Here is a 144,179-nt window from a genome sequence, read left to right as displayed (position 1 = left end):
GTTAGCGGATTATTGTCATTTTCGCCAATGGAAAATATAATTTTGTCCTTGGTTCTCATAGAAATATTATGGTATCCTCTTAATATTTCTTCTGTTGAAGCGTAAGGTTTTGTTTGTGACGATATAGTGTAGTTATAAATGGTATTATGTTGCCTTGACTGTAGTAAATATGACGCTAAATTGATACATTTTTGGTCACCAAACATCCATATCGTGTTTTCTTCGGGCTTGTTTTCTAAGTTTTCGGCGGTATTCATTTGTATTTGCGAGGTTGTATTAGACTTAATCGATTCGCTTAGATTACATTGGTGTACCGTAGATGAAGTGTCGAAATTTTCTGATTTTCCTATTTGGTTTGTGATAGAAAAGTCTAGGGATTTTTTGTGTAATCTTTTTCTTAATGAACTTGATGGTTTCTGTTTTCTCGGTGTACATAGTAAATTAAGTAACTCTTTTATCTTAAGTTCCAATTCATTAATTTTCTTTTGAAGATTCCCATTTTCCGTGATTAACATTTCTATTTCATTGTTTGCGCTTTCCAATTTAATTGATAAGTTTTTTATTTCTTCGTGGAGGTGATATTCTCTGATATTCATAGAAGGTGTGTTCGGCAAGCTGCTGTTGGAGTAGGTGGTCTCGGATTCATTGAGAGAACTATTTTCCATTTCGTGAAGGGAATGAAATGATAAATTCAGATGTGTGTTCTGTTTTCTCAACGTAATATTTTCCGAATCCATTTTTCAAATTTATTTAGTTATATAGGAAAAAAAGGAAAAAAAAAAAAAAAAAAAAAAATAATAATAAATAAATATAAGAAGGAAAGACAAATGTCCCCAAGAAAAAATAAATAAAAACAATATAACATTTAAAAAGTCTCAATTCTGCGACGGTAAGATTCGAACGCACGTCACTTCAAATGTAGCACTATAATGTTCCGATGTCTTAACCGCTGAGCCACGGAGTCTAATGCTAGTAGAGGCAAATTATGCATATAGGTTCTTCTTGTAAAGCTTAAGGTCAATGGCCATATAAGGTAATGTTGATGTTCTTTCTTTCCTATTGGTTCATGTGTGAATCATCAATCAATATGGCATATATTTATTTAAAACAGATTTCTATTCCAAATACAATCCAAAACCATTTTCATAAAGTGTATGCTCGACCGAAGTATCAAACCCGGATTTTTTAGTGTATGACTAAATTAAACAAAAGATAAGATTGTAAGCCGAGTGGAAACTATTCTTTATCTATTTCAAATATTTACCAAATAATTCATAGAACGTGATTCATTCTCATATTTATCGAAGTTACGACATATTATTTTAATAGTATAGTGTAATACTTTACATAATAAACATTTACTAGCTGACCCGGCAAACGTGTCGCCATATAAATAAAAAAATGTTAAGGGTGAACAACCCTTATCACTGGGGTATGAAAAATAGATAGTAGCCGATTCTCAGACTTACTGAATATGCATATAAAATTTGGTGAAAATTGGTAATGCCGTTTCGGAGGAGTACGTAACTAATATTGTGACTCGAGAATTTTAGATATAAGACAATATATTACACATACAATTAACATAAATTCTTTTTGTATGTCGTAATGAACTGCTTTGTATTTACACATAAGAAAAATCTTTGTATAATCAATTGTCTGTCTGTTAAAGTTCCGTCGAAATTGATTCAGCCATTCAAAGATCAATAAGCCCCGACAAATATCTTTTTAAAAAATGATTTCTTATATATTAAAGACACACTTAATAATAACTTAACGAATTTTATAAACTAAAATGATACATAATTATATATTTTCACAAATTTCATTGTCCACAAATATGAGGTATCATCAGACTGGCTTTATCAGACTTATCTTGTTATTGACTGTACAATTACCCAAAATTAGACTATATATCTACGTATTTCGTCTCACTATCGGTCAAACGTACAACATTATCTTTTATCAGTGATATCGATATGTGTCGATATTGATAACGTATAAAACGTCGATATCATCCATTTGTTAGAAAACTGAGAGAGATTTTACTCGTATTTATAGTTCCGAGGTAAAATACCAAAATGAGTAGATTTAGGTATTATTTTGAAAGAACTGTGGCGTGGATGTTGAATAACAAGATAATAGTGTTTCTTAGTTTACTTTCCTTCTGTCTGTTTGTATCAACGCTGGCTATTGCTGGACAAAGGAATAGACTAAGCGCCGAACTAGAGGAGCTCAAAGCCAGCTTAACTACAACCAACCCGGGCACTGAAACTGCAGTTACTGACGTAACAGGACAAGCAACGGAGCAATCAACAACAGAATCGAGCATCACAGAAACAGATGCACCAACTACACCTGCTGATGTAGAAAAGCCACCTGAAGGTGGTGGTAACGGCGAAGGTGGTGGTGGTAACGGCGAAGGTGGTGCTGGTAACGGCGAAGGTGGTGGTAACGGCGGAGGTGAAGGTGGTGCTGGTAACGGCGAAGGTGGCGGTGGTAACGGCGGAGGTGAAGGTGGTGCTGGTAATGGTGAAGGTGGGGCTGGTAACGGCGAAGGTGAAGGTGGTACTGGTAACGGCGAAGGCGGAAATCCAAAGGATAATGGACGCAGCGACAAATCTGAAGATAATAATGATGATAATAGTAATGTACCAGCAACCGTTGTGCCAGTGACTCCAAGTGGTTACGAATTAAATAGTTTCTCTGATAGCAAGCTGATGAAAGTCCTAGGATACTCAGCGTAGTCCTATTTTGGACTTATTCATTTATTCACCAGTGTTGTTATTCATTTGTAAATATTCACGTATTGTAACTAAGCAGATTGTGTGAAGTTCTTATCTGTCTGTTAGTACAAGTAAGTTTTATTAAATATTTTGTGAAACAGCTATTTTATTTATAACTTATTCAATTAAATAATCGTATTTTCATTTATTTTTATACTCACCTTCCCTTCATATCCGTCCATAAGGCACTAGAAGCTGCTGGACAAAGACTATCATAGAAATTATTAGTTTAGCGGCGTCACTTTCATAGATATATTATTACGTTGGCAGCTAAGTTTCCGCCATTTTTTTAAATTTAAACACATCGCATATCATAAAAAAATGTGGCCTAATGATTCGATGGGAAATGTTTTGTTGTCCTGGAATTTCTGTATTTTTTATTGTTCAAGTAAAATTATGTTAATTATTAGATTGATAAAATGAAATGTCAAGTTGCTATGCTCGGAGTTTTGTTTAGTACTTATGCAGACATGAAAATTTAATTAAATTACTTCTTAGCGTAAAAAATAAGTGATTTTTTATGAAAGAAGTTAAAATCATTGATTGACCAACCAGTTATAATAAGTTACTTAACCAGAATATTGCACGAATTTTGCACGAAGGTCGCTCACTACCATATGGTAATTTTTAATCAATCTAAGATAGCTAACGCTAGATAGTGCTGGATGCGTTGATACAACTGACGACTAAGTTGGAACGTCTAATGAGCGGTTTATTATATCGACCCTCACGGTGCTAATCCATTTTATGTTTTTCGAAATAAAAGTGTTCTTAAGTCATTAAGTTAATATTAAAACTACTTCGCAACAATCCGCTACAAATATGTATGATGGTATATATTTCAAACCATGCAGTATGTAACATTCTCCCTCCCTCAAAGGAGGCGTGCAGATGCAAAAATTAAAAATATACACCAGAGCATCATCAGGGTAAGTTGACTCTACGACGGTTAATCGTTAAGTCTATAAGTCTGTTCTTAAGTCTATAAGTTTTCGTTTACACAATATTTTGTAAACCTTTCAATGTTCAAGGTTAAATTTTATTGATTTTAACGCAGACAGGTATTTATATTTACATTTACTGATAATCGTTATCTTATTGTCAAATTTATCACTTTGCCAGATTGTCGCACAATGTTGCGATTTTTTTTTATAATATAGGAGTAGCAGACGAGCATGCAGTCCACCTGATGATAAGTGGCTACTGCCACCCATGGACATCTGTAATCAACCCCAGATAGGCTTAGATATTCCTACCTGAGGTTGGCCACTGATGCGCCGCTACCCCTGAGGACTAAGCTGGAACGCCTCGGAAAAGTCTGTTTCCCTTACCACACCTTTCATAACGGAACACAGCAGCGCCTAACACTGCTGTTATTAGGTAGAAATAGGTGTGGCGGTGGTGCCGCCGGAGTCGAACCACAAAGGGTTCTACCATCTTCTAAATATGTATATTTTATACGATCTGTTCAACTTGTGTTTTGAAGATTTAACATTACTTGTAATACTTTAAGTTTTTATGCGTGGTTTTCTAAACTTTATAAGAAAATCTCTTTAATTAAACTAAGTGCTTTGACTTAAGTTAAAATGTTTCAATGAAAATTTTATGGTGAAAACAACACACTGCTGTTATTAACACAAACGTTTTTGAAGTTATTTATGTAGTATAACAGACAAACATAATAATATAATACATAATTACTTGTAAAAATATAATGTAATAAAAAATATTTTCTTTCATTACCAATTTTCGAATTAAAACTGAAATGCGTAAGAAAGTTTGTTAAATTAAGGTAACGGTTTTCTCCAATAACGATACACCGAGACAATTTTCCATTTCCGTGGCTTAGGTAGACTTTAAAGTTTCCTCACCACAGCTCCATTTAGTTAGAGGCCATCACGACAACACGCCCTCTAGCGGGAACCCATCGAATTAGAATATAAATTGAACTCTTTATATAAACATTTATAATTTGCATTTAAGGCCGCGCTCCCACCAAACTTAGATATTATCTACAGATTATACGATAATATCGATATTGTATACGTAAATTGCTAATCATGAGACGTCTTAGTCTGAAAGGTATGTAGAAGCGATATAAGACGCGGACGTATCGCTAATATTTTTCTTTAATTCTCTATTTAATCGTTTTGAGAGTGTTACAACGCAACCGCAACGTAACGCGCAAACTGCATAAATTGCAAAGATGACACATCCGCGCTCCACGTCGCTTCTATGTGGCTTACATTTTGATTAGATTATAAATTAGATATGCTATTACACTTACATAAATATATATGAAGCGTCTGTGGATATATGATAGCGTAATCGCAAATGACATATAAGGTTAAATTATATTAGATGTAATGTATCCTTAAATAACATAAACGAAGTTATTTATTAACAGATTAACATAATCATATAATACATTATTACTTGTAAAAATATAATGTAACGAGCTTTTGCCCGCGGCTTCGCTCGCGTTACGAAGTAATATTTTCATCCCCTATTTTATCCCCTTGGGGGTAGAATTGATCAAAATCCTTTCTTAGCGGATGCCTACGTCATAACATCTACCTGCATGCCAAATTTCAGCCCGATCTGTCCAGTGGTTTGGGCTATGCGTTGATAGATCACTATGTCAGTCAGCCACCTTTGAGTTATATATATTTAGATAAAAAACTAATTTTCTTGCATTACCAATTTTCGAATACAGAAATGTATAAGAAAGTTTGTTAAATTAAGGTAACGGTTTTCTCCAATAACAATACACCGAGACAATTTTCCATTTCAGTGCCTTAGTTAGACTTTAAAGTTTCCTCACCACAGCTCCATTTAGTTAGAGGCCATCACGACAACACGCCCTCTAGCGGGAACCCATCGAATTAGAATATAAATTGAACTCTTTATATAAACATTTATAATTTGCATTTAAGGCCGCGCTCCCACCAAACTTAGATATTATCTACAGATTACACGATAATATCGATATTATATACGTAAATTGCTAATCATGAGACGTCTTAGTCTGAAAGGTATGTAGAAGCGACATAAGACGCGGACGTATCGCTAATATTCTTCTTTAATTCTCTATTTAATCGTTTTGAGAGTGTTACAACGCAACCGCAACGTAACGCGCGCACATGACTCATCCGCGCTCCACGTCGCTTCTATGTGGCTTACATTTTGATTAGATTATAAATTAGATATGCTATTACACTTACATAAATATATATGAAGCGCCTGTGGATATATGATACCGCAATCGCAAATGACATATAAGGTTAAATTATATTAGATGTAATGTATCCTTGTTGTTGACCGATAGTGAAAAATATTGAATATATTTTATTTATTGCAATATACTCGTAATATCATGTTAGCTACGATTAACGAGAAAGCAGTCCGTCTAATAAACGCTTTAAACGCTTTCTACACTCACATCCCTACAGTAGGACTCCCTGTATCGTGGGCGCCAGGGTTACACATAGACGAATACACAAACACCCAGACCCAGAACAGATATCTAAATTTTTCATTCCAATATCTGTCTGGCTGGGGACCGAACCCGGATCCCTTTGCGCCTCTGCCACGCGGGTCGTCAATAATGACTACTACTAATGACATACGAATGACAATGTTGATCAATTAGACATGTTTAGCGATATACCGATTCCGGGTCCGGTCCTCATCCTGACAAATATCTAAGTGATGAAATCTAGATTTTGTTCTGGGTCTAGGTGTTTGTGTATACTTCTTTGTGTGTGTGTGGTACCCGCGACACGAAAAAATCTTACTTTAAGCGTACAAAGTAATGTAATAAACAAATCAATAAAAATATCACTTTAGCTCTACATAATTCATACAAACTCTACCTTTCGCCCAAACATAATAATTTTCTTTTTGTACGACTCTACGTTGCAATTTATTTTTCGAATCTGCCGTATTAAGGCCTCAGCGGCGTTATCTGACTCATGTAAAGGAAACAGGGGAATTTGCACGAGATATGACTAATGATGCGTCGTGTTGAGAATTTATACACGAATACACTTTTTGCTAAATTTATTCAACACTTTTTTCATAAAGTATTGTCGTGGTAAGCTCTATGGCACTGATGATAAAAGAAAAAATGTAGTGTAGAGATATGAGTCTAAAAAGCTTTGTTTATTCAAGCGTTATTTTATGTAATAAATACTAAAAAATAATTAAAAAAAATATCACTTAAACTCTACAATTTTTAAAACCCTACCCTTCTCTTAATGTAAAATTTTTTTGTGTACACACCGGACTCTACATTTATTTTGCGAAATACCCATATTAAGGCCTCATCGGAGTTATCTGACTCATGTAAAGGAAACAGTGGAATTTGCACGAGACTACTAATCCTGCGTACGAGATTTACTAATGATGCGTCGTGTTGCAAATTTATACACGAATACACTTTTGCAATTTTTTTCGACATTTTGTTTTTAGTAAGCACTTTGGCACTGACGATACAAGAATAATCGTAGTGTGGAGATATGAGTGTAAAAATTTATTTAATATTACAGTAAATTAAAATAAAAAAATCAATTAATAGATTTATCACTTAAACTCTACAAATTTTAGAATTCTCTACCTTTCTCCAAATGGAATAATTTTCCTTGTAGTCACCCGGCTCTACATTTATTTTTCGAATCTCTCATATTAAGGCCTCATCGGCGTTATCTGACTCATGTAAAGGAAACAGGGGAATTTGCACGAGATATGACTAATAACGCGTCGTGTTGAGAATGTATACATGAAAACACTTTTTGCTAAATTTAACGCAAATTTATTTGTATAAGGTATAGTTGTAGTTCCGTGATAGACTTGTGAATTGTGACGTCATGGAATCGGCGTTTTATATAGGTTAAAGTAGTGCTAGTCTAGTGGTTGTAACTCGGCAACTTAGTCAGGTTCGAGGTTCGAATCCCAGACACGATCTTTGATTTTTTATAGTTCCGTGCGTATTACAAATGTATTACTGTTACCGAAATCATTGCGAGACAATTTTCAGAGAGAGAGAGTGAGAGTTCTTTAGAAAAAAATCTTAAATCTCGTGAGTGAAGTATAGCTATATAGCTATATACACTTGACCAGCGCGGTGGAATATGACTAAACCTCTCTCACGGGCAAAAAAAAATTTGGCTCGTCGAAACGAAAATTTAAAATAAATAATACCTCCGTAAAAGAATAATCAAATGCATTTCCTCATACAAAAACGACTTAAGATTCACCGGGAGCAAGCAGCTAATATGTTATAAATATTCATAGTTCTAAGTAGCTCCAACCCATCGAACGTTTAGAAAATCCAGCTATATTTGACCTGTAACTGCCCTAACAAAACCCCTCGTTGTAAACAAAGGTCTGAAGTAGCGAGGGGGGGAGTAGCTCAGCGTATATTGGACATGTCCATATTACTCGGAATAGAGGATTTCGATACATTTTGCGATATTTCAATACCGTATTTATATTTCCTTTGGGAGCGACATGTACTAAATCAGGGCGAATAAGATTGTTTAAGGCTCGCGTGTCTTTGCTGACTTGGGTTTAAATATTAAAATAAATATGGAAAATTGTATACGGTTGTACGCTTGTTATAATTTACGCTAAATAAATGATATAGATAGATGGTATCAAAAAAGATAATAAAAGATAGACCTTATCTTAAAATTTCAGACATAGCTTATAGAATTGCCAGATGGCGTTGTTTATATTATCAGTAATAAATTTCTATTTATAAATATAGTATTTTAAAAATTTGCATTAGGTTTTCTCTATCGTACTGGACTGATATAACTTCAGTTACTGTGTACTCGACTGTACAGTGCAGTACCCTTACCATGAGTTTTTACGTTTTGACAACTATGACTGTTTTGGTATTTGTTTACGTATTGGCCCATGCCATGTCCATGGAATGCCTTGGAAAAGTATATCTCCCTTACCACACCCATCAAACTGGAACACAGCAGCGCCTAACACTGCTGTTCTTAGGTAGAAATAGGTGTGGCGGTGGTGATGCCCGAGTCGAACCAAAAAGGGTTCTACCACCTTCAATGTTGTGTCCAAGTTTGAAGGGTAATCTTAGTGACCCATCTGTCGCCAATCTTAGTGACCCATTACCATTAGACGGACTTTAATTTTACTCTCAATAAAGACCTTTAAAAATACAAAAAGTTGACTAAGTAAACTAAACATAGAATGCAGTAGTTAACCTTCCTAATAATTATGTCGTAAGAAATTTCTCACAAAATATTTTCTCTTATTAAATCTCCTAAGATCGGAATGATTAAACTGGTTATGACGTAGAGTGTGTGATACGGAGGCACTCATCAGCGAGGGAGCAAATGAGATCACTTCCCTCCGAAAGCCCTCTTAGGTAAGGGAGGGTTGCCTCAAGTTCACGGAAATTGACGTAATAAAAATTCCCTTAATATTTATTGTCTTTATCTGCGATAATCATCTGTAGAGAGCTAATGGGAAAGTTGATGAATTTCTAGGAAGTAGAAAATGTATAATAAGGGTGCTACTTTATTTCGATGGATGTTTTTTTTTTGTTGACGAGGGGGAAACCTTCTAGAGGTACCCGACGCCGTGGGAGCAACGACGGGTTATGTGGGACTTTTACCGCACTAAAACCCCCCCGGTGACCGTCCTCAGCGCTGCGTAAAGGACTCGTGGATCTCCAAAGGAACGCAACCGGAGTCCTCTTGGCGCGTGGCCCCGTCTGGCTCCGCCCAGATGCTTACGAAGCTCGCCACTCCGTGTGGAGCGTACGACGGTATGAGGTCACACATACCATCGTTCTTCCCGGGGTCGCTAGCCAGGCAGTTAGAGCTCCCACTCTTGCCGTCCGCAACCCCGAAAGCCCCCTTTTAGTCGCCTCTTACGACAGGCAGAGGATACCGTAGCCCTATTCTGATCCCGGAACTACAGGGACATCGCCGGCAGGCGTTACGTGCGCCCGCGGCGGCGCCTCCTCCGAGCGGGTTCAGCGCGCTCCCTGGCTCTTTCGGCGTCTACCTTCGCAGACATGACCTCGTTGCACAAGGTGATCATGCCGTCCCAGGCCTCTTTGCGCTGAACTGTCGCCCCAACAATGGCCGCCGGAGTCGGAGAGGAGTCGGAGTCGGAGAGGAATCTACACCAACTTTTTGAACGAGGATCCGACGCTGAGACTCCCATGTCGGGCAGTTCTGCAGCGTGTGCTGTGCGGAATCCTCGTCGTTCCCACAGTGGTGACAAAGGGCCGTCTCCTCTCTCCGTATACTGCACAGATACTCACCGAAACAGCCATGTCCGGTAAGTATCTGAGTCAGGTGGAAAGTCACTCGACCTTTACTCCTCAGCCAAGCCACCACCACCACCAACCACCCGTTGACGTATACAATGTGGTTCGATGGATGTAACCGAGGGTCGCCGATATTCGTCATCTGTTGTTAACAACTGTCGTCAACTATTGCAGTCTGTTTTCAGCTACAAGTCATCTCCAACAGCAAATATTGTTGTATGTCGTGGCCTATCGTTAGCAACCGTCACTAACTATCGTCGACTGTTGTCACATGTCATCTGTGAAGATTAACAACTATTTTCATGTGACGTCGCTTATCGTCAGAACCGTCACTAACTATATTGTAGCATGTCATAGACGGTCGTCAACAACTATTTTCATTTGACGTCTGCGACCGACAGTGACAGTTGTCAACTATTTCCGCATGTCCGCATTAAATATCCGCATTAAATGGTGTAGTATGTAATTTTATAAGTAACATAGTTTTAAAGCACTGTATGTTTTCCGAATAATATGAAATAAAATAAAAAATGTCACTTGCGACCATCAGCGACTACCGTCGTGTGTATTCAGTGGAGTCAGAGTTTATTATCGACTGTCATCAAGTGTTGCCGCCTGTTGTCAGCAACCGTCAATTACTGTCGACGACGTTAATATAAAATGTCGCTCGTGTAAATTCAAGGTTGTTCATGTGACCGAGTGTAACTTCCAAGGAAATGCAGAACTGCTTTACACTATAAATAGAAGGTGGTAAAACCCTTTGTGGTTCGACTTCGCCAGCACCACCGCCACAGCCATTTCTGCATCATAACAGCAGTGTTAAGCGCTGCTGTGTTCTGGTTTGAAGGGTATGGTAAGGGAGACATACTTTTCCGAGGCGTTCCAGCTTAGTCCTCAGGGTTAGCGGCGCATCTGTGGCCGACCTCAGGTAGGAATATCTAATCGTATTTGAGGTTGATTACAGATGTTCATGGGCGGCAGTAGCCACTTACACCACTTACACATCAGGTATATTATAAAAAGGTGTGAAAGTGGGACATACGGATTCTACCACCGTTCTAAACAAGCCCACAACCAAGAAGTATCTCTCATCTAAGTCCATAGGCTCGATATTAAGCTATGTATAACTACAGGATCACGGGACGAATAGCCAAGATTTGCCGGACCATTGTAGCATATTTGATTTATGGACCCATTCGAAATACTCTCAGAATACCCTTCAGGAAGATCGTCATCCGTCACAAATTATAGACATTAACGTTGTAATAATGGGAATGATCTTGTCATGTTTTTATTAGAAGATTGGGGAAGGTAATGTTTTTGGAGCGTATGTATGTCTTTATGTATCTATGTCGTATTCTTTAGCCACTCTCTGCTTCCCAAACGGCTTGAAAGATATTACGCACTCAAGCTTAAACCGTTTGACGAATTTTAGTATACGAGGTGTCATTGGAATCCTTTAATTATTATTTAACGGGGATAGATAACATCGTAAGGGATTAAAAAAGAAATTCTCAAAGATATGTGAAGTATACCAATACGCACTAGACCAGCGCACTAGAGTATGGCCCAATCGTTTTTATTCTGAGAGGAGACACGTGTCCATCATTGGGACAGTAATATTTGCCGACGTCAGGCTATATAGACCCTTTTCTTTAGGTTTTAAGTAACTATTTGTTTGTTGTAGAACATATTCTACTTGGTTCATAGTCAAGCATATTAAGCCGTACAGGGATCATGGGACGAATGGCGGAGATTTGCGCGCCTCTTGCGGCGTATGATTTATGGCGCCTTCCAGGATCACCCTTAGAGGATCGCCATTTGTCACAGAAACCACTCGCAATTAAGATGGAAGGTTCAAGGTTATAGCTACTGCGCTGTATGTAACAGTGATAGCTTAATAGTTTGAAACTCTGCTTCTAAACTGGGGGCTTGAGGTTCGAATCTTTGGATGACCGTTGATTTTTGAAAGTTATGAGCGTATTAGAATTATATTATCTCTTCCTTTGACGCTAAAGGAAATGATCGTGAAAAAATCTGCATGCCTGGGAGTTTTAAAAAAACAAAGTTCTCTGATGTGTGTGAAGTCTACCAACTCGCATTTGAACTGCGTAGTGGAGTCTCCTCTCAGAATGAGAACGTTGAGGCCATTATCCTGCTCATTCTATCTGAAGGTTAAGACTGAAGGTTCAAGGTAATAGTTGCTATGCTGTATGTAAGAACAGCTTAATACTTTGGAACTCTGCTTCTCAACCGGAGGTTCGAGGTGCGAATCATTGGTTGAACGTTGATTTTTTAAAGTTACGAGCTTATTAGAATTAATTTACCACTTCCTTTGACGCTAAAAGGAATGATCGTAAAAAGAACTATCACCTTTAGAGGATCGCCATTTGTCACAGAAACCACTCGCAATTAAGTCTGAAGATTCAAAGTTGTAGTATGCGGTATGTAAACAGTGATAGTAGAAACTCCGGTTCGACTCCGGCGGCACCACCGCCACCCCTATTTCTACCTAATAACAGTGTAAGGCGCTGCCTTTTCCGAGGCGTTCCAGCTTACGGCCTCAGGGGTAGCGGCGCATCTGTGGCCGACCTCAGGTAGGAATATCTAATCGTATCTGGGGTTGATTACAGATGTCCATGTCCAGTAGCCGCTTACCATCAGGTGGACTGCATACTCATCTGCTACTCCTATCTTATAAAAAAAACTCTGCATCCCAAACGGGGGTCCGAGATTCAAATCATGGACTCTGATGTATTAAAATTATGTGCATATTAGAAATCATAAAAAAACTTCATGTCTGAGTTTTTTCAAAAAGTTGTTAGAGGCGCGTAAAGATTTCCAACCGGTGGCTACTACGGTAACTACGGACTTAAATTCTAAGAAGGGACTTAATCAGATTACTGGGATAGTAATGCTTAATTTTAAAAGTTATATGAAACGTATAAGGGTATAATGGAGCGTTCGTTTCGTGGCCTATAGTCATATTTACCATTCATACTTACCTGGTTATATAGGTTGAGTTTCTTCCACCTTCTTTATTTTTATAAAAACTTCTTATTTTTTTAATGAAGGATTAACTATGTCAATTATTTCAAATTTATAATTATGGATATCCAACTAGTTCGTATTTATTTAACTATAATGAAAATGCTATGTCCATTTCTAATAAAGCCCGTATCGAGCACCTAAAAAGCTTTGTCGAAAGTGAATATACACGTAAAAGCAACAATGTAACATGTTACGACATAATAGCCCCAAGTTCGGCAGTTAGCGCAACCAGATATTTGGTGTTTGGTACAAATATATTAAATACGAGCTTTTGCCCGCGGCTTCGCTCGCGTTACGAAGTAATATTTTCATCCCCTATTTTTTCCCCTTGAGGGTAGAATTGATCAAAATCCTTTCTTAGCGGATGCTTACGTCATAACATCTACCTGCATGCCAAATTTCAGCCCGATCCGTCCAGTGGTTTGGCCGTTGATAGATCACTACGTCAGTCAGTCACCTTTGAGTTATATATATTTAGATATATTAAATGGATAAAATTATTTTATTATCATCATCATCATCAACAACCCATAACTGTCCCTACAAACAACCCAGCTGCGCACGGGTCTCCTCTCAAAATGAGAAGGATTAGGCTATAGTCCACCGCGCTGGCCAAGGCCGTATTGATAGACTTCACATACCTTTGAAAACTTTTTTGCAATTTATGACGTCACACTCGGGATGGGGTCTCACAAAATGTGACCAACAACTAGGACACGGGAATAATGAAAAAATAAAAAAAATGTCAAGTTATGGAGGACCCCTAAGACCAAGTTATTAAACTAACAAAATAAAGAGCGTAAACAAAAGACCAATCTTATCGCTCTCCCAATCTTGGAACAAAAGACCTTATCTCTAGTAAATTAGGCCAGCGTACGTACCCACCTGGCCAGCGCTTACCGAGTGCCCTAATGGCCAAAGTTTAGTTAAGTTTGTACATGCGAAATTACCTCAACAGTTATGATACAATACGTGATCCTATTACAGGTTATCGACTGGAAAGTAATCAGTTTTGGGTTTAATTTTAAGATTTTAAGTATATTTCTCCCGGAGTAACTTATAATATTTAATCTCTTTAATTAATAATTGAATAATCTTCATTTATTATTTTCATTATTGTAGTTTTCCTATTTTTAATACGCTTTTATTAGCTTCAGACGTATGTATGTTGGTATGTTAGTATGTAACGGAATCTTTGAACATGATTTTAACCCCCTTCAAAACGTCGGATTAACTTGAAATTTGGCATACTTATTAAGGACCGATGACAATTCAATATTTTAAACATTCTGACCCGTTATCCTTACTAGGATAATCAGGATCAGCGATTTTTGTTTTCCTGAGACCCGGAAGGTCTGCGTTAAGACCAATAAAGGAATCTACCAAGCGCGCCGATCACCTGACCTAACCTGACCTGACCTGACCTGACCTGACCTGACCTGACCTCAACTTCGACGCGTCCGTTGTTAATAGCATCATGAAGCGGTGTCTCATCATCCTTATTCATTCAGCACTTCAGCATCTGCACCTTCCTTTAACAAGATTTCCACTATTTCATTGTTCCCATTTCTTGCTGCCAAATGTAAAGGCATATATGATTTCAGCTCATCGTCATAGTCACAACTTATATTATTAACTCGAGCTGTAAAATTAATTAAACTACTAACAGTTTTAAAATCTCTGCAGGCAGCAGCAACACAAAGAGAAGAAATTCTAGAATTATTTTTGATATTAACATCATCATGCTGTAATATTAAGCCGATGATTGGACGACGTCCTTTTGAAATGGCTAAATGTAAAGCAGTTGACCGTTTTTCTCTTGAGTATTGCCATCAGCGCCTGTTTTTAAAAGATGCTCTATCATCCTTTTTCCGTGATTACTTTTATCCAAGATAGAGGACCTGGGATATGGTATAAATTATGAAAGAAAGCAGTTAGCATTGGCAATTCGGATGTCATTCAACAACTCCTCTGGGATTTTCACGTTAACAATAAAAATAAACACCAATGTAAAACACCACTTCATACAGCTGTGTTAAACAATGACCCAATATTCATTTTTGCACTGCTAAGCAAAGGTGCTGATGCTGATTCGAAAGATAAACTTGATAATACGCTACGTAATAATCGTTAAAATAATCGCTAAAATAATTACTAAAAAATGAAAAATAAATAATAGTTAAAAAAACTAAAAAATACGCTTTTATAAAAAAATCGACCAAAAAATGAAAAATAAATAACAGTTTAAAAAACTAAAAAAATACACTTTTTATAGAAAATCCAACTAAAAAATAGAAAATATTTTTTTAAAATTTGAATTAAGAATAGTGTAAATAAGATAAAAATATTTTTTATTGTAAAAAAAGCGTGGGGTGCTTTTTAAGATATTATCAAAATGATAATCCTTCTACTCAATATCTATCAATAAAATATTTATAACTATTGACACCATGCACCCCACGATTTTTTTACAATACAAAATATTTTTATCTTATTTACACTATTCTTAATTCAAATTTAAAAAAAAATATTTTCTATTTTTTAGTTGGATTTTCTATAAAAAGTGTATTTTTTTAGTTTTTTAAACTGTTATTTATTTTTCATTTTTTGGTCGATTTTTTTATAAAAGCGTATTTTTTAGTTTTTTTAACTATTATTTATTTTTTACTTCATTATTTTGAAGCAGTTGGTTATTTATTTTTTCACGATTTTAGGAAATCTGAATATATAAGGATTTAAGAATTCAATTTTGCTAAAAACTGCGTCATTGGTTTTAAAAATATCTTTCGAACGAGTTAATTTCGAAAAAACACACCCTATATTATTCCACTATCAAACAGTGTCGCTTATAAGGATCACATTTTGGGAAGTAATGAGTGATTATCACCTTTGTGATTATCACATTTAAGACAAATCCAACATAGTATCCATCATAGTATGTTAAAATTCCTCAAGGCGTTTTGCCTGTAGGGTGTGCCGAAAAATGATAAATATATGTATATACACAGACTTGAAAAACATTACACTCTGCATATGGGTAAAAGTACATACTTTAATACAGTTACGTCCACTTGTACTATTTTAATCAATATAGAACACATAAAATTAACTTAAGTTATTTATCTGTACAAGACAGATTGACATGCCTAAGTATCCTTTATTCCAGGCCGTCCGTTACCGAATTTTCTACTTGTTCCCGGAGACAATTTAGTCTCCAAGTCCTTTGCGGTTTCCAGACACTGTCTGAGACATCTCTGCGAGATACGGTTGAAATTTGTTTTCGTCAAAAGACAAAGTCGTGTTCGTTTCTAGGTACCTAACAGTTATATAAGAACTAATTTTAAAAATACTTAGTTAAAATATTCAAATATTATTTTATCGTATTGATGGAGTTTCTTTCGCCGCTTTTTCTCCATAACGAAACACCGTGCGAAATATTGGTAGTGACGTGCAAATTTTCTGTAAACATCCTGAATATTTTGAATAAAATATTTTTGATTTGATTTCAGACAATAAGTCTCATATTGAAATAGGAGGAATTGAAGGGTGTGGTAAGGGGGACAAAACTTCATGTAAGACTCGTAATCTTATCTGGGATTGTTATCATGGGTAGTACTGATTTTCTCTCAGGTGGACTCCATACCTGTTTGCTCCCAATTTAATATACCCGTTTGTATGAGAGATGTTTACCGAAATGAAGATAAAAATTTTCACATTTTTTTAGACTTAAGTACATATGCAATTTTTTAGGCTAACTTGTCATTTTCGTGAAAAGTTTGTGTGTCATTAATTGATTGTCAACCCTAAACTAAAATTTTCGTCTCTAGCTTTAAAAATATTATTTTGACTCAATTAAAATTAGATTTTTAGAAATGCCAAACATGGTCATGCCATTTCTACTTAAATCAGTTCTGTGGTTACAATATCAACTTGTAATGTACATAGTTTTAGGTCAACGAGTTAGTGATGGATAGTTGTTTTGACGGCAGATATTAAATATTTGTGAACGATAAAAGGTCCCATCTATTACTATGAATACAAGCCTCTAATCGAATGGGATCGCTTTTAATATCACACACTTTCTGTTATAAAGTGTCTGGAAGTGACATTTATAAGTCGGCACATTTGTGCGTGTATCTATTCTGCCGTCGTTATGAAGAAAGCAGTTTTTGTAAAATGATGGTTCCGAGAAAAACGAGTTTGAATTAAAGATTAAGCGAAAAGCTCCTAAAAGTGAAGTAAAACCCATCGTGTTTCGTGAAACCCATTTCTTCAAAATTACCATGTTCTTCAAAATGGAACTCTTCCTTTAATTTGTCAGTAATTATTTCCCAGAATTTGATTCTTATAAGTAACACTATCAGAAAAATACATGGTATAGGGTATAGGGGAATAATACAGGGTACGTTTTTTTTTCAAAGTGAACTCATTCGATTTCAGGTTTGGGAAAAAGATTTTTTTAAAAGTAATGTTGCAGTTTTAGGTTTTATCGAAAGCGGCATCATAACTCCTTTCAGCAGTTTTCGCTAATTTTTTAACCGACTTCCAAAAAGGAGGAGGTTACTCAATTCGACCGTATATATATTTTTTTTTTATGTTTGTTCGGCGATTTTTTCACGATGCCGCGACCGAGCGACATGATTCATACACCATTGTATGCGGCTAGTTTCACAGGGGGTCCCATTTCGAGGAAATTTGAAAATTTTCGCCAGTTTTCCCGGGAAATTGGAAAAACCCGATTTCTTTCTTTTCTTTCCCGATATAAACTTCAATAACTCGAGTATTTCTTAACCAATTTCAATTTTCTTTTTTTCATATGTAAGGGTGTTTTGTTGCGGTACTTTCCTACCTTAACATTAGTATGCTCTGATGATTAGAACTTAAGTAATGGGGTGGAACTCATCATCACTACCCCTGCTTTTTACATTTTTTATGACAACTTTCCTTCTGCCCACTCAATTCTCATGAAAGGAGAATGCCCATTCTTGGTACTGATTTTTCTCATGCGTCAAAATGAAAGTAATATTAAAATTATTTTTTGATTTTTTTACATAATTTGTCGATCAGAATAGTTTCTTTGAACAGGGGATTCCATTTAAGATAAAATAAGACGAAATGTTGATTGTTGTTCTTAAAAATTAAAATGGCGGAATTTTATACTCGGAATTCAATAAGATCTATTAGTGTTTTGATTAATGATTTTTCTCAGGCATCAAAATGAAAGTAATATTAAAATTATTTTTTGATTTTTTTACATAGTTTGTCGATCAGAATAGTTTCTTTGAACAAGGGGATTCATTTAAGAAAAAATAAGATGAAATGTTGATTGTTGTTCTTAAAAATTAAAATGGCGGTATTTTATACTCGGAATTCATTATTTTAGGTTTTTAGGATTATTTTATGTTTTTTTACCTACTACCTTTAAAAGTAAATGGAATATGTTAGTCGAACTACATTATAGATACCTACTATCAGTTAAAACCGACCATCAATCTATCGTCGGATAATTTCGATTTTGAGGTTATGTAACATTTCGGTAAATAACTTCAGAGCCCGGGTGCTGATCTAAAAAATAATTATTGGTGGTAGTATTTGGTTAATTATACATCGTCCACAACAAGTTTCAATTTGATGCAACTCTGGACGGCGGTCCATACTTTCATGGGCATTGTCCTTTTAAATGAACATTGAGTATCTAGGTTAACATGATATGATGGAAAATTCGACCTTCAACTCTTCAACCCTGGTAATGCAGAAGTGCCTCCTGCCTCAACCATACAAGTTAGGCATTTGGAACTTATGGATATTTAATAAGGTTGATAGGTAGAGATATATGATGGAAAATTTGGCCTTCAACTCTTCAACTCTGATAATGCAGACGTGCCTCCTGCCTAAACCATACAAGTTAGGCATTTGGAGCTTACGAATATATGATAAGGTCTTTGAGTAGAGACATATGATGGAAGATATGAACTTCAATTCTTCAATCCTGATGATGCACAGGTGCCTCCCATGTAAAGTATATAGATTAGACATTTGTTGTAATGAAGTTGCTAGACAGAGATATATGATGAAAAAATTGACCTTTAACTCCTTAGATCTGATGATGCAGAGGTACCTCCAGCCTAAACCACATGAATAAGCCATTTCGTGCTTTCACACATATTTTACAGGTCCTAAGCAGGTACATGTAATGATAAAAATGACCTTCTACTCTTTCACTCTGATAATGCTGGTGTGCTTCAAAGTTAAACCACAGGAGTTAGCCATTTTGTGCTTTCATATATGTATTAACGTCACTAAGAAGACACATAGGATGAAAATTCAAGGTCTTAACCCTGATAACTTTGACCGTAAAGTCTTCAATCCTAGTGACGCAGGGACACTGCTGGCCTAAACAACAGTAACTTGACAATCACTTCTTACAAATATAAAATATGATTAATGAATACGCTGTAGTTTTCCTTAACTATTGAATTAAGGTAAATTGGACCGACTCACTCGCAGAGTTTTACCACTAGTTTGATTTATTTACTTTTCTGTTCCAACCTAATCTAGCAAACAATATAGAATTCCATGTAGCCTCGCCTTTAGTGTTTCGTATTGAGTTGGTTAGGTTAGGTTGAAACATATAAGGCAATATAAAACTAAACGAGTAGGGCGCGGAAGCGCCCTGCGAGCGGGTGGGTCCAATTCGTATGAATTCAGACCTTACCTTTATTCATGATCACCTTTACACAATTTTACATAATATTAATACAAACGTTAGCATATCATCACTAAAAAGGGTGAAAAAAAAAATTTTAACAAAAAAATAAAACCGACTTCTATGTCACTACAAAGTAAAAAATAATTGAAATAAATGTTGGTTTAATAAATATTTCTGAAGTCGGCGCTCATATTAGACATGCTGTTTACGCCATTATCAAACGAAATATATTGAGCGCCAACTTCAGAAATATTTATTAAACCAACATTCATTTCAATTATTTTTTACTTTGTAGTGACATAGAAGTCGGTTTTATTTTTTTGTTAAAATTTTTTTTATAGTTTCAGATTTGGCCCTGAAGGCCCATTTGAAAAATTCACCCTATGTATTATGATCCCTGCTGGAAATGCTATTGACGTATAGATTATGATATGTGTATCACATCACGGCTTAGTGTTTGTTGAACGTGTGCATTTATTGGCAGAATTTAGCAGCTTTTATTTATTTCCATTTTGAATATCTATTGATACTTTATAAATGAAATTTGATAGGTACGTGTTGATAAACCGCTATACAGAGGTGGTATAATCCGAAAATGATTTAAATTGGTATTTTCTACTAGCTCCTACCCTATACATATATGATTGTAAAGTTAATAAATCGTTTGTTTATCAGAACTTAGCGGACATTCCGTATAAGTTTAGGTACGAGTATTTATATTGGAGTAGCGCCCGATCTTACAGTCCACCTGATGATCAGTGGCTACTGCTATAAGCATTTATACACCAACGGTCAACATCAACTTTCAACAGAAGAGATTGTACCTGAAACCGACCACAGGTGCGTTACCACTTCTGGAAATTAACCAGCTAGCTACAATGAGCTACCATGTTGTAAATTCCAGCTGACTTATATATAAGCGAGGCGTATATAAGTCAACTGGAATTCCAACTGACTTATATATAAGCAAGTCGTATATATAAGACACCTGGAATTTACACTTTCTACCGAAACACAGAACTGCTTTAAGCTACAAATGGGTGTAGCTGTGGTACTTCCTCGTTCGATCAATATTAACTACCAACTTTCAAAATATCTTTCAATATATATTGTAGTCTCATCTATTTAAACTAGATTCATGTAAGCTACACAGTTTGTTCTTTGGTCGCGAAAGCAATGGATTAGCAATTTCTTTGATATCGTACATTTTCCTAGAAGAGTGAGAATAATTATAACCACTACATAAGTGGTTACAGTATCGTATGTGTTTCGAATAAGAGCTCTGTAATCTTTTGTGTATTAGGTAAGCAACTAAGAGATAATTTAAGTATTATTCGCTTAATTTTGCTGAAATATATCTGGATAGTGGTTCTTCTTCGTCTTCTTAGTCGTTCCTTCATGGCTGAAGTTCGTGCCTTCTTTGGAAGTCTTTTATGCAGGTGTGCTGCATATCCAGCCAGTGTACTCGGTCGTCTGCTTTTCTAAAACACTCCGTAAGAGACATCTTGGTGAGGCCTTTGATCTAGTCAGACCACCTAGTTGGTGATCTTCCCCGCGGTCTTTTGGTTAGTGGGTACGTGACCAATATTTTTTAGTAGGTAAGGTCGTTATGTAATTTTGTCGACTAAGGAGAAGGGGTGGGTAAATATTAAATCTATGCTTATGTTATACTAGAATAACCAGAGATTTCTTTGAGAGAGGTGCGTTTAAAAGCATGTGATAGTAGTAAATATAGTATGTTTCACTATTGTGATGCTGTTTTACCTTTGTCAGTGTATCAGTTGCTAACATGTCTCAGGGTGAGAGACCTCTGCCCAGCATTGGGACAACCCTAAGTTGAAAACAATCAACGATGCCAATAATTTTTATAGCAGTCCTTTTATTTTAGTATTATTTTATTTCTTCTATATATAAAATGTATAATCCATAAATCATTTAATTAGGATATACAATTATTTAATTTTTAACCCAAAGTTTTGTGTGCGTAAGTTAAAGTTTTTGTTAAGCGTTCTTCAAATATAAACTATACTTAGATTAAATTATATACCTTTATGCCTCTCATCAATTAATAATAATCTACAGAACCGTTTTTAAACTGTTTAATTATTACGTATGTCTCGAGCGCTAATCACGAATTCATATCCTTTGTTAGACTTTTATTGGAAACGAGCTCCCCTCACGGCATTGTTTACACAACGAGGGTAGCTTAAATATCACTGCATGTGCCGTGAGAACCCCTTCAATGGTTCAACTGGAAATTTTGAAATAACGAGCATATAGTCTGCTTTTAAAGTGAAGTAGCAAAGGAAAATGTCTTGAAGGTGGTAGAACTCTTTTTGGTTTGACTCCGGCGGCCCACCGCCACACCTTATCCCGCTTCATAACAGCAGTGATAAGCGCTGCTGTGTTCTGGGTTGAAGGGTGTGGTAAGGGAGACAGACTTTTCCGAGGTGTTCCAGCGTATCAGGGGGTAGCGGCGTATCTGTGACGGACCTCAGATGGGAATATCTAATTATATCTGGAGTTTATTATAGGAGTCCATGGGCGGCCGTAACCACTTACCATAAAGTGGACTGCATGCTCGTCTGCTACTCCTATGTTATAAAAAAAATTTAGTCTTTTTATGAGATTGAAGTACAAACAAGCAGTCCACTGATGGTAAGTGGCTAGTGGTACCCATGGATATCTGTAATCTTCTCCTGATAGAATTGGAGTCTGACATGTGATCGGCCATAATTACGTTACTAACCCTTACCACGCTCTTCAAACACCAAATAATAGTAGATTTGTCACTGTTAATTTTTTTTAATAATAAGGCGTGGTGTTGCCTCCAGAATCGAATCAGGAAAGATTCTGTTACATTCGCGGTACTTGAAAAATAAACCAAACGCTTAATTATAATCTTATGGAATATGTGCACGTAACAAAAAAAATGCAGTTTTTTACATATTAGAGATGTATATTTTATTCCACTTCTCCCTTTTATGCACTAAACAAATCAACAATAAATTATTTCAAGTCATTATACAAAGACAAACTAAAAATACTATTCCATTTTAAAATTTCTGTCAGTTACAATAACATTTCTCTAAACGCGCTCAAAAATTTATCTTCAAAAGGAACAAAATTTTGCAAAAGGATTATTAAAACTGCACCGTCCCTAATCAAGGTACTCCGAACGAACGAATTTCGCTGCAGCGCTCCCTTAGACTGAATACCGAAGTTATTTCCCTTGCGTATTCCGTTTAAAAAAATAAAAAATACGTCCATCTTACGTAAGGGAATCCAAACACTCTTTGTTTTCGAAAATAGAACACCGGGAAGAGGAAACAAAACACATTCGTATTGCTATTCATGCTAAGGCGTAAGGTTTAAACGTTTGAGCTTGAGCGGTAACCTTTTCATGCGACGTAGCGGTTCTGTAGAGGCGTAGCTGTGTGGGTCTACGCTACGTTCAGTGTAGTTCGGGACGCGTAGCTGATCGGGTGTCACGTAGCGCATCGCACTCGTGACTTGTTGCGAACGTTAAGATTGAATTAACTGTGTAGCAACGCTGAATGGAATGTTTGTTCGAAATTAACGGCACCGTTACTGTTGTTCTGTTTTTGAATCGTTGTTTCTGTGTTTCTTGATATGTGAGATTGTTACGATTTAGGTAAACTGTACTTAGGATGTTATTTGCATAAATGTGTCGTTTTTGAGGTAACTATGACATTTAATTTCTTTGATATTCGTCTTGATAACGTATGATGATACTGGTGATGGCCAGTAAGCGCATTTTTAACCCTTCTCAAGACATACAATCATAACCAAAATATGAAAGATTCATCGTCATATAAATAGAGATTGAATATGTGCTATCAAATGCAAATTATTTGACTTCACTTATTTTAGAGCATATTATAGACATAAACTTACAATCGTCCTCTCAGAGATTGTAGAAAATTCTATCGATTGTAAAAGACACGTTTATTTCCTTACCATAATCAGTAATTTAATTCTAAAGCCAAGGAAACGGATAATTAATGAAAAAACACAGCGTGAAAGACTAAAAATTATAGTACTGAGTAACCAATTATAAAATTAATTGCATCAAAAAAAGTTCTTGTACATGAACCTATCTAAAAATCTAATTACAATTATACCATTTTTAATAAATACGTATACTGGCATGTGTGATTTTTTATCAAAAACATGGACGTGTGTAATAGAACTCATGTATTTGATTGATTTGCAAAGAAAAAAATATCTTTAAATATACAATTACTTTGAACAGTTCATTTCAATTCTAAAGTCATTGTACTCAAAAAAACAATTCCACAATTACTTCGGCTTTGTATAGAATTTTCGATTTAGACGTCAAATCCTTCAATTATTTCCATTAAATATTTCAAAGAAAATCGTAACCAAATTTAAACAGTACAATTGTTATGAAACAGCGCCTGAAAAGGTTTTATTAACAATCTTTCAGTTTAGCCAAACGTTGACAAAGGTGAAAATTAATTAGAGTTTCTATCGCAAAATTGGAACTGAATAAATGGCAACATTCGATATCATATCAAATTTTATAATTTATTCCACTGAGCTCGAAACAAGTGAACTAAAACTGAGTTATGTAATTACAAACTTCTAAATAATAGGGTGAGGTACTTTTGCATTACTGTGTCCTTAGGGATAGGGACATTTATGGCCGAGCTCATGTAGCACTTATTTGGGGTTGATAACTGATGTCCATGGGCCGCAGTGGCTCATAACATCAGGTGGACATACTTGTTTGCTTGTCACGAATATTACAAAATTATAAATCAAAATTTACACGCTCCAATGTATTTCCTTATAGAGAGGTCTACAAATAATACACTATAAATGCTTCTCTAGGCTTACTCAGATAAACAGACAGGCTGACAGACAGACAAATTGAATATAGAAGAGTCTTTGGCAACGCTTTTTATGAGATTGGCTAAAAGTGTATATTTTCAATAAAATGCTAAAATTATCGTATTCTACAGACAGTTTTCTAGTTACTTAAGTTACTAATTGAAACGACTTATACTATATAATCGAAATTAAATCAAGTTTTGTAATATTTAACAAATATACATCCTTGATTTGATTAAAAAAGTATTATTGGTATATTTCATGGCATCAAAATCTATTTTATAATACTCCACATACATAAAAACGTATGGAAATAGTTTAAAACTGAATTATATGAAAAATGGATCTCCAATTATTTATTTTCACAATATAAAATTATCATTGTAAATCTCAATACAAAATATAATTCAGTAATTTTGCAAAAATGTAGCGAGTTCAATTATTGTAAATCATATTATGAAGTGTAAAGTACACGAGCTTCATAAAATAACATAATTATTGAAAAATTTTCCTCCATTATTATTTCACCTTCGTCAGTGAAAAACACCTGAATTTTATGTTTAAATAATTTTAATTTCACAACTGAATATTTGTTAAAGCTTAAAGAAATTTAATATTACAGGCATAAAAGGACTATAATGTAATGTCTGTAAATAATAAAATAAGTTATTATAATATTTAAAATAAACCTAAAGCTCCTGTTTCAAATTTGTAAAACAAAACAAAGCGAAAGTATATTTACAAATTCTAATCGGGGTCTTTCTGCTTGTTTAGTGAGGCATTGTAATTTTCACGCAAACTTAAATTCCCTTTGAAATCCAAATTACACAGTGAATTACGGCGCGTGTAAACATATGTAACCGTCGAGATAAATAAATGAAGTCGCGTCAGAAATAAATGAACGGATAAAAAAATAAATGATCCGAGTGAGCAATAAATGAATCGCGCGGTGTGAATGAACTCGCAGTGAACAGAATGCACTGTTTTGGGTGATGTGTGTGTACAGTTGGCGGGATGAGGATCGAGAGGTGCTGCTTTTGGTCCATGTTGCAAGCCCTGGCTCTGCTTCCCACGATGGCTTTGAAAGGTGAGTCGATTCATATATTTTGGATTTATTTATTTTTTTGGTTTAATTTTAAAGCTTACATAAGATGATTTGCAAAGGTGGGTTTGGATTCTTATTATGAGAGGGACCCGTGCCCAGCAGTGGGACGATAATGGGTTGATGATGGGTTTGGATTTAAAACTAATAATCTTTTTTGTGACATAAATATTTATTTACAAGGTTTAAAATTTGTTAAGGTATTATTTGTTAATTGATTTATTAAGCAATTTGAATGAGGTTCTCAATTCTGCAAAATTTATTTTACGTAATGTATTTTTGATGTATCTCTGTGGTGACCATGCTGATATAGTGTGTAAGGCGTACCGGGTTCAAACCTGGTCATTATGGTACTTTTTTTTTAGATATGTGTAATTGGTGACCGTATATTCGTTTATTTTTATGAAAACGACAACATAACTTTTGTAATAATTAGGATATTTTCGAAAATCTTGGTAAAATTACCTAAATAGAGGTAAATATTAAAGGTTAAGAAAATTTGTTCGTAGGCGGAAGTAGTTAAGGCTGTTTAAGATATTTATCGAGTTAACAATGGTAATTGGCATTTGATGTCGAAACACGATTAATTAACTAAGAAACTTCTAAATTGTTTTAATTAAATAAATAAACGTAAGAATAATTACTAACAGTTCGTTTCAACATTATTATTTTTATAATATAGGTTTAGCAGACAAGCACGCAGTCCACCTGTTGGTAAGTGGCTACTGCCGCCCATGAATATCTGTAATCAACCCCAGATAGAATTAGATATACCTACCTGAGGTCGGCCACAGATGCGCTGCTACCACTGAGGACTGAAGTTGGAACGCCTGGGAAAAATATGTCTCCTTAACCACACCCTTAAAACCAGAACACAGCAGCTCTTAACACTGTTGTTATTAGGCAGAAATAGGCGTGGCAGTGGTGCCGCCGAAGTTTAACGACAAAGGGATCTGTCACCTTTTTCTTCTTTTTATACAGATAAATAGAATTATGTTGAGTCGTATAAATAGAATATTAAAAAAGTATTTTGGTGTTGTTGCCGTTAAAATTATTAAAATACTTCCTATTGGGTTTTCCTCATAATTATAAAAGTTTCTAAGAATGAATTTTAAAACTACATTTTACAATAATCATATTTAATAAATTCGTTATTCATAACGTGATTAAGATTCATAATTCTCGAGTCATTCATATTCATAGCTTATTTATAAAAACAATAATGCCATAGATTTTAATTAAACTTTTATCATAATTCTAAATACGAATACGTTGATATTAACAAATTACGTGATTAATAACGCTTAAATTAATATTAAAAGTAATGTAATAAACGTAATAAATAATAAATAAATAATAATTAAACAAAATTAAAACTACATCAAATATTATTCACTACTAACATTTAAAAACTTTCATCAATAAATTACAATTAAAATACTCGCTACGAAAAATATAAGTCACGAAGTTTTTATACAACAGCGTAAAATTATAAGTCGTGAAAATTCCCGTAGAACATTGTAAAATTATAAGTCGTTTATTTTCACCCAATCTCCGCTAGGGGAAGAGGTCTCGGGTCCGTTTCCGCCACTCGCCCTGATCTTACCAATCTTGAAGACATCCTGCTCCGACACTTCAGATTTACTTGTAAATCGTCTAGTCTTTATATAAGTCACGTTGCAAAAGATAGGCTAAAAGGTAGAAACAAATTGGGAACGTGCTAAGGTGTAACTAGTAACATTTCGTGCATATAATTTATTGAATTTTAAAAATATATTATATGTGATGATATAAAAATATATTATATTATATACAATATTATAAATATATTATATATGATTTTTATAAAAAAAAATATAAGATATTTACTTTTAATTAACTTTGTAAGATTTATGTTTAATGTTATGACATTAACGTTTATATTCACTTTTACATTTGTTTAACAAATTTATGTGTAAAGGAGCTACTGGGCGTGAATACAAAGAATGAACATACCTCTGGTACCTTAGGAACGAGACCTAGAATTTTACCTCATAGAAAATGATCTTTATAAGCGCTATGCGACCGGAGTCCTCTGTGGACCACCATGAACATCAGAGCAGAGTCCGACGGAGACGTCAAACTCTGCCCTGGTGTCCATTAATACTTACTACAACCTCGGGTGCTTACGAAATGCTATCACACTTACCGTCATCTTTTCCGGGATTATGATATACATTACCTACCAACTTTCATAGCACTAATTATATCATTAGTGGCTGTATTACCAAGTAAGATATATTACAGAACTAAATTACTATGGAAATTGAAGTTCTCAACTAAATCCAAAGCATTTGCGTCAGGAACTCTGCGAAATTGATACGATCAGTGTGAAAACCGTGACTATGTAGGAGAAGAAGTTGGGAATTATTAGGAAGGTTGTATGAAATGTAGTTAATGAATAGGTCACCCTATAAGTCATTATTTTTTTATGTATATGAACTGAAAAAAAGAGTTAGCATTCAGTCTGATACCGGCCGTAATTATAGTTCTACACCGGAATGAGTTAGTAAGACCTTTAGTTTGGTGGTTTTGAAGGAAAAACCTTTGTGTTTTGACTTTGGAGGTATTACCGCCACACCTAATCCTGACTTATAACAGCAGTGTTCAGCGCTACTGAGCTCCGGTTTTAAGGCTGTGGTAGGGACATCCTTTTCCGAAGTATTCCAGATTACCGTTTAAGATCCGACCTGAATTTAATCTTATGAAGGGTTAATTTCAGAAGTATCAGAATCGGTAACACACTTACCATCAGGTGGACTATTTCAGCCACTCAGCTTTAACTAGTAATAAATTGATTATAAAACATTAAATAAAATGTGTAATGTAATACCAAACGAAAAACAGGTATACGTAATTAACTCTGACCTCTCGACAGCGGGGCGAAGGCCGACCCACGTTTCCGGCACTCGATCATGCTTAACACAATGAGTTTATCAGTAATACTTTCATCATCTGGTTATTCGAATTTGCATATATTTTTTAATAAATTAGGGCAGTAGTATACGGGCGACTGGCAAATTGTCACCTATGTTCGACAATTGTCACAATCTGTCGACGGCGACGGTCGTCGATTTTAGGATCCAATCGTATAATTATTGAGTTATTGTCGCTCATGTGTTACTTCCCTAAAGCTTTTAATAATTATTGAGTTATTGTCGCTCATGTGTTACTTCCCTAAAGCTTTTGTTATGTAATACCTACAATATTTTACTGCAGTTCCTGAAATCTTGTTACAAGCTAACTCAGCAATTATAACTTAGACTTTTTAATAATATTTTTATTCTGTAATCGAAACAACAAGATTTTTTTTATTTATTTATTTACTCTTTGTTGACCATGTTAAAAACAGTGTGGTACAGAAGGCGGACTTAATGCTAAATAGCATTTTCTCCCAGTCAATCTTAGGGATGTGCAGAAAAATTGAAGGCGGTACAACTATACTAAAAAATTATATATATTTTTACGAAGCAAAATACATTATTTTCTGTATTATGTTCTTTGTACTTTTATCAAAACATTAATAAAAATAGAAAGCTATTTATAAACTCTTCTTTTCGAAACTGTTTAAAAAAAACAAAAATATTTTTTGTTAACAGATTGAATCATTTCATCTCCGCTTGATAAAAACGTAAATGTTTTCCTTTATGCTAAAGCTTCCTTTATGTTAAATACAATGTTATCAACCAGCTTTATATATAATTCTAGCTATCTAGCTAATATTGCCTACTACAAGACTACAAAATGTAAAGGTAACACACCAAAGATTTTAGTAAAAAGAAGTAACTTTAACCAACGTAACATAATCGTTACGAAAGGTCGACCTCGTGCAGATATCCTGTAACACTTTCCTTCACCGGGGCAGTGCATTAACATAGACGGATACCTACAGCCTGCATTTAAATAATCCGTGAATAACTACTTAAGCTTCATATAAGTATTAAAAATATAAGGTTATATCAATTATAGTGTTGTTTTAATTGTAAATCTTTTTGTGGTTCGATTCCGGAGGTACCTCTATTTCTGCCTAATAACAGCTTGACGCTGCTGTATTCCGTTTTGAAGGGTGTGGTAAGGGAGACATACTTTTGCGAGGCGCTCCAGCTTAGTCCACAGAGGTAGCGGCGCATCTGTGGCCGACCTCAGGTAGGAATATTTAATCATATCTGAGGTTGATTACAAATGCCCATGGGCGGCAGTAACCACTTACCATTTGACGAACACGAGAATTATTTCCATATATGTGAAATTCGCTTTACATACGTACAAATTTAACAATTTTAAAAGTAAAATAGCATTTTTTAAAGTGAAAATCTTCATCTCTCTAAATATTTAGGTTTAAACATATCCCTTGCGGGTAATATTTGAGTAAAATAGAAAATATGTCGCTAACATTTTTCCTTATAAAATTTCAAGAATGCCTTTTCCTCATCTCGTAACCGCTTCGGAAGGTATCTTTTGAAATACCGTCTTAATGACGTGTCTCACCAACGTTAAGCGATATTAAGTAAAGCTAACCGATGTAACAAAAACTTCTTCAGGTGTTGGGTCTTGTGTCGAGTAGTCGTCAACCCATTACAGTCCTTCTGCTTGGCATGGGTCCTCTCACGTTAAAGACCTTATCTGATGAAGAGATCACACGACAAAATTTTTCAAGAGTTCCGTATCCTTTAAGATAAAAATGGGACTCTATTACTCAAGCTCGTCTGTCCGTCCTAAAACTTTAAAAGAAACCTATATTATATATTATAAATACATAATCATTATCATCATCAACCCATTACTGTTGTACGACTGGGCACGGGTCTCCTTTCAGAATGAGAAGGATTAGACCATAGTCCACCGCGCTGGCCAAGTGCGTATTGGTAGACTTCACATAGCTTTGAGATTTTTTTTTAAATCTCTCAGGTATGCAGGTTTCCTCATGATGTTTTCCTTTGCCGTTTATCAAGTAATATTTAATTTCTAATACGCACATAACTTTGAAAAATCAGAGGTGCGTGCCTGGGATTTGAACCTCGGATCCCTCTATCGAGAGATCGAGTTTCTTAACCACTAGGCTATCACTGCCTGCCACTAGCCTGTCACTGCCTCTTTTAAAAATTCAACTAACTAACAAATCTTAGTCGTGAAGGTTTCCTCACGACATTTTCCTTCGCCATATATTGCCTATATATATAACTTTGAAAACAAAAAGGAATAGGTCCCTGAGATTCAAATCAAATCAAAATTTTTTATTCAAAATAGGTTCTTTACAGATCACTTTTTGAATGTCAAAGCAACTACCACCACTTCACAAGGTGTTTCGTTATGGAGAAGAAGCGGCGAAAGAAACTCCATAACACACATCTTTTAAAAAAAAATGTTTTTGACAATGTTAACTTAACGTAATGGTACATGTGGAGCTGGAGCTAATTCAGACCACGCCGTTTTGTCAGTCAAATAATCACTTACTTTATAGTACGCTTTTTACATAGTGTTAGTTTAACGACATGTTTAAACTTTTTTTCTGTGAGATTCAAAATGTGGTCGGGTATTTTATTGTAGTAGCGAATACAGTTGCCCACGAAAGATCTAGCCACCTTACATAATCTATGTTTAGGAATTGCTAATTTATTTCTATTTCTGGTATTAAAGTTATGGTGGTTACTATTTTTTTCAAACATATCAGTGTGTTTTCTTACATACATAATATTTTCATAAATGTATTGACTATGCACCGTCAATATATTAATAGTGGGAAACAGTTCTCTTAGGGACTCACCACGCCGCAGACTATATATTGACCTTATTGCTCTTTTTTGAATAGTAAATATAGAGTCTATGTCAGCAGCACTGCCTCACAGTAGAATGCCATAAGACATAATGCTGTGAAAGTAACTGAAATGGACAAGTCTGGCAGTGGGTATGTCTGTTAACTGTCTAATTCTTCTGACTGCAAAAGCTGCAGTACTAAGTCTGCTGGACAAAGCAGAGATGTAGGGACCCCACTGGAGTTTAGAATCAATGGTAATCCCCAAGAAAACAAATGGTAATTCGAACTTCGGACTCCGAGAGAGGCCAAGTTTCTTGGAGTAATATGGTAGAGTATAAGGATATACAAAGGGTTGCAGCCTCGCCCTAAATTAACAGCAGGCTTGCAATTGTACCAACCAGTCTTACATTATCTATCAAGAGAACATAATACACAATGAATATTAAACTCATAAGCGACATTTTAGCTAGCAGTTCATCGCTAATCGCATATTGTACGGCAAGTCTGCGAAGGACGGCGGTCGTTAAACTTTTTCACATAAGAGATTAGAGATACGGCTGATCGGGGGTTGGATTATGTTTATGAACAACTCCTTATTTTCTTCAGCGACTTTTTGCTGAGTAAAAGCCTCTTATTATAAGATGTTTAGCTATAAAATGATATAGGATAATCTGTGCTAATACATCAAATTGGGTTGTAAAATCATGAAAAAATGCCATTTTGTTAGCATTGCCGTATTGCAATAAAAGGGTGGCCATTCATTGACTACCGCGAAGCAACAAGGTAGATTTAGCAAATATCAATCAAACGACAGGCGTTCAAATTAAATGTTTCATGATTACCTGATTGTTATATTAAAGGAGCAAAGTACATTGCAACCCACCTGATGGCTACTACCGCTTATGAACATCCACTTGGGTGGTAAGTGGCTACCACCGCCTATTGACATCTATAATCAACCCCAGATAAAATTAGGCCCTTACATAAAATCAGCCATATATGCGTTGCACCTCTGAGGGATAAGCTGGAACGCCTCGGATAAGTATGTCTTAGGGCACCTTTTAACTTCATTGCTATTAACTAAAAATAGATGTGGTGGTTAGCCCACGAAGTTGGACTACACCTTGTTTTCTACCTGTATATTATATGAATAATTATGGCGCAATGAGACAATAATTGGCCAAGTGCAAGTCGAACTGGGTTCCGTAACAATTTCATACTTTTTTATTTTTAGTACTTCTTATTATAGCCACTGAAGTTATACATTGTGATAATTTGAACTATCTACCTATTACCGTTCAATAGATAAAGCCAAAAACGTCGAGAAATAACGGTTTCTTGTATGGCGACCCTCATTTATTTCCATTTTTTTTATTTTTTGCCATCTTTTTACATACTTTGTAAAAAAAATTAAGTGCCTGTCTATTATGGTTCAGGAGATAGGACCCTGTGACAGACGGACAGACAGCGGAGTCTTATTAATAGGGTTCCGTTTTTACACTTTAGGTACGGAACCCTAAAAAGGTTTTCTGAATATATCTAAAAAAGTAATAAACATCGTCCTCAATTGCTATATTTCCTAGAAATCGAATAGAAAAATATTTCATATGAAACGCGCGAATGTAGAGAAACTAATTTGCTAACGGAATATAGTATTACTATTGAAATAGGACACAAAAATACTTTTAGTATTCAATATTTCACATTCGATAGGTATTCAAATATTGAAATCAACAATCATTGCTAGGTGTAATTCATTGATATACAAATATAATAAATAAATTGAGGTTTGAAATTAAAATATTTGTCAGTTTTGTACTTCACGTATTATTGCAGTTAACTAGCTAAATTAGCAGCCCAGTTAACTACCTACCTTTTACATTTTTGTCTTAATATTTGTATCTGCTTGACTTTTTTTTATAATATAGGAGTATCAGACGGGCATGCAGTCCACCTGAAGGTAAGTGGCTACTGCCGCCCATGGACATTTGTTATCAACCCCAGATACGAATAGATATTCCTACCTGAGGTCGGCCACAGATGCGCCGCTACCCCTGAGGACTAAGCTGGAACACCTCCGAAAAGTCTGTCTCCCTTACCACACCCTTCAAACCGGAACACAGCAGCACCTAACACTGCTGTTATTAGGTAGAAATAGGTGTGGCGGTGGTGCCGTCGGAGTCGAACCGCAAAGGGTTCTACCACCTTTGTCGGTAAGGCAAAGACCAAGTCGATTTAGATACGACTTTAATGCTGATAAAACCGAAGCTTGAACTATTTGTGTCACACAAAGACAAACACACAAACACAAAACAAAAAAATAGTTATTTTTTTGCTAAAAAATTATTGATTCCTTAAAGTTTAGATTAGTTTCATTCCCACAATAAAGACGAATCCATCAAAACCTCATATTTGTAAAGTTGTCCCTGTAGTTCCGGGACCAGAATAGGGCTACGGTATCCCCTGCCTGTCGTAAGAGGCGACTAAAAGGGGCTTTCGGGGTTGCGGACGGCAAGAGTGGGAGCTCGAACCGCCCGGCCAGCGACCCCGGGGGGTTTTAGTGCGGTAAAAGTCCCACATAACCCCGTGTCGCTCCCACGGCACCGGGTACCTTTTGAAGGTTTCCCACTCAGAAAAAAAGGGCGTGCCAAAGAATGAGACATACTACATACAGACATAATATGTACATATGCTCGAAAAACATCCTGTATAGTCGGAAAAAACTGAGCTCTAAATTACCTCAAGAAACGTAGGTTTTGTTTTAAATTGCGAACCGACATTAGAAGTGTCTGGTTGACTTTGAAAAAATGCTCGTTTCACGTATAAGCCGTATTAGCATACCGTGACAGGTGCGAAGCCCTCGACCTTGGAGCATGCGAAGTTTTTACCTTTTGTAACACCCTTTATTTCGATTCGGACGGAAAAAGTATTGTGGAATGACGGAACGGGGTGATACAGGATGTTTTTTAAAGTAATGTTGTAAGCATGTAAGATCCCTGATGGTGAGGTCATTTAAATCATTATGACGCTACCGGAGAGGTGGCTACTGGAATACCTCAGAAAAGAATATCTCCCTTACCAGTCTTATCACACATTTCAAACCAGAACATAGAATAACGTTACTATTCTTATAGACTAACGTTTGTTAGACTGCATTTAACAGTTTCTCATAGGCAAAAATTGTCAAAGTTTTGGTACGCAGAAAAAAATAATAGATTAATTATTATTTTTTAATGGTGCATAAGTTATAATGCCTACTTTTTATAAATATCTGCATTTTACACCGGTTAATATAGAATACATCATTGCTTAAAATGATTGTTGAATAAATAAGACAGAAGCAGAGGTAGCTTCCGCAGTCGCCCCACGAAAGTTTAAAATTTATTCAAGAATTGTTACCCAAGATTATAATTACTATAATAAAGTTAAAGAGCTTGCAAACGGATGTCATTTTGAAATAAGTCAGTTCGTCTTACTACAAAGGGTTCAATTACTTTTAAAAATGTTTTTAGATTTTTAAATTTATCGGATATGAAAAAAACGCTTTCTACACTCACAGCCCCACTAGGACTCACACACCCACAGTGTCGTGGTTGCTATCGACACATACAAAGACGAATACATTCACCCAGACCCAGAAACAGAAATTTAATTTCATCATTTAGATATGTCTGGCCGGGTGTCGAACCCGGACTCTCTGCGCGTCAGGCCGATATGGTGATCGCATCACCACGCGAGTCGTCAAACGGGTTTGACTCTTATTTCAAAGCATATAAAGCTGTTGGCTTTGAGATAAGAATGAAACATTTTAATATCATTTATATACATAATAATGAAAACACCGTTTAAAATTTACATTTCTTTATGAAAATACTGAGAGCGGTAAGATAAAACTTCTTCGAATTATGTAGGATGGTGCAAATTACGCCATTAATTCTATCAATTAGACGAGGTTATTCCTAGTAAGGTTATAAGAATGCTAAGAACAGACCTCTCATTATTACCTAGAAATCTAATTTGAATATTTTTAAAAGTATATTCATTAAGGGTTGTAATATTAGTGGTTCGACTGGTGAGCGATCACCGCCACAATTATTTTTACCTAATAAGAATTTAATAATAAATTTTGCCTCATAAAAGGTGTTGATTTCTGTTATGTTCTGATTGAAAGGGTAAGGGAGAGATGGTGCTACACAACATACGCCGAATGTAAATAATATTAACCAATCTATTTTTTCATACCAAAGATCAAAATTTGTTGATCTTTAGTAAATAATGAACAGATTTAATATTAATCACGGCTGTCATAGATGTGTCAACGTATCTTTACTCGACGTCAGATAGGATTTAAATCTAATTTCACGACAAATAAATGCAATCGGGACTGACGTCAGGTTGAGTTTTAATGCCATTTCAGATATTTATAAGCGACATCAACCACTTATTTTCAATCAAACTATATGTTCATTAGTTTTTATCTGCTACAGCTTTATAATCAACTTGACCAAATAAAAGTTTTTTTTTGTAAAATTCAAGTAGGAAATGAGCATTTAGCCCATCTAAATATATATAACTCAAAGGTGACTGACTGACATAGTGATCTATCAACGCACAGCCCAAACTACTGGACGGATCGGGCTGAAATTTGGCATGCAAGTAGATGTTATGACGTCGGCATGCGCTAAGAAAGGATTTTGATCAATTCTACCCCCAAGGGGATAAAATAGGGGATGGAAATATTACTTCATAACGCCAGCGAAGCCGCGGGCAAAAGCTCGTTTAATTATAAATGGTCTCCGCATAGATACTTCCACGAAGTCCATGCAGAACAAGGGAAGGGATTCTACCTGAAGCCGATGACAGAAGTGTTGGTAACAACGACACATAAAATCTTAAAATCTATAGTCGATTCATAATTAGGTGTCCAAAATGTGAACAAATAAATGTCACTGTCAAAATGAACAAGAAATAAAAACTTTAACAAACTCAACAAAAAACGAAAACTTTACAATTATTCACAATTTAACAAACGCGCTATGTAAACGATAATACATTCGAGTTCAATTACAATCACGAAAATGAATAACATCAGCTACGAAACTTAAAAATGACGGCACAAGAAATGTTCTGGGTTCCGATTGTGTTACCTTTATCACATTTTAATTTTCTACCATAAACCTTGTTTTTTATTATTATTACTGTATGGAACGAAATTGAGGTAATATAAATATTAGAAAATGTGGATTGATCTTATTTTTTTTAGATTAATAATAAAATAAGAATCTACCATTTGAAGGGTATGTTCTTGGTAGGAAACAACACCTTTGTTTACATTTTGGACACCTAATTATGAATCAGACTATAATACTCGTATAATCGTCTCAAACGTTAGTCAATGGACACCCCTTCCACTAAAGCACAGAAATAGTTGCGGTCGTAATTAATTACATTAGAGCCTATGCATATTAAAGAAACTTATCTTCAGAAGGCGTTGTAAATGACCGCTTAACTTATAAAATTGCGCGGTTTATGTAAGTGTCCGTTTGACTTATAAAACGCTCGGCTTACATATAAGCCGCATTAGCATTCGGTGACAGGTGGGAAGCTCGCGACCTGCGATTCACGACCTTTCTTTTTGACCTTTCGCTCACCGTATAGCGTTTATTTTTTATATCACCTTTACTTTTTGCTTCCGTGATATTTTTATTGAAATGAAGTATACAGCGTCATATATATTTTTTTATAATATTGGCGTAGCAAACGAGCATGCAGTACAACTGATGGCAAGCTACTGTCGCCCATCAACATCTGTAATTAATCCCAGATAAGACTGGATCGTACACATATGCCGCTACTTCTAAGAACTAAATTGGAATGCCTCGGACAAGAATATCTCCCTTACCACACTCTTCAAACCAGAACACAGCGCTTACCGCTGCTGTAATTAGGTAGAAATAGGTGGCGAGACGGTGATGCCGCCAGAGTCGAACCGCAAAGGGTTCTACCACCTTATAAATATAAATCTTGCTATTTCATTATAAACAAAAAAAAACTCCTTAATGCCGCGGAAATCAATATGCTTTAATATGTAAATTAGACCATAGTTATTCACTAATTACGATATTATTAGTAACTACTCTATGAGTACTACTTGAACTTTATTATAAAATCTACTCAACGGTCTAAATTACAAAGTTAAGAGTTGCCCGACATTTGTTAATTTTCATATACCATTAGCAGTAAATTAAATAAATGATGAGCGGTTGAAATGATGTTACGCGCTTCTGACACTTAGGCCGTGTCTTCACTAGAACGACATAATATACGTGCTATTAAAATATTATGAAATTATACTTTAAATAATAAGTTTTTTATTCAAATATTGAAGTAACAAGTGAGCAGTTTATCTGCTGCAAGTAACGGTAAGTGGCTACAGTGCCCTGACCATGAGTTTTTACGTTTTGACAAATATGACTGTTTTGGTATTTGTTTACGTATTTGCCCATACAATTTCCAATCAGCGCCCCTAGCGGATTGTATCAGAACTATAGTGTCATTAACGTAACATTAAATGTCTAAATTGACAAAATGGCGCTTTATGTTTTGTTTCTCTTTTTTGCAGACATGTGAGGCAGACAGAAAGACTTGAACACTTACTTATTGTATATATCGGCGCTCCCCTGGGAGTGCCGGGGATTCCCGAGCTCTCATCCATCTTTCACACTTATGCAACTTACTTAAAACTTGATTATTTATGGAATTAAAAATAATACCACCGTTCACCAGAATTACGTTTTAATAATGCTCCATTACAATCCCTCCTTTTTATTACAATCATCATATCCTCTCAAAAAGGAAGTAGCGTTTTTAACCAAAATATGAATCAAGAGTGCTTTTATTAATTTAAAATACAGTAAGTTCAAATCCCATATGAAAGTAATTATTACAATAAAAATAATTAGCAATATATAAAACATTAAAACGTCATCAACTAATTTGTTTACATTTTTGCATAAATTAAGTTATAGGTTTGATCATTTATAAATACTGTGAAAAATATGAACATTGGCGCCATAATATGATTAACAATCTTTTATGAACGTTTTTAAAGAAGAGTAACGTATAAAAATCAGTAAGCAATTGAATAAGATATAATATTAGCAAAATAAGTTTTTAACATAAAGAGGCTTTTGTAAGTTACTGATATATTAATTTAACTTATAAAAATGGATGCATTATTGATCAGCACCATCTATCAACGATAAACAGGCAAAATCAAAACAGTATTATTTATATATTATTTAATATTTATTACAGAATTATTGCTAATGAATTATGTTCTAAATAAGTTATATAAAATTAGCAATACGTTTTAAATGAATTCTAGAATTATAAAACATTCAGAAACAATCCAAATTACACATAATAACATGTTTATTGAGCCTCATATAAATTGCATCCGTAAATTGCAACAAGGATATTTTATAGATGGCAAAGAAATTATAATTATTAAGCTTTAAATTATAAAACGTTTAACATTGTTTTAAATATAAATAATTATATTAAAATTTACTTTAATATAAATAATTATATTAAGTTACCATAATAATATTTGGAACCAAAAGACATAGATTGATAAACTTGCAAACTTACAATTTACAAAACTTGCCACTAGATGGCGCTATTATACCCATGCGCCCATACGGCCAAACTGACTCAAGCGCGCTCTCGGCGCTTATTACAAATGAAATAAAAATAATACATTTCTTTTGTGAACTTAAAAAAAGAGAATCAATAACAATAAAACATTTTACATGTAAAACAAAAATATAACATTTCTTTGAACATAAAAAAAATAAAAACATTTTAAACTAGAAACAAAAATAAAACATTTCTTTGAACATATACAGAGAGAAAACAAAATAATAAAACATTTTAAACTAAAAATAACAATAAAACATTTCTTTGAACATAAATATTTGTAAAATTAAATTAGAGATAAGATAAACAGTATTGCAATATGGTACCAGTAACCCCAGGATCCAAATCAAACCAACCATAACAACCATCACCCATATTGGGATCAAGCTGACAATAACCGGCATCACCCATCCCGGGATCTAGCCAAACGTAACAGGCATCACCCATCCTGGGCTCTAGCCAACCATAACAGGCATCACCCATCCTGGGATTTAGCCAACCAAGACCGGGAAAAGGATACACAAGGTGGCCAGCCTCGTGTTTAAGGATAGGATATTTGGATAGGGTAAAGGAGATATTAGTAAGGAACAACAAACAACATCATTATTTTATTTATCAACACAATCGTTGGTGCAGTTCAGTACTCACGGTATTACTCAAAACTACATGCAAATCTCATTGATCATCATTGGCCCATACGGCCGACCCTTCCGAAATATTTTCAAAAGGATCAAATTGAGCATGTAGAGCAGGTCTGAACAAATCATGTCCAGAAATCTTTTCAAAACTATGATGGTCATTAATATGTTTAATTTTGTAACGATCATTCGTTAGAACTTGTAAAACCTCCATAGGTCCTCAAATGTTGTGCCAAAATTAATTTTATGTCGTCGTGACAGCATAGCAATACAAAGTCAACTACTAATAGTATCAAACTTTAAATTTTCCTTTATCAAAACGCATTTTGTCTTGAAGAGACCGCTCGTCCATCCTTTGTTTTTTTTTTTTTTTTGGACGATATGAACATTAAGAATCTAGATCGTACATAGGAGAACACTGCTTACCAAATTAAATTTCCATAGGACTTTTACCTTTACTTGAAATGGTGTAGAGTAGCGTTATTTTTACACCAAAATAATTATAATAATAAATTCGGCAGATAATATTTTCATGTTAGCTGTAATAAATCAGATTGGCGGATTAAAAATAGACACAAAGTTTCGGAGGCATTTGATTGCTGTCTGCGTAGTGCGATCATTACAATAAATCATATGGACATATTTAATAAAACCCAAACAAACACAAAGGCCTATTCTGCTTGGTTATGTTTACCATTAACTCATTCAGTAATATCACTTATGAACAGTATGAAAATTAATAGCATTTTTTTTTTCTATTGGATGCAATGAAATGAGACAAGCCCCAGAATAACTCTTTACACAAATAAGGAAACCAGTATATTGTTGGCATAATTTCACTATTTTTTTTTAACTAAAATGTTGTAGCATTGTGATAATGGTCAATTAAGTGCCATCTAAAATTTTGTTATCAATCTGCACTTTTCATTCTAATAATTTAACAGTATATTGAAATAAAATAAGTATTAATGCTATCACCTATCCCCCTTTGGTATTGCCCTTTATTTCTACAATTTTACTTAGTTCAAAATCACGCTTTTGCTCAATTATAAGGCAATCGTGGTCATGTGTAACTGCATTGATATTAATTTTAATGAATAACATGATTAAGCATTGACAGCATTAAGGTTATTACATAACAAAATTAAGTAGTTATTAATAGGGTTGTGGTTGAAATAGCAAGGACTTACAAACCCATTACCTTTACAATTCAATAATAAAAACAAAATTTTGTAAATAGGCCCACCATCACTATATTCTCGGAGTTAATTCTCGTTTGTGACTAGATGCTCTTAATAACTTAAAGCCTGTGACTACTTTAAAATTCCTGACATGTGGGAAGTAACAAAAATGCTTGATAACTTTTACAACTGCAAGTGTCTCTAATTGATACGAATGTTACTTACTTGCTGCTGATGCTTACTTACGCAGACAGTGGTCCGGATGCTAAAGTAGGCAATTACAAATTGATTTTTATTTTGCCTCTGGATAAGAACTGCACTATAACCAATTGCACGGGCAATCTGTATGTAACTCTGTGGGTAAATTTGGGTCAAATATTGTTAATAAAGGTGAGGATGTTAATCGATCAATAATTTGTTGTCTAGCAACTTCATGACCTTTCGTCCTTTCCTAAGCAACATTAAGATTTAGTTAACTCACATAACGGGGCCAATATAGTAAAGATTAGAACAAATTTCTAGAAATAACCAGCTAAGCAGTTAAACTGTTAAAATTAACTTCCTTAGGATTCCTTGAAATTTTAGAATTAGCCAAAGCTTGGATTATTTTTATTTTTGCTAAGTTTGATTTCACTATTCTCCAAAATGTTACCTAAACATTAAATAGCAGTTTTATGAAAGGAGCATTTGGCAATATTTAATGAACATCCAGCTTGAGTAAGCCTTTTTAGGACTAATTGTAAATAATGTAAGTCCTCCTCCAGTTTCTGAAAAACTAAAATATCATCAACACAAACAAGAACAATGAGTTCCCTATAATTACCAAAATCTGTATTAATATTGCATTGTTAAACTGAAGGTGCATAGTAGAGATCAAATAGCATTCATAAATATTCAAATTGATGATCGCTGTCACAAACACTAACTTTTCAATTGAGTTAGGAGCTATAGGCATACCGTGGAACCCAGCAGCCATATCTAAACATGTTTTCTTGACATGAGTAATACAACTACTAAAAGGAAAAGAACTGTCACAAATGATACCATTATTTTTTTTTAAACCTTGTATAATCTCTTTAACCTTATCATGTTCCATTGGTGTTAGTCTGAATGTCCTTGTACAATAATATCGCAGTTTTTGTTTTTAATTTAATTGTTAATTGACCGGTAGTAACATCTGAAATGCCAGCTGTTAAATTGCTTTAAATTCATGTAACATTTTACACAATCTGTCAAGATAGATAGGATTAGAAATATCAGAATTACTCATTAATTACACAACATATCAGATTAATTATTCATTCATTAATCATTAAGTAACAGATCACATTTACACAAAATCTTTATTAATAATTACTGTGAGCCCTGATACTTTTAAAATATCAAACTGCAAACTCTGTTTCTCTCATTCACAACATACCATTGTAAATAGATATTTTCTCTTTCCACTAATGATGGAAAACTATATTACTTTTGCTGGAAATTAACCAACTACAGAAAGATTTTTTTTTTGAGTGACTTTTATGCTTACCATAATTTTATTATTAGTGCCAATAGATAAATGAGTAGCTGTGTCCTTATTTTTGGTATCAGTTTCAAAACAGGTTTTTGCATACAATCACAAGAGCTATGCCCAGGTTTGTTACAATTAAAACAAGTTAAATGAATTTTATTAAAATGATCAGTGCTTGGGACACGAGGCTTCTTATTATTATCAAATCAATCGCTAGTTAACGTAATTTTAGATGCCTCTCAATAACAATCGAAAGATCGAAAGAAAAATCTTTTTTTAATCGTAACAAATTTAGGTAATAGTTTGTTGAAGTTCCAAACACAAAAATTCCCGATAAATACCTGTTAAAATAGCGTCGACCGCTTCGGGATTCGAAGCTAGCCTGAGCCTCACATGTTTGAATAGAGCCCAAGCTATTGTAGCATATTCAGCATAACTGGCCACCTTGTTTGAATTTGAAGTCAATCCCGCCATCTTTGAACATCGTTCGCCAAACGAAACTTCCCGCCAAAAGTCGTCTGGATTAACTCATACTTGATTTGCCCCAAAATTGTTGAATTGGGAGACCACATATCAGCCCAAGTCTTCGGTGTAGCCCTTAGTAGCAAAATAGCCTTAATTTGAGGTTCATGCATAGGAAATGTCAACTTCAAAATAGTTTCGTCGACATGATTACACCAATCTCTCATATCATGTGCTCTTTCAGCGTAGTAAAAAGTTGGTAAATAAAAATCCATTCGACTGTGTGATTGTTTGGAGATAGGCTCATCAACAAGGCTCATACACAGTTCCACACCAAAAGTAGACTCCATAGGCCGGGGTTCCCGGTCACTGATTTGTGATCCCACCGCTGCTATCGGCGCTCCCCTGGGAGTGCCGGGGATTCCCGAGCTCTCATCCATCTTTCACACTTATGCAACTTACTTAAAACTTGATTATTTATGGAATTAAAAATAATACCACCGTTCACCAGAATTACGTTTTAATAATGCTCCATTACAATCCCTCCTTTTTATTACAATCATCATATCCTCTCAAAAAGGAAGTAGCGTTTTTAACCAAAATATGAATCAAGAGTGCTTTTATTAATTTAAAATACAGTAAGTTCAAATCCCATATGAAAGTAATTATTACAATAAAAATAATTAGCAATATATAAAACATTAAAACGTCATCAACTAATTTGTTTACATTTTTGCATAAATTAAGTTATAGGTTTGATCATTTATAAATACTGTGAAAAATATGAACATTGGCGCCATAATATGATTAACAATCTTTTATGAACGTTTTTAAAGAAGAGTAACGTATAAAAATCAGTAAGCAATTGAATAAGATATAATATTAGCAAAATAAGTTTTTAACATAAAGAGGCTTTTGTAAGTTACTGATATATTAATTTAACTTATAAAAATGGATGCATTATTGATCAGCACCATCTATCAACGATAAACAGGCAAAATCAAAACAGTATTATTTATATATTATTTAATATTTATTACAGAATTATTGCTAATGAATTATGTTCTAAATAAGTTATATAAAATTAGCAATACGTTTTAAATGAATTCTAGAATTATAAAACATTCAGAAACAATCCAAATTACACATAATAACATGTTTATTGAGCCTCATATAAATTGCATCCGTAAATTGCAACAAGGATATTTTATAGATGGCAAAGAAATTATAATTATTAAGCTTTAAATTATAAAACGTTTAACATTGTTTTAAATATAAATAATTATATTAAAATTTACTTTAATATAAATAATTATATTAAGTTACCATAATAATATTTGGAACCAAAAGACATAGATTGATAAACTTGCAAACTTACAATTTACAAAACTTGCCACTAGATGGCGCTATTATACCCATGCGCCCATATATACTTACTTATTGTTTACTTAGTGTACTGTCTATATAGACATGGCGGTGGTACTGCCAGGGTCAAATCACAACGGGTTTACCTTCAAACAAACTTTTAAATTGGGAATGAGCGAAAGTCCACCTAATTATTAGTAGTTATTGATCTCCATGGTCATCTCGAACAACTCCATAAAGAACAGATGCTACCTGTAGCCGAGCACAGGTGCATTGCCAGTCCTGAAGACTAGGATCACCTCATATGCAAGTTAGGTATAACAGCAGTGTTAAGCGCTGCTGTGTACTGATTTGAAGGGTGTGGTAAGGGAGACATACTTTTCCGAGGCAGTCTAGCTTAGTCCTCAAGGGTAGCGGCGCATTTGTGGAAGACCTCACGTAGACATATCCAATCCTATCTCGGGTTACAGATGTCCTTGGGCGGCAGTAGCCACTTACCATCAGGAGGACTGCATGCTCGTCTGCTACTCCTATATTATAAAAAAAAAATCCAGACCCTTTCACCAAAACAAGAATTGCTCCAAAATCGAAATAGGTATACCTCCCTCATCGAACCTTATCGATTCCACCACCCCTAATATAAACAGTATGTAAAACAATCATTTCAGTTTGAGAAGACCCTTACATTAATGACGTTATTTGATCCGTGACTCGATGCTTGGAAATTCAAATGATTTATCTCTGAGCGAAACTCAATAAAGCATACAAAATAAATATCTTAATGCTCAAGAGATCTGGTAAAATTCAATAATGACCGTCCTCGTATGGAATAGGGTATCGACATTTGTGTATCGATACTTGCGCTTTCATTTTCGATATGTTTTGATCGATACTTTTAGACGAGTTAAGAAAGTATCGATACTTTTAATATTATTTAGTTTATGTCGAGAAACGTAAAAGAGGTAGGAATAAAAAGTATTTAAGATAGTACTTACAATTTTGATACTCGCATGTGGCATCACAACCTTACTTATTTCTTCCCTATAAGAGTGGAGTGCTATAGTGTTCCATTTTTGAGTCATATTGGATTAGTGCTCAGGAGTTACATCTGTATAGCTACTATTATATTTGTTATTTTAAATTAGTCAAATGTTTAGAAATCTCTCGCATAAACAATGCCGCACTGAAAAAAAAACAACCAAAACGAACGTAAGATACCTCATATTAAAATGTATCAGTTGAAATCAAAGCCTGGTCTAAAGAAACATATATACACAATTAAACATTTATATACCCGTGTTTATATACCCGGTACCCGTGGTCCCGACAAAAGGCGTCCAGAGGAACACCGTGAGGTTTTAGCCGGTAGGAGTCCGGCATATCCTCTCCGCTACCCCCGAAGCTGAGAGGAACGCATGAAGGGTTTCCCCACAAAAGAAAAGGGTAGAATGTTCGGTGGTTTTGCCCCCCGAGACCCCAGATCGCAGTCCAACTTGTATTATTGCGTTAACTTGACCCATTTCGTGTTCCGATAAAGCTAAAATTATAAAACCACATTCATATTAATTGATAAACTACTACCACTATAAGCATCTTCAGATAATACCTTTATAAATATTCATTGATAAACTAGTACTACTATGAGTATCTTCAGATATTTTATACCTATTACTAATATCGATACGACCCTACACAGCGCGTAAAGTATCGATATATTTGAAATTTTACGGCACCCCAGGGTAGAATGTTCGGTGTTTTTGCCCCCCGAGACCCCAGATCGCGGTCCAACTTGTATTATTGCGTTAACTTGACCCATTTCGTGTTCCGTGCGAAATTTTAAACCGATCTGTCATTTACGCTTTGTGGAAAGTGAGTCGAGGAGACACGGATTAACAAGATTAACATTTAAAAGAGTTCTTGTTTGTTTGTTTTAGAGAAGGCTTCGTCCGTTTTTATTTTTTATCTGTACTTTTGTATGTACAAATAAGGATACCTATGAATAATAATATTTTAGAAGGATTCATCAGCATATAAAAATGCATTTAAAAATGTAAAAACGTGCTGAAAAACCTTTTTTTATTTTTCACGTTTTTCAATTTGTTGAGTGGATTATGTGTACTATACAGGTAATTTTTAAGTGCGTAAATGGTCTAATTGATCATTTATGACATACGATTTATTTTTCTTTGATTTAAATTAAACTTTAACGATTCAATTGTTAGATAATATGACCGTTGGTTTCAATATAAGACAAATTAAGTATTATATAAACTGATATTATATAAACTGAACACTTTTTATGTGAAGAAAAACATCTTACGTAAAAAGCATCTACCCACATCTGCCTACCCAACAGCTTTTCAAATTTTGCAGACAACACCTGCAAGGTGTATAGTATATAGGTAAATACTATAAAATCAACCCTTTCTTAAAGCAAATAAAAAACCTACCCGAGGTTAATGATCCCAGACCAGCAATGTTTAACTAAGTTTATAAATAAGTAGTCTAAGCAAAACTTGTCGCGAGACGGGAACTTTACGGGACTTCCGTTAGACATAACCCTGTTCACAAGTAATAGGCTCCATTATCGGTTTCAATTTTAATTATAACTCCATTTCAGATTGTTAGAGTGCTTTGTCTTTCGATATCTAGACCGTATTTGCTTAATGAGGTATTCTTTGCAACCTTGGAAGATCAAAGCTTTGTAAAGGAATAATTGTGCACGCGATATTTGTCAATAATACTCGTTTTAATCAATTGTAAATTTATTCCATATCTTTATGATCTTATTATAAAAACTGTTGATAAAAAATAGTGAAACTTAGATAGTATGCGATTCAAGGGCCATTCCTGTCACGCGGCTCTGAGCCCGTTTCCAGATCTGGTCCACATATTATGTACCACACACACGCGGATCTATTCGAAGCGAGAAACAGTCGCAGCAAGTTAATTTACACGTTCTGATGGCAACCGTGTGTGGTAGCAGATCCGCATGACAGGAAAAAGATCCTTAGATCCATATAATTTCAACTTGTTTCTATGGTTAGCTATACTTGACATCTTAAATTATGTATAATTATTGCCGTTATAAGAATATTAAAAACTTGAATACAGGCAGAAAATGTATAAAGATTTAACTCTTTAAATTTTGCAGATACAACATACAATATATATAAGTACATAAAGATTTAATAAAACATACCTTTCGGGGTTAAAGATCCCAATCACGCAATGTTTCAATAAGTCTAAGCAAAACTTGTCGTACTAAAGGGAACTTTACAGGAGTTCCATTAGACATAACCCTATTCGCAAGTAATAGGGTCCATTATCGGTTTCAATTTTAATTATAACTCCATTCCAGACTGTTTGTTGCTTTGTGTTTTCGATATCTAGACCGTATTTGCTTAATGAGTTTACCTGTACAACCTGGGAAGATCAAAGCTTTGTAAAGGAAATGAACAAGCATATTTGTAAGTAAAATACGAGTCTTAATAAATTGTAGATGTATTCCGTGTCTTTATGATATTGTAAAAAATATTTTGATGAAAAACAGTGAGACATAGAAGTTATGCGGTTAAAGGGCCATTTTCCTGTCACGCGGATGTAGGCCCATTTGCAGATCTGATCTACATATTTAATACCATACGCACACGGGTCTATAAGACGCGAGAGTCGGTCGCAGCGAGTTAATTTACGCGTTCTGATGGCTCACGCGTGCGGCCACAGATTAGCGTGACAGGAAAAAGGTAATATATAATTTTAACTTGTTTCTATCCTTAGCTATACTTTACATCTTATATTTTGTATAATTATCGCCGTTATAAGACTTTAATAGTTTTTTTTTAATTCGTTTTTTGTTTTGTTAAAATCCCTTTTTTTCTTTTTATTTGATAACAACAGTAAGAGCAGCGCTTAACACTGCTGTTAATAGGCAGAAATAGGTGTGGCGGTGGTGCCGCCGGAGTTGAACCACCTTTAACTACATAGACTATAACTTCGTTTTTTATTTATTAAAAGTTCACCAACGTAGTATACACTTATATAAATTACATTGCAAAAGTTAGATAAATAAGTCGTGTACCCACAATTATAGGTGAACACGGCATTTACAGAATTGACGCTCTAATAAGTTAAAATATATTGAAATTAAGATTACAATTTACATTAAATATAAGATAAGAATATACAATGCTATACCATTAATAAGAACTAAGATAAATAAAATATATTGAAATTAAAATTAAATCTAAATATAATACATTGAAATTAAATTAATACTTAAATAATAAGTCAGTAGTTAAAATAACAATAAGAATAGTTTAGCGGCTCTGTTCGCATTTCCGTAGTAATTATCATATAATTGCAGTAAATATATTATTTAATTGTCAAATAATTACATACAGACACTTTAATTTATTTATTTGTATATAAACAGAATAAACCAGCTTATTCCGCAATCTTGACGTTGTTATACTGCCGAGATGGAATATTAATGGCTGTTTATAAATTGGCGATGCCAAGTTTAGGTTTCCGGTTCTAGTGGAGGAGGTGCTACTATCTGTTATTTTTCGAAACTATTGCATAAATATTATAATAAAAAAAGATTAAAAATCTAATGAATACGAGTATTATTAAGACGCTGAATAAACAATACATTTACATACTCCTGTTTCGTTTTGAAGTGTGTGGTAAGGGAGACGTACTTTTCCGAGGCGTTCCAGCTTAGTCCTCAGGGGTAGCGGCGCATCTGTGGCCGACCTCAGGTAAGAATATCTAATGATAGCTGGGGTTGATTACAGATGTCCATGGGCGGCAGTAGCCACTTACTCGTACCATTAGGTGCACTGCATGCTCGTCTGCTACTCCTATACTATAAAAAATACATAGTAAACCAATATTAAAAGATACTATATCGTAATAAACGATGCTGAAATTCTTGCTCATACTAATATTTTATATCGAAGCTGTTTCGCTGACTGACGCTGACAGTGCAACTGGACAGGAACCACGGCTACATTTTTCTATTGTAAAATAGTTCTAGTATTTCGATGAAAAGGTGTGGATCCCAGTTGGCTTATATTTGCGACCATTTTAGTTCTACGACCATCTTAGTGGCAACGCATGATCGGTAGAATCCTTTTTTATATGATTGCAAATATATATGGCGACGTGACCACTTGCCAACATATTGCATGCTCGTTTGCTACTCTAGTTTTATAAAAGAATCTACAAGTTCACTAAAAATAAAAACGTTTATAATAAAAACAAAAGACCAAGTCTCGATACACTCGAGAAAAAAATTACAATCCTTCGAGTAGCGCACACGTAGTAGGGCTTAGCGGAACTACGTCATTTATGTTAATGAGCTTTCAAAGGGCTGTCAGAACAGCGGCAGTGGTTTGAAACCGCTTTATTCATACTGAAAATGAACAAATTGAGCTTGGTTTGGTAATTCTCTATGTAACTAATTAAAGTAATTACATATTAGTTGGAACTACTTTTCAAACTTATACAAATTTTAATGATTATAGCTAATTTATGTTATGAAACGCATGTATTTTGATATAATAAATTAGATTATTAAAAAATATTTGTGCGCCAATACTTGGTACAGTAAAAAAATCCGACAACTTAAAAATATAGGTTAAGTCAGTCCCACAATTAAGAGTAATCCTAGATGCTTTATATTAGAATACGTCCAGCTGCGGGGCGTTCGAAAGAATAACAAATGCATATTCATACGAACTGCCCGCATACACACATAAATATATACAATTTTGAAGGTGGTAGAACCCTTTGTGGTTCGACTTCGGCGGCACCAACACCACACCTGTTGCTACCTCGTAACAGCAGTGTTAGGCGCTGCTGTGTTCCGTTTTGAAGGGTGTGGTAAGGGAGACAGACTTTTCCGAGGCGTTCCAGATTAGTCCTCAGGGGTAGCGGCGCATCTGTGGCTGACCTCAGGTAGGAATATTTAATCCAATCTGGGTTTAATTACAGATGTCCATGGGCGGCAGTAGCCATCAGGTGGACTGCATGCTCGTCTGCTACCTCTATATTATAAAAAAAAAAACACTCGAAAAACGCTGTCAGACGAAAATATGATTATTGTAAGTTGTAAATGAAACATGTCTTAATCTTGTTACAGATTCCCAAACAACCACAAAGAAATCCTCAGAGGAGCCGGAGTTTGAGCGGCCGATCGGCAATCACACGTTCTTCCTCGGCAGGGAAGCTGTGCTGGGCTGTGCCGTAGTCAACTTGGGGAAACATAAAGTAAGTTTGATTAATTTGAAGATAGTTACAAAGAACTCGAAAGCATGGTAAGGGTACGAAGGTAGGCAAATCATTGTCATGTCATTAGATTCTACGTCATTATCAAAATACAACGAGACCATACTGCTAACGTTTGAAGGTGGTAGAGCCTTTTCTCCTTTTACAGTTAGACGGGTTTAGACTATAGTTTACTGCGGTGGCCAAGTGCGAATTGATAAACGCCCTTGACAATTTTGTAAGAACTCTTATTCCTGAAGGTTTTATCACGATGTTTCCCTTCACTAATACGCACGTACGAGTAACTTTGTAAAATCAAAAATGCATGCAAAAATTCGAACTTCGTACCTCCCGATTGAGATGGCTAGTTTCTAACTAGGCTATAACTGGGTTTGTAACTAACCAAGGTATTGTCCGCCTAAACTGCTAGTCCGCTCTGAATATAGAAATGAATCGCGTCGCCATAGCAAATTGTATGACTACACCTGCTCGCAACAACTTCAGAGCGGACTAGCAGTTTGACGCGGACTATAATACTTCAAAAACGGACTTCAATAAACTGATGAATAGTGGAACATTGTTTTCATCCAAGTTTTATTCATATTTACACGTATTCGTTTGTATTCGGTAATTGATGGCGGGTGTAACGTGTTTGCATTCGCTGAAAAATGTGACATGTGCAACATTTATGCACGTATTTACGTAAGTGAATCATGGATTCAGTATTTGTATGTACCGTTGAAAAGTTTGTTGAAAACCCGAAGTGTTGTCAGAAATTGAATTTAAAATAAATAAAAAATAGACACATTTACGTCTGTTAATTAATGCATATAAGCTTTGATGACATTGTCATTTTAAAATATATTGTAACTTTAAAGTTTTAAAAAAAATCCTAAACGTTACACAATAAATTACAATTAATTTAGGGTATGTTTTATTATATTAAATTTAAAAAAAAAACTATTTTGTTGTCATTCATTTATTTTTGCCAAACAGCTGTTAAAGTTGATGGAACTTCTCGTTTACGTGAGAAGGTGTGCCCTGTATAATCAAACTTGCTTTTTCATCAGCCCCGGATATTCAATTCTTTTAGGCGAGGCGACAACTGAAAATTGCCGCTTCCGGCTTGCCCCCCATAGGTCCGGGCCTGATTTTCATCACGATACAAAAACCTTGATCAATAAATGATTAATATGTTTATGTGATTAGACTAACACAACGTAGTACAGAGTGATAAAATATTTCCTAAAAATCATGCAGTATTGAGTAGATATTCATATTGTTGGGGTATCTCCAATGAAAGACTTGAATCCAGCTAATTATTTTTAATTAATTCCAAGACCTCCACAAATATCGTCCGTGACATCTGCCGTTTCCCGCCATAATCCACTTTTGTTTTTTTAAATCACGAATACAGCGTTACGGCCAATTAAATATGTGGCCAGCATTATTTTTCGAGTGAAAGGTTTTAAACTAATTTTAATTTTATTTATTTTTATAATGTTAAACTAACGCAGTAAGGTATAATAATAAATGAGACCTTACAATATCATAATACCACCATATTTATTTCATAATAGTTATTATCCATCATACAGCATATTACAAAAATCAATTATAATATCCATCCCCCAGCGAACCCTTTAAACATAGCTCCTAAAATGAGTCTCTGGAGCTCAATAATCTGGTCTGTTTCAACCGATATAAATTGTAATATCCATTTAAGGCCATTACCGCTAACATTTGTTCCATAGTGGATGTTTAATGACCAATATCGTGATACAGGTCATTACTGACTTAGTTATTAGAGGAACGTATTTTGGACTATTAGGGCGTTCTTTTATTTATACGCTTACGATCGGATCAATTCGTCTTGATTCGTGAGTCACTATGGCACTTATATATTTTTTTGAATTTTCAACTCTGTGGATTGATGCATAAGGCACCGTCGCTACGCTAATTTCTTAAATTCTTCTCGGAATTTGGCACTTTTTATATTATAAAATAGGAGTAGCAAACAAGCATGCATTAGGCCTGATGGTAAGTGGCTACTTCTGCTCATCGACATCTGTAATCAATCCCAGATAGGATTAGAGTCCTACCTAAGTTTAGGTACAGATGCGTTTGCTACCCTTTTAGAATTGATTTTTTCAAATAACCATGAATTAATTTGCGTAGTCATCACATTATGCTAGTAAACAGCCCTAAATATTATGATAAATGAGGTCAGACCCTTCCGTACGGGGAACTTATACACAATAATTAGTTTTGGAGCTGCGTTCAATGGGCTCCTGATTACTTTTGAAATTGATTACCAAATGTTAGTGATATTTCGATTAACCTAATGTACCATTACCAAAAATCAATAACTGTCCTTGTAATTTAATAAAAGTTTTGGTTTGGTTTGGTTTATCTATTGTAACGGGCAATTTTATTATTCATACAATAACAGAATTATTATCTAACTTGATTCATAAATAATGGTTTTAGTGACTAAGCTTTCTAAAGCTCGGTTGATTAAAATTTCAATCGTATGGTTATCTTTATTTTCTAGAACATAGTAATTCAACCCTTTTCATATCTGTTGGGCATGGAGCTACCTACAAGTGGGAAAATGCCTGGGGTATTAATAGCATAATACGTATGTTTATATGTTTATATTTTACAATGCCTATCAAAATTCAAAAACATTTTTTACTTATTGAGGTAGAAAGTAAGTTATTTTATTCTTTCTTCGTCTCTTTGAGAATAATAAAAAAATGGCACTTCTATTGCAAGGGTAGATTTTTGTTAGATTAATGTTAACCACATTCAAGTCTGACAGCAGTTGGTCTGCACCCTTGAAAATAGTCAATGAAATTTTCGCAATAAATTTCAGCGAGTCAGTCGCTCTGTAGTTCGGAACTTTCCCACTTCGCCTGAAATACGACCACCACATGAACAAAACACGTAACATCACGATGTTAACCGCATTTGATGTTTACCTACCGACGTAACTAAAATTCCTATCTAAATTAGTTTCGCTTGTAGATATTATGTTTAAGATAAAAAAAAAATCTTTATTTTCTAGTACATTACATGGGAATGCAACCCTTTTATTATTTTTTGGGCACGGTTCTACCTACAACTGGGAAAAAAACAAAATGAAAAAACAAAAAAATATGCGAATGTGTTTGTTTGTATGTTTGCTACATTTGCACACCTCAGGTAGGAATATGTAGTCCTATCTGGGGTTGATTACAGATGTCCATAGGCGGCAGTGGCCACTTACCATCAGGTGGACTGCATGCTCGTCTGCTACTCTTATATTATTAAAGAAAACTTACATTTCATAGTAACCTAACCGATTGTCTTTAAACTTTGTACACATGTTGTCAAGGATTCCAAAAACACGCTTTTATGATAAAATAAACTAAAAAGTAGAGAAGTATTCTATTTCATTATTTCATACATGCAGGGTAAGATAAGGATGTATGTTGATCTCTTTCTACTGAAAAACGGAGTTACTCACTGACAAACATATAAGTGAAGCTAATATAAAGCGTGTAAAAAGGACATTGTTTATCTTTTATCCCGAAAAACAGTCCTGGTCCTGAGGGATAGATAAAAACAACTTTTAAGGTTCCATTCACTATTCGATGTCATCAACCTCTGACCGCGAAGAAAGCCGCGGATAAAAACTAGTAGGTAATATTACTGAGTAAAATCAATTTCTAAGTAAAAAGAAATATTATCTTATAAAATACTAGACCGACCCGGCAAACGTTGTGTTGCCATATAAATAAAAAAAATGTTAAGGGTGAACAACCTTTATCACTTAGGGGTATGAAAAATAGATAGTACCCGATTCTCAGACCTACTGATTATGCCTATAAAATTTGGTGAAAATCGGTAAAGCTGTTTCGGAGGAGTACGGTAACTAACATTGTGACACGAGAATTTTATATATAAGATTATCATAACTTTGATAGTAAACAAGTGATTAACCCAAGCCTTAATATAATCAATCTCTAATGCATAACATAATTTAGTTGCTAAAATTATCTGTCAGTCAACCAAGCACATACTGACAGTTTATAACTTTGCTAAACTTCCCCAAATAATGGATGGGATGATTACAAACTTTCAATAATGTGTTTAACGCTTGGCCATCGTGCGGGTTATATTTCAAGCAAAGTGCTAAAGTTCCTAACTACTAACTACAGAGCGCTGACTGCTGATATATTGCGGGAATTTAGTTGACTATTTTTTCTGTGACAGCTGTTGTCCCTAATTTAGTCGCTTTGGGGTGAAATTTTAAGAATACTTTCTGCAGTGTTAAGCGCTGCTGTTATCTGGCTTGAAGGATATGGTAAGGGAGAAATATGGTATGGTATGGTAGATAAGGGATACCTATCGAAAACTTTTGAAAGTTTTTTTTTTTATAATATAGGAGTAGCAGACGAGCATGCAATCTACCTGATGGTAAGTGGCTACTGCTACCCATGGACATCTGTAGTCAACCCCAGGTAGAATTAGATATTCCTACCTGAGGTCGGCCACAGATGCGCCGCTACCCCTGAGGACTAAGCTGGAACGCCTCGGAAAAGTCTGTCTCCCTTACCACACCCTTCAAAGCGGAACACAGCAGCGCTAAACACTGCTGTTATTAGGTAGAAATAGGTGTGGCGGTGGTGGTGAACTTACTCATGGTTAGTAATGAATCTGTGGCTGACTTCACGTAAGACTCAAATCTATGATAAGGCTGTGGGGAGATATACTTGTCATTTTTCCACTATAGTTAGCGACGTTTTAGATACTCAAAAAATTGCATTTTACCTGGCGCACTTAACCCTCTTCAATCTAGTCCTGCATCTACCCGTAAATCTGTGATACCCGTAAATATCCGTAAATCGTATTACAAACTTTCAATAATGTGTTTAAGTTTAGTTTACAATTATTTCTGTGTCAGCTTATCCCTAATTTAGTTCTTTAAGGATGAATTTTCCGAAAAAAAACTATGTTAAAAGCCTTTAGAAACGTAGTAAATCGGTTGGGTTTAACTGGCTTCATATTCACTATAATTAATAAAATTTAACCCTCACATACATACGATCTAACAAGGCAAGTGAAATTGAACCGACCATTTCTCGGCAATTCAAAATATAAACAAATCTAAAATGTCCTTGCGTTAAATAAACTGGGAACAAACATTTGTGCTCTACTTACACTGTGTTATTATTGGAAAAATTTTTCATGTGGAAATAAAATTGTAAGGTGTATTGATTGAATTGTATATCGTTAGCAGATAGTAAAATGCTAGCTGGTAATGTATGGTTTCAAATATGAAGTAGTGACAGCCTAGTGGTTAAGAAACTCGGCGTCCCGATCGAAGGGTCCGCGGGTAATATTCCAGGCACCTTTGATTTTTCAAAGTTATCTACGTATTAGAAATTAATTATCACTTGCTTAAATAGTGAAGGAAAACATCGTGGGAAAACTTGCATGCCTGAGAAATTTTAATAAAAATATTCAATGATTTGTGAAGTCTACCAATTCGCACTTGATCAGCGCGGTGAACTATGGCAAAATCTCTTTCTAAGAAGAGACCCGTTCCCAGCAGAGCGACAGTAATGGATTGATGATGAATATATGATTTCTGGGCACAGTAACTAAATATAGTAGTAGCAGTGCACCTGATGGTAAGTGGCTACTGCCGCCCATGGACATCTGCTATTAACCTCAGATAGGATTAGATATACCTGAGATTGCAACAGATGCGCCGCTACTCTTGAGGCTTAAGCCTAGAGCGAACACAAAACACTGTTCAATAAATATAAGAAACATATACATAATTTTGAATTTTGTTCAATAGATTCTTATATGTATAGTGTAGATAAGCAGTTAAAAAAATTATGACATTTCTATTCAGTGACTTCACTGGTGTTGCGCGTAAAGTGTGGATATATATGTTTGTCTCTTTCTACGTAACGCCTCAACTTTTCGTGTTACACTTGATTTTACTCCTCATAAAATTTCCGTACCGGGCCTTATAACTCAAATCGTTTCTTAAGGAGTAAACTCCAATATTTTGGTAAATTTATTTCTTAACTGACTGAATAACATAACATATTGATGTTAACTATTTTTGCTATGAGAAGAATAAATTATTGTACAATCGCATACCTAAAACTTCTATACAAAATCCTTTTTAACATTACAATGGGCTTAAACGATAATCTGAGACTTACCTAGATATAACAGATTACCTAGTTGATACACGAATAAATCTGTTTTTACCATTTAACTTGTTAGTAGTTGTAATCTTCAGATTACGTATTTAAAGCACTTTATTGGCGTCATAATTTTTATATGTTATATCAACATATGTCTCATAAATCTCATACATTTTATGTATCTTATAAATTGTCCGCTTACCGGGTGGTTTGCAAGCGCGTTTGCTACTCTTATACTATAGAAAAAAAGCCTTAAAAACGCCACAAAAATACATAAAATGAGTTCAAGGAATCTCAAATAGTCTTATCAAAATAGTGATAAGAAAATCTAAGAAGCACAGCTAATATATTCATAAGCTTAAAGCTCCTACTCCCAAGATACTGCAATAAATTATACCGTTACCTAAAATTTAAGTAAAGCTTACTTGAAATTACAGAAGTTTTCTTATTACGATTTCTTATTCACAAACTAAATATAAAGAAAATAATTTGAAATATTTTAACTCTGAGATTAAGGACGAAAAATACTAATTTCCCTTGAGGACCCAAAATCCTTATTATTATGTTTGTCCTGTCATACTTTTTGGATCATTTTTGGATGTGGTAGAACCCTTTGTGGTTTGATTCCTGAGGCACCATGGTCATGTCTATTTCTGCCTAATAATAGTAGTGTTTAGTTTCATCATCGACCCAATAGTGCCTCTGCTGGGCACGGGTCTCCTCTCAGAATGACAAAGATTAGGCCATAGTCCACTGCACTAGCCACGTGCGTATTGGTAGACTTCACACACCTTTGAGATTTTTTTATATAAAATCTCTCAGGTGTGCAGGATTCCGCACGATGTTTTCCTTCACCGTATAAGCAAGGGATAATTAATTTCTAATACGCACATAATTTTGAAAAATCAAGGCTGAGTTTCTTAACTACTAGGTTATCGATTCGGCTGTCGCCCTTTGAGTACGGAACCCTAAATTAACGTCATTATTGTCTTTATATAAACCAATAGGTTAAGAAACTCGGCCTCTCGATCGAGGGGTCCGAGGTTCAAATCCCAAGCATGCACCTCTAATTTTTCAAAATTATGTGCGTATCAGAAACTAATTATCACTTGCTTAAACGGTGAAGGAAAACATCGTGAGAAAACCTGCACACCTGAGAGATTTTATATAAAAAAATCTCAAAGATATGTGAAGTTACCAATACGCAATTGGCCTAATCCTTCTCATTATAAGAGGAGACCAGTGCCTAGCAGTGGGACGATAATGGGTTGTTGGTGAATCGACCTTGAGTTATTTTTATAAAGTTCGTTAAAACTAATCTTAGACTGTCAATCATTATAACTCACGATGTAAAATTGGATAGCAAAACTTATTACAGGAATCAAACTAATTAAGGAAAGGAAGGAAAACGGGGTTCTTTGACTGACAAGACAACGCGAAGTAAGAACAATACAGTTACGATAGTTTTCTTTTGTTCCGCTAATTGCCTCCACTACAATAATTCTCCCAATTTGTGGGGAAATTCATTGTAATGTTAGTATTGTTTGGGGTTTATTTGATGTTTGTTGCTTTGAATTGAAATAATCACCAATTTGTTGGTGCACTAAAAGGTCTATTCAAAATTGTTAAACAAATATTTTACCGTAATATTATACTATATATTTATGTATTAGGTACTTTTTAACACGTTTTCATTTTATAATATAGGAGTAGCAGACGAGCATGACGTAATCCATGTGATGGTAAGCGGCAATTGCCGCCTATGGACATCTGTAATCAACCCCAGGTAATATTAGATATTCCTACCTTCGCTTAACACTGCTTATTGTTATTAGACAGACATAGGTGTAGCGGTGGTACTATCGGAGTTGAACCACGAAAGGTTCTGTCTTCAAAATATATTGTATAGTTTCTTTTATTATGTGTTACGGTACATATTATATGAGCGGCCCAAATTTTCCTCAGGGGATTACGGGAAAAACACAATAATTATACCATCTTTAACAGTCTTTTATTTTCTGTTCCACTGTATCTGGATATTCGAAACCTTTTTCTTTGTAACAATTAACCTTAGCAGGTAATAAGAGATTACTGTTACTTTGTCTAAATACTGCGAAGGAGGAATATGTGTATAATAGTTTTATATTGTTTTTATTCGAGGATGAAAATTCTCCTCTGGCCAAGTGCGAATTGGTAGACTTCGCACATCTTTGAGTACCATTTCCTTTTTATAGAATTTTTCGCACGAAGACAACTTTGAATCACATTATTATTTTCAAAACTACAAATCACGCTATAACAGTTATTGAAACTAAAAAGCAATTGCTGCAATCTAGCAATAATTGTTGCAATCTAGTAACTTTGCGATGAAGTTTCTCTAAGGCACTCGAACAATCTCGCTTCAAATATCGTTAATCCTGAGGATGTAGATAAAGATAATGGTACATTTTTTTTAAAATCGTGTATTGTCATCGGATTTTGATAATTCTTCAAAATTTTGAATGAAACTGAAAGTTTAAAGTGCATAGAAATGGGGTTCAAAGATATCGTTACATTGTTACATATATACATACAACCCAAGCTAATAAAAGCGTTTTAAAAATCAGATGTGTGTTTGCAATTTGAAACTAGTTTATCGTTTGCCTTTTTATCTACTAATTCACCTTTATTTAATCATTTAAATTGATTCATAAATCTTGAAGAAGTCGGTGCACATATTCTGTCCTGTGTTCGAATCCGAGTTTTATATTTTTCTAAACTTATATTGAAAATGAATTGCGATATTACTTTGGTAGGAAAATATCTATGATATCTGCAAGTTAAATTTTAATTTATCAGCAGCGTACAACCACATATGATCCACAATACACACACACAAATTAAATTCGTCCACGCGTCACATGTAGGAATTTCTTTAACCGGAGTAAAAGTCAGACGGAATTTTCTTGACTTTAGCTTTGACTTTCCAGGAATACAATGCTTGAAAATAAAAATGCTGCGTCTTGTTCGCAAATGTGTTCAGATTTCAAAATTCCGCAGGTGTAGCATTTGAGAATTAGGAACTTGTCCCAGTTTCAAATCAGACCGGCGTGAGTTAAGGAATAATGGACTGTAATTTGACGCTTTTTGACACTACACTATGACTGAAGGCGACATATGAGGTGACTAGTTTGTTCCGAAAGAGTGGAGTCACATTTGTGATCATAAAATAATATAATCAACGTTCTCGACTTCTACCCAGCTCCAGTAAATTATAATTGTAACGCATTTAGTTAAGCAAAGGCTATTTGTTTTTCTGTATGCCTTTCTATAATCCTATTAATAAGATGTTAATGTAATAAATGTTCTATTAATAAGATAATCTTCTATAATTTTATTATTAAGATGTTTTTCTGTTTTTATTTTGTAATTCTTAAAGAGAAATAATGATCTTATATCTTAAAATTGAACTAGCAGTCCACGTAACGTTAAATATATAATACATTACATGCATACACTCACACACACACACACACACACAATACTAGGCAAGAATACTAGACAAGAATACTAATGTTATTAATTAATGTTAAAATAGGTAAATTCATTTAAAATAATTATTGTACTATATTTCATAAGTTTATACTGTTCTCGGAAGAGCGGAGGCTCCTAATACAGGCACTGCGTGCTTAAAAGGAGGCTAGCCACTTACTAATGTAACACACGTTATGAAGTAAAATAAATATTAAAAAAAAATACATAAATATGTGTAATCAACCCCAGCTTATCTGGGGTTTAAAGATCCATTAGAGTTCAGCCATAGATGTGGCTACTCCTGTGAAACTAAGTTAGAACGCATAAGTGTGTCTCCTTTACAACATCCTTAAAATCGGACCACAGTTGCGCTTGAAACTACTGTCATTAGAAATAGGTGTGGTGGTGATGCCTATAGAGTCGTACCACAAAGGGTTTTAACAATAACGTCGTCGTCAACACTCTATTATCCTACTACTGGGCAAGGGTCTCCTCTCAGTTTGAGGGGTTTTAGGCCACAATCTACCGCTGGCGAAGTTACCACGTTCAAATAAAACAAAATAATATCTCTATCTTGCAGTTTACTTCCTTTGCTACAGTTGCACTATAAAAGACACATTGGCTCCATTCTTTTACAAACACAATGCCTAAAAATCGGGCAACTTTCTGGCTTGAACGTGTTTAGAGTCCGAAACTGTCGTGCCCCTTTCAGAACGGTTCTGAATTAGGATCGTGTGCCAGTTTACTGCTTTGCGTGGTCTAATGGATTATGAATCTATCTTTGTGTAGTTGTAGCAGATCTTTTGATTTTTTTTATACTATAGGAGTAGCTGACGAGCATGCAGTCCACCTGATGGTAAGTGGCTACTGCCGCCCACGGACATACAGTACTTATTAGATTCAGGAAATAAAAATCCATTAAGAATATTAAAGGAAAGTCTATTTTTCCATCATCGCTAAGAGGGATGGTAATCCAGTAATAACGAGTATATTTTTAGGTCTTTAAGGAAAGGGTTGTTATTTTTCCTGGGAGTTAAAAATAAACATTTGAAGTCCCTCGCAAAAAATCCTAGGATATATTTTCTTGGATAAACATCGAAATACGGAGGTGGCTCTGCGCAGGAAATTAATAATATGAATATCTAAAAGTAGAATGAGTAACATAATTTGTTTACTATAACGTCATACCTACTTCAAGATTAAGTGTTAAGCGCTACAGTGTTATGATTTGAAGGGTGTGGTAAGGGAGGGACACAAAAAGTTAAAGGTGATAGAACCCGTCGTGGTTCAACTCCGGCGGCATCACCGCCACACCTATTTCTCGCTATTAACAGTAGTGCTAAGCACTGCTGTGTTCTGGTTTGAAGGGTGTAAATGGTGTCCTATATTATAAAAAAAAACTAAAAGTGAAATTAATTACATATTAATATGTTTACTATAACGCCATACCTATTTCAAGATAGTGAAAGTGTTAAGCGCAGCAGTGTTATGATTTGAAGGTTGTGGTTAGGGAGAAACACTTATGCAAACACCATTGAGACCGCAACCGAGTTTTGTCGGTATCCGTCCCTACAAACGCCGTCCAGAGAAACACAGTGAGGTTTATGTCGGTAGGAGTCTGGCATATCCTTTCCTCTGCCTCCGTGACTGAGAGGAACCCAAGCAGGGACAGGTACTTAAAAAAGGCATTCCGATTTAGTTATTGGTCCGTCGACTCCAATAGTATTTGGAGTTGACTACAGACGTTCATTCGTCGCAGTGGCTACTTACTATCAAGTATTAGTAGACCTCACAAACCTTTGAGAACTAGGGAACTCCCAAGCCACGGAAAGCTTAGTAGCTCAGTCCACATACATTTCTTTGTCATTTAAAAATACACAACGCAATCAAAAACCCTATTCTTTTTGACAATAAATTGGCGCATCCATCATCCACTAAAACCTACAAAAACCTACCAAGCCAGTCTCCACATCGAATGCATGACAGCATTAAAATTCACGACGCATATGCATGCTTTAAAAGCTTCAGTTGGTTTGTGTTTTGTAAATAACTTCGCGTCTCTTTGTAGAAATACTAGCTGGCCCGGCAAACGTTGTGTTGCTATATAAATAAAAAAATGTTAAGGGTGAACAACCTTTATCACTTAGGGGTATGACAAATAGATAGTAGCCGATTCTCAGACCTACTGAATATGCGTATAAAATTTGGTGAAAATCGGTAAAGCCGTTTCGGAGGAGTACGGTAACTAACATTGTAACACGAGAATTTTATATATAAGATATAGTATTCTACGTTCCAATTTATTTGCAATTTTTGTATGTTGTACCAATAACAAATGAACATTTAATAGTGAAGCCTTCTATGGACGTAAGTCAAAACCTCACATAACATTAGTGTCTAACTTGATGTCGGCAATACGTTATTAATTTTGAAATCTAACTTGGAATGCTTCAGATACCTATATATTACCACGCCTTTCAAAACAGCAGAACAGTAGGACTACCATGAGTTTACAAAAGTATTACTCGCTAGCGACTGCGTAAAATAAATGTATGAAAAATTGTACAGCGCCTCTGGTGGTTACTCGTAGAACTAAAATCCGTAGTGACGTAACTCGATACGTAAAAAACCTATCGAAATCAAATCGCTAGCGAATGTCATTATGATCTATTGCCATACAAATTGACATACGTTGTCAAGAAATACCGTAACGATAGTAGTTATGTTATTCACTAGCAAAATGACAATAGTTTTCTATTTACAATTTCTATAGTGGCGTTTCTATGCCAACTCATGGTAATGCTACAGAGCGTAACATAGTATAGTATAGCGTAGCGCATTTTATTAATGTAGGACTAGCAGACGAATATGCAGTCCACATGATCGTAAGTGAGTACTTGCCACCCATGGACATACGTAACACTGTAATAAACCCCATAAAAGATTAAATTGATACCTTAAGTCGGCTACGAATGCACCGCTATCGCTGTGGTCATTGGAACGCCACGTAAAAGTACGTCACCTTGCCGCACCCTTCAAACCAGAACACAGCAGCGCTTAACACTCCTGTTATTAGGCAGAACTAGGTGCGGTAGCGGCGCCACCGGAGTCAAACCATTGTTCTACCACAAATCTTGGATTTCAAAAGCCTTTAATCCGTGGATTATACCACAAACGTCTAAAGTAAACTAATAAGTTCAGTTGACATTTAAGGTACTTTGTATTTTCACATTTAGTTTGTAAACAAATCTATTTTCTTAGTAAACAATGCCAGAGGTTACGTCGTACGTATCTATTAGTTTTGTTTTCTCAACGTAATTGTACGTAATAGGTCTAATAAAAGGTAAGGTTTAAGTAAAACAAACAATCTATTATTTATCTACTATTACACAAACCATGAACTAGTTTTGCGCGCGGCTTCGCGTATACTTTAATTATGCACTTAGTCATGGTTGTAGGATTCTACAAAGCTATACGCTTGCATAGTCCTGCGGATTGTAGAGCGTATCGATTTTCAAAGTTAAATAACCTCCGATAAGGTCGGGATTAGGATGGGTGACCATTAGTATCGAAATTTCATACGCTTTCTGTAATGGAGGGCACAAAAAGCTATCGGTCACAGCGACCGGTAAACGTTTAAAAACATCCAAAATCAGTTAGTCACTAAACTGTGCGACCGGTAAATTCTAAGGTTTGAAAACATCAAAAATCAGTTGGTTACTAAACTGTAAGAAACGAGCATGCAGTCCACCTGATGTTAAGATCCCATTGACGCATTTAGACATCTGTAAACAACCTGAGATAAGATCAGATTGTTACCTGAGGTCGGCCACAAATGCGTTGCTATTCTAGAATTCAAAGTTGAAACGCCTCGAATAAGTATGTCTTCCTTACCACACTCTTTAAACTAGAACACAGTAGCGCTAACACTGTTATTAGGCTAAAATAGGTGAGGCGGTTGTGCTTCCGGAGTCGAACCACAAAGCGTACCAGTACCCTTAGTATGAATTTTTACGTTCTTACAAAAATGACTATTTTTGTTTACGTATTTCCCAATTATTTCCAACCAGTTCTGATACAGTGCACTAGGGGCGCTGATTGGAATTGTATGGGCAAATACGTAAACAATTACAAAAACAGTCATTTTTGTACAAACGTAAAAACTCATACTAAGGGTACTGTAAACGTACCTAATGTGTCATCCGAAGCGTAGAGACACGTGTATCTTCTATGTACGAGTAGATATATTTACGAATAATCTCAAACAAGGTTAACTTAGCTATTAGCGTTTCCTAAATAGTTTAGTAACTTCATTAAAGTTACTTTCAAGGTTTCTTAAGCCAAATTACGTATTTAATTTTAAGCCACGGCTTCCTTAAGCACGTGTTTACATAACACAGCGTATCTCAAAGTTTAAACGTCGTAATGAGGATTAAACTTTGAGAATTATGTTTCTGTTTAGTGTATGAGTTATACGAAATCATATTCATTATTAGTATGTTTGTCAAAGAGGATAATATAAGAATTTATTATTACTAGATTAAATAATACATTTTATTTCTAAGATATAGGTGCCTAGAATTCAATACTCTCGACCAGAACAACTTTGTTCCTTCAAGAAAAAGAAAGTCTTGAATATAGTAGAACACTTAATGGTTAGGAGGTGTGGAGGCATCACCACACCCATTTCTGGCCTATAAAAAAATAGTCGAGCGATGTTGCGTCTTGGTTTGAAGGGAGATATACTTAAACGCGAAAAAGGGCTTATATGAGGTAAGGGATACATTAATGCGGCGTTTAACTAAGTCCTCAAGGAGAGTATGTAAGTAAGTCCTCTATGGTCGATCTCAGTAAGATCCATAAGCGGCAGTTGTCATTTATCATCAGATGGACTGCATTTTAGCTCCTTGTTGAAATTTTAAAGATAACATTTCATCAGGTGGACTGGACCCTTGATACACCTATATAATCAAAAACTGTAAACACAACTTTGTTGACAGGTGGGCTGGTTGCGAGCAGAAGACCAAACAGTCCTCACGATGCACGAGCGCGCAGTCCTGGGTTCCCGGTACGCGGTCAGCCTGGACGCCCCTAGGACCTGGCAGCTGCGCATCCGACCTTTAAGGGCAGAGGACCGCGGCTGCTACATGTGCCAGATCAACACACAGCCAACCATGACGTGGCAGATTGGGTGTATTGATGTTTTTGGTAAGTATTAAAGATGTTTGTTATGCTGTAAGTAAAATAAAACTTCTATTCAAAATTGAAAAAGACTTCGAGACACTAAGAATTGATGGAAAAGCAAAATGTAATACGTATGTTTTTGCCCATAATTTTCACAACAATAGCAATGGTTTGATCTAAAGTATCGACCCTTCAGGGAACAGTTACGTTAAACTAGAAGTATACGCATAGTAGTCTACTATTAGTAACAGTATTATACTACGAGTAGTACTTCTACTAGTAGTATTGGTAAGACCAAGTTGGTAGAATCAGTATGTAACCAGTATGTAAGTGTATGAACAAGTATGTATGTAAGTATGGAGGAACCACCGCCTCACCTACGTATGTCTACCGTGAGATTTTTTCTTATTTATGTGGAAGGAAAATAGTGTGGATATTAGACTTATGGGCAGTCATCTTAGTATCCAGAAGTACCAAAGTAATTGTAGACTTCGAATAGAATCCTTGTTTTACATCCATTGAGATATCTGTCTCCCTTACCACACCCTTCCAAACGGAACACAGCAGCGCCTAACACTGCTGTTCATCATCATCATCAACCCATTACTGTCCCACTGCTGGGCATGGGTCTCCTCTCAGAATGAGAAGGATTAGGCCATAGTCCACCGCGCTGGCCAAGTGCGTATTGGTAGACTTCACATACCTTTAAGATTTTTTTTTATAAATCTCTCAGATATGCAGGTTTCCTCACGATGTTTTCCTTCACCGTTTAAGCAAGTGATAATTAATTTCTAATACGCACATAAATTTGAAAATCAGAGGTGCGTGCCTGGGATTTGAACTTCGGACCCCTCGATCGAGAGGCCGCGTTTTTTAACCACTAGGCTATCCACACCAGCCACACTGCTGTTATTAGGTAGAAATACGTGTGGCGGTGGTGCCGCTGGAGTCGAATCACAAAGGGTTCTACCACCTGTGGACTTTTCCGAGGCGTTCCAGCTTAGTCCTCAGGGGTAGCGGCGCATGTGTGGCCGACCTCAGATAGGAATATCTAATCCTATCTGGGGTTGATTACAGATGTCCATGGGCGGCAGTAGCCACTTACCATCAGATCACGTCTGCTCCTCGTATAGTATAAAAAATATATCTGTCTGATTGGGAATTAAGCCTTTGCGTATCAGACCGGTATGGTGATCACTCCGCCGCGCGTCACATGCAATATTTATATTATTATGAGTTGATCTGTTGAATCCAAATAAGCTATCCACAACGCCTTTAGACAAGTTGAATTTATTTCTAGTGAATTACCAAATAAGCTATCCGCAACGCTTTTAGACTTGTTGGATTTATTTCTGTTATGAATAAATTCTGCTCACCGTTACGCAATTATACTCGTACTATTTTCGTTATTTTAATGAACGAAATAATAAACGTCAATTCGAAAGTGCGACAGGATTTCAAAAAGTCGTCCTCAGTCATTTCAATTAGTAAATCTCAGTTCTGATCTCGATATCGTATCGTATCATGATCCGAAACGTGATCCGATACTTGATCCGAAAGTGATCCGAAACCTATCATGATTCAGCAGATTATATCGACGTTTCAGTAAGTGCTTTTTCTGATCCGCTTGACAAATAACCGGTGAATTATTGATACCGTACTTTGAATGGGGCTGCCCTATTTACTATTGATGTTGCTAAAAGGTGGTTTTGGTGAAGCAAGGTAAATATTGGGTGAACTGTAAGCCTTTTTCGTCGCACTGATGGGAAAACGTCTCTTTCAAATTGCAAAGCATTTTTTAAAAGATTTAAGTAACAAACTAGCCACCTGATGGTAAGTGCTACCCATGGACACAGTGGCCAAATCCATATACGAATAGAACAGGGGTTTTATTTAAAGTTGATCACCTAAATAGAACCAACTCCGAATGATTAAGGCCCATTAATTCTTAATGTATTCAAGTACTTTCTTTTTCTTTTTTTTTTTTTTTAAAGACGATATATCACAATTTCTAGTATGCACATAAATAGTAAAACGCTATAACCGCTTTAATACTAGAAATAGATACTTTAAATTAACTGAAATTCTAGAAAATCGGATAATCATCTTAGAAATAATCCGTTAGAGATACGAAGGTATCATTATACGAAGATCATACGAAGGTAAAATTTAGTTTTATTTTTAAAAAGATTAAAGATTGAAAATAAATCTTTTAATATTGTATACAAGAGAAAGATTTGAAAGGTGGTAGAGCCAATAGGGTTCGTCCGGGGAGGTACCACCGGTACTTAATAGCATAAAGCAGTTCTGCATTTCACCGGAAGAGTATAAGCTATGGATGCCGGTTGATAACAAGGGACCCATTTTTCTATCCAATGAGTTCCCTACTTAACCTCAACATTTGACAATGTATTCATACTAGACAATGTCAAGTGTAAGTAAATGTTGGATAGATTGATTATTAATAGCAGGCGTAAATAGATATATTTTTTATATATATATAAATATAGAAGTAGCAGACGAGCATACAGTTCACCTGATGGTAAGTGGCTACTGCCGCCCATGGATGTCTGCAATCAACCCAGACAAGAACGTATTCCCACCTGAGGTCGGTCAGTGAGGCGCTACCCCAGAGGACAAAGTTGGAATGCATCGAAAAATATGTCTCCCTTACCACATCCTTTATACTAAAACACAACAACGCTTCACACAGCTGGTAATAGAAAGAAATAGGTGTGACAGTGATGTCGCCAAATTTGAACCACAGAGGTTACCTTTATATTTATAATTATTTCTTTCTTGTAATAAAGCAGTATCAAGTAAGTACACTAATATTCCTAATGAAGGTCTAACAAAGCTAACACAAATTATCTGAATCACGGACGATCGATCTAATTGGCCCCGCGAAGCCCTTAAATAAAACCCCTCGAGCCCTATCGAAGCGTTCGATTTATCGCAGCCCTATTTGGACGATTAGAACTCGCTACTGTTTGTAGGGACAACAAAAAATGAGGAAGATACTAAAACTAGTATAATCCGCGCCAAACTGCTAGTTCGCTCTATAGTTGTTGCGAGCAGGTGTAGTCATGCAATTTTCTATGGCGACGAGATTCATTTCTATATTCAGAGGCGGACTATAATTATCATAAAAATAAAAGCCCGACGGTTTAAAAGAATAGCATTTGACACTCCCACATCCCGTATTCAACACCTCATATGTTAAAATTCGTGAAGTCATTTGGGCTGCAGGGCGTACTAAAGAATGAGACACATATACGTGCGAAAAACTCTGCAGTTGTCTAAAAATATGTGCACAATACTCTGAAAGGCGAGATACTGCCAATTTTTACTTAGCCAATATAGGCGATCACGTTTTCGTACTGAAAATCTGCCTGTAAAAGGTTGATAATGACAGCCAGATACCTTTTTATGCCCATAAATAAACATATCAATAGACGAAATTCTTTTCCTACACAATACCGACATTAATGGGGTACGGAGACGGAAAACACAGAGAGTAAATATTTACCTATCAACCCCGACGGATAGGGTAAATTGCGATCATTTGTCATGGAACACGTGTTTGCCTAACACCTACTCGCTAAATGTGTTATACAACTACGAGCTTTCACATTATTTAACTCTTAAAGGGTTGATTTTCCAAAAACTATGTAACCGGTGTTCTATAATTTTTAAGCTGAAAGTTAAATTTAATTTTAGAAGTATGTCAAAATCAGCGAATTGGAAAACAAATTTTCATTTATTATTTCATCCCCTCAGGGGTAGAATATCAAAACTCCCTCCTGGGTGAAAACCACTCCATAAAACCACTTTCCAAATTTTATATTTCTAGTTTCAATAGTTAAGGCTTTGCGATGATGAATCACTCAGTCAGCCAGCACAAGTCTTTTTATAAAAATATTACAGTTTTAACCAGTAATATGCCGGCTATCTATTTTAATATATTTGAAGGTGGTAGAACATTTTGTAGTTCGATAACTTATTCAGCGTTGCTTGGTTCCGGTTTTGGACGTATAAGTTTCCTCACAATGTTTTCCTTCGCCGTTATAGCAAGTGATAATTAGTTTCTAATAAGCACATCATTTTCGATAAATCAGAGGTGCGCGCCTGAGATTTGAACCTCGGATCCCTCGATTTAGAGGCCGAGTGAACATTTGTAATCAACTCCAATTGGGATCGGTATCCTACCTAAGACCCGCCGAAAATGAGGTCCAAATTAGAACGCCTCGTGTAAGGTCCACAGCAGACATGCTACTTTTAGAATCGACTGACTGTATAGCTGTTTTTCAAGCTAAATGTAGTGATCAAACTAAACAAACTATGTTTGAGCGCTAGTCACAGTTACTTTTGGATGCTATATGCGATATAACGTGATGATGTGATCGCATATAGATGAACCCTATCAATAGGGTTTACATACTTATCCAAATTTCAGCTTATTCTTCAGAGGTAGCAACGCATCCGAGACTAACCTTAGCTTTCCTAATAAATATGCTTACGTAAGACCCTTATCTTATCTGAGGATGATTACAGATGATTATAGCAGTAACCACATACCATTGGGTGGATTATATTGTCATTTCCTATTTCAAATTTATGAAAAAACCCTTGGTTTTATTATCCTTTAAATTAGAACACAGAAGTGCGTAACATTACAATTAGTTATAACAGAGCTTAAACACATTAGGACCTCTTTAAAATGTACTTAACTCTTAAAATAATTCTTAAAAGCCATTTTTCTTTTACACCCGTCTCACATTCTAATAAAATTACAGTAAGCTGACTTTTTGCTGATCGTACCACCGCCTCACCTTACGTTTCTGGGGCACGTGACGTAATCGATCGGTCAGCCGGTCACAAGGAAAGTGCACTAGGATGATCTATAGTATCTTCTATTATGTAGCTACTCGTATATTGAACCTAAAAACTAGCTATTTTGAGCTTTGAAGTTAGTTTCAAATTATAATGTTAATTTTGGAAAGATTTCTTTAAATTTAAGGAGAAAATGAGTGAGTCTTCCTGATGGTGACCTCTAATCATCAGGTGGATTAAAGTTTAAATGCCTAGTTGCTATGCCGGCCAGATGTGGATTTTACACACCGGGTTTAATAGAGAACTCATATGTGCGTTTAATGTGTTAACAAAAGAAAATAAAATAAAGTTTTATATTATGAGTGCAATTTTCGTTAATGCAAATAAATACGCAGTCTTCTTAGTAAGTCAGTTAGTCTACAAGGGTACCAATTAATATGTGACCAACCTCAGGAATCCCACTTTGTCATAAAATGTCTTTTTATAAAATGACTTTACGCAACTAAGTATTACACACGAACGGTTATACTCCGTATTACGTAATGTTCATAAAACAAAACTCCAAATTCGCACCATTTGAAACAAAACAACGAAACAAAACTGAAAAAGCTTTCCTAAATCCTAAACAATGTCGATGCTTGCAACTTTTACCGCATACAACTCCGTATTTTCATAGTTCCCAACTTATATTTGCAAGTGGAGAAATATTCGAAGAACTTGCACAGTTAATCCATAAAAACTTCGTTCAAACCAAGTGTCGAGGAGTTTTGCAATATTGTAGCCAGTATTTGCATGTGGCGCGGGATTTCTTTTTCAATTTGGAACTTGTTTCATACTTTATTGGGGTGTCACCCGGGTCGACATGGGTGATGCCTAAATGAGGGTGCCGAGCTTAAGAAGTTTCTATTTCAGGATTTTCTGATCGAAACTTTATTTTCATTTCGTATTATTTTCTTTTAAAAACCTTTTTCGAAGAATTTCGAGTCCTGACTTTGTGGGATACTCAGTTTAAACTTTTATGCTGTATTTTCCGTCACCTGTGATACTTAGTATTGAGATTTAAAAAAATATGTTTCACAATTGTTTAGATATCATTTTTTTAAATGCCCAGCCATATATCTTATTCAGAAAATGTTCCTATTTAAAAGTGCATGCGTACTTTATGTGATGTGCAGTTTTACTAAAGTTCTATTGTAAAGTAGGGCAAGAGTTATGTGGATCGATACTCAGGACGCCTATATAAGGTTACGAAGCTCAATAAATTAGATAAAAAAACTTAAAAACTTCATCATAATATATCATGTTAAAAACATCGTAATAGACAAGTTGGCTGCCTCTAAAAGTTTCTGTACTTGGGGTTCTTTTTAAGCCTTTTGCTCTAAGAACTTTTTACATAAATATGATTGTTATTTCATTAAATGCTTCAATGCCTTTTACCAATAATAAAATATTCGCAAAAATGTCTCATAATTTTGACAAAATAATGTAACTTATTTCATCAAATTGTTCGTTAAATATTTCAATCGGCTGATCTTTGAAGATTCTTTCTTCGTTTAGTTTGAAATCAAACCCCTCAAGGGAATATTGTAATAGAAGTATTTGCTTAAAACTTTTTTCATATTACTCTTAGGATCCATTACTTTCAGATCATTCTTAGACAGTAATTGCTTCTTTAAGGGCTTTATTAAAGGAATAGCGGAGATATTACCTATCGACGGCAAGAAGGGCGCGGACACACTAAGGCCTTATTAATAATCAATCTATCCGATGTTTTTCCTATCACAGATTTAATTTTATCTATTTGTGATTACAAGAAATTGTCAATTTAAGATTTTTGGTAGAGTAAAATTTGATATACTCTTTGATAATAACGGGCGTAAATTATAATAGAAGTAATGTAATGTACATTATCGATGTCAGTCGATAAAGACTAAGTTGGAACGGTGTAGGATATTTATTAGGTATGTTTGTCTTAAAATGTTAAAACATATAAATTATACAAAGCAAATAACATTTTTACAGTCGGGAGTCTTTTTCTTACACGTCATTATCAACAAACCATTATAACCGTCTCACTGCTTTACAATTTGAATTCAATGCCTAAACGTGCTTGGTATTAATTTTATTAACAACCACCGCTTTACTATCGGAATAAAAATATCTTTTGAATGTTTAGTTTTTACTTTATTGTGGAAGTGCCAATAAATCATAATTATGTGCCGGCACCGCCACCTCACCTATTCCTGCCTAATAACATAAGTGTTAATCGCTGCTGTGTTCTAAACTGAAGGGTGTGGTAAGGGGAAACATACTTTTTCGAGGCGTTCCAGGCGTCAGGCTTAGTCCTCAGTGGTAGCGTCTGCACCCGACTTCAAGTAGGAATATATAATCCGATCTGGGGTTGATTATTGATGTCCATGGGCGACAGTAGCCACTTACAACATGCTCGTATGCTACTATAAAATATATTATAAAAAAAATACAAGTCTTAAACGAAAACGTGATTGAAGTGGAAATTTTCAGGTAAAACAAATTGTAACAAGACCAAGTGTATGTCGGCGATAGCCCAATACCGCACTTTATTAATAAACTGAACGAAACTACTTTAATATGAGAATCACTTTTATTCACTTTTATTTACAATTCGGGCAGAGTAATGGCTTACACGACTGATTAAATGCGAATGAATCACGCTCTACCAGCGCGTGGACTTAAATACTACTCGAGTGACAAACAGCGTAAGAACTACCCTCTCACATCACTTGTTTTGTTATAACAAGTGACGTGATTCACAATAAATTTAACTATTAATAAAATAACATTATATTTAAAATATTGTTTTAAAAATACGAGAATAAATATTTTAATATTATTATAATTCATATAATTTATTTGGTATGACTAACAAAGTGTTTTGAAGTACTACCGGAAGTCGTCCATATTTTAATCTAAATATTAATTCCACATTGACAATCAAAATTAACATGATAATAATTAATATTATATATTATAAAAGGTCTCGCCGCCCATATGTACGATGTACCGTAGTGTGTTTTTTTTTCTTAACGAGGGGGAAACGTTCAAAAGGTACCCGGCGACGTGGGTGCGACGCCGGGTTATGTGGGATTTTTATCACACTAAAATCCCGCCGGTGGCCGTCCTCAACGCTTGTTGGAGAACTCCGGGATCTCCGACGGAATGCAATCGGAGTCCTCCAAGCGCGATGCACCGATCGGGCTCTGCCCTGGGAGAGCAGCTTTCGCTCCTCCTACGCCATCTGGTGTTCACGACGGTATGCGACCACACATATGCGCCGTCCTTCCCGGGGTCGCTTACTGGACGGTTCGAGCCGACTCTTGCCGCCCGCACCCCCGGAAGCTTTTAGTCGCCTCTTACGACAGGCAGGGGATACCGTAGCCCTATTCTAGTCCTGGAACTACAGGGACAAAGTGTACGATGTACCTACGGATTAAGTCAGTTTCTTAAATACGCGTTAGTTGAAATAATAAATCCTTTTGGTTAAAAGAAAACTTTCAGTGAAGAAAGCTTAATAAGGTAAAATGTTTCATACTTGACAGATTAATTGTTTGGGCAGCGAAAAGTTTAAAGAATCCCAAAGTGAAGGATTAAGAAGCACTTTGGCTCTTATTTTTCGACTTTATAATCTTCATGAATAAATGAAATGAAAAATTTAACTCTAAGAGTGGTTAATAGTCCAGATGTTATGGCTCTGTAAATTGGTATTAAGGTGGTAGAAGTTTTTGTAGTTTGACTCCGACGGCACTACACCTATTTCTGCCTAATAACAGCAGTGATAGCCTAGTGGTTAAAAAACTCGGCCTCTAGATGGAGGGATCCGAGGCTCAAATTTCACGCATGTTACCTCTGATTTTTCAAAGTTATCTGAGTATTATGCTTAAACGGTGAAGGAAAAACTTTGTGAGAAAACCTGCATAGGTACCTGAGAAATCTAAAAAAAGTTTTCTAAGGTATTCACATACCAATTCCCATTTGGCCAGCTCGGTGGACTATGACCTAATCGTTCTCATTCTGAGAGGTGCGCCCAGCAGTGGGACAGTAAAGCGTTGAAGATGATGATGATGAACAGAAATATTAAGCACTGCAGTGCTGTTCTGGTTTGAAGGGTGTGGTAAGAGGAACATACTTTTCAAAGGCGTTACAATTATTTGCCTGAGGATAGCGGCATTTCTAAGTTATATTTATGATACTTACAAGTATGAATGTATGTTCGGATGAAGATTCATCAGCGTGAGAGGTCCAAGGTACCGACCACATTACTAAATATTAAGTACTACTCATAATATATAATGTAACAGCTATTAAAGTACTTACAGTTCATACGAATACATTACGCAAACAACCCACTAAAACGTATCTTAAAGCACATAAAAACATCAACATATTTCATATACTTTTAGCAGCACTAAAGTTTTAAGCAAAATGAAACACAACGTTCCCCAAAGGGAAGATATAAGAATTCTTACATTAAACATTTCCACGGGAAGTTGGGAATAAAATGAAGTTCCCGCTCAACTATCTGTCGTTGTCTGGCGACAGATGCGCTCTATTACAGCACTTGATAGACTCGTGCGATAAAATAATAAGATGATTCAGAACATATTACGTTATTTCTGGTGGTGTTCGTGTTGATTCGAATTTCATTTCTTTTTATAATATATAATAGAAATTGAGCACGCATTCTTCCTGATAAATGCAACCATATTATCCATTTTCGTCATCATCTTCAGTCCATTGCTGGACATTGGCTTCTCCCAAAGCATGCCACTGAGCCCGATTTTAGGATTTATCATTACATGTGAATATCTGTAAATAATTACATCTAGAAAAGGGGTTTTATTTGAAATTTATCACAAATCCTTTACTTCTTCTAAGAACTAAGTTGAAATTCGTCCAAAGTTACTTTACCACGTACTTCAAACCAAAACACAATTGAACACTAGTATTATAAGACAAAAATACATTTTATATAGAAATATAGCATAATATAGAAGCAACTTAATAATATCTAGTTACTATATTACATAAATAGCCCACTAAAAGTATATCTTAAAGAACAATAAAATGAAGTTCCCGCTCATATATCTGTCGTTGTCTGGCGACAGATGCGCTCTATTACAGCACTTGATAGACTCGTGTGATAAAATAATAAGACGATTCGGAAAGATATACGTTATTTCTGGTGATATTTGTGTTGATTCGATTTTTATATATATTAGATGAGAACATATTTTTCGGTATATGTAATATTGATGATTATAATGAATTATTATCGTCAGCCTACTTTAGTCCGCAGCGGATAGCTGCTTGCAATTCAAACTATTGAGCTCGGTCTTCAGTTCTCCGCATCCAGCTAGTTCACGCCGCCTATTTAGTTACTATATTACATATATAGCCCGCTAAGAGTATATCTAAAAGAACAATAAAATGTAGTTCCCGCTCAACTATCTGTCGTTGTCTGGCGACAGATGCGCACTATTACAGCACTTGATAGACTCATGCGATAAAATAATAAGACGATTCAGAACGTATTACGTTATCTTTGGTGTGATGTTCCTGTTCAAATATATTTATTATCCTATCTAATAGACATAGCAAGTGCATATGCAACTAAACTGATGTATTAAATGTACACATATCGTTTAACTATTTTAGATTAGTTATTTTATTCCGTATTTACGTTATTAAAGAAGAGGAGTTCTACTTTAAATTATAACAGGACCCAAAGACCACGATAGAAATCCTGGAATAAAAAATCTTTATAATAAACATTAAAGAATTCTGCTAAATTTGAAACACGATTTACTTTTAAATCATAAGTTTTGATATCACTTTAATTTAATTAAGAAGTATTCCTTAATAAGAACATAGTAAATTTAGGCTACTAACTAAAATAATAAGACTTATGTAGACTTCAACAAAGACAAACAACAATGTTCTGATCGTGTACACCTAATGATGTCTAGAATCACAACACCTACACAACAGTCGCCTAAAGGAAAATGACGCGAGTAATATTACATGAAACATTTTCCCGGGAATTATATAATGGTACTGAATAAAAATGAAGTTCGCGCTAAACTATCTGTCGCCGGCGACAGATGTGCTTTATTGCGCTACTTAATACACTCGTAAGAGGTAATATTAGAGACTAAAAGTGGAATAGGAAGGAATTCTACTTATCGCAGATACAGTCTTTAATCTTCAGATTATTTTCTAGAGTATTTCTTTTGCTTAACCTTATATAAAGCTTATTTTAAGGAGAGGGAGACAATTGACAATAGATGTACACAAAAGACATATTTATTAACTTTACAGTACTGATGTAAATTAGCTGATATTTGCAGTGTTTATTGACATTCGGTGTAAATCTTACGGGTGCTATCACCTCTATCTTTTTCTAGGCATTCCAATATAAACAATTGAAATCGATAAAGAGACAATTGAAGATCGATTTTATACCGGATCCTTGTTCTATATGAAAATTCGTAGGTAGCCATTAAGTAACAATTTAGCCGTTAACCGTTATACACTAGCTGGACTAAATTTTCCACTGTTGCTATATTTCAGTGTCTATTTAGCTGTTGACTAATTTATTTCCTTTTAGCTTATTAGACGAAATTATTATAAAATCATCTTTGCCTTAAAATAAGTAATGAAGCATTTAATGACGTTACCATAAAATACAATAATATGTATTATCATCTCTTTCTTTTCTAAAAGATAAAGCAAACGTTACTGAATTAAAGATTTACTAAAGAAAATGGGACTAAAAGAAAAGTCCTACTCATCCCTCGTATGGCAATCGATCTGCTTGCTGGAGTTGATAGTCTCATTTATAGTGATTTAGTGCGAAGAAGTCCTGTATTAGGTATATTATACTAGATATTATTCATTCAGCATAAATATTCTAGGTCTTGTGTTCGAACCGTAGCCTAAATCTTAAGTTTAGATACCTTTTTAAGAACATCCAATGAGCGTGGAATCCATCTGATGGTAAGGCATCCGAGGCATTTCAAATTAGTCTTGGATAGCTGCACATCTAAGACTAACCTCAGATAATATCTGGTCATATCTAGGGTTGAATACATTTGGTACTTCCATAATATCCTATCTAATTATATTTTTTAGAAGGTGGTAGAACCCTTTGTGGTTCGACTCCGGCGGCACCACACCTATTTCTGCCTTACAACAGCAGTGTTAAGCGCTGCTGTGTTCTGGTTTGAAGAGTGTGGTAAGGGAGACATACTTTTCCGAGTTATTCCAGCTTAGTCCTCAGGAATAGCGGCGCATCTGTGGCCGACCTCAGGTAGGAATATCTTATCCTATCTGGGATTGATTACAGATGTCCATGGGCTGCAGTAGACACTTGGCATCAGGTGGACTGCATGCTCGTCTGCTACTCCTATATTATAAAAAAAATGCGAAAATGCGTGACTTTGTTTGTTTGATACGCTTTCACCTCTTAATTTCCAAAGCGTTGCAAATTTGTACACGCATTGCCCGGACTCCATTAAATGATACAGGGTACCTTTTATTTCGAAATACTCCGAGGGATAAAAAAAACAACAATTACCGACCTCTGCCCGAGAGCAAAGCCGAAGGTAAAAGCTAGCAAAAATAAATTAAAAAAGAAATGCTGTATGCCGCTATAGGGTACCAAAAGGTATAATTGTGTTACCACAGTCGGGACTACCTTTACATAAACAGACTAAGCACTGCCAGGCACCGAATAATATCTATGGTACTGGTGATTTATAGCCGCAAACGATTTTTGTTTTAGTAATATCTCATTTCCAGACGTTTCGTATTTATTTCTTGGTTGCGAATTCCTTAGAAATGAAACGAAACCTTTGAACAATTTGGCCTTGCAACTATATTAAAGTTTGTTTGGGTACGAATCTAAAAATGGGGCACTGTACTACGTAACTTGTATCAGTACCCTTAGTATGAGTTTATACGTTTTTTTTCTTTTACAAAAATGACTGTTTTTGTATTGGTTTACGTATTTGCCCATACATTTCCAATGGGATGGGAAATACAACAAATACAAAAATAGTCATATTTTTGTATGAACGTAAAAACTCAAAATACTAAGGGTACAGGAATTCATACATATTGTCAAGATCTTTTGAAAGGTTTAATAATGAGTATGGTTTTGACCGATAATACCAGATGCATAGATATTTCTAGTGTAAAACAGTTTTATCGTTTCGGTAAAAGAGTATGGACGCCGTTTCTTTTACATTAGTTTTGTAAGGGTTAGAAGTAAAAGTTTAAAAATGACTAATGATATTAACAATCATTTATTTTCCTAATAATTGGAAAGTAGAACCATCTCTTCGGCAAATAATATCGTTTTTAAACCAAGATCATATTATGACTAAGTCAATGTTTACATATACGTAGTATTCTCTATTAGTTAGACAGAATAAATACATTTTGAGTAAATTACCTTGATCCGTCAAATAGTTCAAAAGTTAGACGCAACAAGACGCAACAGATTAAGCACATGAAGACATTTCTATGCAAGATACCATCTCGCCAAAGCTTAGTGAAAGTTACGTGGAAAGTTCGCTATAAGCTCGCCCACAAAGTTCTCGTCACTCCGCAACAGTTGAGTACAGTTGCTGACATATTGATATGTCACCTTGGCAAGTCTGTAAGCAATATGCATATTCCGTCTTTGCGAGTAAGCAATATTGTAGATATCCGCACTCAATATTGGAATTGTTTTATCAATATGACAATACGTTTTACGATGTGCATAATAACAGCATCGTCTTCGTTTTTTATTTGAAATAATACTATATTATTAACTGCGTTTTTAAATAATCCGTAAGTTGCGCTATATTACTTTATAGGGTCCAGCAGACAAACTAAAATCGTGCAACTCATACAAAATATAAAAAAGGTATTCAAAAACTAAATTGTGGACAAATCCCTGCTTTACATGTAAAAATATACTATGAAGGTTTATGCAACTCAGTCAAAAACTGGCGAATTGACGTAAAATATAAATCTGAACTCACCCAAAATAAAAAAAACTATTCGATAGGTAATTCTGTTTTTCTTACAAAGCGATTTCTCCCATTAATCCTCGCATCAAATCGATACACCAAAATATCGAAACGATTAGTTAAAATGTATGAATGAAATGCTACTGCCGAGTGCCAATCAAAAGACGAGCGGTAACGTATACTACGAGTATATAACTGTAGCGAATCCAGAAAAAAGGAATCAATACTATTTACATCCATATTCTTCCTAAGACCTAGTTTTGCATATAAACGATCTCCAACGTTGATTCTCGTTTCCAACCGATTAGCCAAAACGTTTGAAGTTAATGCAACTACCAATCAAAAACCGACGAGCTGACATAAAAACTGCAGCCCATCCAAAATAATATTTACCTAACATGTAACCTTTACCGCGTATTGTACACTATACTCTATTTTGAATATAAAATGATCTCCCCTTGAGCCTCGTTTCCAATCGATATATCAAAAACGATTAGTCAAAACGTATGAAGGTAATGCAACTGCCAATCAAAAATCGACGGATTGACATAAAAACTGCAGCCCATCCAAAATAACACCTTCATCTGTATTGTGCAATATGCTATGTTTTGCATATAAAACGATCTCCCCTTAATCCTCGTCTCCAATCGATACATCAAAAACGATTAGTCAAAACGTATGAAGGTAATGCAACTGCCAACTGCCAATCAAAAGCCCACGAGTTGACATAAAAAGTGCAGCCCATCCAAAATAACACTTGCATCGGTATTGTACAATAAACTATGTTTTCCATATAAAACGATCTCCCCTTAATCCTCGTCTCCAATCGATACATCAAAAACGATTAGTCAAAACGTATGAAGGTAATGCAACTGCCAACTGCCAATCAAAACGGGTTAACCCGTATGATCAACGATCCGTACACCACAGTTTTATTTATACGTTGTCTGTTCGTCAATCAATCATGATGGATTTAACTATGTACGGAAGAAATTAAGCCTTATTGACAATTGAGAGACGGTTCGCGTAATTTGTTTTGAATCTCCCCGAATTTCGGGTAAGTTGGGGAATTTCCGCGATGCATATTTTAACGTGTGTTGGTTATTTAATAGCTTTTTTGGCAATAGCAGGAGTATTTTAACGTTCGGACTAGGTTTGTGAATTGCCTGGTGCATATTTAGAGCCGGATAGAGTATTTTTCTTTTTTACTAAACGTTATGAATGTTTTGGCGTCTGGTTCAAATTTGGTTTAGTAACTGAATAACTGTTTTTAATTAACCTTATTTACCTGGTGGAAACTTGCTAAAACCGGATATGGTGTGTCATGGGCATCATTGACGTTATTGCGAGGAGTACAAGTACAATTTGAGAATTACGTCAATAAAATGGATAACCTATTCAAGCTCTTAAAATTTAAAAGGTCTGAATCCAAAAAATCATGAACAGTAGAAACAGAAGACATAAAACAATTTGAATTTAAAATCTTAAAACATAGTTTCAAAGCTGAAGTTGGGAATTCCGCAGAATATATTAACGTGTTTCGTTTCAACTTTGCGTCGTCTTCGTGAATTATCCTGACAACCATACTAATTTTATTATATCCGGGCTTGTCTAGACCTTGTTAAGTCTATTACCGTCGCATGTTCACGTTTTAAAAGTTTCAGCTTTATCCTTGTTTATGTTTCGCGATTCTCATAAATTATACTTGTATTTAGCGTTTGGTAATTTTTAAAATGTTTATATAAAATTAGTTCATGAGAAACTTAATTTTAGTAACTTAGAAGATTGTAAAAAAATAAATTTACCAGTTTTATGAAGTTAAGCTAAGCTAAGCTAAGCTATACCAAATTTAGAAAATAAGTAAGAAAGATAGACAATGTAGAGTAAATGATTTCTAAGTTTAAGTAGACAAATAAATGAGTACAAAATAATTACATATCAAATGTGAATGGATATTTGTTAATTATAAATTCCATTACAGAAATATAAACAACAAACTACTTAGTAATAGTTGCTTGTGACTTCCTTCTGATCTCAATAACTAAACCAATTTCAAAATAAAAGACGTCCTCATTAAATCCCCTACAGATACACGTTCAAAACTTTCAAAGAAAAATATTGTTCAGAAGTAGTCTCGTAGAATGCATAAAAATTCAACACTGCGACCAGAACAGCTTCTTACAAATTCCACCTTATAAGATTTGCGAATTAAATCTTTCCGAACAAAAACAACCGTAAAAGAACTAATCGAATTTCAAGAACGAAGTCAGCGTCCGTTCCGATATTGCACAAGTTCCAAATTGGAAAGGAAATTGTGATAGTATTTCCCTTTGTTAAGACCCACTGTAAATTCTACACCGCGAGCCTACTTACAATGGAAGAGGGCAAAAAGGTAAGAAATGATGCGAAAAATTCACAAATAATTACTGCTGTTGCGCAGCACTTCACTTCAAGTGATATGCTCATATAAGAAGTTGTTGAAACCATACAATTTAAATTTTATAGATATTAACAAACGCATGCAACCAGTTTGTTGACTTTATCGTAATTATAAACGCATGCAGGTGATATATCGAATTTTCATTTTTGTTACGAATTGATATTATTTAAACGCCCTTTATTTGTCGGTTAAAGATAAATAATCCGAATCCGGAAAACTGATAGACATACCAGCTATCCCGTATCACCAGCATCAAAAATGTTTATTTTCTGACAAAATAGAAAACAATGAAATAACAATAACCGAAAACTAATAGATACATGAGCTGTCCGATATCAACAGCATCAAAAACAGTTTGGACATAGAGAAAACGAAAACAATGGAATAAAAATAACCGAAAAACTAATAGATATTCACGATCCGGACCGACCGATGTTGCGCAACTTTCAAATTGGAAAGGAAATCGTGACGCGATGCAAATCGCGGGCGCGAATAAAACGTGAATCGCTAAACTTAGTGTTTTGAGGGAATACATCGTGGCGAATGCCCCAAGGCTATGTAAATTTCCTGATGTAGTTCGATCCTTATATAGGGTTACGTGAAATATTGTGGGAAAGTTACGTCTTGTTGGCCTTTCGATCAAAAGTGTCTAACCGTATTATTCAAATCTTGGCCTTAACCAATAACTTTATGTTGCTTCGGGAGTCCCGTGGCCGTTCAGCAAACTGAATTTGTTATGAAGATAAATAGGAATGGTCGCTTTATACCCATGGGTGCAGAGGTTATTATACGACCATGTCATGCTAAGGTTCTGTATTCGTTTCTTGTCTAGGCAGACATCTAAGTTCAATTAGGTATTTTAGACACGATCTATATGTTCTTCTACAAAGTTAGTACTACAAGTTATTATGTTCACGCGATGTCATTTATGGCTAATTTTTTTGTCATAAAATTAAAAATAAAAGTAAATATTCTAGTTTTAAATATTCATTCTAGCAGAATGGACAATCATGACACATTAGGCATCGTACATATCCGACAAGTAGATATAAATGCGATCTTAGTAGTTTGTAGCACATAAAAAAAACTTCACAAATTAATATCATAATACATTCACAGATTATGCTTGCAATTAACCTCAATGCAATAGTAATTATATCTTAAGCGATAAACCCAATGTAATTTATATCACCTGTAAATTCAATATCGCGATCGAGCTTATCACAGCAATGCTGTAATTAGAGCATAATTATTATTAACGATAATTCAATGTTGTTCAATGTAGAACAACAAACAGGTGATATATATATATATATATATATATATATATATATATATATATATATATATATATAATTATATATATATATATATATATATATATTATATATATATATATATATATATAATATATATGTAAATTTTAGTTTTTGAAATAATAGAAGCAGTAAATTTAGCGGTGCGGTAACCTTTTTGCGAGCTGGGCCTTTTTATTACGAGGGGGAAACCTTCAAAAGGTACCCGACGTTATGGGAGTGACGCCGGGTTATGTGGGACTTTTACCGCACTAAAACCCCCCCGGTGGCCGTCCTCGGCGCTGCGTAGAGGGCTCCGGGATCTCCAAAGGAACGCAACCGGAGTCCTCTTAGCGCATAGCCCCGTCGGGCTCCGCCCAGGTGAACTTGTTGCTCGCCACTCCGTTTGGTGTGTACAACGGTATGCGACCACACATACAGCCGTCCTTCCCGGGGTCGCCGACGGGCGGTTCGAGGTCCCACTCTTGCCACCCGCAACCCCGGAACCCGCCCTTTTGCTCGCCTCTTACGACAGGCAGGAGATACCGTAGTCCTATTCTACTCCCGGAACTACAGGGACGTTGCGAGCTGAGCCTGCAGCACGGTATGCAAAACATTATCCGCAAAACAGTAGGTATATTTATAAGTCGAAATTAATTTTGTGTTTTTGTTATAATTGATTTTGTGTTTTGTTATAATGATTGCTGTAGTCCTTGTTTTCGTAAATAAACGTAATTGTTGTTATTATTATTATATATGAGATTTTATTTGAACTACTCGTAATAAAAGAACGTGAAGTTAATAGGACGGTAAATGATCATTGCGACATGGGTATTTGTAATGGCCCTAAATAAGAATAAAAATTTATTTGAAATCTATCACAGATTAGTTGCCCCAAAAGAACAACTATGCCTAAATTAATAAGGACCCTCTTGGAACTCAGGTGGATACTATTACATGTATTACGGACCTTCTGTAACCACAGTTATTTAAAATTTACCTACTGACTGATGTATGCCTATTTGTAATAAAATATAAAGGATCTAATAAATATTAAACTAAAAAATATTCTTCAAACCAACCAATCCAACGACACTTCATCTTAAAGTCAATTAAGCTGTTTGGAATTGGCTGAAGGAATGAGACATACACACGAGTACATGCAATAGAAAAACATTCCAATTCCCCGCACTTAACTTTCTATGGCCAAAATTATTTTATTAAGATACAAAATACCACAGACCTGTATTTGTTTATACAGTACCCTTAACATGAGTTTTCAAAACATCCCACAATTTTACATTACGTTTACTCAACCCATTATTCTGTTCCGTTTGCTTTAGTAGACTGAGTAAACGTAATAATAAGTAAGTGCTCAAGTCTTTTTGTCTACCTTACATGTTGGCAAAAAAGAGAGACATAACATAAAGCGGTATTTTGTCAATTTGGACATTTATTGTTACGTTACCCACACTATAGTTCTGATCCAATCCGCTAGGGGCGCTGATTGGAAATTGTATGGGCCATACGTAAACAAATACCAAAACAGTCATATTTGTCAAAACGTAAAAACTCATGGTAAGGGTACAGGTCTGTGCAAAATACAGCTACTAGGAAACTAATGCCTTGAAGATGAATAAATCTAAACGTTGTTTATTTGTAGAGGTCTTTGTTTACTACGAAATAATTGTAGTTTAATTGTTAAATTAAAGTTTGAAACAGGAATCCATCTGAGTTTGGAAGCAGAGACAAACTTGTGGCCTACTTTGTGGAGAGTTAGTTTGCAAGTATCATACGAACTTAATGCAAGGTGGGGTGTACTTGTTTGTCGTCAAATTAATTAATTTATCGTCTGCACGCTACTATCCTCTATTTAGTGTCATTAAGAGATGATTTTTTTAATCCTTGATTTTTTTTATTTTGTGTAAGTAACTTTTATGTCAAATCATTAGTTTTTAGTTTGCATTCTTTGTCTGTAGAATTTAATTGTGATTCTATATGATAACGGCGATGGGGAACATCATGACAATCTAATCACTTTCAATACCTACAATAATGGCTTAACGATTACATTGTCGGTTTTTACCGGCAACAGAACGGAGGCGGTATATGCCTTTAGGGTTAAAGCATGCTTGTGCAAGCCTACCTTTTTATTGTGTGCCTATGTTAGCATTTTTGCTTATTGTAGTTTTTGAAGACTGACTTAAATTTAAGATGGTAAGAGAAAGATAGCTCTATTGTAATGAATATAATCATCGTATCTTGTAAAGTAATGCTATAGAAACTAAAAAAAAACATATCAAAATCAATTATTTTTGAAGAAAAAACCATTCCAAAATCATTGATGTAATTTTGGAAAAAGAATCCAAAGAAATTTGGAAGAAAAGAAACGTGAATCAAAAGACACGTAACAAAGAGATGTTACAACGGAACGTTGAATGCAAATGGCCGACGAAAAAAACGGTTAAAGTAACAAAAAGTCGCCATGTTATCCCGTCAAGAAAGATAAATCACGACGATATTGTGAAAATTCACTTTTTCCGTCCACAGGAGGTGTTTCGTGAAAAACTTTTCGCGTTATCAAATTGGCAGCCTGTTTGCGGTGTCGCCTTTTGACTGTTTCAGGATTTTATATATATCCGTCTATCATCATCATCAACCCGTTACTGTCCCAATTCTGGGCACGGGTCTCCTGTCAGAATGAGAAGGATTAGGTCATAGTCCACCGCGGTGGCCAAGTGCGAATTGGTAGACTTCACATACCTTTGAAAACTTTTTTCTTAAGATTTCCTAGCTATGCAGGTTTCCTCACCATATTTTCCTTTGCGGTTTAAGGAAGTGATCATTTATTTCTAATATGCACATAACTTTGAAAAATGAAAGTTGCGTGCCTGGGATTTGAACCTCGGACCTCTCGATCATGAGACCGAGTTTCTTATAAATGGTCCAAGAAAAAAAATTTAAAGTAACAAAAAGTCGCCATATTATCCCGTCAAGAAAGATAAATCACGACGATATTGTGAAAATTCACTTTTTCCGTCCACAGGAGGTGTTTCGTGAAAAACTTTTCGCGTTATCAAATTGGCAGCTCGCTTACGGTGTTGCCTTTTGACTGTTTTGGGCGATTTGAGTTGTGTTTTTACGATTTTATCTTCCGGTTCAATGGTAGTGGACATTTTATTTCGTATTTTGTTATTTTATTTTTTACATAAGGTTGAAGCAGCAAACAATCATACAGCTCATCAGTCTTGATGGGAAGTGGTCGCTACCGCCCATGGATATTCTAACTGAAGGTCACAGATTCGTTGCCACTCTTGAGGATTAAGATTGTCGTCTCATAAGACAGCCGACATCTACATAGAACCACCGAAACACAAGAATTATAGAAATTATCAATAGTAAAACACGAGCCTTCTAATAGAATAAGAAGGGTCGTAACTCATGTATTTTTCAGTTTTTGGTAGATCCTCTTTTTGCCTTGAAAAAGACGCCAGGTTATGTGGGATTCGTACCCCTTCTGTGGAATTCACAGTTCAAATGCCGAATTTGCTTAAATGACAACCACTGTCGTAGACCCCTTTCGCATCCGATCACCTATTCCTTTTCATCATTCACATGCTTGCAAATCCCTTGCAGGACCCTCGCAGCTCATCATTCCTGGGGTTCGACCACTTTTGATTGGTTAACGTTATTCATTATAAACACGTTGTTACATCTAGTTATAGTTTCAAAGTATACGCGTGTGCGTGATACGATCCACTTCGTTTAACCAGGTCACAACAACGGAAGTTGTTCCTTTACAAGATTAGCGAGCGTCATCGTGATACTCACTGTTAGCACTTGTAGTCTAAATACTTAACACCGTTGAATATACTGGAAAATATCGTCTTATTCACTACAGAATAAGTATCAAACAAAACCCAATTGCTTAAAAATAGTGTGTATCTCTCGCACAATTTCGCGAATCTAAAGATGCCTTAAGCCACAAAATGAGAAATTCGTACGTGAGAAACTCATTCATCGTGAAAACAGTATCTGGTCCCGAAAAACTAATTTGTTTATTTTAGGTAATAGGACGTAATAGCAATGTAATAACTACGTAATGTTAAGTGCTTCCTGCCGCCTATGAACGTCTGTTATCGTAGATCGACTTATTGTAAGCGGATCAAAGGCTAGACCTCTTCTTAGTACCACTCAATACAATACAATATAATAATGGTTCCTAAATGTATAGTTATATATACATACGTTATGAAATTATTGTAAGAAGCATCCCCAACAAAAAGCTAAGCCATTGATGTCGAATCCGGAATACTTTGCGTGGTAGATTTAGAATGGTGGTGGAACTAGTATGGTACAACAGGACAGTTACAACCGTCCCATTAAATCCCATCCCATTAATCTTGTGTTTCAGTGGTCGGGTGTGGATTCCGACTGCATTCCATATTAGCCAATCATCTTAGTCTTCAGGAGTTGTAACGCATTTGTTATTAATTTTAAGTAGAACAACCATTTTATTCGGAGTTGGACACACACGTACCATCAGGCAGACGGGTCGCTCGTTTAGTCCTGTGTCCACATTAAGAACTGCTTCACTAGAAATGCTTCACGGTGTGGCAGTGGTACATCCCGGGTCGAACTATAATTTTACCAGCTTGATGGATTACGCTCCTCCAGTTTCAGAGAGTAGATTAAAATCTGTACCCTGTAATCATACCCTGGAATGTACCAATGATTTTGTCTCTAATCATTCTATTTATTTGTCACCAGTTCCACCAGACATAGTCAGCGATGACACGTCAGCGGACGTGTCGGTTCAGGAGTTGGAGAACGCGACCCTCACCTGCAAGGCTACCGGCCACCCACCCCCAAAGATCACGTGGAGGAGAGAAGACCACGAGCCCATATTGCTCAAGAAACCACTATCCAGGGAGTTTGAAAAAGGTCAGTTCAAGGTTTAAAGTTTAGACAAAGTCAGTTTAAAGGTGGTAGAACCCTCTGTGGTTCAACTCCGATGGCACCATCGTTACATAATTTCTGCCTTATAACAGCAGTATTAAATGCTACTTTGTTTTAGTTTGAAGGGTGTGGTAAGGGAAACATAATTTTCCTAAGCATTCTAGTTTAGTCCTTAGGGGTGACGGCGTATCTCTGCTCGACCTCAGGTGAGAATCTGATCTTGTCTGGGTTTGATTGTCCATGGGTGGCAGTAGTTACTTAACATCAAGTGGACTGCACGCTCGTCTATTATTTTTATGTTATAATATAAAAAGCCTAATTTTCCTACATTTTAGTAAAACGTAGACTTCATGTCTCAAAGCTTCCAGAAAAATGTGCAAAAATACATTTGATAAGGAACGTCGTACAATACTTAATTTAGTGGCTTTATTTACTCGTATATCAATTTCCTGTAGTCAGAGTGACTTCATTCCTACTGACAGAATGTCTAGGATGCTCATAAATAGATTTTATTGAACCGAATGAGGAAGTTCCGTTTGAAGCGTGGCCTCTTGTCACGCATGTTGCGTCATGTGAAATATGAAAGGCGAAGCAGTTTATTACTCGTTACAGGTAAATTACATTTATTTTACAGAAGAAGGATATAAAACTAGCGAATAACTCCTTCTTTAATTGAATCAAAGTTATGATTTCCGATAAAATTGTTGCACGAGTTGCAAATCCGATGAAATATCTAAGTATAATAACTTGAATGTAACTTAAACTACAATATTCATTATCACAATATTTATATTATTATAACTACTATTTTTTATTGATTAATAAAAAATATATCTCCTATTTCAACATTTTTTGTACAAAAAGCTAAAAGTCGAGCAGCGCAAGAATCGTTTAATCGCTCAATTTCCTGCAAGTTTTGTTCGAATAGGCTTACGTTGAATAGTGCAGACCGCAATCTGCCAGCGCCAGGCGAGTCGCAGGTGCGTTTGCAAATTGCCGGAAGATTGGAGCGCCGCGCTGGATTTCCCCACCATTATGGCTAGTAGGGTGCAAAACCACTGTATAGTAGAATCGTTTAGGTTCCTATCTGGCTCGAAGGTCAAAAATGTAGGTAGATAGTAGAGTTGGATGTGGTTTTGTAAATGGTATTGATCGCTTTGTTATACTAATTCCTTTATTAACAAACGAATACTAATGCATAATCATAAAAAAGTTACGAAACGAAATGATTAAAATAATCATTATAATAATATAAACGCTAAATGATCAATTTTAAGAGTAAATGTAAGATCCTAGTGATTTTCAAACATTTTTATAGTACAAAAAGCTAAAAGTCGAGCAGCGCAAGAATCGTTTAATCGCTCAATTTCCTGCAAGTTTTTGTTCGAATAGGCTTACGTTGAATAGTGCAGGCCGCAATCTGCCAGCGCCAGGCGAGTCGCAGGTGCGTTTGCAAATTGCCGGAAGATTGGAGCGCTGCGCTGGATTTCCCCTCCATTATGGCTAGTAGGGTGCAAAACCGCTATTGCTATATAGCGGTTGCGCTAGCGTGCTGCAGTTTATAAAGTATTTTAAGCGCTTATTATAACTTGTTTAATAACGTCCTCCACTGTTACACCACTGCTAGGCACAGATCTCGAAGTGAGAGAGCTTATGGAGACATACGAGTAGTCCATTGTCAATACAATAATGTAAGTCAATCTATCCGAAATTTGTCAGTACAAATTGCGGATAGATTGACTTACACACTATTGAAGGTGGTAGAACCCTTTGTGGTTCGACTCCGGCGGCACCACCGCCACACCTATTTCTACCTAATAACAGCAGTGTTAGGCGCTGCTGTGTTCCGGTTTGAAGGGTGTGGTAAGGGAGACAGACTTTTCTGAGGCGTTCCAGCTTAGTCCTCAGGGGTAGCGGCGCATCTGTGGCCGATCTCAGGTAGGAATATCTAATCTTATCTGGGGTTGATTACAAATGTCCATGGACGGCGGTAGCTACTTACCATCTGAAGGTGGACTGCATGCTCGTCTGCTACTTCTATATTATAAAAAAAAAAACTTCACACTCCCATGACCTTTTTTAAAACTTGAGAGTTTGTGAGGTTTCCTCATGATATTATTTACCGTCTAAGCTAGTGATCATTAATTTCTGATTCGTACATTATTTTGAAAAATCAGAGCTACGTGCATGGTATTCGAACCACTGGCCTTCCGATTGAAAGTTCGAGTTTCTAACAACTAGTCTATCACTGCTTTCTATATAATTTAACACGAAAATGACTTAATGTTGTAAAACGATAGTGACTCCAATCACGCGATTCATTAGTCCAAGCGACAAACAAACATTAGTAATGACGCAACAACTGCATTCTAGTGCAGGGTTAGCTATCGTGCTACACTATGCTATCGCTAATGCAATGGGAGATATTTCAACGATACGTAAGATAGCGTAGCATGTTCTATTCGTTATTTAAATCTAGCGCGCTATACTCATTAAAGTAGCAAAATGCCTACTTGATATTTAATTTTAATGATAACGCAAGATTTTTCAAGCAATATCTATGAGAAAGTATAGTTTCTGCTAATTAATTAATAATGACAAATATGCTTTATAAGCATTTACACATATATAAACATACGTTTACTCCACAAGTCACGTGATCAAACGGGAATTCAAATAGCAAGAATCGTTTAATGGGTCAATTTCCTGCAAGTTTTATTAGAATAGTCTGAATAGTCCGGCCGCAATCTGCCAGCGACAGACGCAGGTGTATTTGCAAATTGTTAGAAAATTGGAACGCTGTACTAGATTCTTTCTTCGATACTGACTTGTGTGGTTGGGCTTTGTTGCGTACATTGGTTGAAGGGCATGGATCTGGTAAAGTAAGGAGTTCAAATCACATTGCTTTCTTATCATTCAAAGGTAGAATTAGCACGGTTCCATCAGTGAGAACCGATTTCGAGCGTGAAGCAGTGGCACGTATCGAAAGGGTGTGGATGCAAGTTGACTTAATGAGGCAACCATATTAATCCTCAGGAGTGGCAATGCATCTGTTATTCTTATAGAGCCTATTCTATATGGAATTGGTCACATTTGTCCATGGGCGGCCGTGACTACTTACCATCAAGTGGAGCTAAAACACTTCATTTTCGTTTGGAGCAATAACAAGAAAATACTGAAATTATTCTTAATCAATTATATTTCCTAACTTAGACCAATATCATAAGGATAAATAAAAAGCAATTTTACATTTGACACGTCGTACGAACGCCAAGAAAATCCCAGCTAATTCCAATATAGCTTTTTAAAATCTCGGAATGTCTCGACTTCATCATTCGCTCCGACCGTCGCTAAAATTGAACTTCTATTCCCGGGAAATTGAGGAGCATTCGAGAAGTGTAGCGGAATTTTTACAGAGAGTTTTGTAGCTACCTTGTATTGGAAGCTTGATGTATCTGCACTGCTCGCGATGAGGAGATATATTTTGTTACCATTATAAAAATAAATTGCTATAAGGTGTAATGAAAGAAAAAAGAAGCAGAAACATATCTAGAGGCGTCCGCAATATTGGATTAAGAATGACGTCACTCAGTTCATGATGCATCCAAATTAAAATTCAAAACTCAAATCGATTCATATACACTACTTTTTGAAAGTCTACAAACTACCACCGCTTCGGAACGTATTTCGCTATGGAGAAGAAGCCAAACCAAACGGGTATGCAAAATTTAAATTTAATAATGGAGTGGGTTAACTAGATTAAAGTTTAACAACAAGGTCTGACCTTCAAATACGTGTGAACTAACAAGGTAAGTTAAATAAAAGCTTGTAATAATGATAACGAACGCCAAGAAAATCCCAGCTAATTCCAATATAGCTTTTTAAAATCTCGGAATGTCTCGACTTCATCATTCGCTCCGACCGTCGCTAAAATTGAACTTCTATTTCCGGGAAATTGAGGAGCATTCGAGAAGTATAGCGGAATTTTTACAGAGAGTTTTGTAGCTACCTTGTATCGGAAGCTTGATGTATCTGCACTGTTGGCGATGAGGAGATATATTTTGATACGATTATAAAAATAAATTGTTATAAGGTGCAATGAAAGAAATAAGAAGATAAGTAATAATAGAAGAGCCTCCGGAATATTGGATTTAGAATTACGTCACTCATTTAATGATGCATCCAAAACAAACGTGTAAGCAAAATTTCAGCTTAATCTGATGGGATTCGTTGTGTAAAAATTCTGTTGATTTGGCCCTTAAGTATATACGGACTAACTACGCAAAAGTAAATATATATATATAGTATATCTTGTATAATAATACAAATGAAAAGCATTTTTAAATTTGACTACACTGATGGCGATGAGGAAAAATATCTCATTTTATTAATAAATAAATAAAAAGCTTTAAGGTACATTGAACCCAAACAACAACAAAAATACCACGTTAGCGCGATGAATTATGCCCTATTGCGAATTTGTAGGCTTCAGGCCTTGAGAACTTTTTAGTACTTTCAGACATGTAGGTTCCATCACGAACTTTTCCTTTACCATCTAAGTAAATTATACTATCAAAGCCCAGATCTCTTACGACAAGGTTATCGTTACCTAGTGATTAGAAACTCGCTTGGTTTGTTTAGATCATAACTATAAAGTTTATCGGATGCATGGAAGTTGGATGGGAGACCGCATCCGCTCTTAGGCTATGTAAGTTTTCGTTTCCGGTTATATTATTATCGAATATTTAACTTTGTCTGAGACTTTGTAAGTGGTTTAAATAAGTCTGTTATTAATTAGTCACTAATCTTTATTTTCTTACCTTCTATCATTTCTATCTACCATGATGGAGTCTGCTCCAGGTACATTATCCAGGAGTGGAATATAAAAAACTTTTACTGGTATAGTGATTTTTTTGCTGTTTTGTAACAATTTTCGGTCCAAAAAAAGAAAAAGACTTTCCTTGGAGTTAAGATAAACTTATCAGTAACCAATGATCGCAACATGTTTCAAAGTGAGAAGGGTAAAAATAAAAAAATATGGTCCAGCAAAATTTAATAGAAATTATTATACCTACTTAACAAATTTTCAGTCAATTTTAGAGGGTGATGATAAACTTATAGGAGGCGTTCGAAACTAGTCCTCAAAGGTTACAACAGTCATATAGCATTTCAATTGGGAAAATCAGGAATATTTGGGCTTACTACGATTTTTTTTTTGGTTGCAGAAACCATTATACATCATATCGACTACAAGCTCATAGCAGCTCAGATAATAGAAAGCAAATAGTTTTTTTCCTTTATACAATGGAAGTAGCAAATGACCATTTAATCCAACTGATGGTTGGTGGTCACTGCCGCTCTTGGATATTGGGAATCAACCTCAGAGTAGATTAGTGTCTTATTTGAGGTTAGCCACAGATGCGTTGCTACCCCTGAGGTCTAAGTCGCATCGCCTTGGATAATTTTATTTCCCTTATTAAAATCTTATCTAACAATGCTGTTTTAATAGACAAAAAAGTAAAAAAACGGTGTCGGTGCCTTCGGAGTCGAACCACAAAGGGTTCTACCACCTTCACACTTTAATGCTCAGGTTACTTACTAAGGAAATGTCGCTATTTGCAAACAAAACAGTTCTGAATTTAAAAAGAAAAACAGCATGAAAATGTAACATAATGTATACAAAACGTAAATGTTCGGACCGCACTTTTTGTCTCTTAAAACATGTTGACTCTTCGCAGATTTGATGACACAAAAAGATATGGAGTTTTGTTTTATGTTTACCCGTAAACGGACAGCACCTTGGGTTGGGTTATATGTTATTAATACCTATAGTAATACAATTTCAGCCTTATTTATTTTTCTCTACAAAAAATCACACTAATGTTATAGAGCTAAAAGATTTTTTATTTTTGTAAACGCTCTAATATGTGAAAGTAGTGTTTGAAAAGATCTTTTTGAATTTTTTGGAGTTTTTTTCCACTTTAACGTTTTATTTTTTATTTACAATATAATAATTTTGAACAGCAGTGATAAACTGTTGGTTAAGATTTTTCAAAAAAAATATTCGCGTATTAGAAATTAATTATCACTTGCTTAAACGGTGAAAGAAGACATCGTGAGGAAACCTGCATACCTGAGAGTTTTCAAAGGTATGTGAAGTCTACCAATACGCACTTGGCCAGCGCGGTGGACTGAGGTGGAATTCTTCTCTTTCTGAGAGGAGACTCGTGCCCAGCAGTGGGACAGTAATGGGTTGATGATGATGAATATAATCATTCTAAGTAAGTAAGTCACCAGAGCCTCCTTTTAAGTACTGAGTGCTTTTAGTAGGAGACTCATTCATAATTTAAAAACAAACTTAATCAAACTTTAACTCCTTTTAGTAGACCATTGAACATTTTGTATATACTGTCGTGGTGGCGGATTAACGATGTAATTTTAGAGAATCTTTGAACAACAGGATCCACAAAGTAATGCCTAAATGCCTCTTACCAAGTTTATAGACATTACGTAAAGTAAATACAGTGAAATATCTTCAAGTAGAAGATGTTTGGATCTAAATAGTTATGTTTCCAAGAAACAGACTTCGAATTCATTAAATTTTAGGCACATAATCCAGACGCAAATAGTGGGGAGTAAAATGTATCTCTAATACAGATTTGAACGTGTAATGTCACTATTTCTGTTTTAATTGTGTTAAGCGTTGTTGTGTTCTGGTTCACGGGTGTGGTAAGGGAGTGATACTTATCCGAGGCGTTACAAATAGGTCTTCAGAGGCAGCAAGGCGTCTGTAGCCGACGTCATGTAGGAATCGAATCTTAATTGATTACTCATGTCCATGGGTGGTGGAACCAGCTCATCAGGTTCTGTTTCTGCATTCTTGTTTGTTACTTCAAGATAAATAAATAATTGGCCAAGTGGAGTGGAACTCGCACATGGAGCCTTCATCCGTACCATACCATACCATCATATTTTTATATTTATGGTGATATTGCTAAATGTAATTAAAATTATAAGTTTATAATTATTATTACAATAAAATTACTTGAAATTAACGGAAATTGTCGTCACAATACGTAGTCGTATTCATTCTCAACAAAAATAAATTCAATTAAAAGTACTGTATTATAATATATATTATTACTAGTGGTGCCCGCGGCTTCGCCCGCATTTTAAATATATAATATGACATACATAAAACAGAAAATTCGTACCTTCATTGGAATGACAGTGGTGCCATCTGTCGAAAATTGGTCTTACCAACTCCCAAACCTTCGTGGGCTCTTGGACAACAATTTTGCAAAAGATCATCACTTGATCAAATGCATAGTTTCCGATTCTATAAAATGTATATAGACAAATATTCATTTTCATACAAATAGATAGATGATCGATTAACATGGATAAGTAAAGTAACTTTAGGTAAATTATAAAATCGAATTTCAATCTTCTGGGTTGAAAGATCGATTCACTAAATCGATCCGTTACTGGAGATCGATTAAAATAATTGGTTTTTTGGTTCAAAAGATCGATTCTCCGATTAATCGATCTCAGATCGCCACCCGTAGTTCCCGTGGGATTTCCGGGATAAAACTATCCTATGACCTTTCTCGGGTCTCACACAATCTTTGTACAAAATTCTATTCAAATCGGTTCAGTGGTTTAGCCGTGAAGAAGAGACAGACAGACAGAGTTACTTCTACATTTATAATATTAGTAAGGAAGTAAGGATTTGCTGACGGATACATAATTTCAGTGCTTGTTTGATCCTCTTAACTTTTTTCGATATCCTCGAAAAAGATCGAAGATAGAATCGATTCTTAGGGCCTCGATTTTTTTGTGAATCGATTTATTGCACTTCGATTCGATTCGATTCAAAAATCGATATATTTCGGAAAGAATTGCCACCCCTATTATAATCCCAATAAATCTATATAAACAAATAAATTGAAACCGTCTCCGATTGCAAGAATTGATATTTAAAAACTCATGGTTATTTAGAGTATGCCAATAGACCCACAAACGTAGGTAGGATCCATTACTGGAAACCGATTAAAAAAATCGACTTTTTTGGTCAAAAAGATCGATTCTCTGATTAATAGATCTAAGATCGCTATCCCTAGTTCCCGTGGGATTTCTGGGATAAAAACTATCCCATGTCTCCATGTCTAGGGTCTCAGACTATCTTTGTACAGAATTTCATTAAAAGCGGTTCAGTGGTTTAGGCGTGAAGAAGAGACATACAGACAGACAGAGTTACTTTCGCATTTATAATATTAGTAAGGATATCGATTAAAATAATCGACTTTTTGGTCCAAAAGATCGATTCTCCGATTAATCGATCTTAGATCGCCATCCCTAGTTCCCGTGGGATTTCCGGGATAAAAACTATCCTATGTCCGTTCTCGGGTCTCAGACTATCTTTGTACAAAATTTTATTAAAATCGGTTCAGTGGTTTAGGCGTGAAGAAAAGACAACCAGACAGACAGACAGACAGACAGAGTTACTTTCGGATTTATAATATTAGTAAGGATAAGGATTCTTGATTGTGTTTATTATAATAGCAGTTACGAGTATAGTAGTAAACGGTTTGTAAAAAATTCAACGGTCTTCCAAGTACGGTATCTGTTATACCGTACTTGGAAGACCGTTGAATTTTTTACTAAAAAATTTCTAAAAATACTAGTTAGTTGTATGGAGACCCCCTTTAATATTCAACTTTATTTTATTTTTAGTATTTGTTGTTATAGCGGCCACGGTTATGCATCCTCTGTAACAATTTCAAGTGTCCATCTATTACGGTTCCGGAGATAGAGATCTGTGACAGACGGACAGACAGCGAAGTCTTAGTAATAGGATTCCGTTTTTACCCTTTGAATACGGAACCCTAAAAAAACGATGTTTGTAGGTGTCTTCGGATTAGAATATTTTTAATATCTTGACTAAATACATATAACGTAAACAGGTGTAAGTATATTAGCCGCAGGATCTGAAATAGGTACTAAATAATTTATGAGACTACGACTAGATAATTATATTAAATAGAACAATCTAACAAGTCTCATACTGTGAAACCTTAAAAAGGGATAAACGATTTTAATACCCTTAAAACCTTAAAGCAGAAATGTCTTTAAATACAGTATAAATTATACCCTAATCCATTTAAACCTTGTTCTAGATTCATTTCTATTCGCTGGGTCACGAGTAATTTAAAGATTATTACTAACAGATATTTTACTGGGATATTTAATATCCTTTTAGTCCGAATAAGAACGAGAATATTACAGACATTTTTGGTACTATTGTAGTATGATGGAAGTTCGAAAACCTGATATGCTTCGACCGGGGTGGTACCACCACTACAGCTGTTTGTGGCATGAAGTTGTTTTTGAGTTTCGGTAAAAGAGTGTGGTAGTGGACGCCGGTTGACTTACATATATGGCGATCATCTTAGTCCTCCGTGGGAACTCATATCGAAGTGTTTACATATTCATGGGCGGTTGTGGTCGAATGTCGTGACGGCGATATGTCCACCGCGACCGATATGAGAGGTTTATTTTGTTCCAGCTGTCACGCGTGTGACGGCAGTGTAAGGACAAGTTCCAATGTGTTTTATATTGTCGATACATCGGCCCGTCGAAATTTCGGTGCCGATCTAGCGGTCACGCCGATCTACTCGAAATATCGGCGGCCGGGATGACGGTGCTCGGGTGACGGACGTGCGGTGGACAAGCGGCTATAGTAAATGTATGTACGCTACTTCGGCACCGTCATAAATAATCGGTATCGGTTCGGTGACGGTGGCGGTGGACAAACAGCGTTACATGAATTGCATGTTAGTTTGCCACTTCAATATTATAAAATAAAAAAAACATCTTATAGGAAACCAGGTCATTATTGGAGAATAGTTATATGTAAAGAAATACCACTATTATATGATTCTCACAAACCCATATTAAAACGGCGTGGTAATACAGATCTCGTTCACTTCTAGCAACATAAAAAGGGTCGAAGTATATGAGCTAAACATAACTTACCTCCAACCTTTAAATCCATCCAAGTTTGAAAAGTTAACTTAAAAATATTCCGTTCTATAGTGGAAATACCTGTACATGTTCGAACGGAGAGATTTGCGTCGTTACTCCTAATTCCGTTTACTCGGAATTTGCGCCGACGTGACGTTGACTCATGTTGAAAACTACACGAGCTAGTGGTGTTACTTTATATCAGTATTTCAGTGTTTAATGATGATAAGTATGTATAGTTAACCCGAGAGCGGAGGGTAATGTTTTTCGAGACAATTTTGTTTCCTTATCATGAGATGATTGGCTGACTTTTCCATCATTTAAATCATTATCAATTAATTTCAACTAGAGTTACATTATAACCCTTTAAAACCAACTCCTTTTTAATCCGTCTGAGTCTGGAAAGTTAACTTAAAAATATTCCGTTCTATAGTGGAAATACCTGTACACGTTCGAACGGAGAGATTTGCGTCGTTACTCCTAATTCCGTTTGCTCGGAATTTGCGCCGACGTGACGTTGACTCATGTTGAAAACTACACGAGCTCGGGTGATAATTTATCAATTTTAGTGTGAGTGTGATGATGATAAATATGTATAGTTAACCAAAGCGCGGAGGGTAATGTTTTTAAAGCGTACGTATTAAGGTTTTGGTGAACTATTTTTTCCTTTTTATCACTGCATGATGAGCTGGGATAACTCAAATCATTTAATAATAATTTTAAATAGAGAATATATATAAATGTAGTCTATGTTACTCCCACAATTTACACGGATCCCATGACACTTCATAATTATAGCAAATTCCATTAAGCCGTTTAGCCTGCAAGGCGTGTTAAAAAAGCAGTATACATACAAAGCGAACTTCATTTGCAGTTTTTTTGTAAGCGTTTTCATTATATAAAATTAAGATGCATGTATTGTTTAGCTGGGAATCAAAGCAGTAATCCTCTATGTATCAGGGTGTTATAAAGTTATTGCCGATTATTAAATCTATCCCAATATATAGGACTTAAGGATATTTGCTGTTTATTAAACAAAATTTTTCGAGCAAATATTAAGTTAAGCCAAAAATGTCGAGACGTAAAAATCCGTTCCTTACTAAACCAGTTCGGACAAAGTGATTTGCGTCGTTCGTTCTAATTCCGTTTGCTGCGGAATTTCCACAACGACCGTGTTTCCTGATCGTTACGACGCTGCGCTAAAAGCGAACCTAATGTCGGGTTCTTTGTAAGCGTTCTGTGTTCGTATGTTACAATTTAACGTTAATGTATTTTTTGTAAGACCTTGTTGTTGAAAACCTTCTTGTGCCCCTGTCTGAGCTCACTCTTTTTACAACACAGTGATAGCAAAGGAGCGTGCAGTCCACTTTACGTAAATTGCTACTGTCAACCCCAGATAAGATAAGATAGATAGATAGAATCTTCTTTGTTGCACACTTCAATAGATCATAACAATAATATGTACACAATTAGAAGCCTACATTAGGTCGGCCACAGACGCGCTTTTACCTCTGAAGTATCAATTACCATACCCAAAATCCAGCAGCGCTTAACAATGCTGTTATTAGATAGGAATAAAGGTAAAAGCTTCACGCTTTAAGTTTTAATCGATTTCAAAAAGAAACTAAATATTTATTTCGGTTTTATTTCTTATCGAGTTTATGTAACAATCTTATTCTTAAAGTACCGTCAAAATCAGTGAACAATTTTCAAAATTAGCCTTGTGCTTCTTTCGGAGGAAAGGATACGTTGTGAACTAAGTTAGTGGAAAGTTAGTGGAACGGAGTCACTACAAACTAACTTACTTTTACACTTAGTTATAAGTTTTCCTTTTATATACAGTTTTCCAACAGATATTTTTCTACCTTTTCTATAAGATTGTTGTAGTATTTTTTTTTTATAATATAGAAGTAGCAGATGAGCATGCAGTCCACCTGATGGTAAGTCGCTACTGCCGCCCATGGACATCTGTAATCAACCCCAGATAGGATTAAATATTCCTACCTAAGGTCGGCCACAGATGCGCCACTACCCCTGAGGACTAAGCTGGAACGCCTCAGAAAAATATGTCTCCCTTACCACACCCTTCAAACCAGAACACATCAGCGCTTAACACTGGTGTTATAAGGCAGAAATAGGTGTGGCGGTGGTGCCGCCGGAGTCGAACCACAAAGAGTTCTACCACCTTTTAAACTTTGTGGTAAGTGGTCACTGCCGTTCATGGTCATTTGTAGCCATATAGAACAGGGGTTTTTCTTGAAGCCGATCACAGGTGTGTTGTCACTGCTGAGGACTACGAATACTCCATATGTAATATAGCCGCCATCCACGTTGTTTCATTGAGACAAAAACTTTTTCACGCTAAATATAGGTGTAGTGATCTGTACTCGTTCGAACCATACGGGTTCTAACACACTGCTGCGCACTGGTCTCCTCTCAGAGGGAGAGTCTTAAGTCATAATCCAATACGCTGGCCAACTTGGACTTCACACATCTTCACGAATTATTTCTTTTTAAAGAACTCTCAGGCGCGTAAGTTTCCTAACGATGCTTTTCTTCGCCGTTTAAGCTGGTGGTTATTAATTACTTAAACGCACATAACATTGAAAAATCAGATGTGCGTGCCTGGGATTCGATCCTTGTACCACCGTCCGAGAGGCCGAGTCAAATACAAGGCTTTACAAATTTCTGACATCACATACATATAGCTGCTTTGCAAGAATAACAGCACAACTCAAAATCCATTTTTCTGTTAAAGGTTTAAGGTCTAACTGTACTGTGGTTACATATGCCTATACCTAGACGTACGAGTACCTGTATTTTCCCGAATTTTAACTTCATTTATTAAAAAGATCTCGAAACAAAAACATTGTTTAATTTTAAACTGGCTCCCCTGGAAAATTACCTTTTTTGAGTTGTGCCAATATTCTTGCGAAGCAGCGATATTATTGTGTATGTAACATATCTTCATAATATCCAAAATGTATGGTTTTATGTACTTTAAAATGTTTTCAGTATTCAAATACTTATGCAAGCCAAACCTGGGCAATCCGTTAAGTGACATAGAATGTACACAGATACAACCAATACAAATACACGCCCGTAGTTCGGAGCAATAATGGAAATGAATGCTCTTTGATTTTTAAACCTGATAATTCTCATAAAGGCACTCAAAATATCGGGAAAAATATTACGAACACCAATATTTCAGTAAAAACTCCATCCGTGTCAGCATTTGTAATAAAAATTGCATTTATCTCTCATTTCATGTTTCGATGTAGGTTAATGGCGCAACTGATACTTATTACCGGGCTGTCTCACTGTCGGTGGTGAGCGATAAACGATAAGCGATGAAATGCTTTTAAGATTAAAAAATACCAAAATTTAACGTGTCAACTGGCTGGGTCAGACAGTCATATTTAAATACAGCTGTTTTAAGGTAGATTTAAATATTTTAATATCTCCTCTCCTCTCACTTTAAAATCACCTCTCCTAAGATAATACTATTTTATCAGCATGAACACACGTCTGTCATCCTCCATGATATAAGTGGACCCTTACTTTTGAAGCAGGGATGAATCACCTGCTTAAACGGTGAAGGAAAACCTCATGAGCCTCTGAAAGTTTGTAAAAAAATCTTAAGGGTGTGTGAAGTCTACCAATTCGCACTTGGCCAGCGCGGTCAACTTTAGAGCCACACTGTCAAATTATGCAGAATCCTGAGAAATTTCAATACCGTAATACTTCAACACGTAACGCCAGTAAGTTCAAGGGTCAGGAACTCGCTACAACAAACGCTCAATGAAGCTAGCTACTTAATGTTAATTTACTTATCGTAAATTCAACCCTCCCGTGGGACAGATCCTTTAAAGAGCGGATTTACGAATATATTTTAAAGAGAAAATGCAGTGGTGTATGTTCCAAATATCAATATTTTCTGTAATTGTATGAGTGGTACTGGGGCAAATAATAGCGAAGTGGATTTTTTTTATAATATAGGAGTAGCTGACGAGCATGCAGTCCACCTGATAGTTAGTTAGTTAGCGGCGCCTAACACTGCTGTTATTAGGTAGAAATAGGTGTGACTGTGGTGCCGCCGGAGTCGAACCACAAAGGGTTCTACCATCTTCTATTCGAATTTGATTGAGGTTGAATCTCGAACTCTATTTTTAGTGATTGGAGCGACTACTGCTAAACGTCACTATTAATTGCGTCCGCCCAATAACCATCCACAATCGGCCAATGCCGCCGATCTCACCATTAAAAACATTATTATTTTCTTCTTTATATTTTCTTCTGTTGGTTGTGTTACCGCAATTGCGCCACAAAAAAATACCTTTGAGTTATCCCCATACACTAATAAACCATGTAATTACGAATGTTTCATATCTCTAATTACGACCCACAAGCAAAACAAACATTTCGTGATTTCAAATGAAACGCCATATTTGGCAACGCTGATTAAAACGCTAAAGGTTCTAATCTGGGTCTTGGTTGTCACAAAGTAGGCATTTCCCTTTGATGTCTAGGTCACATAGGTCTAATAGTGGTGGAAAGTCAAAAGTTCGTCTGTTCTACTTTTTTAGAAATTGAAGTAGAAAATGAGCATGAAGTGACTACGCCTGTTAGTAATATTTTGGCGACCAAAGTTTGAAGTTTAATAACTATTTTGTTAGAAAGTTGAAATGAACAAAGAATTGGTAACTATCGAACGCTGATAGTCAAGAATTTATTAATGAGATCTATTTTAGGGACGACCTCCATCCCCTTTTAATGGATGAAACGTATTTTATATCAAAGTTGTAACCATTTTTTTTACTTTTAATTAATCATAGTCTGCCTGCTAAAACATATTTTGAGAGAAACGGCTCGTGTCTGCGTGGCTCTATTACAGTAAATATTCACACATAAATACGTATAATATACATATTGTATGTGAGAATACCTTATTTGTCTGGCACGTCACGCGTCTGACACAATCTGTCTATTTTAACACGCTTTTTTGTAATATAGGAGTATCAGACAATTTTGAAGGTGGTAGAACCCTTTGTGGTTCGACTCCGGCGGCACCACCGCCACACCCAGTTCTACCTAATAACAGCAGCATTAAGCGCTGCTGTGTTCCGTTTTGAAGGGTGTGGTAAGGGAGACAGACTTTTCCGAGGCGTTCCAGCTTAGTCCTCAGGGGTAGCGGCGCATCTGTGGCCGACCTCAGGTAGGAATATCTAATCCTATCTGGGGTTGATTACAGATGTCCATGGGCGGCAGTAGCCACTTACCATCAGGTGGACTGCATGCTCGTCTGCTACTCCTATATTATAAAAAAAAAAAAAACATCCACAATCTGTTAGCATGATCAAAAGCTGTACTTCAAGTCCTTGCAAACCTACACAAATTAAGTCAAGCTCTATCCACACGCATCAATTTGTGACGTTTCGGCAAGCACGCGGCATTCGTCGTAAATGAACATAATTTTTACCTTAGACAATAATTATATATTGACTTTTAAAGGTCTATAAACAAAGAGTCCTACAATTATACTATAATTACACTGCTATGATTAGTATTGGAGGTTAAAAATAAACTCCTTTTAGTCGAGTGTCAACGATATAAATTATTCCACACTTTAAAAGGTAATTCGGTCCGGAATACGGACTTTAATAATACAGAAACGGATTCAAACTGACGTGGCTTACACGGTCAATTTTACAGTCACTGTTATGTCCCACTGCTGGGCACAGATTTATTTCCATAACTTGCTTTTTACACGAAGCTCCAATGTGGATTTAAAAAAAGGTAAAGGTAAATGACCTGTTACTTTCAGATTTTTTTAAACCTTCATAACGCCACTGACAAGGTTTATGACTGTTATCCAATGATAACAAAAATTTAAAAAGACCATGTATAGTTTATTACTCTTAACCGCACTTGCCTTAAGCAATTTCTTAAGTGGCGTATGTAGGAAACTTTAATGTATTGCTTCTCAATCAGGGGCTTGGATCTAAGGTCAATGGTCACCTGGATTGAGACATCCTGGAATCCTGTAGCGCTGAGGACCGTCACCTGGGGTTTAGTGGGTAAAAATCCTAGTAGTGTTTCCCATTGTTTGTGGTGGTGGGTTTTGAATGATCTTCATGGTCAACGCACGCTCATAACTTTGAAAAGATTTAACTTTACTTTAGCTTTGTATTACATTTTTTTTATTTTTTTTTATTTAATTACTTTTTTACATAAAAAAGAGGATACATATAAAACCAGAAGACATAGAGATGAAGTACAAAGGATTGCTTATTCCAATATACTTATTTATGACTTTATACTTTAAAAGTGCAAGAACATCGTGAGGAAACCTTTAAGAAATGACAGTTCTTAAAAGTTCGCAAAGATGTGTGAGCTCTATCAATTCGCACTTGCCCAGCGTGGTCAACTATGGTCTATACCTCTTTCGCTCTGAGAGAGACCCGTACCCAGCAGTGGAACAATTATGGCACGACGACTAAATGGCTTAACGATGAACTTAATTTTAGTCAGCAATAACGTTATAAATCTAAGAGCGATTAAAAATCATTTATTTCCATCAGAAAATCCAATTTCCGCTGAATAAATAATGACAGTACTAGCTACTGAGCTAGCTTTTTGGACGGGTGTCAGGCAAGGCATAAATTATTCTGTATTATAAAGCTAAAGTTAGCTCGAGCGATGGCCTGATAAGTAACTTTGAATACTTTTTGGAAATAAATAGCAATGACGGCCTAGACGATAGAAACTGTGCAATTCAATATGAAGCCCGAGGTTTGAATCCCAGGCATGTGTCACTGATTTTTCAAAGTTATTTACTTATTAGAAATGACCACTTGCTTAACATGTTAGGAAACTTGCACGCCTAAGAGTATTCTTAAAAGAAGTCCTTAAATGCGTCCTTATGTGAAGTCTACCAATTCGCAATTCGCCGCAGGCACTAAGTAATACTACTATATTGTGAATGCAAGATGTTGAGAAAACTTTGATAGCGTGATTAAGGATACTTTTAGCGCCATCTGTTAATTAAGCCCGAAAAGTCGTTACAATATGAAAAAAAATAAAAATGTCGTAATTAAGACAGAAAAACTAGGAAGAAAATAATTTAAATATTTATTAAATTCAAATGAATATTCAAATAAAGAAATCCTTAAAAAACCCTAAATAATATTCATGTCAATAAAAAAAAAACTATGTATAAAGTTGTAAGCCCACAAACACACTGAAAGAGGGACATTTGATATGTAAAAGATAAAGAATGAAACGAAGTTAGTAGCAATATCAGAAAAGAAGCTTAATAATCCTCAGTTGATGACCGAACTTAAGCTGTTCTTATTTTGCGCTAAGCTGCTTTAATCAGTTTGTGCTGCATTTTATTAAAAAACTTAAAACCTTTTCCCGGAAAAGTTCACAGAGCGGTTACCCTTAATCTTTCAAAGTATTGTGGGATGGCGTGGAAAGAAGTTTCTAAAGCAAAAGAAAGCAGTTGTTTATTTTTTTCCTAAGCAATGGGAAGACTTTGCTGTGCTTGACTTTGTATCTCAGGACATGAACTCCAGTTTCTTACACTAAGGTCAAAGGTTAAATTCTCATAAACACATTTCTTTTTCGAGGTCTTAATATGTATTATTACTGGCTGGAACCTTCCTATGTTGATATATTCCTTTCTTAATAACTGAGGAAGCCTAACGCATCCTCTACCATATTGCTTTGAGCTCCAATGCAATATGGTAGACAATATGCGTTATATGCGTTGTATGCAATATGCGTTTACTTCCGTGGTTTGGAGCGCGCGTTGAATCTTTGCTCCCAGGTATCATAGGAAAAAGGAAATCTTTTTTACTTCAGTTTCTTTCCAGGCCTTGAAATCCGGTTCTGATGAACCAAGGAGTCAAGTTAGACAGCCGACCCGCTTCGAACCGTATCAAATCCTTTCCTCCTTCAATCGGAGCAACTTGATGTTCATTCTAACGTAGCTTTTGCCAGTTGTAGAAAGAGTCTCGTACCCAATATCATAACATAGAAAGAAGCAAACAACAAAAGCCAAAATGAATCCAAATACTATCAAAACAAAGGGAAATCCTACGTATTTTTAGACCTATTGCGTTCGCTGTCCGTATTTGCATCAGAACAAACACGGCTTAATCAGTTTACGTCGAAATTCGTTTGTCATTGTTGTCAGTAGTCAGCTGCAACAGGAAATTCGCTTTAACTAGAACTATTTTTATTTTACTTTTCACTTTAACTACATGTTTGTTAAAGCGGATAACCGGATATTTTGATGTGAAGTACAGTTTATGCTTAAATTTCGTTTGTTTTGTATCACTAGCTTCTTATAATAGTCATTTCACTGTGTTCCGTTGTTCTGTTTGCAAGAAGAATACCTTATACGATACAATATCATATATCCTGTCCTCTTCATATAAAGAGAGTTAGAGATGTACATAGGTGGAAGTTGCAACTTATCATCAGGTATCATTGTAAAATGTAAGAACTCTTTATGATTCAACTCCGAAACACTACCGCCACATCAATTTTTGCTTAATAACATCAGTGTGAGCACTGCTGTATTTAGCGTTGAAGGGTAACAGACTAATCCGATTTCCTACTTAGTCTTCAGTGGTAGCAACGCATCTGTAGTCAACCCACAGTAGGAATTTAATCTTATCTGGTATTTATCAAAGATGTCCATAGGAGACAGTAGCCACTTACCATCAGCTACTATATGCTTATTTGTTTCTTCAATGTCATGTGAAATATATGCTTGCTCATTTGCTAATTCAGTGTTACAAAAAATGAAAATGTAAAGATATATAGAAACGTTTTTGTCCACAGTAGAGAGCTATGTGGGCAGTTCCATGCACCTGTGGAGAGTGGACCGGAGACAAATGGGCGCGTTCCTGTGCATCGCGTCCAACGACGTTCCACCGGCTGTCAGCAAGCGGATCATACTGTTAGTTAACTGTGAGTATGGATTGCTTTTTAATACTTATTTTTAAGAATGTTTAAAAGATATTTATGCTAAATACAAACATTTATTATATTTATATGATATATTTTTTTATTTTGTTTTATGCTGAATAATATTAATTTAATGGATTAATGTTAGCGATGTAAAGCAGGTATAGATTTTTATTTTGAACATGATAATTGCTACATATACCATATCGCTGTTGTCATACAAAACAGAGAAGATAATAACATATTAAAATCAATTGTGCCTAAATTTTAGATCGCCCGATAACCGCTTCAAAGTGAAAATCCATAACATAAACAGCGAAACATCGCTTAATGAGCTATTACAACACGGCTTTCTACAATTATTTCTATTTTTGAAGAGGCAGTAGTAATACAGGCAATGACATTTCAGTATCGCTGGACTAATTGACATATTGTTTTACTGACATAAATAGTAGGGCACAAAGGGCTACGAACGCGTAACGCGTACAAAAGGTTACAACCTATAAACTTCCGCTACGTAATAATCCCTTTAGGTACACTCGGCCTGTATTTGATAGTCTTTCATCAGAAAATTGATGCATATTATTATTTTATATCCGCTTACGTTAAGGTTTTTTATGATGATAAAAAACGGGTCAGTTTTTGGGGACTGCTGGTAGAAGTGAAAACTAGGTAACTTGTAAATTGTATCGTTGAGCTATTATTTTTGGTTTGTAAAGAAGTTTTAATGACCAATTTAAACTTTAATCCTTGATGATAAAGCGTTCGATGAAGATGACGTGAGTTCCATGATTTTTGTTCATCCAAAAAGAGCTCAACGTGCCTAAAGGAGGTTTGACTTTAAAAAGTTTGTCTGTTCGAAGAATAGATTATGTCTAATTATTATCGTCAATCTATTACTGGTGGGAACGGTTCTCGTCTCGAAGTGAGATTTTTATCTACCCTGCTGCCCATGTGCGAATAGGTAGACTTTACATGCTTTTGAGTTTTTTTTAAACTCTCAGATGTAATTGTTTCTTCAAGATGTTTTTCGTCGCCGTTTAAACTAGTGATAATTAATTTGTAATACGCGTAACTTTGAGAGGCTGAGTTTTAACTACTAGGTTGTCACCGTTTATATCATATTCATCTAAAATACTTACAGTAATTTCTGTTTTTTTTCGTTTGCTTGTTATAAAAAAAAAAACCGGACGCGCCTTAACTCGCGTGGAAAAGGTTTCATACAAATTACAAATCTTGAAATCAATGATTGATTCACTTAGTTCGAGTAGGTAACTAATATAAAACTTAGATTATACTTAACAAATATAGTTAGTGCCGCGGCAATAAGCACGCATGGCGTCGCCTGTACCACATAATCCCGTGGATCGTGGTGTACGTCACGCCGGCAAACACGATCCAACGGAACAATCCGCTTCCGGGCACTACGCGTTAAAAGTATACAAGTGTAAAATACAATCACATTTTAAGTGTGAAATAAAATGTATTTCCGCTACATTGCACGTTGTGGTTTAAAGTAAAGTAGGATTTAATTTATAATTTTATAACAAAATGTATCGAGTTGGTAGGTAGGTAGTTACCGGGACCAGAATAGGGCTACGGTATCCCTTGCCTGTCGTAAGAGGCGACTAAAAGGGGCTTCCGGGGTTGCGGGCGGCAAGAGTGGGAGCTCAAACCATCCAGCAAGCGACCCCGGGAAAGACAGCGGTTTGTGTGGTCGCATATCGCTGTAATCACCAGGGGATGTGAGAGGAGCGTAAATTGCTCCCCCCAGGGCAGAGCCCGATAAAAGGGCATCGCGTTAGGAGGACTCCGGTTGTGTTCCGTTGGAGATCTCAGAGTTCTCCACCAAACGCTGAGGACGGCCACCGGGGGGGTTTTAGTGCGGTAAAAATCCCACATAACCCGGCGTCACTCCCATGGCGTCGGGTACCTTTTGAAGGTTTCCCCCTCGTCAACAAAAAAAAAGTAGGTAGGTAGTATATTGTACGCCTCGCTGAGTGGAATATAGTGAACAATTTTCCTATTTTAAGAACTTTATGTATGTATCTATATAAATGTATTTAGCTTCATTCATAGGTAAAAATTTAAATACAATGTTTTTTATTAATAAAAATATGTAGTTCAAGTAAATAAACAAAGACGATAAAAGATATAAAAACAATTATGCTTCTTATACATTTCGCGTATTGTTTTGTTTTGGATCGTGTCCAGAGCCGTGACGAGCACTGCGATCCAGAGGATTATGCTGTTCGAGCGAACGGCGCGTGCCTATTGGTGCAGCACTAACAGTATTTATTTAATAGAGCAGTCAGTAGTTGGCGTAATAATGTTAATGTTTCTACTTAATAACTGCATTGCTGAGAGCTAGTGTGTTCTGGTTTGAAGCGAGACATTTATATGAGGTATTCTAATATAGTCTTGAAGATAGCGAAGCGTTTGTGCTTGATTTCAAGTAGGACTTTAGTCCTATTTGAGATTGCTTGAAGATGTCTTTGGTGATCATATATAGGTCGAAACTCGAAAGGTAGTAGAACCCGTGTAAATTGACCACAGAGGTAGGTACCACCGCCACACGTGGTATACCGGCTATCTAACATATTAAAAGACCATATAAGATCTAAGGAGTGGCTTCAGATAAAAGCTTTTCTACATTGAATTGGTTATAAATGTCCATGAGTGGCAGACCACTTATCATCATGTGAAACGCATACTTCTTTGCATTCATTTACTACGTCAATCTAATAAAAAAATAAAAATGTCTACAAACTTCACTTGTACATAAACAAGTAGATACGTTGTTTCTTCTTTGAATTTACTCTCAATTAATCTCGAAAAATGTTTTTCAATTATTTTTCCTTGTGTTTTTAATGAGCTTCCCGTGTCAAAAGATTTGCTTACTCTGCATTTCTCTAACACCGGTGATTAAATTACCGCGGAAAAATTTATAATTACACAGCTGGGGTGATAATGCTTACTCTGCTGTGATAGTATGAAGATTAAGCCTTATAAACAGGATAAAAATCAGTATAATTATGAAAAAAGTGAAGTAAAACTTTTTGAGCAGTGTTTTATTCAAATACTTATTTTTTTATTGGCGCTTGCTTAAAAAGAAGCATTATTTTAAACTAAAGTAATATACAAGCGAACATCCCTCCTATTGTTATGTGTCAGCTGGCCATTAACAGCTCTATGAAACTCAAAATGGAATAAGCCTTTCAATTTTTATCTTTGGACCCTTTGAAATTTTAGTAACTAATAACTTATTCTTTGAACTGAGCTAGATTGATACATACATTTACAAAAATCATAGAAACCAGATCACGAATATAAAATATTACATCACACCTTACATTTATAAAAGACTTTTCCTGAATGATTATCATCATCGCATAGCTTAAACACTAAAAAAGTAATTTTTGATAGCCAATTCCTAAAGGTTATAAATACTTTAAAAGGATGTTTAAAATTCGCCTATTTGAAGCAAGCGGTTTAAATTTGTATTGGGTTATTATTTACGTTAGTAAAATCTTGTATTAACATATAACCACTCTAAATATTTAATTATGTTCATCTTTACCAAAACCTTTCGTAGAAATGGCTATAGAGATTTTACTAACAAAAATAGACACCGAAAATAGAACGCCAATACATCACAAGAACATTTGCCAATATGAACATCAATGCCTCCATCACCGCTATCTGAATATTCCCCATTTCCCCATATTGCGGCGTATCTACAAATGCACCAGATGTTGGCCATCTGCCAATGACAACTGTCATCAGTCACTGCCATCGTTCCGAATCTAAGACAAACAGAGGAACATTGCCGTTCTTAGCCTTGATAAAAAATATACATATGGTATCATATGTTAGTATTGGATGCCCTTGTTGTTTTCATTTGTTAAAAGTTACGTTAACATTTCTGAAAATTTTCATGTACTGGTTTGATATCTATATCATAAGTGAAGCAGCTTTGTATCATTTAAAACTTTGTACCCCTTTTTACGAAAATTTTGCGGACGGACGAGTATGAAATTTGCGTCAGTTACAGTTTATATAGGGAAGAAGTGCAGAATGCTAATATTTTTTTAATAATGTATAGAAATTAAATTAAATAAAGAAAAAAAAATTACGCACACTACCACGCAATTGACGTAAACACATACAAATACATACGCGGTCATCACAGACGTCTCAGATTTTGATGTCGATCCTTGGTAGGTAGACTTTTAAATAACAAACTGAACTTCTACTTTATGTATGTATGTATGTATCTTCAATAAAGCTACTCAAGGCGGGATCCAAATCAAGATTTGTGTTACAATGTATATTTTTTGTTCCAGTCGCTCCAACAGTGAAAGTGCCAAATCAGTTACTCGGAGCGCCCCTCGGTACAGACGTGAAGCTTAAGTGTTACGTGGAAGCCTTCCCAAACACCATCAACTACTGGATCAAGAATCGAGGGGAAATGCTGCTGGATGGGTAAGTGGTTGCATTCAACGTTGCTTATAGATATTTAACACATAACACGCGTTTACGCGAGATTACATTAGGAAATAAAAACGCAAAAAATAAAGAATTTTTTGTTTTGCTGACGAAAAGAAAATAATTTCTATAATTTTTAATAGTGGTAAAATTATAGAAAATAGTGCAAAACATTTTCTTGGTTTGATTGCTTGTTGTTCTGTTTTCGTCAGCAAACATAATTTCGATTTCGTTTCGGATTTCGCAATAATATAATACAAGATATCAGTTCTCTAGCAAAAGATTGTTAGTTTTTAAAATGGAAGTTGAAGCAAACGGAGCCACTGCAATTTTGGCAACCACAGATGCAAACATTTTATGTCAGATAATATGATTTATATGGATATGGTCAGCTTGGACAATACGATCTTAGTAGATATAGAATGTAGCCAACATAATCATAATTAAAATAATAACCGAATATTTTTGCGTGTTATCCTCTGCGAAAAATCACTAACAAACATACAATATACTAACCAATCATACGTACATGCTATAATAATCTATAATACCATCAACATAACTAATCAGAAGTCAGGAAAACTCGCAAACTTATATAAACATATTGGAGCGTGTGATTAGAACGGTAGTTAGCGTGTGAGCATGCAACATTAAGGGAACTAAATAGTGATTTATGCCACTGTGCTAGTGATATGTCGACCCACGCTTGAGACCTAGGTTCGAAACCCACGCATGTCTGTTTATCCAAAATTATAATAGAAACTAAAATCGTTCTAAAGCTCTACCTCTAGTAAAGGGCAAGATCTACCTAATGTTCTTAAGATTTAAAATTTAACAACCTCGATCGGTCAATGTGTTGGTCTTAAGCTGAAATAAAATATAATATGTGCAATAACAGCAGTGTTAAACGCTGTTGCTATTTCTATATTATAAATATCCAACTATTTGCCAGTGACTACTGATTTTTAGAGGTATTAAGACCAAGTAACTTTATTCCAACTTAATCCTTACAACATCTGTTGTTGACTTCGGATAATGAGCTTCGTTTTTGGAAAAGAAAGAGTAAAAGTAATTTCAGACATTGTATTGGAATTGGATCTAAAACTGTTAATCCAAAAATTAATTGTGATATACTCGTATTTTCATAAGAACAAAATGAATAATTTAAACATTATATTCAAACAATATAAATAAAAAAGGTAAATATGGCACGACGAATACCAACAAATAAACAAAAACAAAAATGGCAAGATATTATAATATTAACCGATGTTCTTATTTTCGTCCGAAAACTCTAGAATAATATTTGTGAAACCAAACAATAATATTTGAACGTATCTTTGAAATAACATCAAAATTGCCCAATATCTGGCAAGCACAAATAGATCGATCTTCCAGTCTTTGCAAACAAATATTATCTGCGGTATAATCAAAATAAATTGGAATGAGGGAAGATAACATTCGGATTTTTGATAATGTCGGACCAACTAGCTATTATAATTTTAATCTTGTTTAAATAGGCGCTTACATAGAATACCATTGTCAAGACATATTTAGCTTAGTAAAATTCTCAGGGTTGATGGTGCCTTAACGCCTTTGTCACAATAGGCATTCCTCAGGGATCAATTCTTGGACCAGTTTTCTTTATTATTATGTAAATGTCTTACTTTATTGTATAGTCAAGAATCAGAAGATTTCTGATTGTGTCAATACAATATAATTAATACACACATACATATGTAGATATGAATATATAAATAAAGATGTAAAAGTACCCATCCCAAATAAAAGGTACTCCAAAGTTACAAAGAGTAACGTACCGTATGAACACGTACCGCCCTTAATGATTCGAACAAACTTACCTTCTAATACAACTTCAACATTCCCGCTACGATAAGTAGCACTTAATCTTGATTACTTCTTTCTTTGTTTTGTTTCCCTGGTAACGTGCACACCTGATTTGTTTATATCTAGTTAATCTGAATGTCCTTATTCACAATATAATTTAAATAAGACCTTTAATAACGATCGTGATTGACATAAATTTCTAATATTTTAAACTTTTTCAATTATTTTTTTTAACTTTCACAAAAATATCGAAAACCGAATTAAACACATTTGACTGGAAAGGCATACGCATACGCATGTAGCAACTAATGTTACATAAACTATAATAACTAATGCTAATGCTTTAAAGTATGTTTTAAAGTATGTTACGGATTATTGTGTCGAAACTATAAACTTCTATCAGATTCTCATTGCCAGAATTTTGAGATTGTCCATTAGACTTCTTAAATATACCGAAGTTACATACGCAGATGGGACCCAAGATAAGATTTTTGAAATTCCTCCTATAAGGAGCTAAATAGGGAACGAATTCTTATTCTAATAAGACCGCACCACTAATGTAAATAAGGGTAAATGCTAATGGAAAGATATTATTTGGATCGGGATAATGTAGCTCATTATATGTAATTTGTAGGAGTTCTCTTAATGATTCTTAATAAGAAACTTGGCTCCTAATACAACTTCTTAGCTCCCCGTAGCGCGGTAAACAACACTTAATGTTGTTTATTATTGTCTTTGTTTTATTTCCCCCCTGATACAGTTCAGTGTTTTCATTTTGTATTATGTTAGGATTCGGGATAGATTTTAATTTCGCGTTTTGATTGTCAAAGGTTCCTATATTTTGTATATTACAATTTGTTACGTTATAAAAAAGTTAAGCTTTTATGATTGATTTTCAACGCCGTGGAAATTGAAACTTAGTAATCTGCATGACAAGGGAATCTAAATATATATAACTCAAAGGTGACTGACTGACATAGTGATCTACAACGCACAGCCCAAACCACTGGACGGATCGGGCTGAAATTTGGCATGCAAGTAGATGTTATGACGCAGGCTAAGAAAGGATTTTGATCAATTCTATCCCCAAGGGGATAAAATAGGGGATCAAAGTTTGTATAAATCTTCTTAGTTAATAATATTACTTCGTAACGCGAGCGAAGCCGCGGGCAAAAGCTCGTCAATTATAAAATCAATAATCCTTATTCATTGTCCTACTGGTGGGCTAAGGTCTCTTCTTGGAATGAAGACTTCTTAGACTTCTTTTAGGTTAAGTGGATTTCACAGATTTGAGAAATATCATGATTTTTTTAATTATAAAAATGTACGTACCCTTTTTCATCAAAATTATTACCTTAATAATTAATGAATATAATACGAAAGAGAGATAAAAACATAGAGGTATTTCTCACAATCATAATTGTAATCACAAAAAGTTTCCCTAAAATCACAAAGACATACTACAGTTTCAAAAACTAGACTATAGTTAACTTCCATTAATGTGTCGTTGTCCCTATTGTAACAGTAATAAGCAAGACCAAACAGTCCCAGAGATTTTGGATAACTCATATTGATTTTAAGCTATAGCCTGATTGGCAACTGTACGGGATGATTGAGTTAACCGTATTAATGAACGCATTGGAGAGTCATCAGCGGCGTATACTGCGCGAATCGTGACCATTTTATGAAAGTAATCCATCCATACATCAATAGCCTTCCTTATAAAGACTATTGGTACCTGATCTGTCGCCTTTCTATAGATACGTAGGTGTTGCACGTAAAGTTCATTATTAATAATCAATATATTTAATGTTTTGCCCACTATAGACTGACATTTGGTAATTTTTGCATACTAGAAATTCTCTTTAAATTTTTGGTAGCCAACATTTTGCTTAGATGTATGTATGTTTGATTTTTTGACGCGCCCTATAGCCCTCACGGGTTGATGGATTTTAACATATTATTATAAGGTGTCGTAGGATTCGTCTTAAATGTGGGACATAGATAAATAAATATTTTTACAGTCGCATTTTGTTATTTTTATAATAATTCTATGTTCTCTAGTTGTAAAAGTATTGAATCGTTTGATTACCGCGAACCTACTGTATTACACTTTTTAGTGGCACGTATGATTATATATTTTTTGTTAGTCAGGAAAATATAAAGTTTATTTATCTTTTTAATAAAACTACATTTCAGTGTTGCAATATATTTCGATACAAGTAATATACACTAACGGTACTATTTCTATAAGTACAACTTATCGATACAAAGAAACTATCTATAAAAAAACGCCAGCGTTTAAGGACGATAATCTATATCGATTAGGAATGGGTTTCAAGCTATAATTGGCAGTGATTGCTGGCGTGAGAGCGGCGTGATTAAGTTTGGAAGCCCTAATGATCGGATTTGTGATTCACGAGGGTTTAACTTTCAATGAAGCTAGTAATAAAGCATTGTTGCTATGTTCGCTTACATTTTTATGGTCCGAGCGAACCTGCTAGTCCGCTCTGAAGTTGTTGCGAGCAGGTTTAGTCATACAATTTGCTATGGCGACGCGACTCATTTCTATATTCAGAGCGGACTAGCAGTTTTAGAATATATTGGTATAGATTTTTTTATAACTTACTATAACCAAATGAAATACCAATCATTTGGTGTATTTGTAGTTGTCTGAGTGTCAATTATCACTATATTATTTTTACAGGCGGCCTTTCAAGTATTTTAAGGTCCAAAAATGTATTCGTTGATGAGTTGTATGACATCTGTCGACAAAAGAAACGACAGTGTTTAAGGACGATAATCTATATCGATTGGGAATGGGTTTCAAGCTATAATTAGCAGTGATTGCTGGTGTGAGAGCGGCGTGATTAAGTTTGGAAGCTCTAATGATCGGATTTGTGATTCACGAGTTTAACTTTCAATGAAGATAGTAATAATATATTGTTGCTATGATCGCTTATATTGTTATAGTCCGCGCCAAACTGCTAGTCCGCTCTGAAGTTGTTGCAAGCAGGCTTAGTCATACAATTTGCTATGGCGACACGACTCATTTCTATATTCAGAGCGGACTAGCAGTTTTAGAATATAATAGTATGGAATTTTCATAACTTACTGTAACGAAATGCCAATCATTTGGTGTATTTTTAGTTGTCTGAGCGTCAATTATCACATGTTATTATTAGAGGCGACCTACGTTATTATTTACTTTTATAACAACCCTTTCAACTATTTTAAGGTCCAAAAATGTATTCGTTGATGAGTTGTATGATATCTATCGATAAAAAGAAACGCCAGTGTTTAAGGACGATAATCTATATCGATTGGGAATGGGTTTCAAGCTATAATTAGCAGTGATTGCTGGCGTGAGAGCGGCGTGATTATGTTTGGAAGCTAATGATCGGATTTGTGATTCACGAGGGTTTAACTTTCAATGAAGGCAGTAATAATATATTGTTGCTATGTTCGCTTACATTTTTATAGTCCGAGCGAACCTCCTACTCCGCTCTGAAGTTGTTGCGAGCAGGTTTAGTCATACAATTTGCTATGGCGACGCGACTCATTTCTATATTCAGAGCGGACTAGCAGTTTTAGAATATAATAGTATAGAATTTTTATAACTTACTGTAACGAAATGCCTATCATTTGGTGTATTTTTAGTTGTCTGAGCGACAATTATCACATATTATTATTAGAGGCGACCTACGTTATTATTTACTTTTATAACAACCCTTTCAACTATTTTAAGGTCCAAAAATTTATTCGTTGATGAGTTGTATGATATCTATCGATAAAAAAAAGCCAGTGTTTAAGGACGATAATATATATCGATTGGGAATGGGTTTCAAGCTATAATTAGCAGTGATTGCTGGTGTGAGAGCGGCGTGATTAAGTTTGGAAGCTCTAATGATCGGATTTGTGATTCACGAGTTTAACTTTCAATGAAGGTAGTAATAGTATATTGTTGCTATGATCGCTTATATTGTTATAGTCCGCGCCAAACTGCTAGTCCGCTCTGAAGTTGTTGCAAGCAGGTTTAGTCATACAATTTGCTATGGCGACACGACTCATTTCTATATTCAGAGCGGACTAGCAGTTTTAGAATATAATAGTATGGAATTTTCATAAGTTACTGTAACGAAATGCCAATCATTTGGTGTATTTTTAGTTGTCTGAGCGACAATTATCACATATTATTATTAGAGGCGACCTACGTTATTATTTACTTTTATAACAACCCTTTCAACTATTTTAAGGTCCAAAAATTTATTCGTTGATGAGTTGTATGATATCTATCGATAAAAAAAGCCAGTGTTTAAGGACGATAATCTATATCGATTGGGAATGGGTTTCAAGCTATAATTAGCAGTGATTGCTGGTGTGAGAGCGGCGTGATTAAGTTTGGAAGCTCTAATGATCGGATTTGTGATTCACGAGTTTAACTTTCAATGAAGGTAGTAATAATATATTGTTGCTATGATCGCTTATATTGTTAGAGTCCGCGCCAAACTGCTAGTCCGCTCTGAAGTTGTTGCGAGCAGGTTTAGTCATACAATTTGCTATGGCGACGCGACTCATTTCTATATTCAGAGCGGACTAGCAGTTTTAGAATATATTGGTATAGATTTTTTTATAACTTACTGTAACGAAATGCCAATCATTTGGTGTATTTTTAGTTGTCTGAGCGTCAATTATCACATATTATTATTAGAGGCGACCTACGTTATTATTTATTTTTATAACAACCCTTTCAACTATTTTAAGGTCCAAAAATGTATTTGTTGATGAGTTGTATGACATCTGTCGATAAAAGAAACGACAGTGTTTAAGGACGATAATTTATATCGATTAGGAATGGGTTTCAAGCTAAAATTAGCAGTGATTGCTCAAAATTAGCAACTCATCTATAAGAACCGATTACAGTAGGAATCCTGGTATACTCGGTGACAGCTACATACTTTTTTAATAGGGCAGCAGTATTCAGTTTCCCAGATAATATAAGTGTAAAATATACTAGGTATGTAACGAAAATTCAAATATCTCTTGAAAGATGAGTCTTTCGATTCTGCACAAGTTTGTTATAAGGAATGTTCAAAATTTGCTCAAATCGAGTATCTGTATGCATTAAATGAGACTTCATTTTATTTCCACAAAATGTACTACCAAGCGTACTATTTCATACCCCGGAAAATGTTACTAAAATTTGAACTTTAAACTGTGGGAATAAGGTAGACTTTAGTGAAGTTTGGTATACATTTTAACTTATATAGGTTATAAGGTGGAAGAAAACTGTAGAGTGCCTGATTTTATTTATCTTTCGACTTGGTTCTCGCTTCGTTCAACGTTAATTAGATTTTCCGATGCGACTTCATATTATTTTGAGTCGTTTTAAAGATTTGGTCTTAAATACTTAGTAATGACTGTTCTATTAAATTTTTAATATTTTATCGTTTCAGATTTGTCGTGTAAATTTTAATATTCAGCAGTTAATATTCGTCAAGAAAACGAATAATTACTACTTTAAAAGTAAATAGGAGTAAATAAGATGAGACAATTATGTAAAATCAGACTTGAAAAGTGTGATTCAAATCAAATCTTTAATTTTTTTTATTCAAAATAGGTTCCTTACAGAGCACTTTTTGAATGTCAATACAACTACCACAACTTCACAAGGCGTTTCGTTTTGGAGAAAAAGCGGCGAAAGAAACTCCATAACACACATCTTTTAAAAAAATGTTTTTTACAATGTTAAACTTAACGTATTATTTATAACCTATTGTTTATAACACTAATCTCAGAAATCACTAGATATAACTTCCTCTTCAATCTTTTTACAAGTATTTAGAATACTAATATAAGTTCGCATACCAAAGCTTATACTGTTGAGTGTAACGATAATAATGAAGTTATGACTGCAAAAATACGTATCGTACTATACGCACTGTGCGTGCGTTGCCAGAATTTGGCACGATTATGATATAATTAGATACAAAAAAATATAAAATTTAATTCAATAAAAAATAATTATTATATCACGGCGTGCGTAAATTGACGTTTTACGCACGCTTCGCGTGCGCAAAACCCCCATTTCCGTCCCCGTAATATAAAATTTTATACAACACGCGGACGAAAAATGTTTTTCTGACTCGTGTGATTGCAGTCCTCGCCTGCGGCTCGGCCTGCAAACTCACACTTGTCAGAAAAAAATTTTTCGTCCTCGTATTGTAATGTACTATTAACATATGAATAAATTTTTAAACGAGAATTAATGATACTGTTCTAGAAACATGAGGTGCTTTGTACGAAAATTTTCAATTAATTCTGCATTTCGGAATGAGAATAATAAAAACGTAACAATTAATATTAAGGTAACTTAAAAAACTAATGAGACGATTTTCTACAGGCCCAAGTACACGATAAGAGAAGAGAAGTCCTCCTACAAGGTGTCGATGTGGCTCACGATCCGGCAGTTCGCGAAGAGTGACATCGGTACCTACAACTGTGTTAGCACTAACTCCCTCGGCAAGAGTGAGGGCACACTGAGACTGTACGGTAAGTTACTTTAAAACTAAGCTGGAATGCCTAGGATTTTTTTTATAATACAGGAGTAGCAGATGAGCATGCGGTCCACCTGATGGTAACTGGCTACTACCGCCCATGGACATCTGTAATCAACCCCAGATAGGATTAGAAATTCTAACTGAGGTCGGCCACAGATGCACAGCTACCCCTGAGGACTAAGCTGGAACGCTTCGGAAAATTATGTCTCCCTTACTACAAAACCCTTCAAAACGGAAAACAGCAGCGCCTAACACTGCTGTTATTAGGCAGAAATAGGTGTGGCGGTGGGGCCGCCGGAGTCGAACCACAAAGGGTTCTACCACCTTCAAATTGTATTAGTAATATATTTATTGTTTAGTCCTCAAGGGTAGCTGCCCACAAGTATGTCTAGTACATAGTATCTATGTTTTTTTAGTCCTCAAAGTATCGGCACTTCCATGGGTAATCTATGGTAGGAATTTTATCTAGGGTTCATTATATTATATGGACAGCAGTAACCACATACCATTAGGTGCACTGCATGCTCGTCTGCTACTCCTATATTATTATTATAAAAATCACTGAAGTTCTACCAACTCGAATTGCAAGTAATCTTAGATTAAAAGAAAATAAAATACGACAACAAAATCAGCCAAAACTGCCTAAATTAACGTTGTTAGGTTAGTTAGTTAATAATTAAGTAATATATCGTGATCATGACCATACAATATTATTATGTTTAATATCTGTAAATATAACTGGAGCCCAAACAGGTTAACGTTAATAAATCAATTCCCATTGTCATCATGACAACTAATCTCAATTCAAAATTAACGAATTATTACCAAGCATCACTATAGTGTTGTTGATAGTTTATCGATATTCTTAAAAGCTTAACGAGTTTTAAATTTACGGCTCTCGGCAGAATGTTCTGTTGGCGTGGTGCCAGAGCAAAAGGAAGTTTGAACATCGAACGTCGATCTGAGGCGTTTCCAGCTCTTAGTGACAGATAGACGCCATTATTGCTTTCTAAGCATTGCATCTATCTGCGAATGAGACCTATAGATTTTGTGCCAATGCCTCGCGTTGCACATATTCTCGTCTTTTTATCATCAAGGATTGCTTGCGCATCTAAAGATGTTTAATTTGAAACGGATTCGTAGTGTTATTTAAGTCTTTTTAATAAAATAACTAAGGAAAATAAGCTGTTACTAATCTGCAGCATCTAGTGTCGGTACCTAACTATTTATCGATATTTTTAGAAGCTTGCTAAATTTTTAATGTATCTTTCTTAGCATTAGAATATTCTATGCCGCGTCTGGAATATTAAACGCCATTAGTATTTCCAGCTCTTAGTGACAGCGGTAGCAGTTATTGGTCCTGCTTTCTCTTCGTTAAAATAATAATTTAAGAAACGTAAATAAATAAATCACGATTTTTCAAAAAGTAAATCCATAACTCGAACGTTCTTCTAATGTAAGAATTCAAATGATGGGGCTATAATATTATACATTTTAGGTGTTAGTTTCTTATATGACATAGCGCATACTCAATTAGGACATGAAGGTCAGTTTTTAATAATTTGTTAGGCACAAAATTACACATTGATTATTAATAACCGATCCGGTAGTAGTTTATGAAGTAATATCGTAACTGACAATTTGTATGTGCCTCCGTAGGCACAAATAAAAATATTTAATTTAATTCAATTTCAGAGCATTATTATCGATACAACACAATCCACTCACTAAACATTGTAATGGTGATGACGTGTTAATTTAACTCTGTATGAAATGTTTGAATTTTCCAAATGTTTGTTTGAAATGCGTGTTTCAGCTTGACACTTGAGTGTCAGGGTCTCTTTGTCTAGAAACTTAGATTTGAATCTTGTTGTAATGGATATTTTGATTAGTTTTATGTTACTATTGTTATTGTCTGCGTAATTCGATTCGGTTTCCATCAGCGTTGTTTTATCTAAATATATGGCTGGATCCAATGACATTTTATACTTCTGCTTTTATTTGGGTATATTGTTGATAGAAATAACGTACAGATAGGTAGTAGGTAGGAAGAAAATTAGGGAGCATTGTAGCATACAAATATATTTTATATCATCATCATTATCATCAACACATTACTGACCCATTGTGTGCACGGATCTCCTTTCAGAATGAGAAGGATTAGACCATAGTCCATCGCGCTGGCTAAGTGCAAATTGGCAGACTTCACATACCTTTGAAAATATTTTTGTCCAAAATAAGACTATCTCGTCGAAGCTAATAACTTAGAAAACACACTTTTTTAAAGCCTTTAAACAAACCTGTTTTTTGTTTAAAAGATATATTTTATAAACGTCCAACATATCGAAATTGTTTTATGTTATGTAGATAATAGGTTAGATGTTATAAATAAAATACATTAATATTAATTCAGTGTTTCATATCATAAAGGTAATTTTTCACTTTTATTGTAACCTTCAAAGGGCCATCCGGGTCGAAAACGTCGGGGAAAATTATATATCATCTCGAAGAATAGCCTTTGAATTCCACTTTTGCTTATTGAATATTCATAGTATGACTTATATTAGGGAGGTTAATAATGGTTTCCAAATTTTAGAAGTGATATTTTTTAGATCGCTCAGTCATTTATACGATGTCAATAGGAAGAAATCGGTATTATTATCGGGGTTTAACTGACTTATGAAGTTAAGTCGTAATATTAATGAGTAAACGATTTTTAATAACCTTTTTGATAAAGGTAAAGGTTTTAGAACCATCCATCCATTCACAATAATTGTAAAGCAGATGAAAAAAGAGTCACAAAATAACTATATAATTCAACTTATGCCAAAAGTTAAATTAAAATATTTTATTTATATACTTTTTATAATATTTTTTTATTAAAAAATAATATAACTACCCCCATAAATGTATATAAATCTTCTTTCTTATATTTATAATTAAAACCTTATTATTTTGCACAACAGATTAATATCATTACCTAAATCATCATCATTACCTAATAAAATCATAAGATAATCATTACCTAAATCATAAATATAATATTTTTTCATTTACAGTAATTTTAATTGAATTTGTCTTCGCCTTCATTTAAAATTAGGTCTAGTAAATTTGTAACTAAAGCAAAGTTTTACTCGAGAGACAGTAAATTAATTTTTCGACATAAATTTACTGAGGCGTCTGTTGACGGGTCAGCTCGTTAGATGTTTTCCTGGAATTTATTATAATTCTCATTTTTCCGTTTCAGAAATTAAACTCAACTCATACTCCGAGGACTTCAATCAAATCAGCGTTGCTGGAGGTAGGATATTTTCTTGGTAATTTCAGATTATTCGCGTTTTATACACAAAGTGTTCTACAGTGTTGGGAGCTATGTTTTTAGTATAGGCAGCAATGGGCAAATTGTTAGTTTGGCCCATATACATAGGACTCATCGACATGTACAATACGATAATCAATGCACTTCACATGCACAGGTTCATATTAATAATAGACAAACGGAAAATACACTCAACATTAATGATTGTTCGCACATTTGAATCTGTTGTGCAGTTAGCTTAGTATGAGTACATGAAAATATAGTTTACGATTTTTGGTTCTTAGCATGCATAGGTCAGAGGACGCCATTTTACTTTTTGAACGTCAATGGGCAGTTTGTGTGAAGCTAAATCCAAGTGTATGTGGTCGCAACTCTTGAAAAAAGCCATCTTGAAAAAGGGTTTTTAAGTTCTGTGAGGAAAACTAATTGTCGCAGAAAAATGTATCTTACACTTTCCCAATCACTCTCTCACATCCAAAAATTAATATCGACCTCTGCCTTTTGCAACCCAAATACAACGTTTCAACAACAACTCTATTTTCTTTATTTTTAAACCGCTTGTAGTCTGAACACGTCATAACTCAACCGCAACTTTTTCCGTAACTTTTCGTCGAAATTCGTGTAATTTGCGAAACTTTAGCCGACTTTCTCGCTACGAAAATGTAATCTTCAGCACTCGTAACTGTCAAATGATTTTGTTTCGGTTTAAGTAACTGTAAAACTGAGTTATGTTCGAGTTCGAATAACTTATTTAGAGGGAACTCGCTCTAAGAATTGACGATGAAATTGCCGAAAGTATATTTATGTGGAAAGTTAACTTCACTTTCTTTTCATAGTTTCTTTTGCTTGCGTTTTATATTTTCTTGCTATTCTGAACTAATATTGGGCAAGTAATATTGCGTGTTAGGAACAATAATATAGAATAAGCTTACAACGAAGATAGTTACGTATAGTATGAGGGGCGTGAAAAAATTAACTAATAATGAGTTTTATGAAATGTTCTGTCAGGAAGAATAATAATCTGACATAAAGTAATAAACTACCGAAAGATGAAAAATAGGAACATAATAAATAGAAACACAAGAAATGTAAAGAGTTATTGGTGATGGTAAATGCACATTAATACACACATTATAGGCTTAATATAAAATCCTAATTCTTTTTACTCTAATTATGTTGTTTAATAATATTTTAATTTATCCCCAAATAATCCTACCCATGTTTCTATCTACACAATAACACTCACACACAAATATAACGAGATACATCATAACTAAGAGGAATGTTGTGTTCAATTTCTTTATTAATAAAATTAAATATTTCTTAAACAGGTCTCACGGAGGCAGCGAAGGGAAACTCCAAAGACACGTCGTTTTCTCAAAGGATATTATTAACGATGATATTCTGTTGTATATTACATTCTCTCATGTTAACGTAGTCATTGTAAATGTAAATAAAGCGGTTAATTACATTTTTATGCTTTAAAAAGGAACGTAATTCAATTACCTTCGATTTTTGTAAATATTATTATATAAGATGTAATATTTTATGTAAAAATTGCAAGACAACGATAACATTATTGCGTTATTTTAAAGGTGGGGGCACATCGCGTGAAAAAGTAATATCAGTTGTTTTTTAAAATAGCATTTTCTAAAAAAATATTATTGCACTGAGTAAACTATATCGTTCATTTGTATTAACCCCAACCAAGTATTTTTATTTATTCTTCTTTCGATTACTTAAAAATACATAGAAAATACTTATTTTTGTAAATAAAATATATGTTCCTTTTTAATACCTTATTATTATTACTAATCATATTATGATTTAGGCTGTAAAATACAATATAAAGAACATAATAATCACAATAGAATGAATGAAATTTCTCAAACCATATTTCTGAATTTTTGTTTCATATATCGAATTAAGTACAATAATTAAAAAATGGTTACGTTAACCTTTCTCTCGAATTAGTTCTATATAGAACTTTACTTAAATTCCATATTCAATGTTACTTAAATTGTAAAGAAAAATAACATAACGTTAAATGTGTTCCCACCTTAACTCGTGTAATGAAAGTTTCGCTTAGATCCGCCAAATTGAAATATTGTTTACATTCTACTGTAAACTCATCGCTCGTTTATAAGACTGTTTACAACAAATAAACTGAAATGATTATAATGTAAAATTGTTTTATTATTAACACCCTGTATTATTATGTTTTTTATTTAAAAAATAAACTTTAAATGTGGTAAAACCCTTTGTGGGTCGACTCCGGCGGCACCACCGCCACACCTATTTCTGCCTAACACAGCAGTGTTAAGCGCTGCTGTGTTCCGGTTTGAAGGGTGTGGTAAGAGCAACACTCTTTTTCGAGGCGTTCCAATTTAGTCATTATAAAAAAAAAGTTAATGAGCAAGCAATATACTATGCACCTGATCGTACATGTAATCAACTGCCACCTTATTGCATCTGCAATCAATCTCAGATTGGATGAGAGTCCTGTATAAGGACGGCCACAGATGCGTTGATACCTCTGAAAACTAAGTAGAAATGCCTTTTGTGTTTTAATAAACTTCACACTATGCATTGCTTTGTTTAACAAAGCAAAGTTTTTAAAACAAAGCAATAATTAATATAGGCAGAAATAGACTAAGAAAAACGGAAAGTTGAAGAGTTTTAACTACTATAATCCTGATTATCTTATAATTAAGTAGTGTATGTGAATGTGAGATGTAAAAAGGATTATTACAATCTATCCAAAAGCCTTGAAAATGAAGATATTGCCACTGCTTGTGATAAGATGCCATGTAAAGTGAAAACTTTTCTTCGGATTCTTACAATGACACACTCTAATAAACTAATAGTAACATACATCTTTCATTTCGTCAGAATCGAACCCACACTCAGATACCAAGTACATAACAGAAAGATTACTTTGTTAATAATCTTTCGAAAATCAAAACCCTATATAAATTGGATCAGTAGTTTTTGAGAAAATTGCAGACATACAAGCTTACATACATACATAACGGTCAAATACAGAACAGAAGAATTATTAACAAATACATTGCCAGTACTTCACATATTCTTCAACAGACAATTCTAAAAATGTTAATAAAACGTTATAAATATTCTAAATGTACATGAATTTCGAGAAATGCTGTTTAATGTTTGACAATATTTCACCCCAGTTATGGATCTCACGGGCGCTGAAACCATGCAGCTGCGGTTCGGTCTTCCCGTTACTGCGATCGGATTCAACTCCATTTGCTTATGAACGTAATTTTTTTTTCTTGTTCCTCTAAACGTATTTTTAAGAAGTAGGTAGCTTAAATATGCCGCAATTGTGAATTCAGTATAAAAAATCCATTCGTATCACAATTTTTAATGCAATTTTTTAAAGTTTATAAATTTTAATTAATTGTTTTTGGGATTATCTGAACTCCAATATCTTGGAATTCTTACAAAAACGCTTCAAATAAACAGATTAATGGATTCACACTAATTTATGTTTAAAAAATCTAAAAGATTTGAGGTGTATGAAACCTTATTAATCCAAACCTCCAACGGACGACCCGCGTGGCGGAGCGGTCACCACATCGACCTGACGCCCAGAGTTTCCTGAGTTCGATCGTCGGCTAGACATATCTAAATGATAAATTTAAGTTTCTGTTTCTAGGTCTGGGTGTTTGACGTTTGTGTATTTGCTTCTGTGTATTCATAGCACCCACGATTGAAGGAATCATAGTGTGGGTATGTGAGTGTACTAATTAAAATATTAAAAAAAAAAACATAAAATACCTCTTCAATACCACTGTACTAACCGCTATAAATGAGTATATTCGCTAATATGTGGAAATATGGTTGTAAAGTTATTTATTCACAGTTTACCTAATGTACCTAATGCACCGTCGGTACGTGCAGCACTCACGCCTATGAGTGGCACATCAATTCGGCATTCGGATGTCCCTAGCGGCCGTGAAATATTACATAGACATCGGTTACTACGGTACTACGGTTGTACCGTTACATTCATTTCCGTACATCAGGAAGATTACAAACTGTTATTTTTTAGTAAAAGCAATATTTTCATGCCTAATTATGGCTACTTACCTTACTTTTTTATTGTTTAACCTAACGATTAGGCATACTTACTACCTGAAGGAAAGTATTCAACGCAGCCTATGGACATTAACAACACGAGAGAAGTCGTCAATGCATCGCCGGCTTTGTATAAGAGCTCTTTTTGCACCTTTTTTGAAGAGCTCCATGTCATAGCGCTCCGGGAATACCTCAGGAGGAATACCTTACTTGCTTGTTTACTTTACCTTACTAGAAAGTATTGGTGTAGCATTGTTTTAATGGGCGTGGCTAGGTGGCGATACTAATTGAATATGTTTCAACTGTTATGTTCTTTTTGCCTCGCTGTTATAAGCGGCACTGTGTTTTAGTCTAAACCATGTTTTGGTCAAAAATAATTTTTTTTTTTTTTTAGGTTGTTTCTCCAGAGTCGAACCGAAGACTCAAGGCTTTCCACCTTCAATACTTCACTCTCGCTCGAATAGTTTAGTAATTCGATAGGTTTCAAATATCTATTTTAGTTCCCATAATGCGAGCGTCGGTTGGAACTGTAAACATTAGCATCGAATGCATCATCAGTACGTGCAATGCGCATGGGACACTATCTATTCGCTATTCAGATGTCCCAGAGGGACACATGAAATATTACAAACATCGCGCCTATGTCTGCTGCATTATGTTCTACTTATATTATGTGTTTTAGAAAGAATTGTTAATGTACGTGACGTTTATTTTTTATTGTTAGTGAACTGTTTTGTAACTTTTACAGCTGAGAATCTAATTACTATATTTTTGTACTATGTTTTTCCTTGGCAGGTTGCGATTATTTTACAGTTTCGAAAAACTTTATGAAATTCATTCCGTAACAAATATTTTTTGTCCTACTAAAATTACCTAAGAGATAATTTGAATTTTTTTTGGAACAATATTAGCTAGTTTGAACACCGGAAAAAATAACACGTACCTATTATTACACTATATTTACATTTTTATTATTTCCTTAACATTAAAAATGACAAGGTTAGCTTTATATTCCAGGAATTGTTTCAATAATGTAGAAAAGTTACCAATTAGTAAACAAAATAAAACCGAATCGCGCAATTACGACAAAATTATAAAGGTATAATCAGAAAATATGTTTTTCTTTCATTTTACCCAAAAAAATTAGACAAGATAAAATCCGGTAATTTGTCAACCATTCCCGTGTACAAGGAAATCTTACATCCGTATGGGAGATAAACATTTCTTCCGAGTGATGGATGAGCGTCACACAGCGAGTAAACACGCCCGCTTCACACAATTAGTCATAAGGAAGGTGAAGAATAAGGTGTAGGTAGGGAAGGTAAGATTAGGGAAACTGTGAAAAATATTAAGGGGTTTTTATTTTTTTTCGTATTTTTTTTTAGAATTAAAAGATGATGACATTCCGGGATAATTTTATTTTTCAGGAATTTTAACAACAATACGATCATTAGTCAAAATAAAAACCGAATCGAGTAACTACAAAATTATAAAGGCATAATCAGACAATATGTTTTCTTTCATTTTACCCAAAAAAATTAGACAAGATAAAATCCGGTAATTTGTCAACCATTCCCGTGTACAAGGAAATCTTACATCCGTATGGGAGGTAAACATTTCTTTCCGAGTGATGGATGAGCGTCACACAGCGAGTAAACACGCCCGCTACACACAATTAGTCATAAGGAAAGGTGAAGAATAAGGTGCAGGTAAGGGAAGGTAAGATTAGGGGAACTGTGAAAATTGTTAGGGCTTTATGATTACTGCGTTTTAAGTTTTACAATTTGAATGAGAATGGGGAGAAACGACTACAAACTATATTAATTGTCTAGAACTCTATCCTAATACAGAGTGAGAACTTAAAATATACTAGGAAACCTCATATATTAAAATTCGTTCAGAGATTTGAGTTTTACGGCGCGTTTAAGAGGAAGACATACATACAGACATAAATAGATGCATACGCTCGATAATCTTACTTTTTACAATCGGGTTAAATCCAAAAATCCGTCTGACCCGTGTAACGGACAATTTCTCGTATGATGAAATCGTCAAATATCAATCTCTGGTAAGCGAAGCATTGGATAAATCGATTATTAATAACGGACGTAGATCTCCAGATACAGATATCCAAACAACGCAAGACGTAAACAGAATTACCACGACGGCCCGTATTGAACGAGGTTGAGTGATGAAACAACATCTCTGATTTATGATCGTCATTTTTACCATTGAATCCTGTTGAGGGTTATGATTTATGGCGTTCCTGTTGGAACTGTCTTTATCCTGATTATTTTGCTTTTGTTGATTTGCTTATATTATTTATGGTTCGTTGGATTCAATTGTTTTTCAAAATTTTGCTCAGGATTTCAATTTGGAGTTTTGCGTTGTTATGTGGGCTGTAAGTTGCAAAAGATTCCACGTTTTTTAATTCCATTATAGGTAATTATGATTTCCTAGTTCGGGTGAGGTATTTACCTGTATTTTTCTAATTTTAAAATGGACCTCCGTTGATAATTCTAGGGGCTTATTTATTATTAGGTTACAATTATCAGGTTACAATATATACTATCAGGTGAAATACGTGATTCCGCCTGATGGTGGCCAGTAGTGCATGGATACCTATAAGTGATCAACCAGAAATCCTACTGGAATCCTAATTAAGGTCAGCTACGGATATAATATGAACACTAAATTGGAATATCTCTTACTTAAAATGTTTATTTTTCAAGTCAGAACACAACAGCGACGGCGGTACCTTCAGAGTCCACAAACCTTTACTAAGTAAACAATAAGCAATAAAAGCGCTTAAAATATAAACGTAAATGTATTCATGATCGATCCCGCTATCCTGGCGTGCATGGCCGTGGCATGCGCTTAAAAACTAAATGGACTTCGGCTTCGCTGGAGAAATATGCAATTTACGTGCAATACGGAGGGTGCACCGTTACATTAAATAACGGTATGGTTCCACAAAATGACTAATACCCGCCTGACACGAAACTTAATTAACTTGGTGTTTCGTTAAAAATGTTTCCTGGAATTTAGACATTAATTATTTTCCTATGTGTACTGTTTGCACATTTTTTGGCAGTGTGGTGAGGTCTTTTTGGTCTTTGTTTTTGAGCGAAATTTATAATAATAACATTTTTTAGACTCATAATCTAAGGGCTCTTTTGTATAATTAGGTTGTATTCTATATTATGTAGTCCACCTGATGGTAAGTGACCAGTGTCGACCGTCGATATCAGGGATCAACCACAAATCCTTCTGGAGTCCTAATTAAAGACATATGGTCATAATGTGAGAACTAAGTTAGAATATTTCTTATCATATCTATTTCTCAACTCAGAACACAGTAGAACAAGATGCGAGGGTGGTACCTTTGGAGTCCAACCACAAACATTTACTAAGTAAACAATAAGTAATAAAAGCGCTTAAAAATATAAACGTAAATGTATTCATGATCGATCCCGCTATCCTGGCGTGCATGGCCGTGGCATGCGCTTAAAAACTAAATGGACTTCGGCTTCGCTGGAGAAATATGCAATTTACGTGCAATACGGAGGGTGCACCGTTACATTAAATAACGGTATGGTTCCACAAAATGACTAATACCCGCCTGACACGAAACTTAATTAACTTGGTGTTTCATTAAAAATGTTTCCTGGAATTTAGACATTAATAAATTTTGCTATATCCTTTTTGTACATTTGGTAGTGTAGTTGGATCTATGGTCTATGTTTTTGAGTGAAAGTTATAATAATACGGTTTTCTATACCTACCCACAGACCTTTAATAGGACTATTTTATGGGTACCATGGACAAAAGTGAATACAAAAACACCCAGACCCAGAACATAAATCTCAATTCATCATCATCATTTTGATGTTTATCTCGGATAGAACCCAAAACCCGCTGCATAGAAAATTTCAGCTCAAACGCTTAGGCATAACTGGTTTAAAATTCAGTTGCATTTAATCCTCACATACTTATGAACTAACGAGGCGACTAAAATACGTTTCACGGAGAATCTCTTTTCTATACGTGCAGTTGTGCAGTTACAAATGACAAAAAGTGGTAGCGTAGTTAAAACTCAATGTATCGATTGAGAGGTACGAGGTTAGAATCCCAGGCACGCACCAAGTCATTTTTAATATAAATTGTTGCTTTAACGTTGAAGGAAAACATCGTGCAATTCTGCACTAGAGAGATCTTTAAAAACAATCTCAAAGGTATGTGAAGTCTACAAATACGCATTTAGCCAGCGCAGTGGACTAACCTAATCTTTTTCATTCTAAGAGAAGACTCGTGCCGTGAACAGTGGGACAGTAATATGTTGATGATGGTGAAGTCTACAAATTCGACCAGCGCAATGGACTATTAGCTAATCTTTCTCATCTTGATAGGATACTTTTGTCTAGCAGTGGAACAGTCATGGCTTGACGACGACAGATGATATTAACTATCAGATGGACTGCGTTCATCTTTGCTATTTTAATATTTAAAAAATCTATATATTTTTATTCTTCTCAATAGGAAACCCTGTATCAAGTTAGCTTCGTATTACGTATTATTCGTATAGTGTCACTATTTCCTCCCCGAGTACTGGAGAGTTATTACTTAAGACAGCGCTTGCCTGTGACGGGTTTATTATTGGCTCAATTTATAGACTGTCAGCGATTTTAACTGTCTAAATTAGCTCTATGATATTTTTCGAGTTACTCGACGTATTTTTTGTAAATCCAAATAAAAGTATTGTCTCTAATATAATATTTGTTAAATTGTGATTGAAGTCTAACTTCATATGAAATATTTATAGCTGATAATTCTGCGTCATATATCTTGAAGTGGTGCGAGTCCAGTCTAGCTAAACATGGATTTACAAATTGAAAACAAAAATAGAATGAGATTTGACAAAGAGCTCTACAAATCTGAAAAGTACAATAGTCTAATTTTTACTTAAAAAACAACAATCTACTCGTACATAACAATTAAAAAATATTTTAACACAATATTACTATTAATTAATAATAAATAAAATTAAACAGAACTATTCATAATTTATATGATCGTATTATTCGAGAAAACGCTATACGAGCTCAAAACGCTGTCTCCTATCACTTGCATTCGTGACAAATTCCCAGATATTTGAAGTATGATAAAATAGTACATTACAATACGAGGACGAAAAATTTTTTTCTGACAAGTGTGAGTTTGCAGGCCGAGCCGCAGGCGAGGACTGCAATCACACGAGTCAGAAAAACATTTTTCGTCCGCGTGTTGTATAAAATTTTATATTACGGGGTCGGAAATGGGGGTTTTGCGCACGCGAAGCGTGCGTAAAACGTCCATTTACGCACGCCGTGATATAAAGTATTTTTTAATTATTTAATAAATAAAATTTAACGGAACAATTCATAATTCCTGTGATCGTATTCTACGAGAAAACGCTACAAGCGGTCAAAACACTGTCTCCTATCACTTGCATTCGTAATACTACGCGACGAATTCCCAGATACCTGGAGTATGATAAAAAGTACTTTTAGCGCAGTGTGGTGCTGTATTGAATTATAAAATGTTCTCCAGTTTCTCTGTTACGAAAGTTCTCTAAAGCTTTTATTGTGAGCTTTCGCTCTGGTTCCACTCGTGTTTGGTTATTCAGTTTTTATAGTATAGAAGTGGCAAAAAAGGTTGCAATCCACTTAATGGCTACTGTCGCCCACGGACATTTGAAATCAACCCCTGTTTACCGAGTACTGAGCTCGGCCACAGATCCGTCGCTACCCTTGACGATTTTTCCTTTTATAATAAAAAGTAGCAGGCGAGCATGCAGTCCTCCTGATGGTAGGTGACTACTCTGGCCCACTGTGCAATCAATCCCAGATAAGATCCTGCCTGAGCTCAGCCATACATGAGTTACTCCTCTGGTTGGTACGACTGAATTAAATAAAATTAGTATGTCTCTCACAGACCTGCCATCTTACGACATTTTTAAAATCAGAACACAGCAGCGCTTGACATTCTCTCTGAAGAACGGAAGCATGTAAGAAGCCGGTTACGTTGCTTCTTTGTACTTAAATTACATTCCACAAGTCATGTTTCGTATATGTTCAATCCTTGTCAACTTTAGGTGGGTACATATAAATATTCCTTGTTTTGTCAGTGTTGCTTCGTGCGACCAGTCGACTTCTTGCGCTTGGCACATAAAACATTCTGTACGTGCCCTTTTACTTCTGCTTTACAAGTGGACTGGCCGTGCTACCACGTGTGTATTGTGAAGTGCAAAAAGACTACTCCTCAGGAAGTTCAGGCTGTGCTTACTTCTTTGTGCTCTGTGACAGCGCGGTTTATTGACGGTGGTTTTATCTACTCTTTTGCTTGGATGAGTATTGGGTACCATTGGGTATCACTATCCGTATTACTTAAGATAAAACCAATGCTTCGAAGGTATTAACTTTATTTCCGCTGGCATAACAATCTCACATTAATAGTTCGTCTAAGATACAAAAGTCTCACAACGCCCCCAATTTTTTTTTTATTTTTTTTATTTGAGCCCCTAAAATCTTTTCAGCCAGTATGATATAAATATAAATAACTAGCTAAAATTATTAGTAATGCGTGGTGGTACTCATAAAGTAACATTTTTTTCTGGCTTCTGAGCAAGATCGTACATTATATATTTTTTGTATTGTAGATACTATTCGAATTTGTTATATATGGGAAACTGGGGACACTTGATCCCCCTTTTGTTTTTTGACCACTATTTGGTAAATATTGATCCGATTTTAAATATATTGGTACTGAAATACGTGGAATTTCATTGGCTATACTAAGTATAAAAGCTAATGATATCGGTATGTAAATTTTGTAACCAGCCCACGAAAACTTTGTATAGGGAATGATACCATGTGTCCCATATATATGTCTGTATTGATCCCCCTCTGGAACACTTGATCCTGAAGGAAATAAGTCTCCTATATTAAACCAAAAACCATACCATATATAAACATATGAAACCAATATGAAAAAAAATATGTTAAAATTGATTTATCATTGATTTATTTGCTTAGTAGATAAAGTAGAAACAACAACAACAACATATCCACTGTTTTGATAAATCACATATACGAGTAACTATGTTTTCAGCTAACATTACTTAATGTTCCTATTTTCACAGAATCTTATGGTTGATATGTTTTTTTCTTGTACCTTCTATTGTTTTATATACTCTAGGCATATTGAACCCTGAAATTATTCAAAAATAAACATTAGTGGATGCTTGATGCTGGGGGATCATATCTCCCATAAGAAAGTGTACCAAGTGTACCCTAGCTATACTGTGGTTATAAAAAGGTATTGTAAAAAAATCGGCTACTATTAACACTATTCTATGAAACAGACGTTTAAAAACATAGATAATGAATAGTTTAAAAGTGTTACTTACCCAAAATAAGTTTACTAACCAATTGTTTAATCAAAATGAAAACTTACGAAAAATATTTTCCTGCGACACGAAACACACAATCATCCGCCATCTGCTTAAATATCAAATTGGACAAGAGTATCAAGTTTAGAAAGTTATAACGTATCATAGACAACCAATGTTGCCACACTAAAATCATATTGTGTTCACAGAAGCTCTGTAAATCCAGTGTACCAAGTCTCCCGTAAGGATCAAATGTCCCCAGTTTCCCCTACATTACTGATTGAACATTAGATAATACTTTATTTTTCTATTACGTGACTTGTTTTTCTCGTTTTTATAATATTATTATAAATTCAAGAGGTTGAGTTTGTATTATATTGTTATTTTATATTTTTATCAGTAAAACATTAAGCTTTCTATAATAGGCATGTTTGAACATAATATTCCAACGTGTTCGTGACTTTCAAAGATAATAATAGCAATTGTGATAAAGTTCGTCGTATTTTGGTTTTATTTCTTTGAGAATGGTTACATAAGTGCGACAGTAAAGTAATACATGAGACAGGCAGCGCAGGCAGTCGTCGAAGTCGTCGGTTGTCGTTGATGTGTCCATTGTTGTTGATGTCGTCGATTGTCGTCGAAGTCGTCACTTGTAGTTGATTGTCATCTAAGTTGCCGATTGTCGTGGATTGCCAGCAATATCGTCGATTGTCGTCGAAGTCGTCAACAGTCGCTATGATGTCACGTCGACTGTCGTGCATCTGACGAAACACGATCGCCGTTTTACGACTGTCATCTGTCGCTGACAACAGACAACAGCCATACTAAAGTCCGGAGCTTGTAAGTAGGTAAGACAGCTAAAAATCTTCGATAGCGTGATTTAGGATTAAGTGTCTTTTTTTTAAACTTGAAGTAGCAAACGAGCAAGCATGACACCTGCAGAAGTCACTACCGCTCGTGAACAACGGTAACTAACCCCATATAGAACAAGGATTCTTTTTGAAGAGAAAAGTAGTCACCACATGTGTAATTCAGCTGGTATCCACACACTCTCACCAAAACATAGAACTGATTGACGTTATAAATAGAAGTGGCAGAGGTACCACCTTGTTTAAACCATAATTCCACTAGTTTTCAAAACGTGCATAAACGTTTATTTTTGACGTTTATAACTCCAATAAATTGTCCAGTTAAATTACTTCATAATTATTCAAGTTATGTAATGAAACTATAAAAAGTTATAAGCTTTAATAAAAACTGCGAAAGTTTTATCCATATGGCATTTTTAATCGTTATAACTGAATTAGGTTGCACGTAACGCAAATAACTCCATTCGTTCAGTTTTATTCTTTGAATGGTTATTTTTCTTATGATATTTCTACGTTATTCATGATTTTTCAAATTAATACCTTAAGGATTTAGCAGACTATTTACTTTGTCACGTTTTTGCTACTTGCTGCTTTCGGTCGCGGGAAGAGAAATAAGTGGTAGAACCATTTGTGGTTTGACTCCGGCGGCACCACCGCCACACCTATTTCTGCCTTATAACAGCAGTGTTAAACGCTGATGTATTGTGGTCTGAAAGGTTTTGGTACGGGAGACATACTTTTCCAAGGCATTCCAGCTTAGTCCTCAGGGCTAGCAGCACATCTGTGGTCAGCATCGGGTAGGATTATAATCTTGTCCACCTGATGGTAAGTGGCTTGAATAGCCACTTACCATCAGTAAAATATTCCGTCATACACAGTTGAACAAACTTAAACCCTTATTAACTTTTCGCTTATCCATTGTATAAAACCAACTGAAATTGTCATATTTTGCTTAAAAAGTTAAATTTCCTGCAAAAAATTAAAAGTATGATTAAAATAATATTGTTTTAAGAGATGGTAGTAACTACCCTGTTCTATAAAAAAAAAAAACATTAAATACATAGTACATGGGCTGCAGTGGCCACTTAGCAACAGGTAGACAACACAATTGCTGCTTCAATCGTAAAAAATACCTATAATGCTTTATTTTTCATTTTATTTGATACGTATTAAAAGCAAAATAATCTCAACACAACGGAGCCGGTGATTACGCACAAATTAATTGGAAGGCCGCTGAGTGTTCCAATTATTTATACTTCGTCGGGTTTCATCCAAATCAATCGTTATGGTATTATGAAGTAATAGGTTTAATGATTAGAAACGATTATAGGTACTAAGATTTTTCCGTACCTACGCATACAAAAAAATTGAAATATTTGTTATTTTTAAGCCAAGTTCTACCCCATTTTTTTTATAATATAGGAGCATATAGTCCACCTGATGGTAAGTGGCTACTGCCGCCCATGGACATCTGTAATCAACCTCAGATAGGATTAGATATTCCTACCTGAGGTCGGCCACAGATGCACCGCTACCCCTGAGGACTAAGCTGGAACGCCTCGGAAAAGTAAGTCTCCCTTACCTCACCCTTCAAACCGGAACACAGCAGCGCCTAACACTGCTGTTATTAGGCAGAAATCGGTGTGGCGGCGGTGCCGCCGGAATTGAACCACAAAGGGTTCTACCACCTTCTAAAATAAGTAAGAAGAAATAACAAAAACATTTCAAACAACTACATTTTAAATTGACACGTTTTGTGTTGTTATATGTTTTTAAAAATAGTTTTCTCATTAAAACTATCAACATCAGATAAGCTCGGCTTGTCCAATTAACGGAATACATTTCGCTATTTTGAAAATTCCCAATTTTATACTCATATCACTATCACTATTATTATTATTTTCAACAAATTTGTGGAAACAATGTTTTTAAAACGAAATGTATTGTTTTCTAATGTCATATCGAAACAAATAAATGAAATGAAATGAGCCGAAACGGAACGGAACGGAATGAGCTGACATATTATAACTGTTAAGTCAAAAATTTAAATAATAAGCGAGCATGTAGTCCATCAGTTGGTAAATGGTCACTGCTTATGAATAAATGTAAGTTAATTTTAAGTTGAATTCTGACAGATTTTTATGTGTGCCATGTAGCCAAGCAATAAATGGAAACAGCTTATCGACAGCTAAGACCTTCCCCCGTGAAGAAATACTTAACGGTGATCCCACGGGGAACAACGAAGGCAGACGAGAAAGGCGGTTTAGCCGGTACAGGTCACCAGGCCAAGTCCGACATACGGGGTCCCTCTAGACCCTATGATACGTAATAGTATTTTTCCCCTAAAAAAAAACACACACATACATATACATGCATACACACACATATATACACACACATACATACACACACATACATCCCATGCGTATTCGCAACTTCTCGAGCAATGTACGCGTTCATGTTTCGTGTTGTACAGGGATTACACCTCCCAAATTTTACAATTAAGCGAACTGTAGGTAAAACTTTCTTAATAGCTAGAACAATCTACTAGAGCCGATATGCGGAACGGCTGATAGCGAGTTTGTAATCCGTCAGATAATCCGGTTTTAAAATTAAATTCCTCGACGCTTTTAGGGTTCGCTCGTCAAACAGAAAACCCTTTTCGTTATGTTGTGTTTGCCTTTAATAATGACGGATAAAGCGTGCAGTCCAATGATAAGTTACTGCCGCTCATGAAAATCTATAATCAACCCAGATAAGATCTGTTTCATACCATATGTCAGCCGCAAATGCGCCGCTACCCCTGAGGACTAAGCTGGAACCCCTCGGACAAGTATGTCTTTTTTACCACACCCTTCAAACCATGACACAGCAGCGTTTAACGCTGCTGTTATTAGGCAGAAATAGTTGTGGCGACGGTGCCGCCGGAATCGAACCACACAGCGTTTTATCATCTTTAAAAGAATTTAAACATGAATTCAAAAACATTATTTCAGTCGTCCCATTCTATTGTATAATTTACTCTACAATCCTAATATTTTTATAATATAAAATGATATATTGTGATATCCTAAAAATTGAAGTCCTGAAAAGTAACTTGTAAAGTCGAAACACGTCTGCCTAAACAGGTTTACATTTTACAATGTTAGTTCATTATGAAAATACACAAAGTTATACTTCGGTTATATGTAGTTCAGTTTATAAAATCCGACAGGGTTTTATTAAAGTTTGCCATCCATCTGAATAATCCAGATTAAAATTTAAAGCAGGAATGTAGGATATTCGTACACTATACAGGATGTTTCATAGATTGGTCGTAGAGGGAAGTTGAAAACTATACTAGATAGAGCTTTCTCTATCTAGTATTCTTTCTCTTCTAGACATCGAATTTATTTTTTTCATTTATTGCTTGAAAAACATGACTTGGAATTCGAAGTATATCATTTCGAAAAAATAATTGTTTGAATAGAATACGCTATTTCATTAAAAAAAACTATTTTCGTTTTGCGGGTAGTAAACATAAATGTTACTTTGACTTTAAGTAAAATTAAATTATTATATTTTTTTAATTTCTCTTATTGATATAAGTTTACTCGACTGACTAGTCCCGATAAACATCCTGTATACTAAAGACTCAAAACTCTACATTTTTCTACATAATAAGAGGTAACTTATCTCCCCTTACAAAACGTGCTCCCAGAATTCCCTTTTGTTCTTCAAATAGAACCTTCCTTGACGCAAATTGTTTTGACGTCATTTGCGTCCATTGTGGTGTCTTTTTGTTATTTTTCCAGTGTTTGATGTATGTAATATAAATTTATATCTTGACTCTCTTGTTTGTGTTTCATGAACATTTAAGCGAACTTCATGAAGCTTAAGATATTACGCTTGAACAATCGCGCTAAGTTTTTGTTTCTGAAGCTCAATAGGTACTTTGTAAGAATGAAGGCACTTAGTGTTTGCATCTGACGTCGTTTGTGTAAAGTATTGGAAAGTAACTTAGTAGTCAAGGCTTTATCTTGTAGTTTACCAGGCTAGTCAATTGCAGTGTTTACCAGATTTTGTGAGGTCGAAAGATTTGAAAAAGCTTTTAAAACAAAAAAATAGGTAAATTTTCAGCCCCTTAGGGGGTTCATTATTTGTTTAAAGAAAAAAATCACGTACAGTCAGTTTACCTGTTTAAGAAATGTAGTCGTCACAAGTTTTTTAACTCTTTGATATCTCGCGATAAACCACGCCTCTTTACCTAAAGCGAGAACTGTATTATGCAATAATTCCTTACAAAATTGGACCGCGTGTACACATTACCAAACATAGGTCGTAACGAATGTGTGACAATGTTTACAGTTCTCTGTCCCGATCTGAAAGGTGATAGCTGCTTACACTAACTAGAACACCAAAGAGGAAACACAGTTACAAAGGAAACGTTTTCGTCGACGTTCATTTGAGAACTCTAATGTCAATGGAAATGGTTTACATGGTTGTATATAGTTTAACTATGTACAAACGTAGACGGGCTACTCCCTACTGGCGTAGTTATGTATAAAATGAGTTACTTAGAATGGATAAAATGATTAGAAAACTTGTGATTCCTATCCACTATATCAACAAAGCAGTGATAGCTTAGGGCTTGAAACCCAGACCCATAATTGTTTGGGGTTCAAATCAAATCAAATCAAATCAATTTTTTTTTTATTCAAAATAGGTTCTTTACAGAGCACTTTTTGAATGTCAAACTACCACCACTTCACAAGGTGTTTCGTTATGGAAAAGAAGCGGCGAAAGAAACTCCATAACACACATCTTTTAAAAAAATTGGATTTTACAATGTTAAACTTAAGCTAATGGTACATGTGGAGCTGGAACTACTTCAGACCACACCGTTTCTGTTCCGTTCGAATTCCAGACACTTCTGATTTTCTAAGTTACATAAGTACCTATTAAACAGTAAAGAAAACATCATAAGGAAACTAACACGCCACATAATTCTTAAAAAATGTCAAGGGTATGTGAGGACTACCAGTTCGTACTTGGCTAGCGCGGTGGAATATGGCCCAATCCTTTTCTTACTACGAGAAAACCCGTGCCCAGCAGTGGAACGGTAAATGATGACAACCTTTCACTATACAAACAATACACTTGATCTGTTGTCCAAGCGATCCTTACTGAGGAGATTAAAACTTACAAGTTACACAAAATGGACAAGTCACCGTGCCACTGTCACTAGCGAGGTCGTTAAGTGGCTGTAGAGAACTTTTCTAATTAGGCGAAGGGCATTAATCTTCCTGACGGCCCGATTCGGTGTGACTGGCAGAAGCCGGCGAATTATAGAAATAATTACCTAAGAAACTGTATTGATTGGACGGGATATTCAAATTTTTACATTTTTACGTGATTTTGGAAAGTGGTAGAATCCTTTGTGGCTCTAGCGGCATCACTGCCACACCTATTTCTGCCTCATAACAGCAGTGTTAAGCGCTGCTGTGTTCGGGTTTGAAGGGTGTGGTAAGGGAGACATACTTTTCCGAGGCGTTCCAGCTTAATCCTCAGGTAGCGGTGCAAGTGTGGCCGACCTGGGGTAGGAATATCTAATCCTATCTGGGGTTGAGTACACATGTCCATGGGCGGCAGTACTCACTTACCATCAGGTGAACGGTATGCTCACCTGCTACTTCTATACTATAAAAAACCTCTTTGAAAATATGTCCATAAAAATTAACAAAATATTATAACACCACAATAGTAACTCTAGGAATTCAATAGAGGCACTTCATCCCCTATTATAAAACATACATTGCACGTACTCCAGCCCTTTGCGCGGTGCGGTGCTGTTCAAACAACTTTCCCTTTGTCACGTAATGCACGTGTTTACGTGACGTTTAAATATTTTTAAACATCGTAATTTTTAACATGAAAAGGCTTTTGGGGAATTTTGTATTTTGTGCATTTTTGGGGTGGAGTGCAGAGTTTCAGTTGTCACAGTTTTCACCCTCGAAAATAAGGGTGTAAGTTTGACAGTTCTGTCTGTATATACATACAAATATACATTTGTCAATCATCATTGTAATCATCTAAACGATTAACAAACACACACACACACACACACACACACACACATAAGTGTCTATACACTATGTTCGTTCTTAGTAAATCGATCGATTGAATTTATTCAATTTTGCCTAATTTATTTCGACGTTAAAAAAAGTAGTGATAGCCTAATTGATAAGAAACTCGGCCTCTTAATTGAGGGGTCCGTTAATAAGAAATTCATTATAACTTTCTTAAACAGTGAAGGAAAACATCGTGAGGAAACCTGCATACCTAATCTTAAAAAAAAAGTTTTCATAGGTATGTGAAGTTTACCAATTCGCTCTTGGCCAGCGCGGTGGACTATGATCTAAACCGTTTCACTTTGAAATGAGACCCGTGCCCAGCAGTGGGACAATAATCGGTTCACGAGGACACAAACGAAGAACCACAGAATACACCTTCAAATTTAATGAACACATTCAAAAGACTTAAGTTCCCACTCACCGTTTACGTACTTAGTTCGTTTAATTATAAACGTTTATTTTAGTAGATACGAGCGTTTACGCGAACGTTTATATTCAGTACCGTTTACGTAATACACATAGCTGTTGTTTATTGTGCATTTAAAATAATGTGTACAGGGAATATGAGTATAAATAACGCGGTAAACGGAAAGCTTAGGGGAATTTAATATATTCCCGTGAAATATATTCTTCATAAATTCCCGTGTATATTTATTGAAATTTATTTAAGTAGTAAGTGTTCTTACACGTATTTGTAGAGACAAATAGCTTGCTTAGGATGCTTGTGTATCTTTTATAAAGTTTAGGAGCAGATAAACTTGTAGTCCACCTGATGGTAAGTGGTTACTTCCTCCCATGGACATCTGTAATCAACCTTAGATAACATAAGATTTCTATCTGATGTTGGCTACAGATGTGTCGCTAAGATTGAAGACCAAGTTACAATAGGCCTCAGATAGGTATGCCTCCCTAACCACACCCTTCAAACCAGAACACAGCAGCGCTTAACACTGCTGTTATTAGACAGAAATACGTGTTGCGGTGCCTCCGGAGTCGAACCAAAAAGTATTCACCTTTTTCATTTGCATATTAATTTAGAATATTTACTCTTTCTACGCATAAAGAGCACAATATTTGTCTGTCTTTTTGTGTGTGAATCTAAAGAAACTTGATACCACGCTTCTAGCAAAAAGATCCACTTGTTAATGAGTCTCTTGGATTACAGATCGCTTCATTATTTAAATGCAGGAGCAGTTTGTTGCAGCCACCCGTCTGCACTCTACAAAAACTTAATACCGACTAATTATGTTAATTTAAAATGCATTTGTGTCGAGTTTTCGAGATTCGACGGGAGATGGCGGTGTTTCCTGTCGAGTACTATTTTGAATCACACTATCGAAGTTTTTTAATCATATACATATATCAGCTCCGAACTGAGACTATCGGAGTATGGGTACTCACCATTATCACGACAAGTGATGGTGGCAAGACATGATGCATATGATCCCACTGCTGGATACTGGTCTCGTCTCAGAGTGAAAAGTGAGGATTACGCTAGGTAAGTGGAAATTGATTGACATATCCTTGAAAGGTTTCTTCACGTTGTTTTCCTTTCCCGTTTATCAAGTACCTTAGCCTTGACAGTAAGTAATTGTCAATACATATAATCAAACACAAATATGATTGAACTTCCACATAAAATCGTTAACTCGTTACAATATAAGTCGTCCTTTGAAGACTAAATTGGAAGCTGTGAGTCTTTTCCTAACCCCACCCTTCAAACAACCAACAGTAATAGATGTGGTTGGTGTTCTGCAGGTAAATCTTTTAGATCTTTAAAGTTAACGCAGCAATATAACTTTTGGCAAAGCCTTAACTTAACCAATTCAGCGCGCCATTTAAACTTTAACCTGCGAAGTTTCTTTTATTGACCCTATTTCACAAAATAGAGGGTAATTATAGCAATCATCACGCTTTGGCACAAAATCAGAGTAAAGCGAGCACCGTTCGAAAATATAAATGTTTTTCGCGTGACTTGAATCTTAGTGCAGAAGATCATTAGTGACTCTTGTTCTGAATGCAGATCAGTTACCTTCTTTGTTTAAAAGCTAGTGATGGACTGTTAGTATGAAGTCCGCTCTGTCACTTTGGTGGGATTTTTGATTCCATGCGTCTCTAGCCCTCTTCTTTTATAAATTGTCTATTTATTCTCATTGTTGCTTAGTTCAATTGAATAAACCT

General features: G+C 35.3%; 1 protein-coding gene across 3 annotated transcripts; it reads left to right on the top strand.

Moving 5' to 3' along the window:
* Positions 1-23,326: 23,326 nt before the first annotated feature.
* Positions 23,327-125,161, top strand: LOC140749030 (limbic system-associated membrane protein). 3 transcript variants are annotated; one of them, XM_073082034.1, is made up of 10 exons: positions 23,327-23,513; positions 25,568-25,823; positions 50,641-50,768; positions 65,494-65,701; positions 88,075-88,248; positions 107,143-107,271; positions 111,615-111,753; positions 120,008-120,156; positions 123,412-123,465; positions 124,815-125,161. In XM_073082034.1, exons 2-10 carry the CDS (start codon positions 25,751-25,753, stop codon positions 124,919-124,921), a joined length of 1,161 nt encoding a protein of 386 aa, XP_072938135.1. In that variant the 5' UTR covers positions 23,327-23,513; positions 25,568-25,750; the 3' UTR covers positions 124,922-125,161. The 3 variants fall into 3 exon arrangements, with proteins under 3 accessions (XP_072938135.1, XP_072938136.1, XP_072938134.1); XM_073082035.1 differs by having other exon boundaries at positions 23,327-23,560; positions 107,146-107,271; XM_073082033.1 differs by having other exon boundaries at positions 23,327-23,560.
* The last annotated feature ends 19,018 nt before the right edge of the window (positions 125,162-144,179 follow it).

Source organism: Epargyreus clarus, unplaced genomic scaffold, assembly GCF_041222505.1.
Source record: "Epargyreus clarus isolate Ecla_fem2 unplaced genomic scaffold, WU_Ecla_fem_2.2 ptg000017l, whole genome shotgun sequence".
NCBI lineage: Eukaryota > Metazoa > Arthropoda > Insecta > Lepidoptera > Hesperiidae > Epargyreus > Epargyreus clarus.
This window is presented reverse-complemented; position numbering and strand designations above follow the sequence as displayed.

What these genes read in the sequence shown, in the direction of transcription:
- LOC140749030 (XM_073082034.1), top strand. Translation starts at nt 25,751, where the DNA reads ATGAGGATCGAGAGGTGCTGCTTTTGGTCCATGTTGCAAGCCCTGGCT. An exon ending in TGGGTGTATTGATGTTTTTG is followed by an intron (nt 65,702 to 88,074) that starts GTAAGTATTAAA and finishes ATTTGTCACCAG; the next exon opens with TTCCACCAGACATAGTCAGC. An exon ending in GGGGAAATGCTGCTGGATGG is followed by an intron (nt 111,754 to 120,007) that starts GTAAGTGGTTGC and finishes GATTTTCTACAG; the next exon opens with GCCCAAGTACACGATAAGAG.